Here is a 138042-nt window from a genome sequence, read left to right as displayed (position 1 = left end):
GCATCAGCTCATTGTAAAGGTTTTCTATCTCATTCAAGTTGGTGGAAATGCCTTAAATCTGCTTTCTCTCTAATGGCCATCAAGGGGCAACTCCCCTCGCCCCCCAAAAGAAGTCTGATTGTATAGAAGTATAGAAGAAAATAAATGACCCATTCTCACTTGATTTATTACCACAATGAACATGTGTATAATGACTTTATGGCCTAGATCACTAGTTTCAATTCATCTTTCACTTTATACATTATGGCCCAAATTAATTTAAACTAGAATAATGCACCCGTTGCCAAAAGACACACGCTCATAGATTAAAGCTGTGAGAAGAATGTATATTTGTATATACAAAAAAGAAACCAAAAGGAGAACTTGCCATACAAAGGTTTAGGGATTGTTGACAGAAGATATGTACATCTTTATATAGAATTAATATAATACATGCAATTATATGTCTCCCAAGGGAAAATAACAGCAGTGCAGGAAATGCAGACTAAATCCATGTGAGATGTATCAAATGGAACTGCATGTGTGACTTGGTGTGGAGCTGTCCATGCTCTTCTGAAGTTTTGATTCCTCTCTCTGGTTTTGTCTGTTATTTTCCAATGCTGAGCTGCCATTCGTCGTTGACCTTAAAAGTCAGAATGTTGTCTGGAATTAGTTATGCATAACCAGGGGCCACATGTTGGTTACGGGCCAATGTCTTAAAGGGTTAATTGGAAAGTATGAGTACCTATTGTAATATAGTGGACCCAATGCACGAAAGGTTAGGCTTTACACGCATAATCACATTGTGAAGTATGATCTAGTTGCTAATGAAAATATATATATATGTGTCATATGTTAAAAAATATAAAAATCTAAGTAACAATTTCTATATCTTCGTAAGGATTTTCCCTTGTTTTAACCTTTTAGTCTATGGTTTTAACCGGTGTTACACCAAAATCTGTGACTGTCAGAAATGGTGACCTGTGTTGCTGGCTCTCTGTTGAAGAAGTTGTTATAAACCTAAACTTCACCTTAACCTCAGTAGAGACCTCGCGCCCCACCCTAATCTAATAGACAGTTGAAAAGGAAATGTGTTGACTGCCGACATATATACTTTATAGATATAGTGATTGCTTACTTTGCAGCTTGGCTGTTTAGTGGTAACCAACATGAATGCAGCCTCTCGTAAAAAATGAAGATCAACAATAATTGTACTTCCAGCATTAGCCAACTACCAAAAAAATACTACCGCCAGAAGTGTGTGTGTGTGTGTGTGTGTGTGTGTGTGTGTGTGTGTGTGTGTGTGTGTGTGTGTGTGTGTGTGTGTGAGTGAGTGTGAGTATGAGTGTGTGTTTGTCCGCAGCGTGTATTCGTATGATTCGTGGTAACAACATGTCCTCCGACCCTCATTCGTAAACCAAAGTTTTTGTTTGGCGAGTTATTATCTAACTCTGGAACAAAATGGATCTTAACCCTGATACAAAGAGGAACATAATGCGTGAATTCATGTCGCGGAAGGATAATAACATGGTTGGAGGGCTGTATGGGTGAGTAACTAACAACCTGTAGCTGTAGCATTAGCATTAGCTACTGTGTGGATTGTGTTTTGTGGTTTATACCTGACTTCTCTGGAGTTTCGCCACCTTGCGGTAATGTCATGCGGCGTTTGACTGCATCGTGAGTATTTTCCAACAGTGATTTGCTCTTGTTGAAAATGTCCGTGACCATGGATAAATGTCGCCTCTCATTGGCTGTGTTCGAAACCACATACTACATACTTCTATACTACATACTTCCATCCTACACACTACACACTAAACGACCAGATAGTAAGCAGCCTAAGCATGTCTATGGTAAGCAGACCGTTTACAATGCATTTCGTCCCTACCCGAGCTGAAATCAGCAGGCTGAAGCGGATTTTCATTTTAGCTCTAACTCTATAAATATACCATTTTATCGACATTTCTAACCTTTTTAGGCGAGAAAGTAGCCCTTTAGATCCACAATGTGACGCTAATTTGTCCAAATAACACCTGTTTAAAGTTTTGTTCCTGCGAATTCGGAGTTAGCCGTAGCAAGTAACGCACTTCCAGTCATTTTCACAAAATAAAACACCCGTTACCTTTTATTATTAAGAAAACCATAACGATATAATTGGTGCTTTTATTTTGAAAACAGGAAGCGAACATACCCTCGCTGTAGCTAACTTGAAACCACTGAGGTGGCGATCTGTGACGTTTGTATTTTGTTTTTTTTTCAGAAGTTACGTTGCATCTTGGGTAATTTGAGTATGAGTAGTCAGCTCTTGATGCATACTCCACATTTCTGGCGAATCTAGTAAACCATCCGGGAACTTCTTGCATACTCTAAATCGCATACTACGCAGTTGAAACACACTACATACTTCAAATGACGACAGAGTTAGTACGAGTAGTAGGAAAGTATGCGGTTTCGAACACAGCCATTGTCATTGTCTCTACGCATATACGTCAGGGGGTTGGCGAAAGGTGAACGGACAGACGGAACGACAAACATCCTGCTCTCCAATTATAGTAGTAGGATTTGATGTTAAAGCAGGGTATGCTTTAGGGCAAGGGTCAGCAGTTAGGTTCAATGAACGGTTTTTAAATAATTTTTCATTGGGGGGACTGTTTATCAATGTAGTGATAATGCAAGTTTATGTGTTTATTTCTTCTAACTCATTTAAGAATAATACAGATTTACAGCACTGTTAAAGATTGTATCTAAAGGGAAAATGGCATCAACACAGCATTTCTCATCCACTGCCAAAACTTGTTGAATGCACATATTCAACTTTAATTTCTGGCAGGTTTATTCGACTTAATTTAAGCACCATTACCAGTGAGGATAGCATGACAATCTGAATGCCTCTGCTGGTGTGAGGGCAGGATTAGATGAAACAAGTATATGACGTGGACTATGAAAGTCATAGTTTTCATCAGAATTTGGCCCACGGGCCACTATTTGCCTACCTCTGCTTTAGGGCGTGGCACATTGTGACAGCTGGGTACCACGTTAAACATGGCGTGAACAATATTTACACAGTCTAAGTGGCGTTGCTATTTCAATGTGTGTTCAATTCATCAACGTTTATTATATTTTGGTTGCCTAAAAAGTCTAATTTAGCGTTTGGTTGTACTAAAATACCCTCTAAAGAGTCGGATGTTAAGCTTTTCCGGAAAGTAGCCTACATCCTGTATCAATGGTCTTAAGTCTGTTAGTGAAAATGAGTATTATCACAGTTACCCCAGCCAAGCTAGCAGCTAACGTTGGGGTCAGCTCCTCTTTTGTCTAAATATGGTCACGTTGGCTCCAAAAATCCAAGATGGTGGCGGTCAAAAATGTCTGCAAAACGCCAGTGGGTGACTTTTCAGTGACTACGTCCATTATATTTATACTGTCTGTGATTCATAGATAAGTGTAGCTGTATCTGTCAATATTTCTGTGTTTTTTCAATTTATGAAAGTTAACTAACATTTTGATCACTTAAAAAGTCTTCAGCGTATGGTTACACTAGGAGTCGGGTTGAGTGTTAGGTTTTTCCGGTAAGTACATTTGGTTTTAATGGTTTTTAGCCCATTTTCCGCAAGCGAAAATTTGCATTAGCAAAGTAACAGTTAACTATATACTGTAAATCTAAATGCACCATGAAAACTAAGCTAGCCGCTAGCGATAGGTTGAGCTCCATCCTCTCGTCATAAATTATATGATACGGTCAAAAAGCCAAAACCGTATCATCTGGTATGGTCTTATGAGGTTGCTCGAGTTTAGACAATTCAAATTTGAGACCTTTTTAAGTGAAAGAAGCATTTTGAAGAAACATGTTCTCAATGTAAGCTAAGCTGCTGTTTATTTATTTAGTTAAGATGTATTTGGCAGGTACAGCAGGCCTACACATCAATCAACATTTTTACTTCACACAGCAATGTAAATGTGTCAGAGAAAGAAATAAAAAATAAACATAACACTATAAACTATAAATATCACATTTGTTATACAACGAGTGAGTAAAAGCATTGTCCACAATAGAGTCTGATGGTGATATACATATAGTTATAGTTATGATTGCTATACTAATATACTATGCAACATGGTAGAGAAATGTGGATATAGTGTTGGTTGAAAACTTAAGCCTGATTTTGATTTACTATAAGTGAACATCTTTGGACTGCAGATCGAAAACGTAAATATTTCTGTCTATCTATTTGTCTGTCTGCAATAACTGTTATACAGTCTTGTAAAGTCATTTTTTTAAGTCAGTACTAATGCACTTCATATCCAGCTGCAAGTTTTAATGTAATATCTTATAGTCTTTAACGAGCTGTTCCACTGAGCTGCTTCAGACAGCAAATCTAGTCTTTATTTAACAGTCCCAGTTGGGTGTCTGACAGTTTTATTAAGTCCAGACAGATCTGTAGAATGGGCAGAGCAAAGATGATGATGAGATGCTTAAGTCAGCGGGGTGTGTGATGGAGACAGTTAGGCCTGCTGCTAGCCATTGTAAAAAGGAGCAAGCAAAGAGTCCCCTCTTATATGCGTTTACTGCCATGAGGCGGTGTTATCAGCCAGGCACAGATGCTGTTTGTCACTGTGTAAAGTGTGTGTGTGTGTGTGTGTGTGTGCATATGCTTTTTAAATGCGTGCACTTTTTGCATGTGTGTGCCTGAACAACAAATAGAAGGGGGAGAGTCTAGTAATAACAAACTGTGAGTTGTATATCAGACAATCAAAATAGAGTGTTCACATTTGATCATATCTTCTCCCCCCCCCTTCTCAACTCCTGCTCCTCTTGTTGCAATGTTACCATAGTAACGTCAGGGAGCTCTCAGATTGGCTGTGTCCATCTTTTCCCCTGAACTATGGTTTTGCTACTGAAATTGCCAATCAGCCTCTCAGATCCGCTGGAGAGGAGGAGGAGATTGAGTGAATATATTTTGATTAACAAAAATGGAAGGGCACTTAGGAGGGAGAGGAAGAGGGAGCAAATTGTCAGAAAATATGATGTTAGTGAAGGAAGGGGCTAAGAGAAAATGTTGCACTAGATAGAATAAACTCTGCTATCCCTATTTTGTGTTAAGATGTTAGGCTACATTATGACACACAGAGAGAAGAGTACTGATTGTAAATGAGATCTGATAGTCACTGTGACATTTTGCCAATTGGGCATTGTGCTCTTTGCTTGAATTTCCATAATAACCTTGAGTAGTGTGTGAATGTTGGTGTCAAACAAATGAGAAAAAAAACCCAAACAAGAGAATAGTGCTTCTTTATGTCCAGGCTGTTCAACCCTATTTAAGGGCTATACTGGTGTATTTATGATGTTTTAGCCTATATTCAAAATCATGAACTTTACTACCGATAATCTTTCAAAGCAGCTTTATTCTACTTTCAATTTTTAATGTGTTTTTCACTTCATACTGTTATTTTCATGCAGATGTGTCAGATGAGTCAGCACTTTTAACTGCATTGCTACACAACATTAACACACATTTGATGATTATTGCAAAATTGATGTTAACTGTGATGCAGATTTTTTTTTTTTAAAAACACTAATGTATGGAAAATTCATATTGGCATAATGAAAAGTATATGTTGTTTTTTTTTAAGTTCCTTTGTGCAAAAAGACTGATGTGGTCCAACTTTATTGATTGAAGATCTGGAGCTCTGTCCATTTCCTTATTAAAAATGAAAATATAATTGAGTGCTACATATGGTAAACACGGTTTTGTATGTTTGAGCACAGTTGGCTGCACTGCAATCAAGTAAATCTGAATAATTTGAAAGGTTAAAAAAACATGCACTCCAGCTCCACATATAGTCTGTTTTCTAATTCATATGAGCTTTATTGGCATAGCTGTCAAAGTTATATAATTCCCAACACTAGATTTGTATTAATTATGTTTTATACAAGAAAACTAAATAGATAATCAGAGGATAGTAGTGATTAAAGGAGGTGAATTCTGCCCTGCAGGGGGTGTGTTGTACATTCCTCTGTACTCTAATTGTAACTAATTATTAGCAGGAATCTGCATGCAGTATTTTGAATGGATGTTTTTCTCAACGTAAAAATGAATATGCTGTAGACATAGATAGATATTTTTATGGTGTAAAATGCTCTTTTTATATTTTCTTTTAGTTATTTCACTTTCAATTCACACTTTCCTGTTAATGTCATTTTAATGTCTAATTATGTGAAGTTGTTTGTTCAATAGGGATGTTTCCAGTGTTTCTTTGAGTTTCCTTTTCTGCATGATTACTACTGTGTTGTTAACATTTGTTTTCAAGGTGCACGTGTAGCTGAATATTCCCAAATTATCCCAGTCCTTCTTTTGTGGGAGACAGCCGAACTAGATCATCAGCATACAATACAGATGTGATTTCAGCAGCGCACAAAGATAGACCTGGCGTTGCTGAACACTGTAATTTCTCTGTCAGTCCTGTTTAGAGGTTGGAGTGAAGAGTTGAAGAGTCTCTCCCTCTCTGTCTTTCTCTCTCTTTGTTTCTTTAATAGACGTTCCCAACTTCAGACTAATGACAGGTTTTATATTATAAATGCTTTATAGTCTTGGTAAGATTAGTCTGCTGTGATATTCTACGCTCAGTATCTCTAAAAGTTTGACTAAAATCTGCACCGTTTTTATTTGTTATTACTTACTGTAGCAGACAATGATGGATATAGTAATAAAGGCCCAGGACGTTCATTTGGTGTGCTTTTTTTTACTTCACACTTTGTTACTGCATTAGAGTTTTATCAAGTGACCATCAACTGATCAAAATCAATAAACTGGTTGTTGTGTTAACTGTCTCATCATTTCCTTTGTAAAGCCATCATTAGTATAACTATTATCAACCGAGCTGCGCTGTGAGTCTGTGAAGCCCGTCCTGCAGTTTGATTGAAACATTATGCTGTACACAGATCAGCAGGCTTTTTGCAAAATATAGTGCTTCGTCAAAAGATCAAGTATCAAGTGCTGTAATGAAGAACTATTTTAAGGTACTTACTTCTACTATGATTATTTCCCTTTACAGCTCACTGCTTATCAAAGGGCAATGTACTTTTTACTCCACTACATTCATCTAACAGCAATACTTACTTTGTAGTTTCAGATATTACACAAATGTATGTAATAATATGCATTTTAATCTTTTAAACAAACGTAGTAGCATATAAAGTAGTGTTCAAACTAAACTGACTAGTTCACTAAAATGGTGCTTATATGTGGAGGCATATGTTATAACAATCCTATAATATATAATTTAATTCAACACTGACATGCCCTTTTGTCTGCATAATGAGGACTTTTGCTTTTGACATTTAGTACATTTTGCTAAAAGCAGGACTTTTACTAAAAATACTTTTACACTGTGGTATCACTTTTTTTTTACAGGATGTCAAGGATTTGTACATTTGTTTAGCCCAACTGAAGATAAGGATTGTTTAAGATTATTTGTATTCGTGTCATTTTCTCACACGCAGGGGATTACTTCAGAAAGATGTACTGGATGTTTGTTGCATTTACATTACAGGGCTTTGTGGTCCGTTTCTGCATTATGCTCGTGTAGTGTGTATGATAGCAGACAGATGGCAGTAATGTATTGAGGCAGGAGAGGAAAACTGTAGCTTTCCGGGCTTTAATGTGTTGTGAGAGACAGTAGGGGTCTCTGTCTCTCCATTCAGAGGCATCACAAAGAGAACTCTGGTGTTCAGTGGGGGAGAAGAGAGAGAGAGAGAGAGAGAGAGAGAGAGAGAGAGAGAGAGAGAGAGAGAGAGAGAGAGAGAGAGAGAGAGAGAGAGAGAGAGAGAGAGAGAGAGAGAGAGAGAGAGAGAGAGAGAGGAGAGAGAGAGAGAGAGAGAGAGAGAGAGAGAGAGAGAGAGAGAGAGAGCATTTAAGCTTTGATTGGTCCTGACCTAATTCAGAACAGGACATCCCACAATATTCAATACTCTATTTCTTGTTTCTCTCTCTCTCTCTCTCTCTCTCTCTCTCTCGCTCTCTCTCTCTCTCTCTCTCTCTCTCTCTCTCTCTCTCTCTCTCTCTCTCGCTATCTCTTTTTTTCCTCTCCCTCTTAACACAAAAGGACTAGAGAGAGGAAAGAGGGCAAGAGATTAATACTAAAGCATGAGCTGAGCAATTCATATTCCAATTGGAAGAGCATGTTATCTATTTTCTCACACTCATTCATTGTGCTTTTCTTCCTGAGAGGCATTCGAATAAAAGCAGGATTCAACAGGAATCAAACAGGACTTTCATGGAACCGAACAATGGAGACAACATTTCGTCTCGGTACAACGTTACAACCTTGCACAGAATCCAAAGGAAACAACTCGCGCAATCACTTTCACATCAACTCCTCTATAACCATGTCAAATATGTACAGAGGGATGGGGTGAGGCTGAAGCTGAATCCTGTGTCATTGGAAAGTCATTCATCCAAGCTTAATCAATCTAGGTTGTTTGATTCAATTCAAACTGCCTCCCAGGCAGAAGAGGAGAGGGAAAGAAAAGCAGAAAAGGAGAGTTGAGCTGAGCTGACTCTTTCTAACTTTGTCATGGCTTTCTCTCCATTTCTTGTCTCCTTCATTTCCCCCTCTCTTTTCTTTCTTTCTCTCTATCATTCTCTCATCCTCCTAGAGGCAGGAATTATAGGTGCTCATTTCATTCTAAGGCGTAGCTTGGATTTCTTTTTTTTTGTCAGTCACCAGTATTTTTTTAATATTGTTATTACTACTGTATGTCTTAAAGACCAGGTTAGGGTTATTAAATATGCCAAAGCGAATTGTATTTTCGCTCAAGTAAGCTCCTTGGAAATATTCCATCAGGGCACCCTTTTATTCTTTCCAAATGTAGTTATGAATTTTAAAGTAGACTTGTATTACTGGAGGAGAGAGGTGTGTGATCAGAATACTGAGCAAAGCCCAGATTGGAATTCCTTGTTCTTGGAGCATTGACTGTGGCTGTCAACAGGAAAGGTAGAAAAAAAGAAGAAGAAAAAAAAAGAAATGGGGGGTTAATATTGGCTGCTGGTGATGACAAGCACACTTAAGTTTTTTTTCTTCTTGTATTTGAGGCAATGGAAATTGGCCACATTGCTTTCAGAGAGGTGTTAGATTAAAATACTGAACAAAAAAAGTGTGTGTAATACAATAGTTGTGAAGCAAATTTATAAAGAAAATGTTTCATTTGTCAAAGCAAAGCTGCACATTTGCATCGCCGCCCATGCTTTCTAGGTTTAAAATGCTTTTTTTTCATCATAACACCATCATATAGACATTCAGATCCAACATCACCGGCACCAGTCCCCCCCACCCCATCCTTTCTTCATTTTTTGGTATTCATGAGCATATGTTCCTGTGTGAAGTCCCCTGTCAATAAATATGCACACTCTTAATTGTTCCCTTCGTAATTAGACTACAGTTCTGTTCTTTTTGGCTCAGGTGTATGTTAAAGCTCTTTCTTTTGTCTGCGGTTTGGCACCTCTGATGATTTCCATGACAATCATTTGAGTGAGCGAGGAAGCGAGAAAAAGGGGAGAGAGAGGAGGTGAGAAACAGTTGCTGGAATAAAGCCCCATCTCAATCTGAATAGCTTATTAATAGAGCTGGTCCCAGGCAAACAGATGGCAGCTGCCAAAAACAAACACAGAAATCACAGAAATGAAAACCCTAATTCAATTAGGTGGGAAGCATTCCTCTCTGCAGCAGTTATTGAGCAGTTTCCATTAATTTGATAATCCATTTTTTAAAAGAAACGTATTAAAAAGTGCCTTCCCCAGAACGCTCTCCTGTGTTTATTATCTGAGGCTGACAAGCAGAGAAAGAAAAGGCCAGGAGCTTCACGTATGTGGGTGTGAGAAGAAAACAGGATTTAAGTCATTACTGGCTCCCGGTTAACAAATGCAATTAAAGTTACTAATGATTGATTGAATTGCAGTATTTGTAAAATGAGTTTGTGGTTCATATTAAAGCAATTATCTTAAATTAGTGAGTGTTGGGTTAACATATTAGCATATTATCTTTTCTTGTCTCTATAAGAGAAGCAATAGAAAAATCAATCCATTTTAGGTGGTGATGTGTTCATGTCATGCTGTGGTCCATTTCTTCAGCATAGCATTGTGACTGTTGAACATTTTTTCTGATAAATATGATCAACGTAACTTTGCAGAATATCAAGTTTAAAAGTTTTATTCTTGATCTTGGAAACAGCAGTTGAAAAAGTGATTGCTCATGTGTGTGCACGAAGATCATGTATATAATCGAAAGCTCAAGAACAGCACAGATGAGATTGTTTTATCAGTAATGCTGATCAGGGATGGACAATTTTGGACATCCTCACTTTGTCAAAAGGGAGTAGCAGTTACTTCCTGGAGTCTCCACTGGTTGCTTGGCAACCTCACAATGATGACAAGAGTCCAGGGCGTCTGAAAGAGTCTGAAATCACTCCCCCATATATAGTGTACTATATTTGCTGTCAACCATTTTATTTGAGTGTCTGAATTCTGAGTGTGTAAATGTATCCCCTAAAGTATTCCCACAAAGGAAAAGTATGGTGCCCATTGTAAACTACATCATCATAACAATCCCACAGTGCAAGGTGCTGCATTGTATAGATGCGAAAATTACCGTTTTGCGACACTACAGCTGTCAGTGATGACACAAAATGACAACAATTACTGTAGTACGTGTCCAAAATCTCAATTGTAAGTAAACCATTGAGTGTGTATTATACCGGCAGTACTGAAAGCGTGCATTAAGCAGGGAGCCCAGGATGTTACTGTGCCTGCAGAGAAATATGCCCTGTAAAATTGCAATAGACCTATGTTGGTTTTACATTTAGTTTTATTTATACAGGATGAACAGAGAGTTGCAGCGTGCTAATTAATTTGACCTTTTTATAGTGCTGGAAGTTGGATTTTGATGCTTTTGGACAGAGGAACTTTTTCCACCTGTTTTCAGTTTAGAGTGGTAGCTAATTGATTGTCTCATCTGACAAACAACACGAAAAACATATTTCACAGCATGTCAAACTATTCCTTTAAAACATCCCGTCAATCACTTTTCACTGTTTTAATATTTCACCAGACTGCAATCTTGAAGTGCTTTAAATCATGATTAACTAGATTAACTACGTTCTAGATAATAATAATGTTAACTTCTCAGTTACCAAGTCAAAAGAGCTTACAGTCACAGTTTTTATTTTGCATTCTTAACAAACTGAAGTGTCTGATAACTTCCCATAATCTGAGCCACACAGCACATGAACTTGTTTTGTATTCAGGTGGTGGACTAGCTTTAATAGCTGCTGCTCATCGCTGGCAAGTCAGCTTATCACTGAAAAAGTTGTTGTGGTAAAGTTTCTTACTGTACTGACGAGATGCAAGGAATCAGTTGGTAACATTTGGGAAAAAGGAAAGTTATTTAGGAAAGGTACATTTATTTGTAAAACCAACACATTGTCACCACGTGGTCCTCATCAGGGTTTGTGTAGCAGCACCAGGAACTCTCCGTGAATGATTTAGCCTAAGATATCCTTTGATTTGATTCCCAAGTTGAAATTCAATCCACATTTTTTCACCTGCTCCAAGCCTTTTAAGTACTTTTTTTTCAAAGCAAGCAGACTGATTGAAAACACTCTGGAGTGATATAAAGTATAATCACATTCAAGAGAGAAAGAAAGCGAGACAACTCAAGAAAAATAAGGAAGATATTTTGATATATTTGATTTGAATGAATGCAGATGCACCTGACAAAAGCAAATGTCCCTTGGGAAGAACGAAAAAGTTTGTCTCACAGACATAAATGGAGAGTGAGAGAGCTTAAAGATGGAGCGAAATATTGAATATGAAATATGACAATTCAATCAAACACAAACCATTTTGGATTCTGTTTGCACCTAAACTGTAATCAGTAAAAGAGAAAAGACAGATTAGTAAAGCAGGTATTGGCTTATACGGTGAAGTCAGTCACTAAACAGGACAACCTGGTTTGTCCTTACTCATTGTTATTCAGTCTAAGAGGTAGTCTTCATATTAACAAATCTCTCTGTACAAACCCATCTGTTATGTTATTAGTAAAATTGCCAAAAATATGATTTTTTTTCAGGCAGAGAAAATGCTGCTATTATCAGAGTTTATGGCTTGGCTTGTTGTCAGTTTCATTTGGAATTTGTAAAAATGAAATTACATAAGAACAAATGATCTGTTGGTTAATTTTGACGAGTCTCTTAAAAGGTGTAATAAACAACGTTCAGCCCCACTAGGTGTAGCAGTAGAGCACCAACATCTTAGACCAAAAGAGTTACAGGAAAAAAGCAGCATCTGAACATGTGCTCACAAAACTCAGATCAAACTGTCAAACTAGACAGTTCTGATCAAATGGATCAATGTTCTGTTACTGCATTGCCTTTCATTTCTCATCTCAGAAGTTTTCAGAAACATATTTTAGTGACTTGGTTAGCTGTGATAGTTTGTGTGGCCGCCATGGACTCACATGCTAATACGCTGACAATAAAGTTGCCAAAAAATGTTTAAAAGCATTTGGTATAAAGATTGTTTAAATAGTTAGCAAAAATATATCAGAAATGTTTCTGGATATTTGACCAAGTCTCTGAAGAATTTTTTTATACACAATACAAATGCTAACTCATCTGTCAAACACCAGGCATTTAACCACAGCCATAGGCGCCAAAACCGTGGGTGCTCCGGGGCCCGGGCACCCACGGGAATTCATGAGCACCCACGGGATCCAGCTGACATTTTTTTTTAATCAAACACGTACTTCGGACGAGACTAGCGGTTTCTCTGTTAAAACACTGTAACTCCTACCGTTGTTCCTACTTACACTTATTATAGACGTCCGATTGGGATATATAGCGCTCTATTTAAAATATGTTTGCATAACGGTGCGCAGAGAAGTGTAGTCATTTACTTAATAAAGGAGCACAATCCATACAAACAAGCATTATATTTGTAATGTTGTGTTTTGAGATGAATTCTGAGGTTCATTTTAGGCATATTTAATTTATGTCCATCAAACAAATGTTTAAATATTTATAATATTAGTAATAATGCTAAGCTGTAGTGCATGATGGGATGAGACAGCCGAGAAAATGTGACTTCTTCCTGCTGCCTTCGTTTCTATGACAACAAGCGCTTACAACTGTTCTGGACAACAAAATCTAGATGCCAAATTGCCAATACACATGTTTTCTATTGACTTTTTATTAAAATTGTTTTGAGCATGAGGTTTGGCAACATTGCATATGAACAGACAAGAACCCCATAGAAGGAATGGTGAAGCAGCATCAAAGACGAAGAACATAGTTTGTAACGATCAACGATCGGCAGGGAGAGAAATTATGCTTGAATATTGCTCGATTTAAATTTAAATAGGTTATTTTATTGTAAAATATTGAAGCGATATGCACAGGGAAAATAAATAGGACTATATGAAACGTTATTATGCAATTTATAGGTCGCGACCCCCAGTTGGGAACCGCGAGCACCCACGGGCAAAAACAAAAGTCGGCGCCTATGACCACAGCTAGCATTCTCATTTTTCAGCTTTAAACGTCACTGATAATCATTATATCTTCCAGATGTATCAGGTAGTTTAATAGTTTGGAAAATCACATATTGATGTTGTGGTTATGGTTGGATGTCATGTATAGCATATTTGGTAGCATTAGCTAAGCAACCTATGATTCCCACTATGTCTCTACTATAAATGACACCAATTGATGAGAACAATTGTGCTGCCTGGTCCACTTACTCACACTTCCTGAGTCCAGGGGTTTGTGCTATATTGCAGGAAATACTGACAAGTTTTGGGAGATATGAGATATTTGGCAGCGTAAGCATTAGGCTAATTATAACCTTGCTGACATTGACATGGAGTTGAAGTCTTTGAATGCGATTTTGGAGTTGGCAGATCAGAGTCATGTTTCATTGCTCCATTTTTGTATTTTGTGGAAAGAAAAATGTGCTTTACCAAAGGATCAGTATCATTTATAGTATACTGCATGGAATAAAAATGATTATTTTCTCTGTACAAAGGAACTTGAAAGGCTTTTTTTCAAGGGCTCATTGTGGTTGTATCTGTTGCTATCAGTGAATGGTTAGAAGAGAGGAACATCTCATCTTGTTCTCAAATAATCTTGCAGTTTGTTTTTGTTTTTTACAGCAAGCAGAAAATATGTATGATTGTATCAGTAAATCGACTAATACTATTCCAAAGTATGTCGCAGCAATGATAATTTGAGGGATAAGTCACTAAAAAATGTATTGTGAAGTGACATTTTACTGTATATTGGCAAAGCCTGTTCCACAGCTTGGTTGCTATGGTACTGATTTTAAGACATGAACCTTTTTCACCAACCAAATGCTAGAAACTGTCTATTATACAACATGCCAACATGTTGCTCTACATTCAGTTGAATCCTTTCCCAATCTCATCTTCAAGCCTATTTAAACAGTGTTACATGCCATGTGCATGACAGAGCTGAATACCTAACTTCGCAAGTAACTGTATTGTATTTTCATAGCAAGGCTTTAATCCCAAACATCTGGACCAGAACCTTATTACACTAACACAACCATTTCTCTCTAACACTCTCCAACTTGCAATTATTGGAGGATCTAAGGTACAGCATGTGTGGGCGATATAGCTCAAATAGAGCAGCTGCAGTGTTTAACAAACATCTGAAATGACTGCATATGGCTGGTCCAATTTTTGTGGCTCCAGTATGAGGTGATCCAAAGAGGTCTGACTTTTACAGACGACTGCAGAGGTGATGAGAAAATAGTTACGTGTGTGGTTTTCAATCTGACTCATCTCCACTTCAAATCAAAACTGAAGAACTGCTGAGACAGAGAAGTGTGAGGCACTATTATTTTACCTTTTAGTCACTGAGCACCGTGGTTTTTCAACGTGGATGTGGGCTCTTGTCCCGTACAGCCCACAGCAAAATGAGAGAGAGAGGCAGGCAGACAGAGGGTAATCTCACAAGTCGCCATTTACTTAATGCGCTCAACCACGATTTCCACATATCCATAAAGATCAAAAGTGCAATATCAGCTTTTTCACGTCACGGTCTCTCAAAAGACGTGTAAAAGAAAGAAATAGACAATTTATGAAATGTTACAAATTCACCTCATTATCTCAACTGGATATTTAGAAAAAACCTTAAAAATGTACAGTTTATATGTCTTTATTGCTTCCAGAAATTTTATGAGAGCTCAAGAAGAAGAAAAAAATAATCATTTGTGTTTATTTAAAATTCCTTTGTTTTATGCCCTTTTAAATTTACATTTTAATCTATAACAGCTGAACAACAAAATCCCTTCTAATACTATTACATAAATACGGCATGAAAATTAGAAATTCAACATGTTTTGTTTTGTAAGTTGTGCTTAGATGTCAGTTTTTATATTGTAAAGTAAGATTTCTGATATAATACTTAAAGTTGGGTTTTTATCAATAAACGCATTAACAGCAACATAATAAGATCATTTGAAAGTGGATGTTGGGCCAGGATATTTCTGGCCGTGTACAAATATTTCGAGGAGAGGGACAGTCCAGTGTGCTGTACATATTTAGTAAAACAGGATTAAAAAAGACAAATGTTGCTGCGCTCTGTGACACTCTATCAAAACTAAAACCAAGAGAACTGTACAGACGAAGACCAAACCGCCTCACCATTTACACCACTTTCCACTTGTTTAAATATTATTACAAAAAGTTTTTGTGTGTGAGTCACCTTTTCAAAGCAGTGTTATGTCATTTTGAACTTAGAATGTCCTAGAAAATACTATCTTCTAATGATCCTTCAGTGTATGTGAACCAAAGTAGCCAAATTGATATTGAGACATTCAAATGTGGCTTTATCTAGTCATAGAGAGAAATTCTCCATCACCTGATGTTTCATAATGACTCTGAGGGGAATCTTACATGTAAAAATTGCACCCGGGTATCTTAAAAAGCGATGCAACCACTTTAAACGTTTATTTATTTTGTGATATCAGAAAAACAGGAAATGTACTAAATTTGGCCCCCACAGGCAGCTTCTAGTGGTTGTCAAAGCTGACATGGGTCATAAGCTGGATTACGTATATATATATATACAGGTGTGAAACCACAACTGTGCCTTGCACTTCAGGTGTTATATCTTATTACCTACACTTTGTCACCCTCTGTTTGCTTCAGTTTTTGTGCATAGTTATGTCCATGTCCGCTGCAGCTGTCATTTCAAATAATTGGCACTTTGTTTCAAAAAGAGACGAACAACAACAAAGCATGATACTGTTAACAAGTAATTATTAGTAATGCAAAATTAAAAAAAGCAATTGAATTCAATGCAAATAACTATTTGTTGTTGGCTTATTGTATATGAATTGTGTCGGATATTGCGTTTTCATAATGTACTATTTCATTTTGTGCTGTACAGTCAGCATAAAAAAAAACAAAAAACCTTTAACTGATTCTGAACACAAAGCGAAACCCATTTCTTGTTAAAACCACCCACATTTCCTGCTGTCTGTTGCTCCACCGCAGCACCAAAGTTGCAACTGAAACATTTTGCCTGCTACAGTAGCTGGTCTGTGAAAGGCTCAGTGTTTTTGGTGTTCACTGCCTGCACGAGCCTTGAAGTTCAACCATAGCTCTGACCTTCTCGTGTTAAGCAAGCTAAACCCAAAGCAGAGAGAAGCTGCAGCTGTACCTGCTTATGTGGTCTAACCATATTTATAATCAATGCTTAATGCTCATCGAAATCAGTGATGGTGTGTTGTTCCACCACAGCTATGAACAAATAAAGTTTTAAGAGGAGAATAAAAGACTTTTGACATAGTGTATCACACTTTGCGCAGATCTGTTGGTTGTGGAAATTTTCCACTGTTAGCTGAGCAACTACACAAACGAACATTCACACACACGCTGAGGTTAAACCTCATATTCATCAACTTTTTATTAATCCACTGCATTCATCACACACTAAATGTCGTGGCAACACGTACACAGCAGAGCTTTCTTTGTTTTGAGTAACTGAATTGTTTTATTTTAACGTTGGCCTAACATATTTGATTATATGGAGACTTATTATTATTACTTATTATTAATTAAACCTCATTGAATCACTTTGGTCAGAATCCTAAAGCCTCAGATACTAATGGACAAAATTAAACCAGTGATTTCACTTGTTATACTCAATGTAAAACCAAATGATCACGTCAAAAGCATCAATCCAAAAGAAAACACAAAATAGATCTGAGCTGAATTAAAACTGCATCCAAAATTCCATTTTGAGTCAGTAAAGGCAGGATTTATTAAACTACACACATATAAATTAACCTTACTAATGCATAAAGCATGAGATATACTGTAACTGAAACACAAACAAAACATTCTGATTCATTATTAAACATTGTGTTTATTTTAGGGTTGCATCACTCTTATTTTGCTCTATTGCAGATGCACACCATACTGACCTCCTCTTTATCAACCAGATTGCTTTTACTGATGTCATCCACTTTGCTGCTGCAGTGGTCTTTTTTTTTCTTCCTTCAAATCTATGGAAACCAGCACGACGGCTGCATTCACCTCCTCTCAATGGCATCCTCCACCATAAATTGTAGCGTTTCATTCTCTGCTGGCCTTATGACTTTGACTCTGAGACGAGGGATGGGATTAAGGGCACTGACAGAAGTGTCACATGTATGTATGTAATGTATTAACTACAGTATTACTACAGACAATGACTGTCAGCAATTCTGTGGATGGCAGAGAGAATGTAAAGGAAAAAGCTATTTTGTCTAAAATGAGAAAGAAATGGACTATTGTTGCCATATGAACAAATACACCAACAGCTAAAGAGGAGAGGCAACACCCAAACACAGAAAAGACGGGGGGGAAAAAAAGAAACGCAACACACAAGCAGATATTCATACAAACACACGGCTGAATGTACACAAAAGGCACAGACAGAGACAGGGCTGTGTGGCTGCACCCAAAACCTCTTTTATCTGGCATTGCATTAAGAATGTATGACTGTGATTTTCATATAATGTGTGTCATATCACAAAGTGGCAGGTTTTCCAATTGTCCAATAATGATCTATTTGCCAATTCAATACTACTGAAGAAGAGACGGCAGGCAGACGTAAAATGAATAAAACATTGAATGGAGGGATCGTGACGGTTCTATTTCAATCTCCCTCTCTCTCTCTCTCTCTCTGAGAAAGTGTCGAAGAAGACTTGTGTGCAATTGGGGTAAAATCAGTACTTGGACGGTTGCCTGAGTTTGTGTGCACATTGCATTTTTCTGTTCTCTTTATCTCACACTAGACGCCTACGATGCACACTTTCACAAGCAAAGCAAACGTCTTCTCGCATCTGCTCTCTTGTTTGTTAAGATAGTTTACTGGCAATATTCACGCTGGCTGGTGTACACTGTATCCACGGCTAATTAGCTAATGCCATTGGAGTCCAGAGCCCTGCGCTAAATATAAATATAGGATACAAATGCGACCCTCTTAAGTGCAAATTCACTGTAAGGTATATTAAGTCGGGGGTGTTGGTGTTTCTTTAAAACAAGGATTATCCTGTTTTTGGGGAGAAAAAAAGGAAGACAAAAAAGGTGTGATCATCTCATTAGAGAAGGGGACAAAATGTCTGCAGAGAAATGAAAAATAAAAAGGCATCAGGCATTATCACTTTTAAACTTTTTTTTATTATGCTGGTTTGAAATAAAAGAAGCATTGTGACACAAAGAGATGCTGCCGGTAAGGAAAGTAAAGGAGCAGCACCTAAAATGTAAAAAACAAAGAAATAATCATTGTTGTGGTCATCATCATTTTTATCAAACCAAAGAGAAAATAAAACAATAAAATAATAATAAAAATACACCTCCATTGTAAGAAGCAAAAGTGATTTTAATTTCTTTCATAAATAAGAAAACCTGTCAAATGGCTGATGGGCAACTAGCGAAAACAATATATTGATAACCATTTAAAATATTTATCATTACTGGCTTTACAAATAAAATAACTACAATTGGCAGGGTTTTTCTTTTTTTTTTACACAAATTAAAATGTTATAGTTCTGTAACAACTAAAACTGAAATTATGCTACAGTAAAGAGATAAAAACATGTCTTTGTCAGCAAAATGCATTTCTGTTAATCACACAAAAGTTAAAAAAGATGAGATCAACACAACCAAACACCAACTAGAAACTTATAAAAATCACTGTAATGTGGATGTGATGGCTCCATTCACATATGTCATTACTTCACCTCTGCATGTCGAGGAGACAAAATCGACATTATGGTCAGACAAAATAAGAAAAGGGATGGTGGGGGGGCATTTTGAGGCAATATCGTTTTTTTCTTTTTTCTTTTTTTTACCTGCAACATTATATCTCATTTTTATCTCACACCGTTTCTTTCTCTCTTTCCTCTCTATTTCTCACCTGGCTCTTTCCATTTAATGATCTGCAGGACACATATTGTGTATTCAGTTTTAGATTGAACTTTATTGGAAAAAACACACCAGTGAGCACAGATTTAATGCAAGAAAGAGAGTGTGAAATACTCTTCTGAAATCCAGCTGCACAAGGCTGTTAAAATTCAAGAGAAAGACTCGAACACTGAGACAGTCTTGCACGTGAGTGTGTGCCCGTGCGCATACACACATACACACATACACACTCAACTGCACGCGTCATGAATGGGGTACATTCTAACGTCCAGACATACGCACACGCACGCACGCACGCACACACACACACACACGCACAGAATGACTTACATGTAATATTAAAGAAGAAACAAATCTATCTGGACTTTCAATTCCCAATTTGATCCCATAAAAGTGATATTTACAATCACACTGTGACAGCTCAGTAGACCTCAACAGGTCTTTAATATTAAAAAAGATTCTTTTGTTTTGTTTCTTTTCCCCATCCCAGCTTTTTGTATTAATTTGCAGGCCCTTAAGCAAAGCTACCATAACATCAAGGCCTGTGCTGAACCTACTAGAAGTTAATATTTCTCTACAGTACAGGGCCCACCGCTTATTGGCAAAAAAAAGAAAAAAAAGGAACAATTTTGCAAGCCAGAAATAAATAAAACAGCAACAACAACACAATAAAAAAGGAAAGGAAAAAAAAGGAAATTAAAGAAGATGATTAAAGAAGAGAATGAGTATTTTTTTTCCTTCTCATTCTAATTAAAGCTGGATGGGGTCCCTGAGGGGACTTTGATGGTGACACAAAGAGGAGTGCTCTACAGCCCAGCTTGTATCAGAGCGGGCAAATAGACACACAACTCAGAAGGAGGTGGGGTTGGTGGGGAGCAGGAGGGGGTGGGGGTGGGGGCTTTATAAGTGCTTGGCAAATTTAAACAGCAAGAGGACCGCTAATACATTAAGTGGTACAGACAGTAGTCATCTACTCAAAAAACTCTGGTCACAAATTCCTCTAAAACTGAGAGAAATAATAGTTACACTGACAAAAAAAGGTTGTGGTTGTGGTGGTCATGGTGTTTGAGAGGCGGAATGTGTGTGTGACTGTGTGTGTGTGTGTGTGTGACTGTGTGTTTGTGTGTGTGTTTGTGTGTGTGTCTGTGTGTGTGTGTGTGTGTATGTGTGTGTGTGTGTGTGCGTGCGCGCGTGTGTATGTATGTACATGTATGTAAGTGTGCATTGTATGTAAGTGTGTGCATCAGAAGAAGGTTTGGGGGGAGGGTGGAGGGTGGGGGAAGTAAGAGTGAAGAGAGTGGAGGAGGGATGTCAAGGGTGAGAGAAGACTCCTCTGTGTCGTATTTGTCGACGGGAGTATGATCTTCAGTTTCAGGTGAGGTAGAGTGGCTTGTCCCTGCCTATCATGCTGCCACTGGAGGGAGAAAAAAACCCCAAAACAAATGGACACCAGTTAGATTACACACAAAGAAACAACAGCAAACAGGAGTAGGATTACACATACAAATGAGGAAGATATAAATTGTTCGAGTATTTTCCTCTGTTTGTAAAAACTTAGCCCCTAAAGGCCACAATTTATGCTTGAAAGCTGATTCGCATAACTTATTCTAACCAATCTCTGTAAATAAACCAAACATTTCTCAGTACTATAGCATGACTGGCACTGTAGACTCACAATATCTTCCAGTGCTTCAGGACTGAACAGCCTGCCAAAGCGTTTAGTCCAACAACAGTGAAAAGTTGTGTTAGGAACATCTGTTTTTTACCACTGTCTGACAAACACATGACAAGCTCTATTATCTCACCATTACCTCTCCAGCTGTCTCCCCTATCTCACTAGAATGGAGCTGACAATTTTCAACACTTACGTCGTGAAGGCAGTGGGAGAGACGTCTGACATAACTATATATGCTTATTTCTCAGGGAGCTTTAGTTTTAAGACTGGGATTGTATCACATCTTTTTTTTTTGACAAATTTAACATCAGTCTGGAGTAAAATGTAAAAGATCTTTTGTCTTTTACATAGAATAAATAAGTCAAACAGGACAAGAAATTTAGCATCTCGGTTCTAAATGTCTTTCAAGCCTGTGAAAAACATCAATAAAACAGTCTTGTGTGTTCCCACTGACCTGCAGTGGTTGCCACACTCCCGATTGCAGTATTCACTGTCCCAGTCATGGCTCTGACCCACTCCCGGACCAGGAGCTCCTGGAGACTGGGAACCCCCAATGCTCTTCTGATACTCTGACTGGAGGTGGGAAAACCCCTGAAGAAAAACAGAGAATCAATGACAATTCATACTTTAGCCTACATATTAAAAAAAACATTTTGGATGCGCAACTGTAACTCAGTTAGCTACCTGCTGCCCAGGAGGAGGGGAGTGAAGAGAGGCCTGCAGCCCCATCTGGTGAGAGATGATTGGCTGGGACTGGACCTGCTGCATGCGGATAGGCTGGTTGAGGAGCGAGCTCTGGTGCAGGGACAGCTGCTGGTGGGGGTGAAGGGGTGGGCTGATCTGGAAGGAGGAAGGGGGAGAGGCACTAATGCTGGGCAGCATCTGCGATTGGCTGAGCGTCTGCGACAGGGTGTGGCGAGGGGCGTGTCCTGCGTAGCTCTGCAGGTCGGTGAGAGGGAAGGCGCCGGGTCCCAGGTAGGGTGATGACGGCTGTGGAGGGGGTGGCACGCTGTACATGGGTGGGTTGGCTGGCATCATATGTGGAGAAGCCTGGCCTGTTTGGGCACTTTTTGTCTCCACGGGGTCATTGTATGTCTGTAGAGAAAGGGGGAACATTTTCACACTCATTGCAATAAAACCTTAATCCTTAAAGGATAACTCCAGTTAATCACAACAATCCTCTTTCTGTAGACAGACAGTTTTATTGTGCAATGAGGGATTATTACTGACATTCCAGATGTGTCCACTCTCAGATTTACCTCCATATAAAGTGAGTTAGATAATCTAGCTAAACTGTCTGATTGTGTGATCGCTCATGTTTCTTGCCCTGGATGACTTTGTTTTATTGATGTTGCCATATTTCCAAATCTCTGCAATTACTTTGGTGAGCATGACGTTGTCATAACCATCAAAAACAAAAAAAACCCTACAAAAATAAGACCCAACTTGTAATAAACTAAACTATGAACTATCTTTCTAGGATAAATCACGTATTCACTGAAACATTAACAGTGTGCACCTTGCTGAGGGGCTTATCTGATAGTCAGAACTAATAATAAAACTCTGAATTTCAGTTCTTATTCAGCAAATGTTCACATAGTAATTTGTAAGATTTGCATTTGATGTTAAGAAGTGATAGCTGTAGTTTTGCACTGCACTCCTAATAAAATAAACTGCAGTCAAACAGTATAGCCAGTGACCATGTATCCAAAGTGTTTATACTACATACTGATAGCATAACACTGTCATATAAATGATAGTATGTGCAAAGTTAGCAGTATGCAATTCTAGCTTTACATAGATCTGAGTGTGCATGCAGACATTAAGTATGGGCTTTGATGGTGACCATATCGTTAAAACTGTCCCATAATTCTTTGTGTCTTATCATCTTATCATTCCTATAAAGACAACCCTCTCTGGGGAAGTTTAGAAAAATATATGACAATGAAACAGCATGAGAGCAGCAGCTGGCATTGGTTAAACTATATTTCAAAGATAATGATTAAAATAATTTAATTTATGATTAAAAAAAAAATTCTATCAAAAACATCAGTGCTCCTCTTTTAAGAAATTTTGTTTGGTGTTAAAATCTAAACTTCAGTGGTAGTGCATACTGCATGCTATTATGCTGAATAGTGGACACTGATTCTATACTATTCACTATAGTACTCTGAACAGCCATTGTGGCTAATACTACACATGGTCTTGCTCATTTCTTTTATTATTTATTTATTTCCTTCACTCAAACCTCTGTTAATGCTCTGAGACGTGGCACACACACACACACACACACACACACACACACACACACACACACACACACACACACACACACACACACACACATTTATTCTGCAGGTCTTTCTGTCTCCATTTCTTTCATGCAGTGGCGTATGTATGAAATACACCCAGTGTTTCTCATTAACTGTCAAGCTGGCTGGAGTGATGTGTGGTGGCCTGCTATTTAGTAATGGCTCACATCCATCCCTCTGAACCCATGAAATAATCAATGGAATTGGATGGAGGGACGGATAAAGCAGAGGGACAGATATGTTTGCAGGGCCAAGTGGAAAATGAAATACTGAAGAAATTGTGCGAAGGGAGAGGGAACGAGTGAGAGGATGAACATGATTTGTTACACCTTATTTGACTTTAAGGGGGGGGGAAATCCAGTTAACTGATTTCATATCCATCAGAGGAAAATTATATACAGTACAAGATAGTTTATATGGATTGAAACATTTATGAAATAATAAAAGGTCAGAATTTTCCTACATAGTGTACGCTTTTTTAATTAAGATTTTTTTTAGTCTCATTTTGTGCTTTGGACTTTTTGGATTCAAATGACTACAAGATAAGTGCCATGGCATACAGTGGGTAGCAATCAAACTTTTGTATTTTCTTCTTCTCCCAAACAAACTGACATGCGTCACAAAACAAAAAGGCAACAGGTGCACGCTGAAGATGTGAATCCTTCAAATGATGCTCCAATTACCTCCAATTCCTCCATTTGAAAAGACTCCTTCATTGGTAATTTAAAAAAAGAGAGTCGTGTTGAATCAGGAGATTCAGCCTTGCATTCAGATTGGCTGATCCTGAATGAGTGTGCGCTAGTTTGCAGGTTTATTTTTGTCAGTCAGTTTTTTGACTGGCAATCTACCAACGTATAGTATCAATCAAGCCTCTGTATAGGCGCTCTGACATGAATGTCTAATTGCACCAAAGACAAGAGATGAGAATAGTCCTTTTATTTGGAAGTATGCCACAGTGAAGAGGCTGATGAATTAACTATTCATGCCTTAATCAAGGTGCTTGTTTTCGGCCCATGAGCACGAGAGGAAATGTGGTGCTGTGCGGAGGGGAGGAAGGAGGATGGGGGACGAGGGTGGGGGGAGAGGAGGAGCTTGGTATATGCTAATGCAATTTAGAGTTGTGTTTCAAAAACAATGCAGAAACAGAGAAATGAAAAGCAGACTGAAGCGATTGAAACTTCCTTGTACTGTGATAACGATTGTAGAGGCCTTGCAGATGTAGGATGATGGGGGGTGGGTGTGGAGGATGTTGGGTGATCTACAAGCTTCGTTATGGTGGGTTTGGGTTTTATACAAACATGGATACGAATGTGTTAATTTTCTGGGCTAAACTGGAGTAACCTGCAGCAAAGAGAGAGCAGTAGATGTGAGCAAACCTCAGCCAACACATTAGTGACCCATCAGGGAGGACAGAACGGCCAGGTGGACAGCAAATCATGGGTAATGTCCACTTCTCTACTCTTATATGTGCACACTGATGAACACACACGTACACACACACACACACACACACACACACACACACACACACACACACACACACACACACACACACACACACACACACACACACACATATACTGTTACTTTTCATTTCTCCCCAGGTTGCAAATCAGGTGTGTTTGAGGCCTAATTTTCACTGTTCTCCTCTGAGCACACACACACACACACACACACACACACACACACACACACACACACACACACACACACACACACACACACACACACACAAAAACATACTAACCCCTCAGAGCAGCGAGCGGACGCTTTCCTTGGAATAAGAGTGAAAGGAATTCTCTGTCTAATTTATCATCCCTTATATCGCTGCTGACCCATGTATATCAAAGACGTGACCCCCGCGGTTACCTTGGAAACCAGACTGGCTCTGTAGGCGGCCAGGGCTTTCAGGTACTCCTTCTTAGCAGCCTCTGTTTTCCTCTTGTAGTTCTGCAGGAGCAAACACAACAACAACAACAACAATTGATTACAAGGTGATGCCAAAGGCTAAAATGACCCTGTGATCCACAATGACTTTTGCGGATGAGATTTTGGGAGTCATGGTGTGATTGTGTGACCCGGCAGTGATGAAAAACATCAGATACATTCATTCCATAGTTATCAAGTGAAGGAGATTTGACCATCAGTATGATATTGCTGCATTTGAATGATTCATTTCTTTAAAATACCCATACAAATGTCAAGACAGCTTGTGCGCAATAACATGAAAATGGAGTTTGAAATATTATGGAGCTAAATGAGAGGAGGGGAGCTGTTTGTCACTTTGTGTACTGTTTTTCAGTCTCTTCCTCTATTAAGGCTGTTGATCATCTCTTAATCAGAGCTTATGTCCCAGCAAATCATTCAGACGTGGAAAAATAAAAATAAAAAAAACGAAAGATTTCAAAACAGCATTAGCAAACAGGCAATCTCAAGCCTTCTGAATGCACCTCAAATGATGCATGAAGACAGGGAATTTGAGTTAATGTCATCACATGTCTCTCACAAGCTCTTTATAGCTGCCACTGCCTGTTTGATGCGGGGAAAACAAGTTGCAAAAAGTCCACCCTTAAATCGATGAGGAAGACTCAAATCTCAGCTCCTCTCTGGGGCATTTTAATACGAAGACAGAGAGAGAGAGTTTGTAGTGTGTATGTATGCAGTGGGTAATTACTGATCTTCAGTGAGAAGGCTGTCTGTGGCTGCATGGACGGGGTCAGTTCTTTCAAAGAGGTGGGGTAGAATAACCATTAAGCATTCATGTGTTGCCAAATGCACATGGGCTGGCAGCCGCTAACACATACAGTCAATAAACAAACAAACGCAGAGACATACACACAGAACAGCAAACAAACCGGCATGAAGACGGATACAATCTCTTGCTCAAACAGCTGATGTTTATCCTCTCACTCATCCCTATTTACAATATTATTATTTCCCTTCTGTACTATACATTCAGATATTTTGGGAACAAGAGTGGATTCAATTAGCAAATCCACCACACAATAAAATAATTTGATAATAGAGAATAAGCCATAGATTTTCATTATAACCACAGTTAAACCCTATTAAGTAAGTTCTAAATAAAAAAAAAGTGACAACCTTACCCCTCACCCCTTAAATATTGATAGAGCCATGGCTGCCTCTTTAATGAACCCCAAACTACTCCCAGCAGCTTTAATTTCAAATTAATTTAACACAGCTAATGATTTGCGCAACGACGGATACTTTTAAATAAATTACCATGCCTAAGGATGTCTAATTATTCCAAAGTGAGTGGATTCATTAGCAATTGAAGCCGTCAGAGGCTGCAGGTCAGTATGAATTAAAAATAACAAAGCTGCAAGGGGAGAGCATATGCCTCCATCGTAATCCTGACACAGAGGTGTCCCGCCTGAATTAGCCCCTAATTGTACCTTAATGAAATGTTCTTGTTTGATAACCAGTTAATTACAGGAGACAATAACTCCGCACCCTGCTGACACTGAAGGGAGTGATTATCCCTACGACCGAAAGACCAAGGACCGGTGAGTGGCAGAGGAGGAGGAGGAGGAGGAGAGGAAACTAATGGGAAGTAGACAGACAGAAGGAGATATGAGAGGGCTGAGGAGAGGACAGGAGAGTTAAAAACAAAAACAAAAAAAGAAGTGTATGTGAAAGGGAAACAAAGAGGCAGAAAAGTGATGGATTCTGTTGGATAGATACTAAAAGTTAGCCTACACGAGGAGTTTTAATTTCAAATCCTACCGTTTACACAAAGTGACAGTGCTCTTTTTTCTTCTATCCCTGACCTTTCACCGATACACAACTCCCAACTCCAGCAGACTCAATTAAATAAAGCTAAGGTCTCTCCTCCCTCCATACCCCAACTCCATTATCACTGTTCCTCCCCACTGCTACAAAACTGGAAATTGATCTTAATCTTGAACAACAAAAACAAGAGAAATGTTGTTGTGTGTTTCTGGGCACAGTCACCTTGAGGAATAACGCAGCCCAAATAAGGCATTGATCTTGCACTATAATGCAAAAGGCCTTTGGGAATTAAAAAATCTCTGTATGGTGCGCAAGCTCAGAAAAACATCTTAACAGAAAAGAAAATATGAACATAAACATGAATTTTAAAGAAAGAAAAAGGACTTTGTTGTACCGAACTCAAGGACGGCACCAGAGAATACAACAACAATGCGAGCAAAGTAGGGAAAAATGTGCACTGAAGCTCAAAAAGGAAAAAAAAAACTTGAATCACAGGAATGAAACTTATGATCGTTTCTTCAGTAAAACGGAGCAATAAAACACGCTGCCTTTAATGCGTTTATGTGAATTCTGCTGCATGGTGTACTCGAGGAGCACTATAGGTAATTGGAAACAGGGGCCACGTTCTAGTTAAAACAAAGCTGTGTGTAGGGGAAGGGTTGTGTTTACATTCTGGTGCTCCTGCATGGCTCCAGAGGGTCTGACTGTGACATTGTAGAACACACCTCATCGGTCCTATAGAGGTGACGTGATGTACGGGGGAAAAAATAGAGAAAAGGACTTTACAGCAGAAACATATACACACAGACAAAGAAAGGAGAAAAAAAACGGATCAAGAGCAGGGGGGGATGTAAATTGAAGTTTTTATATTGAAAATGTTTAAAGTATGAGACCTTGTCATTGAATGTTTTCACTCTAAATGCATTTGGTGCATCTCTGGTCAGCAGCTGTGGATACAGTATGCTTTAATACATTCATCAGTGTCATTGTAGAAACCATGGACAGAAATGTTAATGTTTTAAGGCTTGAATAAGTATTAACATGCAATAGCTGAATTGGTTACACTCAAATAAATACACGGTTATCAAGTTTATCCATTTGCTGTGCTGGAATAAGTGACACTGCTAGTCACTGAGAATAATTAGAGCAATCACAGCGTTATTGCCCAAACAGGGTACTATATTTCATTCTATAATGACATCATTACCTCAAGTTAATTATGTGTCTAGCGAGGTGACACGTTTGATTAAACACATGAATGCATAAACAAATCAAAAAATTAGCGGTGGAATGGTACAATAAATGGAGGGATTTTTAATGGTAGAATTGCCCTTTTGTTAGTTCCGTCTCCATTCCCAGGTAATACGGTGAAGGACAAATGCATTTAGGAGAGAGAGAGAGAGAGAGAGAGAGAGAGAGAGAGAGAGAGAGAGAGAGAGAGAGAGAGAGAGAGGGGTGGGGGGGGGGGGGGGGGGGGGTTTCATCTAGTGCTAAATCTAAGGTGAAAAAGAAGCCAGGACATAAAGGGTTAAGAAGCACAAACAATAACATTTCAGGAGCAGATGTCCTTGAGGCAAAACCAAGGACAAGGCAATTGCTAATCTTGTATTCCCAGCATGATCAAATCACCAGGCAACAGATATAAATAAAAGGACAGGAAATGAGGAATTCACATTCAAGGATGTCAGCGACGAAATGAAGATTCATGGTGAAGAGCCCTGGTGAAGGCGGCAAAAATTAACTGCAAATAAAAGGGACAGACGGCCTCCAAAGTCCAGCGTATAAAGTAGGTTTGGTGGGAGAAAAACACACACATGCTAGATAGGGTCTAGTCGAGGGTGGCTGAGGCTGAGGAGAATGGGCTGCACTTTGTCATGGAGACAGGTGCTTTTATTTGACACCCAATAGGCTGTGCCTTGACGGGTATTCTAAAAATATGAGTCTGCGCATGATCATCAGACTGTCTCGTTTTCCATTCATTTCACACCATCATTTGTTACCACAAACACACAGAAACACCTTTGACTTTGTCTGTTGGTCTGGAATGCTAAAATGAAATGGAAAATGTGCAGGACGGAAATGCTGTGAACTGCAATAAATGTTGCTGCAGTCACATATGCAAAGGTCAGGCAGTACTAAAATTAAATTGACTCACGAAAATATTCTTGGAAATGTGTTCTGCAGCTGATGGAAACCAAACTTTTCACTTCTTTCAATATATGCTTTTCACTTTCGAAGTCTAATTTATAGCATATACAAGATCTCAATGCTGTTTCTACCTGGGGAACATCAAGTTAATGACTCATGAAAGCAATTGTTTTCAAATGAGCTTCAGAGCTTACCCATTATGTGTTGTGCTAGTTGACATTATAGAAGATGGGGTCAACTATCTCATTTAAAAACTACATTTTTATAATTTTCTTGCACTGCACCACTATTCTACCTCATAAATACATATTGTCATGCAGTTTTAGCATATAATAAACAAATGATGTTGGTAACAAACCTTAAATTGGGTTTCTATGTAGAATATGATATGTAAAGCATGCTAATATGCTTACAGCTTAACTTGACTGCACTTTCAGCCGTGTTCTTTCTACTTTAAGGACATAATATTATGACAAGCAGGACCAGAAGCCTACTTCTTAAACCATGTAGCGTCACTAGAAGAATAGACAGAATATTTATAGACATACATAGAATCACAGTTTCACTTTGGCCACAGCGTAAGAACCAAGAGACTCATCAAGCTGTGAATGCTCAACAGAATTTACAGTATGTGTGGCGTACCTTTTTGTCTGACCACGACCTAGAAATTTAAAATGGAGTGCTACAGTGGTTTTACACATTTCATGCTTATACTTAATAAATACGTGCATTAAGTCACACTGGTGGTTAGTCAGCTATGGTCTGTCCAGTACAGTGAAGTGTCATAACTAACCGAAATGTGTAAAAATACTGTAACTGACACCTTAAATTAAACAACCCCCACCCAAAACAAAAAACTAGCTTCAAATTTTGTAAGCATCTACAGGTTGCCCTCATTTAAAGGGGACATATTATTGTTTTGGGGATTTTCTGTTTATATACTGTCATGATGTCAGATGTCTATTTAAACAGTGTCAAAGCTGCTAAACTTGAGGTGAACATAAGTAAAAATGCTCCCTGCAAAACAAAAGTCCAGACTTCTGTCTGTTCTGAACGCTTTGTTTGCAAGGTTTTTTCAAATTCTGTTTTGTAGTCTTCGTTGCTAAGGTTGTTCCATGAGTTGTTTGTTATGTCCACATATTTCGGATAAGATTTTGGCTTGAAAACATAGGATATATTGGAGAAGCTGACATTTTGAGTAAAGAATGAGAAAAATAGGTGAAATCCTACTACTTCTGTTTGTTTATGTAACCTCCAGATGCAAGCAGAAATCTCCCAAGGGGCAGCTTCTTAAAGCTAACCAATCAAAACAGTGGGCTCATCTGAAGGACAGCCTAAAAGAGACAGGAGCTAAAACGATCTATTTCAGAGCCTGAACTGGGGGGCTGCATAAAGAGCCAGTATAAAATGATTACGTTTTCTTTTTAAAACTAAATCATGCAAATATATTCCAGTAGAGCTCAAGAATAAACATATAGACTTGAAAATATATGCATAAAATATATGTCCCCAAGAATATGAAACTTCCTGAACAGTGGCCACTGTACAGTAGCACAGTAAAGAGTAATACAATCAGTTAGTTGTCATTTGTTGGAGGAATAATGTATTACTTTGTAGAACTGATTTAAATACAAAGGTCAATTAACAGTAAGTAATCCATACTCTCAATATCTACTCAATATTTATCTCTGTACCTGTTTCTGCTCCTCTCCAAGTCCATCCCACATGGAGGCTACTATCTTGGATACGTCTCCAAAGGTGGCGTTGGGATTCTGTCCTTTAATGGCTGCCTGGGTGTCTCTGAAGAACAAGGCGTAGGCTGACACAGGCTTTGTAGGCTCATTGGGATCCTTCTTCTTCTTCTTTTTCTGGGGTTTGGGCTTGGGCTTCACCATCTCTGAAGACGGCCGCTTCTCGCCCGTGATCTGGAAGACCATCAAGACACAAAAAAACCAAAACAGCTTATTGACACTGCTGGAACTGGTTCCACAAATGTAACCTGTAACCTTTGAGTGAATAATTGCATCTGTGATGAATGCTCGTAACATTGGGTCCAGGTGAAGCTTGTAAACTTCATTAAACCCCTAATTCAATACTTCTGTTCAACAGCCGTCTAGTCAGCGTTTGAATATTGCAGCAATGTTTCACCACACTGGTTGACAGCAGCCTTTTTTCAGCTTACTTTCTCAAAAATAACATCTGTTAGTTGAATTTATCAAACCTTTTCAAATCTTTATTTTTCAGTTGTTCAGCAAGTCATGAATTCTGACTTTTCATGCTAGGGGTGAAAGGAATTTTAAATCGCCTGCTGTATCTGCGCTGGCTTTGATATGGTCTCGGAATGAATTGGAGAGAGCAAATGGAATTACTTACTGATAGGAGAGATGGTAATCATTTTTATTCACATACACATAGAGAAGCAAAGCAGAGATGTATAGGCAGAGTTTTTTTTAAACTAAAGGATCCCCTTCCTTGTAATACTGCATCCCTGTGAGCTAGCATTTACATACACCAATGAATCTGAAACACAGTGAATGTGGCAGATTCAATTATACACTCATTCACATCCCCCTGATAAAAATGAAACAAATCCACTGAGACATTGGTTGGTGGGCAATTTATGGAAGCAGTTTTACAGATTTACATAATAACAAGTATCTTTCTCTTCTCATTTAAATGAATGAGTGATTTAAATGAAGGAGTGGTAGCTCAGACTGGATACAACTCTCAGGACATGATAAACAAATGTCAACAAATTTGATACAATTGCCAACACCTTTTGTTTTCTGTTGGTTTTTTTTTACTATCTACCCATAAAACTATTTCTCACATCTGCAAATAAAGGAGGTCTGTGCATCATAGACAGAAAATACATACTATTTCTTGAATTACTTCAGGGAATTTGTATCAGGTGTGACATTTAGCTGACAAAAATACCATGTTGGTAATGGATTGTCAACAAATTGCAAATGTGTAATTTAGAAAGAAATGTGTCTGAGTGTAAAATGATCAAGCACAAAAGAACCAAGAGAAGATTGTGTTGCTTCTAAGTGTGAATTAGATTTTGAAAGCCTGAATGTTGCTTTTAATTTAATTGTGCAGCTTTGAATAAAGAAATAGGGGGGAAAAAAGAAAGTAAAAGGTTGGTTTCTACAATTCCATCATTCACTAAATATCTCAAAGCAAATATCTTCTCAAATGTGACATAAACCTGCACTGCATCATTACATAGAAAACCGTGGCTTCAGTTCCATCTACTTTCAACAAAACTATGCAACCATGTTAGTTTTCCAGCCAACCAAATGAAACAAGCACAGGCATGGTTAACACTGCAGTTAGCATGCAAACCATCTCAGAGAAGCACTGCCGAGCCCTCGCCTGTCCCTCCACCACTACAAGCCAGACAAGCATTGCCACATCTGTACCTTCAAATGAGGATCACTCTCCTCTTCCTGATTGGAGCTTGAGGGGGAGGGTGTGGCCGATTTACTTCCGGGAGGTGAGGGGGAACCATGAGGCATTGCACTCCGGCTGACCTGAGGGTTTAGCTGGGACAGTGCGCTCATGGGGTTGGGCAGTATCGGAGGTGAGTTGTTTATCAGGGGGTGGTTACGGGCGGGGTCATAATGAGCGCCGTCTGGGTGCTGGTGATGGTGTTGCTGTTGGTGGTGGTGCAAAGCCATCTCCTGCATCTGGGGTGAGAGAAGAATACCAGCTTTACTACCTTCTCCTCTGCTCAAAGTAATAAAAGTAGCCAATCAGCCAAATATGCAAATACTTAACAGAGGAGACGACATTTTTAAATTTGAGAAAATATGTAAGTTGGATACATTTTTTTAAATGAGGGAAATCTGTCTGTTGAAAGAAACAAAACAGACCAAAAAACCCTCTTATTAGTCTGTCTGTTGAACTTAGGCTGGTGCTCCATTGTCTTTCCTTAGATACATATTATTTTCAGATTTGTAGGTTTGTGGCCAGGCTTATTAATTGTTTACCTTACTTCAACACTAATCAGCAGCAACGTTTGAATACTGGGAACAAAGTAATTATTAAGCTAACTAGAGTATCTCACTAAAATACTAAAAAAAGAGACCTCTCAACTCAAACCAACCAAGACAATTCACAAGAACTTCACTTAAAATCACTTCAAAGCATATGCATGTAAACTGAGAACACTACACTACAACGGACTTGTGAAAAGGCCTGTTTGTTAAAAGTCCAAGTGTTTTTTTTAGAGGTCAAACGAAACAGCACAAATTAGATGTTTACTGAGTTGCAGCACTAGAGAAAACAAATATGTAAAGTAAAAATGGCACTTTTCTAGTTAATTTATGATTTCCTATAAGCTTAAGACATAAAAATCAAACTCTCTGTGCCATACTGAATTGCATTGCATCATTATTTTGCATCATGTCGAACTGCATCGTATTGTGTTGACACACAGCATCACAATAGTGAATCGTATCATATTGTATTGATAGTTGCTTCTTATGTATCTTCAAAGTATCTGATGCATATGCCTACAATGTAGTGTACATACATACTAAATACTGTCGTTTTTAAGCTGTGCTGTCAATGGATACTAATCTCTCACAAAGCAATGCATTAAGAAAATGGCTGAGCTGCTTATGGCTATATTCATTGTGAATGGTGGTGAGAATGCTCCAGAAACATGGAGAGTTAAATCCATATTAAATACATACTCTATAATGTCCTGTTGGTATGAAATAGTACAGTATCATTGTGTCATTTTTTGTATAGAAGCTGCCATATCATTATACCGTGAAAAGCAAAAAAGGTATGGGTTTGGGACAGACCACTAGATTTTCCATCATGTGGTTCTGGCTGGAGTGTGATGTTGGATAAGAAAGCAGCCATCACAACAGCTCAATGAAATAAACGTAGACAGCTGTCAATCAAGCTAGTGAGCTCCAAGATGACATTTTTTTTAAATGAAAATGTGTTTTCAAAATCGTAGGCAGAACACACTTGAAGACTTAAAATCAACTACTGAGAGACCAATTTATTTAATACATTAAACTTTGCATCTTAATAAAAAACAATCGATTTTTCACACCTACTGCAGCAGCTAATAAGAGAACTGTGTTTTCAGGCAGTTGGCTTTGCTTCAACATTTAGCCATGGTAACACACAGGCCCATAATGACTTAACTCAAAATCACATACTTTTTCAAGGGAGTTCTCTATTACAAGTAGTGGTACATTTACTGTAGTAACCCATGAGTTGTACTGACTTCTATTAGCAATCATTAGGAAACGCAACAAGTACAGCCCCTACAAGGTTTAAATTTAAGTTTTGAGGAGACAGTCAATATATCATTGAGTCAATGATATTGATCAACAACTCTATCAACCTCTTGCAGATATATTGTGCTCACTGTGTGCTATGAAGGAGAAAAATATTACCTAATGCCACGTTAAACAACATCTTTTGCAACATTTGGGTCCAGAAATAGAAACAAGAATGGTGCTCTCAGCTGGAAAATGACCCCCACACAGAGAACACCCTTCAGAATGATTACAGAATCAGACTCTTGCAAAGTCCTGCTCTTAGCAGTTTTAAAAGATCTTCAATAGTAACTACATCAAAAGCTTTTCTTCAAGATTCATCAGGACATAACATGAGGACCGACCAAAGGATGCTTTTAATGCTGGCATAAATGGGAATGTTTGGCAATTTACAGATCAGAAAGTGATGAACTAGCATTTGTTAGCTCTTTTAAACATGCATGAGTTAAATAATACATTACACATTAGTGCCGAGCTAAAAAGATCAAATTGAAAGGGCCCAAGCATATGAGGTCTTGATAAACACGAGAGGAGGTTCAGAGATGAAGGCTCGGCTCTCTAATCATAATTGGTCCCAGTAGATTTCTAGAATAAAAATGCACAACAAAGTAATGTTGTACGAGGCTCTGGACTGCTTTAAAAACTCATAATATTCACACGACATTAGATTCTGTGTTTGCCTCAGCAGCTGCTCACAAAAGGCAGCCATGAACAAAGACATTCCTTTTGCATTTCAAATAACCAAGCGCTCCCAACCAGCCTCCCCCATCCACAGCAATCTCCAACTTCCAATCATAATTCAAAACACCATCACTACACTTCTTAAAACATGGGGAAACAGTTTCACGAAAAGAAGTAGTACGACGGAAAAAAGAGAGAGACAGAGAGAAAGAAGTAAAGGGGAAAGAGAAGGAAATAGAAATCCATTAATTTTCCATTTTCCATGGGCTTGCTCTTTAAGGGTCCTCACAAACCAAGAAGCATTGAAAAACCAATTAATCAAACATGAATGGCCTATCATAGCTATAGCAGACGCATTTCCATAGCAACAGCCTCCCGGCAAAATTGTCACCCTTTAATCTGAGCCACACCATGTTTAATATAAACAAGAAGGAGACACGCAGAGCAGAGGAGTTCACCGGGGGAAGGCACCACCGTACTGTGGGTATACAAGGGTGTCGACCTTGTATTTGTAGATAAACCTTCGATCACTAACACTTTGAGTGACAGATTAAGAAAATAAAAATCTACATTTATGTCCCTATCGTAAATCATTCCTTTGAGATCTTGCAAATTGTAACAATATGTAATATACTAAGTCACCTTACTCTTTATGTTTGATGAAAAACATGCAAATTCAATGCATTTGTTGACTTGTTTTGAATCAAACATGCATTTTCTCTGCCATTATTCATATTCACACTCTTTCATAGCATTTACTCAATTTTCATCAAAGCTGAGTGTTATGTCCTAAACTAATGACGCAGTAAGTCATCAGAAAATAGAAAAACATCAAGCATTGCATTCCAGTGTAGGTCGATGAAGCTTACTGATAGGGTTGCAGTAGTTTTTGTAAAATATATACATATAATTCTGGCAAAAATACATACATTCTGTGCAAAAGTGTGCATTACCGTAGTACAGTTACTAAAAGCAGTGTGCAACCAGCAATAACATCAAAAAGACTAGTCCTCATTACTCAAAACACTCCCAATGTGATAATTTCCTTCTAATCCATTCCTGTGTCCTTTTTTAAATGTCTGTGAGTACTTTTAGTTGTCACTTTAACCTGTGTGAGACAGAAAGAGCAAGAAGTTATCACATAGTGCCATCAAGCCGGTGCTAAATAAAGCGAGCAGCAGACGGCTGTACAAATATTATGAAAGAATCTGACAAAGGTTGCCGGTTGCCATAGGTACTGTATGCTAATTCCTAATGGTATCATCCAAATGCCTGGCCGAAAGTGGGGGGAGTGCAGAGCGCTGGTCACTGCTCTCTGCCTTCAGCTTGACTGACTTTTCATACACTCTAGTTGATAGTCTGATACTGTTTTTGTTTCTGAACACATAACAGGACATTATGCTAATCAAATCTGGGTGGTGATGCAACATAAAAAATTATGTTATAAATCATGTTTGGAGTGCAGTGAATGTGATGGATGTTTATAAGTTGCTGAAACTAATATTGCAGGTATCCCATAACCCAGCAACCAACGTATTTGGCACTTTGCACATTCTCATGCTGCGTTTTAGTTTTGATTTATTTCATAATTGCACTGAAAATATTACCAGAATAACAAACAAGTTGAGCAGAACAGCGGTATACATTTATTTATTACATTTATTATAATGTTAGTAATGCAGTCCTTTGGGTATTGTCATTGCTGTGCTTAACCTCAAGCAAGTTAGTTGTGTGTTGTAAAGCCACAGGAGATCAGAATCCCTGATAAACACGAGTTAAAGGGAGAGGAAAGGAAAGAGGACACAGGAACAGAGAGAGAGATAAACAGACAAAGAAGAGCAGAGAAAAAAAATACAGAAACTGCAAAAGAAAAATAGACCACATGACCGAAGTACTAGAATCCATCTCCAAAGTTAGCCAGGGACAGTTAGATATTGCTTTTCGGTGATGAGCAGCCAGGCAGACCTAAACTGTGATGTAAAGCTAGGAAACTCGGTGTGAACGCGTTCCTTTGCCATCGTTACGCCTGTCGTGTTTGTATTCACATCTTGTACATCATAGTCAAATGGGAGTCAAATAACAAAGGCTTTCCAATTATGTGTAGCACATTGTGTGTGAGATGGAATATCACAAAGCCATTGTTCCCTTGCTGCTGCTGACCTTACCTTTGAAATGGTTTCACGGCCGCTCCAATTGCCTGCACCATTTGATTTAGCTAAGGGGATTTGACCACCAGCACAGAAATGAGAGAAGGGGAGAAGAGAGCCCTATACAGCTACAAGGAGAAAGAGGAGAGATTCAAACTAGAGGAGGGTAAAACAGCTAACCTTGATCCGTCCTCATGATGATTATAACAGAGTGGCATCTGTTTCATCATTTAAATAAGCGGCTTGATTGCTATGCAAGATTTTATTGCCCTGGCATCATAATAAACCAGTCTCTCGATGCTACAGAATCAATAAATGTTGTGGTCATGTTTCAACTTATTAGCACCATCTAAAATAAATCTTCAAACTCTGTCACTTTTTAATGCCTTTGTGCCTTCTGTAGCGCTGAAGTCAATTCACTTTCACTTTCCTTCAAAAAGTAAATTGAATCTGACATTTTTCCTACAATGTTGCATGATGTTATTCTGTATTTGTATTTTAAACCTGCTGAGCTGCTTTAATAAACACTATCAGACTATCATACTCTTTCTCCATCCCATCCTGCCTTGTTTGAATACACAGTGATCAATGCCTCTGTAAGTCCTGGGACTTTTCCTTCCTCACTGCCTGCTTGACTGGAGCCATCTTGTTTAGAGTGATGGCTCACTCTCACAGGTTCACGGCTGCTATTGTAAAATCACCCAGCGTTTAATTGAAACAAATGACTATAATAATAGAACATTATCCCTGCAGGCACCCAGCCATGACAGCTTTAATTAGAGGCGCGTTCAAGACTGATCCTTCAAAAGCACAGCCGCCGAGCAACACGGTGGTAAACACGCCGTTAGGTAGGGAGCCAACCCTGGGCCTCACAGCCCTCAAAGCTACTTCTCATTCACCCTGAGGGCAAAGCACTAACAACTCTGTTCCTCAAAGAGCCTTCGAGCTGCCACCCCGCCCTCCCCTGCTCACTCTCCCCCTCTCTGTCTCTTTCGCTTCTCTCTCCCTTCTTCCATGTCTTTGTTTATCAAGCTTATATACAGTATACCCGGGAGGGTCATTTACACAAGCTGAGGAGAATTAATAAGAGAGTGGATTTATGAATCATATGCTACTTAAGTATGAAAGCAAAAAGCAAAACGCTGCTTCTGCCTTCTTGTGACATCAGACAGATGCTAAGTAAGGAGATATGATGGGCAGCGGATGCTGGGTTGTTTAAGAAAAAGAAAAACAAGGTTTTTAAGAATTTGTTAAAGCTTAATTGGATGCATTTTGAAAGTAGTCAAGATTACGTTATTTAGTATTATTCAGTAAGACTTTGATACAGCGCTGCTAGGATCCAGGTGTACTCCCGGCCAACTGTATTTAGAAGCACACTGTTAAAATCAAATTTTATTTATTAGCTTGGCAGTAGCTCCATGTTGCCCAAACAAGACACTCTAAGGTCACTTTCAATCTTTCCAATTACATGCTTGTCAAAAGGAGAAAAATTTAAAAAAAGTTGCTCCCGCACCTCGTGCGCTGAACTGTGATCAAGTAATTAATCTGGCAATCAGCAATACCTCACAAATGAGCAACATAAGGAAATAATTACGAGTTACAAACACAAATTTTAAAAGAGAGAGAAAAAGGCAATTTATTCCAAACGCGTCTTAAGTAGCTGCACTGTTGAAATGGACGTTGCCACTATATCTCTCAAAGCCAAACAGAGTCAGTGCCAACACATTTGATAGTTTCATAAAAGTATCTAGGAATGGCTTTAAAGTCATGCCACACAGAAAGAAAGAAAAGCACACACTGTCTCTCTCTCTCTCACACACACACAGAAAAGGTAAAAAGTTTGATGTTCTTCTTATGAGAGCATTGTGTTGTTGTGTTGTGAGTATTATTTATTTCCCTCATGCTTGTGGCTTGAAAAGTTATGATGATGATGATATTCTTATAGTTATTATTATTGTACCATTACTATATCATTTTACATTACCATAATGTAAAAGAATAGCTAGAAGCATTTGCACAAGAGTGTGGCTGTGATTGACTGTTGGTTTGAAAAGTACTGTACCACCCTGAACGCTTCTCAGAGTGAATCTATGGCAGCAACAAGGCAGTGGTTGATTTGCAGATAGTAATGTCATGATGTCCCCCTCGGCAACATCCTCCATGTTCCTCATTACTGCTAATGTCAGAACCTCCTTTGCTTTTATTTCCTCTCTCTCTCTTCCTCTCTATTTCTCTCTCTTGTTCCTCTGTCTTTTTTATTCTCTCTCTTGTTGTTCTCTCTCACCGTCTCTATCTCCCCCTCTCTCGCTCCCTCACAGCCCGGGCGTGTCTCAGAGCTCACCTCACAAAGCACGGCGTCAGAGAATCAGAGCCTTGCCTGACATGACATGTAGGAGACGGTTGTGAGGAGCGGTAGGGACACACACTCTTGACAGCAGAAGGCAAGGCTCCTCTGCTCCCGCTAATGAGACTCCTGACTGCCGTGTCAAACACACTTTGTATGTCAGCGTGTGTGTGTGTGTGTGTGTGTGCGTGCGCGTGTGTGTGTGTGTGTGTGTGTGTGTGTGTGTGTGTGTGTGTGTTGGGTGGGGGCGTGCCCGTGCTCGCACAACAAAAAAATAATGAACAGAAAAACAAAAAAAGAATGCACAAATGAAAAGAAGGTGCATACAATACTGTATCTGCCATGCAAGTGGAGGTCATGCCAAGATGATTTGACGTGTGTAAAATCCTCTCACAAAAGAATTTCACACATTTCACCTCATTCTCCAGCTTTGAACTTCTGCAAAAATACAGACAGTGCATTACCAAACAAATTAACTTCTTTCATCTGTGCTGAGGTACAGTATGTATAAGGATTATTGCTTTGGGTGGAGAGGAGGGGGTGCCAATTTTCAGCAGAAATTCCCCATTTTTCCAAAGAAATAAATCATTTAAAAATGTTCTTAACCTGATTTCATGTCCTAACACATCCAATAGTTTTGTTTCTATTTCTATACTGATCCCTGACGTTTATGGTCAATATAATTTTCTTTCTTCAAGGACAGAAAATGGAGGAAAACTAAAATGAGCCACGGATTTGCTACTAAGAGTCACTTTTGGTTTAATGACTAAACAACAGTGTTCAAATACTATTTTTGAACTCTGATTTATTCTCTGATGTTCACCTGTTTTTTAAATAGACACAAAAAAAATCCTGAGCCAAGAGTTTTTGACCACTATTGTCCTCTATTCTGATAGGCCATTAAATGAAAACTGTGACTTTTTTTTCCTACTTGGCCCAATCAAGGATGGAAATTGTCCTTAAATGCTGCCTGTAGTTTAGACCTCTTGGTCCTGGATTAGCATAGCGCATTACGAGCTGGCTTACATGAATACACAAAGTGTTTTAATCACTCTGGCTCCAGCCACTCTTGTGCGCATTAGCAGACAGAGTGGTAGTGTTGTGTTGAAATGGTGGCTGGTGGCACAGCAGGGGAGACATCCCTGAGTGAGATGACATGGGGCGGTTCTCCACCGCCACCGGGGCAGAATATTCCTGGTGGTGAAAGCAGAATGAGCTGATGGATGGTTGAGATAGGGCACAGTGCAATATGGACACGATTTCATGGCATGATAAATCTCAGCAGGGGCCCGTGGCTAAGTGTAATATGAAATCCCTTATCTATGTATCTGCTTCATAACACCAGCTCTCTGCTGCAGCTGAATCTGCCTTTGTTTCTTTAGCTCTTCTTTGCTTGAATGCCACTTGATCACATCTACAGTATGGAGGAGGAAGATGACAACAACATGTGTGCGATACGCATCTTTTACTCAGTTGTTTTTGAAATATGATGTGATGAATTATCTAAATTGAAAATTGTCACTGTGGAGATCCTCTTGTATTACCTGTGATCACAGCGATAAGCAATGTTATTAGAAGAGATTTTGCATAGCGCTCCATACTGTAGAAGCTGGCCTCTGTTTGTACATAACAAGTTTATATTACACCTGCAATATAAATGAAATGCAATTTGTTTCACAGAACTGATCCTTTTAAAGTTGGGTGCGTGGGTTATTCAACACCATCTCTTTAGAATTTCTGATTAAAAAGAAAGAAATTAAGTCGGCACCTTATCCTCTGATTAGCTTAATCCGAGGTTAATTGACTTTATCAGGGTGGAGAAAAAAGATGAGCTGCCATTCCAGCCTGCAATAAAAATCCCTCCAAAATGATGAAATTGGAAAATAACCTATATTTCTTTTAAGATATTTCTTAATATACAACTACAGTTTCATATCACATTGCCAGAGAAATAAGGCACTTTCTCCCAGGAGATGAGAAAAGAATTGAATTTTTCCTTATCGGTCATCTATTTTTCCACAGAATGCTATTACTTGCTGCCTGCCGTTGCTAAGCAACAGGAAATATTAATAGGACCTTTTATTAGCTAGGCTTTACCAGTGGAGTACTAAAATGAGGAAGTGGAAAACATGAATGTGTTACATAAATCTCTGAACCTTTCAGGGTTTGCACAAGTCTCTGTTTGTCCAGTGATTTATGGCTGTGATGGTTCATTTATGGGAGAGGGAGGTGTGACATGCCAAAATGGAACATTAGCCTTAGGGACAATTTGAAAATAAATAATCACAAAAAAGTGGAGATGGAAAAAAAAAGGAAGCAGTTTAAAGAACAGCCTTCTTTTTCCCCCTGTAGATTTCAAGAGGCCATCAAACAAGCAAGTGATTTTTGTTCCGCTGGAGGCATTGATCATTCAAAATCATCTGTGCCTGAATCAACATTGGAATAACTAATACAAGTTCCATTCTATCACTGGGGCTTGTTGAACTGTGGTGAAAAGCGACAGACATTCCATCATTTTTCTGCAGACACTCTAATCCCTTTAAAAAATGACTGAAAATGAAGGTCTTTCAAAGGAGAAATAGGTTTTCTTCATCTGAATGAAAAGTATAGAGTAAGGCAAAGCCTCAAAGAGCAGAAAATCTTTAAAGGCAAAGGTAAGACAAATTTAAGTCCATATTGGAAAGTCTAAACACATTTAATTGCAATATTTCTGAAAAGTCACATGGTAACAGTCCGGTTGATATACAGTACTATTCTTTCTCCAGACTTAGAATTAGGAGACCAAAATTTTCTCTATAAATGCATCACCTTATCTCTAATCCACCTTTTTTTTCCCTCTCTGATCCATGTTTATACAAAAACCAGCAGGTGTACAGTATGCGATAATACGTTTGCTGAGACCCTCCATCAGAGAGAAAACACATTAAAACACACCTCTGCTCTTTTATCATTAATTCATCCCAGCTTGTCTGTGACAAGTTCAGTTGACATTGCAGCTCATATTTCATTCACAAAGGCTTGGAGAGCAAGCACCTGCCAGGAGCACTTAATACCTCATGAGGAAAAATAAAGAAAGGGAGAGAAAACACAAGCATCTAAGCAACTTAACATGACAATCAAGGCGGGATTAATACTTGATAATTAACCTTAACAACTGAAGATAAAGAGCTTGTGATGAAATTCTCACATTCAAATTTTTTAACAAAAGAAATGAGAGTATGAATTTAAATATGAATACAGTCGGCAGATCTTTAAGGTGCCACTACCCTCATTACAAATGAACTGACCCTCATTCAAGCATATTCAAGTCTTGTATTCTGGATAATAACTGCATATACTGTAGCTCTTTCTGCTAATACATAGCCGTTATGCATAACATCTCCTGGCTGATTATACATTCATCATCTGTTACATATTCAAAACATCACACTCGAGCCAGTTTGATGATGGCTAATATTGCATGCATCATTGAGGAACATGAAAAAAACTTAATCAAAGATAATTTATTCCAGTTGCAGGCACAGTTCATATGAATTTGAGGAGCATTTTTGAATATACCATAATTGAATATGGAGCATTTTTAGTGTTGCAGATGTAGATGTCACGGTGCAGGTGTGAGGCTCATATAAATATATCTATCCTGCCAATAATAACATAGTTTTGCTTTCGGAAAGTTCCATGTGACAGACACAACAGACAACAACAAGGCCACTTAGTGAGTCCAGAAATTCACTATTAGCAGCAGAGATGTGTATCGTTCTGAGCTGTATTGATAAGATCAATGCAACCTGAGCATGGCTATTAAATGTCTAATGTGTTTTGGAACTTGTAGATGCTATGACAGTGGGGGCATTAACAGAGTGAGGCAGAGAGAGAGAGAGAGAGAGAGAGAGAGAGAGAGAGAGAGAGAGAGAGAGAGAAGAGAGAGAGAGAGAGAGAGAGAGAGAGAGAGAGAGAGAGAGAGAGAGAGAGAGAGAGAGAGAGAGAGAGAGAGAGAGAGAGAGAGAGAGAGAGAGAGAGAGAGAGACCCTGCCAAGTGCATCAGAGAAAAGAGCTCTGAAAGATATCAGGTTTGGCCAGGAGGGGCTGCAGACCGCAACACAAGAAGTATCAGCGAAAAAAACCCTCATGAATTGAAAATGGCCTCTTTACAAAATTAGTGGAGTACAGTCAATTATTTCTTCCAGGTTTTGAGAGTTAGCAGTGGAGAGAAAAACCTAAAAAAAAAAAGGGGGGGGGGGGGGGGGGAGAAACAGTTGCCTCCTGGTTTGACAGGACTGTTAACTTTCCAGTTGATGTTGATACTATTTAGGCTGGCAATATTCTATGTTTTTAATATTGTCAACAATCCCATAAAAACACCAAAACCAACAATGATGAGATCCCACTGACAGGTAGGGATGCAACTTACAATTATTTTCATTGTCTCTAAACCTGATGATTATTTTCATTATGAATTGATTGGTGGTTTCTTGGACAAAATGTGACAAAACAGTGAGGAATGCCTTCATCTCAATTTTCCCAACCTTTATTTAATAGTTATTCACATTGCTTGTTCCGTCCAGCCAGCAGTCCAAAACTCAAAGAAAGTCAACTATTACGAAAACTAGCAAAAATTCACATGTGAGGAGCTGGAACTAATGAACTTTTGGCAATTTTGCTCAAGAAATTATCTGAAGAATTTTCTGTCAAACAACTAGTCGACTCTTTTTTCAACACTGCTATCAAGCATTGTCTGTGTAGCTGAAGCCTGACATTTGCAGGTTATAACTGTATGTCACAAACAGCCAGTGTTGCGGCACGTCAGTCAGCCACACACTTGTCCAAAAAAATTATCTAAAACACATCAGTCAGTCACACCACTACACTGACTTAACACCTACCTTCATTACAAAGAACTGTCAATTCCACACACTGTGCACCTTCCTTCTACTGTAAAAACTTAAACCTAAACACTATTTACCTATTGTTTCACAGTTCCCAGCTGTTTTCATTTAACAAATGAAACCATATATCTGGAACTAGTTTTTAAAGATTTTCGTCTTATAGGAACAAATGAGGTTGGGGCTGAGAGCCACAGACAGGAAGTCAGAAAGTATTGACAGCCGTATTGACACGTTGATTTTGCGCTTTTCATGGACTTTATTGACTGTAAGAGAAATGCAATAAAATCCCAACCTCCTTTATTTTGCATGTACAGTATCTTGATAGTTTTCATTGGTCAGAAAGATCCACACACACACACAACTTAGAGTCACGTCCTCCTATAGAACTCAATCTAAACACCACTTACTCCTATAGCTCGCCCTACCAAAACAAACAAAACACACACTTTCGATTCTGTCTAACAGCTTCCTGACTATGATCGGCTGCTGCTGTAACACTCCTCTACTCTAGATCCTTTTTGTTATATAATCGCCCTATTTATTTTATGTTTATATTGTTGCATCTGCAGTGGAGTACTTTCAAATGTCCTCATACTTGAATCACGTAGGCACACGTTTTAAAAAGCAGGGGCTCTCAGCCTTTTGTTGAGAGAGAATAACCTTATTTCACTCAACTGCATTATCTCTAAAATATCTAATAATGAAATCCAGGAGGTACAGAAAACTGGAGGTATATGCTCATTTTGAATAAGAGTTACTACTTCTTTCCTCCTTGCAATTTCTTCTTGCTTTCCTACCCACAATGCCCTCCTCTCTCTCTCTCCATCCTCACCCCTCCTCTCTTCATCCAACTCTATTGCACTCTTTTCATTGCCCAGCTCACGTATTGAATCTGCCTGATGAAAACAGATCTCACTGCAGCACCACAATAGAATGGCTGATGCAGGAAAGATGAACCCTAATGGATTTTTTTTCAATGTGCTCAAGATTGAATATAAGGCCTGACCTCCAGATGTAGTGGATCCATTTCAACAGCAGAGATATTGTTTATAGTGAAGACACAGAAACACACAGACACACTCGGACACACATATACAGTGCAACATCAACAACAGCAGAAGCAAAACCCCTTCAATCTACATAGCATTCAAACGTTATATTTTTTTAGTATCCCGAAACGATCTAAAATTAGAATTAACCCAGGTTATTTAGCTATCCATGTCAAGTGAGGTATTCATAATGATAGCATCTCATGTTTGAACTGCAGAGTTTGCTTAATTACTCTGCTCAACAGACTGTGTCAAGGTGAGGCACCAATTTAATAGACACTCCGTTCTCAGCACAAATGAACCTCTGCTACGGTTTGGTAACTTCGCCAGGCAGACTATTTGATTTAGAAATTTCTGGGTTTGCTTTATATGCTGCTTTTTGCAGTGAGGGTGAAGCAGGGCTGTGAAAAAGCTCTCCTGTATGTCTAAGAAGCTTCTCTCAGTGCCAGTTAGAAAATATCAAGATTTGGGAAGTTTACTCGCTAAATGTATTTTTTTAAAGCTCAATCTTTTAGCTTTTCTTTGATTAAACTGCCTCTAAATTGAGTATGTTAATTTGAACCATATACTGTTTATACAACATGTTTTCTCTTTCTCTTTGTCTCCATTTTCAAAACCATGGTTATCAGAATAGCAATCACCTGCAGGTACAGCATTTGCAATAAATGTATTTTAAGTATATGTTCATCATGAGCCAGCTGAACATTTCAAATCGTATGCATTTTTATCATGCAACCTGCGGTAGTCAATCTATTAAAACCACAGAGTGTGCCCCTCTGTAGCAGTAACAAATAGCCTGACAGCCGAGTGAAACACTGGCCAATCAACCACTGTCTACCCAGTAAAGGTCATGACCAAAATGTGAAATGAATATGAAGATAAATGACACATGAATCCAATATCTAGGGGGATATTCCAACATTATACATAAAATTTAAAATATGTACTATGTACTATGAGTACTATATTTATATTTCATATCTTTATCAAGCCATATTTTGGCTATATGCCCACTGTTGTTTGGCCTTATCGCCTCTGTTTATGATAAACATTATAGTATGTTGTGCTTGACCTTGATGTGAATCTGTGCATATTTAAATGTATGCTGGATATATGAGATGCTCTTTTCCATTCATTAACATACACAAAACACCCTACTGTCTTGTTATTTCTATTGTTAAAAAGAACAATATACAGTGTCCTATATTATGTAAATTTCCACAAAGGCACAGCTGTCAGGTGTTGCTATTTCTGTTACAGTTCATGATATCTCAGTCAATATTAAGTTCACTTTGGAGATAATTAATGGTGACCTTCAACACACCACACTATTTTAACCGTATCAATTCATCCAAGTGATTTTCATTGAGATGTTAAAATGCTGCAATCTATAAAAAGTAAGGCTGCAGCTAACAATTATTTTCATTAACTAATTTGTACCTAATTATCTCGATTATTTGATTAATTGGCACAAACAAAAACCCAAGGTAATGTGACCATGTCTTCTTTTGTCCCGACCAACAGTCCAAAACTCCAAGATATGCAGTTTGCTGTCACTGATTAAAGCAACCAGAAAATATTTATAAATGAGAAACTCGAACCAGAGAATGTTATCTTTTCTTTCATAGAAAATGACCCAAAATGATGAATCAATTATCAAAACAGTTGCTGATTAATTTAATAGTTGGCAAATAATTGATTAATTGACTACTTATTGCAGCTTTAATAAAACGTAAAGCATCTGTGCATATTTCAAATTAAATAAAATATCAGACAATATCTAACATTCATGTTAAAGGTACACTCTAAAGTGCACCTATATTGCAATATTTACATTATGGTCACTGAATGGGATATGAAGCCGTTAATACTTCAAACTCTAAGTCCAGCCTCTGCTTAAATACTAAACTACTCTTCTTGCCACTTAGCTCCAGGTGTACTGTTAGAGTGACTGCTAGGAGCTCGTGGTTATTATAGCCTATACATTATGTGTCACGCGTACATATGTCATTTGTTGTGATAGAAAGCTGCTCTATTTCCTGCAGTTCTCATGAATGCAATTATGGTTTGGAGATGCTAATTTGTAGAGGAGCAGTTCTGTGTGGAGCTGAGGGAGTAATCAGTGCGTATTCATGTTTGAAGGCTTGACAGATTGACCGATGCATGCTGTCGAGGTAGATATGATGCTGATGGATTTACCCACAATCCTTTTCTCCGTGCATCAGAGCTGACATGGCAACCGCTGAACAATCATTTGGTTCGCCCCACTTAGCCCCCTTCTTCCCTCTGCGTGTCTTGAAAATTACATTTGCCTTATAAGGTTGTAATCTGCTTCATATTCATATAGGATTGACATCTTTTAAATGGCTGGTTTGAATGTTTTCGCAATATCCAAAAAGCTTTAAAAACCCTTTTGAGAGTAAAATTTGCCCAATATCGCAAGTGCTCCATCATCATTTTTCCCCCCATATTGTAACCTTGTATCTGTTCAGTGTTTGTGCATTTCGACATGTGAAGTTTAACAGTCCTCACTCACACTCCTGAGTATCTCAGATACGAAAAATACTTCTTCAAAGTCCAGAAGTTATGAGGTATATAGGTGTATGCCAGTATATTAACCAATTGAGACAACCCAAACTAAGTCCAAGCAACAAATAATCTTAACTGAGTCATAGCTAAAATTGTCTGAAACTTCATAACCATTACTGAAACAAAATCCCTGACTGCTTAAATATCAGCTTTCTGGCAGTACAGGGGCCCCATAAGGTGGTGTAGTCTACGTAGTGCTACTCACCGAGGGCATTTGGCTGGAGACGAGGTGGCTGTCCTGTGCCAGCATGTTAGACATCATGAGTGTGGGCAGCTCGGGGTAGGAATACGGGTTGATGAGCCCATTGTGTTGCAGCGAGTGGCAAAGGTAGCCTGTAGACTCGTGCTCCATCAGGTGAAGAAGAGGAGGCTCGGGGTGGTTAGGTGGAGTGATGGGGGGGATCTCATAGTCTTCGTCCCCGGCTCCATTTCCACTGCCTGTGCCACCACCTCCGCCTCCTCCCCCGCCGCCACCACTCTGACCTGTGTAGTTCTGAAGTATAGACACAGAGGGAGTAAAAAGTTAGAAACACTAGACAAAGTAGTGTACAGTATATAAGCAGATCAAACTGAAGCTAAGTCATGACAGTGTTGTATTTGGCACTATTGGATATTACCTGAAAATGTGAAAGTTTCAAAAGTAAAAGTCATTTCATATCCAATAGACAATGTTATGTGACAGCCCAAGATGAGGTCTACAGTAGCCCTTTGATAAAAAGTCAAAGCTAAAAAGCTGTGTAGAACAACTAACAGTCCCAAGGTATATTTTCAGCATAAAATCACTCGCTTAAAATTCATTGCGTGTGTCTCTGACGGCACTGAGCAGCAACCCCCTAAACACATTCAGCACTTTAAACCACTTTACTTTGGGATTCTGGGTCAATTTTGGATTAATATGACAACTGGTATGGTGATCCCAAATGCAACAACAAAGCTCTGTGAATTTGCTATAGCTCTGATTCCAGGGTTTCTGCCAGTGTATTGCAAGCCTGGCAGCCTGCTGGGCTGAGTTGACCCCCCGCCAGGCCTAGGCATTGGGGAATATTTTTAAAAATGTATTTTAAGATGTTTTTTCTACACTTTAACGTAACTCCTTTAAGGAATAGCTCAGTACATAGTGGGTGTGCAGTCGAGAGAGAGAGATGTCACCGTCACATGTATGTGACGGTGAGGCTGCAGGGACCGGAGCAGTATTAAGTTAGCACTATAGCAGTGAACAGTGCAGTGTAGCTAGGCTATATGTCGGTGAAAAAATGCCACAAGTGTCCTCCAGTCCTAAGTCAAGTTGCTGTAACTTGCTTGTTTGTGCCAAAAATAAGGACAGAGATATGAGACATGAGAGCAGCAGCTCCCTAACAGCTCCGTGTATTTACAGCAGAGAGCAGGAGGGAGGACAGACATCTCACTGTGCTACTCTATGCTGTGACTCTGCTGCTATTGCCGACAGTCGAGGAGCAGATACTTGAAATTTATGATTGTAGAATCCGTCGTCCGACTGAGTGCAAATAACACGCTTAATATTATACAAATCTTTTTTATTCTATAATTTAATAGTAAATAGTAAACACCACAGCATTACAGTTTGTTTGTTTTTTAAAGTCCTGATTTGCGGTTGGAGGCTTAAATCGAGCAGCAGAGTTTGCTGCCAGTCTAACTCTAACTCCTAACGAGTCAAGTCACCTTATCAAATCACAATATATTGACATCATCTGAACAGCACCACTTCCCTAACTACAACAGCTGCTACATGACGTAAATGTATTAATACAGCCATAGTCATTATTACTTATCCTTATATTCTACTGTTAACTTTTATAGTAGTGTATATAATATTATGCTTATGTATACATGAATAATATATATATAATATAATACTACATTATATATACAATATATTATTCTTATCTTATCTTATGTTACTTATGTATTTATTTCTTGCTTGTCTCTCTCTGTACTCACTTCAATAAAAATCATGTTGATCGATGTTTTAACATCTTGTCAGCCAAATAATTCAGTTTCCTGCAATTCCACAAAAAGCTTTGTAAACAGTTTAAATTCTGATCTGTCATTTTGTTAGAATAGGTGTAATTTTGTTTCGAATGTTGAACGTCTCATTTTGGTACAAAAACTCAATGCTCAGTGATGCGTAATAAAGAAGACCAACAGCCTCTGTATTTGTGTGCTGTCGCGCTAACACAGTAAGTCCAATCAGATCAGAGTTCTGTACAGAGCAAGAAGAAAAGAAAAATAGCAGGGAAATTCAACAGGGAATGAAAAGCAATTTTGTCTGAGACGATCCAACTTGACTCCCATTGTAATGACTGAGTCAAATTAATCATCACAAATAATATTCTGGTGTCAGCCATTCAAGGGTTTTTTAATAGAATTTTTATGATTCATGTCTAGCAGTATACATCAAACAGTCAGTTCTGCAACATTTCTGAAATCAATTCAATATCATCTTTGTGTAGGCTGTCATCCTCTGCAGCAGAGTGGTCATTTATCTCTCAAACAGATACTTTTAGAAAATAAGGGGCATGGGGAAATGGAAGAAAGGAGAAAGGGATACAGGGCACATTTTTTTCTTGATTCTCTCAACCTTTTTCTCAGTATAAAGGTGAGTGTAAAGGCCCAATTTATAATGTTTGACCATATAAATTACAGTTTTATTCAGATATGTAAGTGAAGAGGTTTCTCGACTGCTCTGACTTAACATAGTTCTGTTTTAATGGATTAATTCAGTTGTTGTCAGTGAAGCGAGCCTTTAACTGCATAGTAAAGGACAATGTCTTCCACAATAGCTTTCAACAGGATTAAAATGTAGCTGATGTCTTTTAAATGAATACCAATCTGAGGCAGTAAGCACAAAAGCCAGATGAGAGGAATATCATTAAGTTACAATACATTAAACAGTGAAACACCCATTTTTAATTTGACCACAAAAAAGGGATGTTTGCAATGTTTTATTATGAAGCAAGAATGCAGACACATACTCAGCATTTAAAAGCACACTTTCATCTTCCTACATGTTACACCAAATGAAAAAAAGAGGAGAAAAAGAACTGTGATTACCTCAATTTGATTTACTTTGTCCTGACATAACCTGCAAGCCGGTTGATATTAATTTTCTGGAGTGTCCTTTGAAGACAGATGTTTTTGTAAACCTTTGGGGATAGTGTTATTGTTTGGTCTAATGGACAAGAAAACGAACATTTCCTGAGATTCAATTTCCCTCATAATTGTTGGAAGGAAACTAAATTGTCTGCTGTAAACACCGGGGCCATTGTGTGAAGTGAGTCCCTGTGCGTGTCCCTCTGAGCCTTCGCATCACCGTCATCTTTCACTTTGCGTCCTTCTCTCTCTGACTGTGGGTGACCACAGTGCAATCTAAAGACGTCCGTGCTTAGTCATCAGTGTTCATCAACCTTTTGTTTTCTCAGTGTGTAAATATATACCTACGCAACGGAAACATTTTCCGTTGCTTTTGATTGTACGACTGAGGATGTGTCATGTGTTAGATTGCTGTGAAGGCTCATCCAGTGCCCTTGATGATAAAATGTAAATACCAAGGACGTTCCCAGTTGGATTGTGGCAAGATAAATTATTCATATGCCTCTATTCAGAATGAGATTGCATGTACAGAACCACATGTACACTCTGGCTAATATATACTCCCTTCTCCTTTAAAAGTAAAATCCAAACAAAGGCAATGTATTTGATGGATTGTATAGACCAGCATGTGTCCTAGTATGGAATTGGCTTTTCAAACCCCCCCCCCCCACATACACACACACACACACACACACAATATGACCAGCATTGGTTTACTTTCAATAGTCAATGCCGCACTTCTACCAAAAGCTGCATATAACACATATTCTATTTTCTCACTGAAACATCCTGTATTTTCCCTTCTGATCAATACCAAACACTATAGGGAACATTATTTCCAATAGGCAGTATGCTCAGTCGGCACAGTGAGCGAAACACAATCTGTAACATTTTAATTAAGAGACAGATCTTTCGACTGTAAGTGTTACATACCAGCACACCTTTCATTTGAAAGAAACAGATGAATAGACAGTTGGTCTGGGACTGAGAGAGAAAATAACATTGATTGGGGAGCTTTCCAGCTTGTCTTTTATTTGGCACAGATCTCTCCCTCCCTCTGTAACACTGCCTGAGTATTCAAGGCCTTCTGGAGATGATATTGACTGTGGCTAATGGCTCATTATCTGTACATTCTTTTTCTTATTAGATTATTTTTATGATGCCTGTAAAAATCAGGATTTAGGACATAACCCAAATTAATATTAAGCTGTATATTAATTCTGTAAAATGATCCACTGTAAATATCATTTACACAGAAAAGGGCTGCAGGCCTTTTGGTATACTCAAAGCATTACGGTACAGGATCTTGGCATAATGTGTTTAATATTACTCATAATGGGGCATTATTTGACAGGTCGGTTTGACACACATTTCCTCTTGAAATAAAATCTAGCCTGCCATCAAGTTACAGAATGAAAGCCTAAGTGCATAAGTATATTCAGGCTGGTTGCCTGCGTGCCACACAGATGGAGAGTTTGGAGTCCTCCAAAGTCAGCGTTTGTTTCGGAGAGAGGATGGGACCGACAGCTAGGAGACAGACGATGACAGATCTGCCTTACCACTAATGTGCACTTATCTGCCTATTGGAGAGCTTTGTCACAGTGGTGATTTATGCTTAAAATCCCCTGCACACTGCCACTTCCATCACCTCCGACACTCTCGTTCCGACACCTTCTCGTATCCGCCGTGCAGCGCTCTGCACTCAGAGACAAAGTCAGGCCCCGTTATCTCTTCTTTCCACGCAGTCCGGTTTGCAAAGAAAACGGTGGATTTATCTTTGGGAGGAATTTGAGAGCATCATCTATTTTCAGTCACTCTGCCATTGCTCTCCCAAAGGAAGATTATACTGTATATTTATGAATGATTCTGTTTACTTGTGTACTGAGGGCTCTTGTTTAAATGTAACACAGCAGAGGCAAATAGTGGATGTCAGACTACAAAGATCACTTACTTTCAAACACTTAATCTGACCGACATGAACTGCTCTGCTATTTTGGTTTATTGGGCTGTTTGTTTTTGATACTCCTCTTTCTCTGTCCTCTTCCTCTTTACGAATCTCTCTATTTATCTGTCCATCTCTCTCCGTCAACTCAGGCTTAATTAAAGCCATAGCTGTTCTTCTGCTACGATATCATGTCAGGGGCTATCAAGACACCACAAAGCCTTCTCTCGCAGAGCCCATAGCGAGGGAGGGGGAGAGGGCCAGAGATCCAGTTACAGCCACCCTACACCTCCACTCTCCTCTTCCTCTCTTGGCTGGCCTGGCCTGTCTTTCGCAGAGCCCAAACAGTTCTGGTCCCTGCTCCACATCCCCAGGACCCTAAACACCACTCATCCTCCACCCCCCTGTCATCTCATCTGTCTCTAAAACAGCCAGGCTGCATTATTTATCTGTCACTATGTTACTGTTTGGAAATCATGAAAGGGGCGGTGGGAATGGGGACGCTAAACTACCGTGTACTCAGTTTCCGTCCGGTGAATGAATGGGAGGGGAGGGAAGAGAAGAAGGTGGGAGAGAATGAAATTGGGAGGCAGCAAGGGGGTGAGACGGGTAGGGGAGAAAGGGGAGGGAAGTGCGCCACAGCTCTGTACCAAATACATGCTCTTTCTAGGAAATAAAGCCACCTACTATCTCCCCAGCACCATGTGAGAAAAAGTGATGCTGCTCTGTGACAAAAATGCTTTTTTTATTTATTATTATAGGAGGGAAAATATGGATGGAATGGTGAGAATAATTACAGGTGCACCAACTGTCCAAAGTCCAAAGATGCAGATGGCCCCATTCACCCAAATACTTGTCTTGATTACTAACTAGCCTCCCGTTGACTAAAACCAGCCATTCTAATTGCATATCTTTCCCTCCTTTTTTCTTTTATGTTTCCTTCCCTTCTTCTCCCTCGTGTATCCTGTTCCAAGTGCTCGTCTCACTTGTCAGTCAAGGTCAGGGGGTCATCCTCATCTGATCGCGTGTCAGAGCAGATTAAAATCAGAGCTTTTGTGCCATGTCATATTTCATTATGCATTTGACTCATCTTGTGGGTCAAGGGGTCAGTGTGATTTGATTGGATGACAGAAATGATATAATTTGTGTTTAACCCTAGGCTGTATGAGGCTCTGAGTGGCGTACTAATGCATTTTACAAAGACGGGGCAGGCCCTCTCCACAAGCGACTAATTTGAAGTGGCACACCGCAGAGTTGAAGGAGAGCCAGAGCTATTGCACAACATGCTGAGGTTATAAGGGAGGCTTTATCAAATAATAAACACAACCTCCCTTGTACCTCTGTTCTGTCTGTCTCTCACACGCTTTCATTCTACTCTGATGCAAGTGCCCAGACATCAGCTACACTCTCCGCCAAATATGTTACTTTTCCCCTCCTTTATTTTCCTCTTTCTTTATCAATTTTATTCACTGAAAATATGTCACTGACCCTTTCCCTCTTATTCTTCTCTTTCTCTCTCTATCTCTGTTTCTTCCGCACCATGTAATAACACTTGATTTTGGTGAGATTGGAGACTAACAAAGAAGTACTGTCGACCTGAGCAACCACACCATTACGGCAGACAATTCAACTGGACTCCAAACAACATCCAAATATCTGAATATCTATATTAATAAAAATCCACCAAGTTATTACTCTTCAAGGGAAAGAATAACAGGTTTTAGTTTTGCTATTGTTTGGTAAATTAAAATGTATTTCAGTTGTCTGCTGGTGTATTGTATGCATAGAAAGAGTTCAGGACCCTGGCGCTAGTAATGATATGCAGATGCCGTCAAGTTTCAGTGAAAACCCAACTGTGATCTCCACTAATGTGGTCGGAAAACAAACCATGATAGCTCAGGTTTCCCAATAGTCATCTAGAGTGATTGGGATGCCGATGTTGATACTACTGTGGGTGAGGTGATGGGGGAAGAGAGGGGACAGTGGAGAGAGGGGCAGAGGGGTGGGTGGAGGGAGGAGAAAACAGAGAGGAGAGGCAGGGGGAGCAGGAAAGAAAGGGGGGAGGGGAAAGGGTTGAATCCAACATTTCAAATGAGGACCATAATCAAACTTATTGCCTGACAGGGTGAATTTAGGATTACAATGTTACACTGGCAGACATACAGTATTATTTCCAGAGTCCCCTGTGTCTCATCATGTTCGGAGCGACCATGTCTCCTGGGAAGCCTTTTTAACTTTGCTCATTGGCACACCACTGTCTGTTCTGCACGGCTTAACAACCGCCACCGCTATTGCTGAGTTATGACCACACAGAAACTGCCCAGAGAGCAGACAAGGCCAAAAAAAAACAGCAGCAAGTCAACTGTTTTTACATTTTTAATGACTCTTCAGTTATCTACTTTTCTGTGCTCACTGTCAAAATCATTATTAACATGTGAACAATGGTGCTACTGTGTCTGAATGACAAAACTAATTATTGTTATAAGAACAAGTAAATGGACAAAAAACAGCACAATAAAGGGTTGGTGGATCTGTACTGACTGACTCTCACAATGTTGAAAATAACAAAGGGAGCGCTGATGGCGCAGTCATCCAAACAAACGTGCATTATTCTGAGGATTGTTAGGATCCTGTCACCCACAAATAACTGCTTTACACAAGGAGAAGGGGGGTGTAAAGTGCATGTGGCTTGGTGAGTGTGTGTTTGTGTTCCCGTGAGTGTGTCATTTAATCGGTGTGATAAATGTCTATGTGCATTTCTGCCTGCACAGAGGTAGGTGTCCTTGATTTATTTTCATTTTTTAATAAAAACCTACTGTCAGGAACTGCCGTCTCCATGTGTGCGTGTGTGTCTGTGTGTGGTGTCAGTGTGTTCTTAAGTGTCTCTCCTCCCTGGTTCACAGTCAATGAGGCTGTGTATCAGAGGCTGGCACAGCTGGTGGGAGCAGGAGACTAACATCTGGACCCTTGTGCTCTTGGTGCCATTGTTAATAAGAGGCTGGTGGGGAGTGGAGGGGAGTGGAGGAGACAGCTCTCCAGTGTCAATGAACCCCCCTGTCTCTCACTAGAGCTCCACACTGAAACTCATACTCAATGCATCAGAACCGGGCCTTCATCATTGCTGCATACACAACTGAGATGGCATAATTAAATCCATACAGGTATAGCTTCATAGGCCCGATCGTTGTTGTTTTTAGCCACAGTTGCAACATGCATCTTGGGAGTTAAATGTCTGTCCACCAGGTGTAAGTTAAAAAAAACTAATGCATAGATGTCATAAACATTTGTACAGACATTCGTGGTTTCAATATGATGAGTTTGAAATTTTGTCAGTGAATTGTCTAGACAACTTTTTAATGAATATCAATAACTTCAATATCTCTTAATTTTCACCCAGTGCTATAATCCCATCTTCATTTTAAATTGTCCAATACTTCGGTTTATAGCCAAACTATAATAATAAAAAATAAAAACGTTATAATTTTATGATCTAATAAATGTAAACCTAATGACATTTTCATCAGCTTCAGCTGTACTTTGAGTTTAGAGCTAAAAACGTTAAAATGCTAACACACTCAACTAAGAAAGTGAGACACACTTCAGCATGTTGGCGTGCTGAGGTTAGAAGCCTCATCGAGCTGCTAGCTTGGCTATTTGACTATTACTCTTAATTCAGCGACAAACAGCAGCTGAGCGGGGTTTACTGCATTAGGATAATCCAGGTACAGGAAAGTGCAATGAATTAATTTTCAAGCAATTTCCTGTGATTGTCTCCATTTTCAGTTTCTCACAGTATTGTCTTAGATGGTTAACTCCACATTTGTTTCACTCCTTGCAGGTTAAAACCAACACATAAACATATGAATATAATATAAAAGCTGTTAGCCCTAGGCTTTCTTTTATGTGTGCCACTTAACCTGTTTAAATAGAAAATTATACTTTATTTCAACTTTCTATGAGCAAAGGAAAGAAGTCAACATGGATCGATGTCAGCTCAGGGCTTTTTTAATACCTTAAAGATACTTCATCAATAATTAAACGAGTATATTTGCTAATGAATCTTAGTTCAATGGAAGATTTTCCTCTCTAATAACCCATAATTTGTCTTCCCAGCCATGAGGGGAAATAAGTTCAAGGCAAACTTTGTACGTTTTATTTTTAAAAGAGATAAAATATCTCTGTGGTTATGAAAACGCTAAACAGACACAGGCCATTTCATGTCTTTTATAATACTCTGGCATTTGATCTAGCACAAGAGTGAGTGTTTGGTCTCTCATCATTTTATCCAATGGGGTGAAAGGCCTACACAAACACATTAAGGTTGCCATTAGTTTCGTCTGATCACCTGGGGCAACAGGGGGATGGACAGCTTGGCAAAGTGAGGGCCTTACACAAATATACAGCTGTGCATTTATATGTGGTGCCATGCAGTTTTTCAAACACGGAGCTTTTAAATGGAGCACGAGAGACTGAGGAGGGTGAGGTGGGAGGGGGGGGGGGGGGGGGGGGTTCCAAATGACTGTAAAAAGGCCATGGGGAGAGAGCTTTCCATCTCTCTGCTGCTGCAACAAATATGCCTGCACATCTTTTTGCTTTGTCTCCGCTCCCTGCTTCGTCAGCGAACGGCTATAGAAATATTTTGGCAGGCTGCTCTTTGTTTTCATTTTCACAAAAGATGTAGAGAGGGAGAGAGAGGAGAGAGAGGAGATGAGGAGAGAGAGAGGAGAGAGAGAGAGAGAGAGAGAGAGAGAGAGAGTAGAGAGAGGGAGATGAGAGAGAGAGAGAGAGAGAGAGAGAGAGGGAGGGAGGGAGTGAAAGAGAGAGGGAGTGAGGGGGTGGTGAGAGTGAGTGGAGAGAGAGGAGAGAGAGAGAGAGAGAGAGAGAGAGAGAGAGAGGAGAGAGAGATGAGAGAGAGAGAGAGAGACGGGGTAGTTGGGTGGGGCAGGTGAGAGAAGTGCTAGATGGGAAAGGTAAAGGGATGTTGTCAGGGGTCAGAGGGACATTTGAGAAAAGGGGGGATATAGAGAGTGGAGGGGGTAGTGGAAGGGAGGGAGGTGGAGAGAAGGCAGAAAAGGAAAGGAAAGGTAGAGAGAGGAATGAGGTATGGGAGGAACAGCAGGAGAACTGGTGGCAAGTAAAAAGCTGGGGGCATGTGTAAATGTGGTAAACCAGGTGAGGTGGCAAAAAGGAGGGATGAACAAGGGATTGGGAGGATTGGGGTGACGAGTAGAAGGTGAGGCGGAAAATGGGAGAATCAATGGGAAGAGGCGGGGGAGGGAGGGGGCAGGTGGCAGCATAGGGGAGGAGGAGCCTGCCACTCTGGTCCCCAGCTCCAATCTAAACAGCGGGAGGAAGCTGTAAATCAGGCTAATGCGGCTGAGCTGTAATTCAGACCAGCAGGGCAGGGGCGCTGGTGCGAGGACCCCGAACGGCGGGAGTTTACAAAACGCCGCCGAGAAGCTTTAATCAGTGCAACGATCCAAAGATACCGTCTCCCCCAATCAGCAGGCTTCCTGTCAGTCACACACGACTGAACCTGACCAATCAGGCTGTGCCGAGGTTCCAGACGGGCCGGCTGGGCTCTGGGCTGCTGCCAAACAAGAGAATTACTCATCTAAACTGGAAAGGTGGAATGGGCCTTTAATTCAGAGCACAGAGGGACGACGTGATAGATTTGTCAAAGGTTGGACATAAAAGACTATGGGATCATGTTCTACAATGGTTTATCAGAAACATATGAGGGAAAGATGAGAGACACAGGGGAACTGTAGATGATTTAATCATTATTATCAGAGCACGGTTTCTACAAGTTTAGGCACTGAAACTGTGTGACCAACATCATATCTGTTCAAATCTCTTTACAACACTAAATCTAGCTATTAAAAACATTTAAGAAAAGCAAAAACAACATCAAGGCCTCATTATGAGCTCAGTCTGTCAGTGTCACTGTGTTTCATGAGTTGTATCCTAATCACATCTGTTTGATGCCATGTAAAAAAAAATTCCTATCGATCAGTGATCTGTGTCTGCTTCTCTGTGTGTCTCACAGATCTGCTGTTGGCACTCAAACACCTCCCTAATTAGAATTACAAAACCCAAGGGGCTGGCATAATCCTTGCCAGAAATGACTTACAAAATAATAATAACTGAGCATCAAACCGTTAAAACATAATTTGAACCCCCAACATGTAAAACTTTCAAATCACTTGTTACCAGAAGCTGCCTTTTCATACCTGCATTTTACTCAAAGGGGAAGGAGGGCGATGCATTAACTTAAAAGTGAGCGGAAAATGCAAATGCAGTCCACTTTATCATCAGGCATTCAAACAGACCCTTTCAACTCGGCAATCCATAATATTTCAGCTTTGATGCTCAGGGAATGGCCACAGCTCGATGGTAACACAGAGCTGGATTCTGCTCTAGTAGTAGTAGGACTAGTGTGACTGGCTGGGCTACACACACACACTGTGCATGTTAGAACCACATGCAGCGTTTTGGCAGCAAAGACGCTACAGCGGCAGCCAATCAATAAAACCTTGTTACGCTAATTGCAAGATCATAATCTCTGTTCCTACTTCTGCTGAATATCCAAACAGTCACTCCATTAGCCGAATTATTCCCCTGTGCAGTTTCTCCATCTCTCTTCTCCCCCTCCTCCCCTCCATTTGCTCCTTGTGTTCTTTTTTTTCTGTGACATATTTCTCTCAAACAGCAGTTCTGCTAAATGAATTCATAAGTCAGGGAGAAAGACATCAAAGCAAAGTATTGTCAAGGTAAAGTGCTGATGAAGTATACGGTTTCTTTCACTTTGCTGCAAAGCTATGAGAAGGCATCTCCTCAGTGAATTATCTTTGATCACATCCCTCCGTACTCTTCTGTTAAGTATTAGCAAGAGAAATCCTCCTTCAGGTGAAGATCTACTAAGACCTTTATAATAAAACAAAAGGCCTTCTACATAGCATATGTTATTCCACTGTCCACTGTGGAGATTTCATGTTTGTATGTCTCTTTTCTGTCTGCTTGAGAATCAGATCAAACCTCTGTGAAGACAACAGAACAAGCCAGGGCTTCTCATCGTTGCTTACTCTTTTCTGCACTGCTGCCACTACAGTGGTCAGTGGCCACAGGGGCAGACAAAGATCTTGTTGGTGCCAAGACCAAGGTCTGTGACCTTGTCATTGAATCACTAACACTTTGTCACTCTGCTGGGGGGGAGAGAGAGACTGGAAGGAACACTACAGAGAACTGAGCAGGGTCAGACTGCGATGCTCATGGGAACATCGATATGACAATGGCACTGACCCCGTTTCTTTGTGACTCATCACGAGAACATACTGATCTAAGCATCTCACTACTTGACCAGATTTACTCAACAGGGGTAGGTACTATATGAATGTACGTACCTGTATAGAGAATGTACTATATAGGTGAACCAGATTAAAAGGAGAGATTACACAGAGAAACTGAAGTGGAAGAGAGCAAAGCACGGAGATGCACACTTTCACACAGTTTGTAGGCGGAGCCGCTGACCCAAATGCATTTAAATGCAATGGGGGTAAGAGAGAAAAAGAGAAACAGAGGGGGAGTCAGAGAGAATAGAGAAGTAAAGTAAGATAATAAAGCAGCAAGCAGAGAAAAGTGAGCTTTAGGCAGTATGATTTGTTTTTGTTGAAGCTGGACCATACTGAGAACAATACAGCTACTGTATGTACTGTACACCACGTTTCTTGAAGAATAAAACTAGTTAATTAAAGAATTATCCCCACAGCTATCTCATCCCTCAGAAACTTTCACCACAAGTCCATTTATTGATTTGTACTAATAGGGCTGTAATTAAAGATATTTTTCATTGTAGATTAATCTGTTGATTATTTACTTGACTGATCGATTAGTTGTTTGGTCTTGAGGATAGTGAGAAATGTCCATGACGGTCCTCCTTAGACCAAGATGCATCCTAAAATCAGAGCACTAAAGCAACTAGAAAGTATTCACGTTTGAGAAGCTGGAATCAGAGAATTCTGATTTTGTTTTATTAAAAAATGGCTCTAAATGATTAAATAATTGTCAAAATAGTTGGTGATTAATTTTAATAGTTGGCCAATAATTCACTAATCGTTGCAGCTGTAGGACTAAATATATATGATGCAACATGTGTACCGACAGATGCCAATCAAAATGCCTATTTAAATTCACAATTTAAATGTTCTTTTTTTTCTCCAAAGATTTAATAGGAATATGAATATTTTGACATTTGGGGTAATGTGCTTGTTCACTCTCTTCCTGAGAATTCGATGCGAAAATCAACATCACTCTCGTGTCTGTGCTTTAGGCCTGGAGCTAGAGCTAGCACCCAATTAGCTTAGCTTAGCATAAAGACTGAAAGCAGAGGTGAACAGCTAGTCTGGCTCTCTCCAAAGTTAAAAAAATATGGCTACCAGCACCTGTTAAAATCCCAAATTAAAACATCATATAATGTTTGTTTGATTCATACACAAACACAAATATGAAAGTGACAACTTGTGGTTTGGAGCTACGCTTTGTAACTATTTATTTAGGAATAGCAGCTGGGCGGTGTGACGTCCTTGAGTCACTGCTGGTTAATATTTACTGTACAGACATGAGAGTGGTTTTAACCTTTTCATCTAAATTTTGGCAAGAAAACAAGGGATATTTCCTAAAATGTCTAACTGTGTGTTTTCATGTTTTCACGTTTCCACTGCTTTGTGGATTTTGGGATTGTGGTGAGTCAACACTACATTCATAAATCAAGTATTATTTTAAGTATACTGTCACTCTTTCAGTGTGACTGCATTGCAAAATTATTAGAGTTAAAATGTAGTATTGAAGTGGGGTACAACTAAGGAGGTCCAAATCAGTGATTTTTCTTCTTTTTTTTCCCCTTTTCTGTGTTTTGTTGCAGGAGAGTGTGTCCACCCCTAAGGCCCTCCCTGACTCTAGCTGTCAGACGGAAGGAGAGGCTAAACTTGGTGAAGCGGAGAATAGAGCAAGGCACATGTCAAATATGAGGGGATCTTGAGTAAACAAAGTATAACACAGAGCAAAGCAAAATCGTCTCTCATCCCATCACCGTCTTTCACTCTATTTCCCTCTCTGTCTCTTTCTCTCTTGCTTCCTTGATCCCCACCTCTCTCTCTCTCCCCTCCCTCTCTTTCTATCTTCTATGCCACATTTGCAATTTTTTATCTGCCCCTCAGTCATTCAGCAAAAACACACTGTGCACATTAGAATGACTTGTAATCAGTCAATCAACAGTAAACTAACATGTGTTGAATCCAAATGGGCCATTAAAGCAGCAGTTCTTAAGATTTCTTAGAGAGCCAAGTATCGGCATGGGGAATTTGCAGCAGACATATTTGTTGTCAGAGTTATCTAAATCAACTTTACAAATCATGTACAAGAATCAACATGAGCAGCTCTGTGTCTCGTTCTGGGCCCTGAGCCATACTTTAACAAACCAGAGCATTAAGAAATTAAGCAAAATAGCAAAATACAACAAGAAACGCAGAAACTATTGTAGCATACGGGTCGGTTCTAATAATTGCAATTGACAGGGACAAATTCTCTGTTCCCCTGTGTATGTCAGATGGGCTTATTCCCAAACTCCACAAATCCCCCTGTCCAAACACAACCATATGGTCTCCCAGTTGTTCATGACCAGCTGTGCTACAGTGTATCTGGCATGGTTGCCATGTTCTGTAGAAGAGCTCTGACTCCCCCTCCATTGTACCTTAATAAATCCACTGCAATGAGGCCAAAACTCACTCAGAGTGAAGCAGCGTTTTCTGCTTGACTTCTATCAAAGTGAAAATATGTGCACAGAGGATGACTGTATAATTGGAATACAATGAATTTGAATTTTATGATGGCAGAGTTATCTTAATGATTGACACCACTGCCTCACAGAAAGAAGGTACCAGCCCTTTCTGTGATGAATTTGGATATTTAGTGGTTTAGGTGCTCTGCTTTCCTCATCGGTAGCACGCATGTAATCATGACTGTCTACTTCAGCTTCATTACATAAAAGGCATAAATGGTAATGTTACTTTGAACAGATAACAGATGCTATATCTGTGAGTGTAAAACATGTAGTATTTTATAACCATTTCTCATCTGTCATGTATTCAGTCGATGCATATAATTTTGCTGTTGTTTCAGTAGCAACAACTTGCTGTCTATCCTGTCAAGTAGGAGCAATTGAGGAGGAAAGATGGCTTTGCAGCAGCTCAGGCAGCAATCATTGGGACCATATGATATAAGACGAAAACGGAGTAGCAGGTATTCCATTAAGGAATACTGGTCAACTCACCTGGTTTGGTGGGAGAAAGTCATGGTTGTTTTCATTCATGTACATGTTGTCACCATCAAACTGTATTACAGAGAGAGAAAAAGGGAGAAATGAGAAAACAATTAGAGACAGACAAATCCCAACGGGAACAGAGATTTTTAGTCAGTCAGTGGAGATAAAAACAGTGTAACACAGCAGCCTAATGACTGTGAGTCCTCGGCTTATAGACCTCAATGCTCTGGTGGATGTCAGTAATTATAGTTCATTAGAGACACGTATAATTAGGCCCTGTCAAAGCTTGTGTAACTCACACTCTTCGTCTCAGCTTGCCTACAGCCTAAGATTGTGTGTGTAAGTGTGCACACACCTAAGTGCTGTGATTCCTCGGGTGTCACAAGGTGACAAAGGCATAACAGAGTGATAATCACAACACTGAGAACACAACACTCACACCGACGGCCATCTAGTTAGTCGGCCAGCAAGTTGGCTGGTAACACTCTAGCTTCCATTTACAGTTTACAGTGTGTACTTTTTTATTCAATTATTGTGATTTGCAATTTCTATAGATAATAGCTAATCAAATGACATAGGGCAGGTATATCAGCCAATGCGTTGACCCAGATTGATCAGCTATGGCATTCACTCAACAGATATAGGACTATTTCTGTGTTTACTTCGGGTCAGGCTCACAGACAAGTGTTCAAGATGATTTCAGTTAAATTGATAGTTTTTGGAAAGCTGGAGGCTCATGCTCCTTGCTCTGATCGACGTCTTTCATGCTGTAGCGGGGTTTCCCAACTCTTTTATTGTGTTTTCAAACCTATAGTTTGTTTGCCTTGGTCCAAATCACTGATCGACAAACCAAAATGCCTCACTAAACAGCCTCGTGAGAATGTTCACTCCACTCATTGGTTAGTAGTGATCGGGGCGGGAGCAAGAACTTAAACACAGGAAGGTCCTGAAGATGGTCCTCTGGCCAAATGTAACATACTTCACTGCGATAGTCCAGGTTGGACCTTGATTCATTCTTCAGCCAGCTGCTAGTACCTGTTGATTTCAGTCATCCGCATCCCAGCACATGGCTACAGGAGCTGTTTAGCACAACCTCGCAGAGGATGCCTTGTAGTTGGATTGAGGTGGGATAATGTTCTCAACTCCAACTAACTAGAATTAGCTTCACACTGCACTAAGACCGCTACCTTAAAACGGTCTCGTTTCAGTTGTTTTGGTCCACCAAGTATGATTGCTGTGTTCAGACCTGCCTAAATAAATCACATTCAAAAGGACTAAACAAAGGAGGTTTGCCCTGAATCTGCCAAATGAGAAAACGAGCCAGATAGCTAGCTAATCAGACACAGAAGCCAGTCCTTCTTACCAATCACTAACATGGATGATCAATGGTAAATGGTAAATGGACTGCATTTGTATAGCGCCTTTCTCGTCGTTCGACCACTGAAAGCGCTTTACACTACATGCCAACATTCAGCCATTCATACACACATTCATACACTGATGGCAGAGGCTGCCATGCAAGGTACCAACCTGCTCATCAGGAGTAGTTACTAATGCTCCTTCTAACACACACTCACACAACAATGGCACAGACCTCAGGATAAATTTGGGATTCAGTATCTTCAGTATCAAGGATACTTCGATGCCCGGCATCCAACAATCTTCCGATAAGTGGGCAACCAGCTCTACCTCTCAATGACAGCCGCCCCTAATCACCAGTCTACCCCTTTACCAATCCTGCCAACCAGCCACCCAGCTAGTGATCGAGAGACCACACAGATGCCAAAAGGGGAGAAGAAACCTTTTAACGCTTTTGTACTTTGCCTGAGAAATGATGAAAGGGCAACCTTGCTAATTCAGAGCTCAGAAGCTCAAAGCTGCGAAAGGGGAGGCTTAGGAGGAAAGGTGATGGTTTGAGGTTAAAGGATGAGAAAGATGAGGATGTACCCCTGCTAAAGGAAAAGGAGAGGGTGAAGATCGTGTGTAATTGGGAGGCAGAGTCGGAGAGATGCTGTAGGTATGGAGTGATGGAGGGGAATGAAAAGAGAGGGTGAGGACAGAGACTATGAACGAGCAAAATAGAGACAGAAGAGGAGGGTTGTAGCAGCAGTGGTGGCAATAGAGCCTGTGGTTGTTCTAACTGTAGTGTGATTAACATTGGGGTCACAGCCAGAGGCCACAGCTTGAAACACACAGGCATATAAACAAGCACACGCACATACACACGCTCCCAGAGGCCTTTCCTGCCTCTCTGTCTGACACTATTTGGCACCAGCCATTTATGAGGAAACAAAACACACCTTAAGACAGCTAGTAGTGGCTGAGATGAATTACAGCTGCTACTGTAGGGTCAAGCAATGGGATGGATATGTGCCTACAGTAACTCACTAAGAATGTTTCTCAAGCTGTGGGCAGGGACCAAAGATGGGCCACAATCTTTTTTATAGCGATGTTTCACCACGCGTAATGAGCCATAGATTCCAGGAGCTAAATTTACTGTATTGTAGGTGTTCATTTGTTCAGTATGAATTATTTTAGGGATTTTTTTGGAACATTTGAATATATTCCATTTAAATTATGGTCAGATTCAACTCCAACAGAGTTGCTCATGTATTTTTGTTGATATCTTGACACAGTCAGAACACAAAACAAACCACAGAACAAAGGCAATCCCTTGAAAGATTTATACAATTTGAAGCCCCAATTCCATTTTCAAGTTATCATTCAGCCTGAAATGAAACTGTTACTTCTAGTGCAATGATTTCTGTCTGATAGACTATTAGTTTGCTGGAGGAACAATCGCTGTATTCTACAATGAAAATGAAATCACTTTCTTTATTGCTCTTGGAAAATGATTTTACATGGTGTCCTAATCACATTGCGCTGGATATGATGGTGTCTTGCAATAGGTTATTTTCATACCTGCGAACCAGATCTCAATGAGCAAAACAGGATAAGTAGAAAACAATTATACAGAATGTCAAAGAGCAAAGTGAAGTCTGTGCCTCTGCTGCACAACGGGAAGGAGTCACTGAGGGCAGAGTTGTTAGAATAACAAACAATATCTAAATTGAAGGGAAAGGTAAAAATAATTAGTTCCTGTCTCGTTGTGGTCAGAGAATGGCCAGTTAAGCTAAGTGTACTATAATCATGCTACAGCACAGATACAAGAGCAGACCTTGAATAACAAATCTCTGTCTGACCCTAAGGAATGAAGGCCTGCTTACAAGCTTGCTAGCCTTAGGTTTGCACTTACCCTGTGCCAATTTGAGGTTCATAGTCTGACTCCAGGTATGTTTAAAGGCATAGTTTAACATTTTGGGTGTTGGACTTGTTCACTTTCTTATTCTTTAATTATATAAGATGCTAGAATATCATTGGCACTCTCACATCTACATACTAAATATGAACCTTGAGCTAGCAGAGAGCTTAGCATAACGACTGGAAGGAGGGGATTATTCTGAAGCCCCAATAGTTCTAAAAATGTCCAATTGGCCCGAAAACCCATTAGTCCAACAGCCCATTATCCCCAAAACAAACGCCTATTGCTCCGAAGGCCCATTGCTGTAAAAGTACAAACTCTAGAATAGTTTGAATTCAGTGACTGCCGATCCCTGGTGCTGAATGGCGAGGGAGGACACATGTACTGCATGCACTGCCATTATTTATGGTTAGGTGTTCTAATTAAGTTAACTTGGTTGTCTTTTGCCTTTAATATCTTATTATCCTTGTAACACAAAGACACCATTTACAAAATGCTTAAAACCTTTTAGTAGGCCCTTTAGATAAAAATGGTTAGGGTTAGGTTAATTAGTTGTTTTCGGGATAACGTGGCTTCAGACTAATGAGCTTTCGGTCAAATGGGAAGTTTTTCAAACTATTGAGGTTTCAGAATAAGGAGCTGTCAGACCAATGGCATGGCCCCCAGAAGTGTGAAGGCTAATAAAGAAATCAGTGTACCAGCAACTCTAAAGCTCACAAATCAACATGTTATAACTTTTTTGTTCTAATCCATACGCTAACAGACCTATATAAACAAGAAGTTGTGGTTTTATGGGGAGTTTTGTGCTGCTATAATTTAGTGGCTAGATGCAGTGACTTCTTGGTTTCCTGGTCGTTTCGCCCTCCTGCTTCTGCATCTAAATGCTAAGCTACGCTAATCACCTGTTGGCTCTGATTTCATGTTTAGTGCACAAACATGAGAGTGGTATCAATCTTCTCGTGTGACTCTCAACAAGAAAGCAAATAAGAGTATTTCCCCAAATGTTGACTTGTTCCTTGTGCACTATTCATGACCTGTTAGTGAACCAGGTAAAAACCTTACTATAGTAACCTGAATAACACAATCTACATTACTAATTTGATATTAGTGCCATTAAAAGTTGGGTAATGGAATCCACCTTATAAAAGTATCCTTGACCAAGACTCTGAATGCCTTCCTCAGTGTGTGATTCATCTGAACCTGACCTCTGACCTCTGAGCAAGACATAAGAAGTTTCATCTGGGTTCCCTGCTCTGACAAATTTTGTTCACATGGAAGATGACAAAAGCTGTGAAATGTTGGGGAATAATGTGAAAAATTGGGCATGCAGTGCTCTAAGATAGAGATTTGTGATAAGTAAGTTTATAATAACATGGCAAATAAACTACAGTAAAAATGATAACAGAATAAATCAAGAATGCATGCGGCTTTAGAGCAGACATCAGACAAGATTTTGTGTATATAAAATTTTGGTCTGGTGTAATCTGACTCATATAATGTATATCTTTTTCCAGAAGTGCTCAGTGTGAACATATGAGCAGTTGACATATGAAAGAAAGGGAGGTTTGTAATGGAAGGGCGAGATTGTCGTGTCTCTCTCTGTTTGCTTTCCTGCGGCTTTGAGGTCATTAATCATAGCGGTCAAATCTACAGCAAAACAATTGAGCAAAGGAAAACACAGACAGAGAGAGAGGGAGAGGGTGAAAGGGGGAGGAAGAGGGTGAAGGTGAGAAAGAGGTGGAAAGCTACAGTGAGATGGGGGAGAGGGGAGTAATGTCGAGCCAGGGAATGGAGGGAAATGTTGAGATAGATTGAAGCTTGAGAAAGAAAAGGGACAAGTAAGGCCTGTACAACTGACGCACTTGACACCAGACTCTTGTTTGCATAGCAGAAATGCAAATACATGAGAGGGAGAAAGATAGAGAGAGAGAATGGGAGGGAGAAAATAAAGTGGGAGAGATGCTATAAATAGCTTTGTGTTTGCGTAAAGCCAAACCAATGTCAGTTTGATGCAGGAAGTGCACCAGTCATAGAGGTTATAGAACAACTGTTGACTGGAACACAACGTATCAGAAATGTAGCTTCCTAAAGCCTTCAAATAAGGATGCACATCCAAAACTGCCAAAAATTGTATTCATCCATTAATGGATACGCCTGTCCTACAAAACTACATCAAATGACTTTCAAAAAGTGATTGTTGGTGGTGAAAGTAATTGGGTCGGTTGTTAATGTATCAATCTTGATACAATGTCTTAGTTAATTTACCATGAAACGTAACAGGGCCATGTTTTTAGGTAATTCTACATAGTTTAGCTACATTTATATACCTGGAGTGCAAAGAATATGACAGACACCTCTCTGTATAACACCATATAGTTCAACAACGTCACAAACTAAAGCTTCCAAAATGACCATTAAGTTTTTGCTGTCTTATTATATACTGGCAACTGAGTGTATAGAGTAGAATATTGCTTATTTTGTATTGCTACATTAATGGCATTAAACTACTGTGCATACTATAACAATGTAGTGATGAAAAAAACAAAAAACAAACCAAACCTAATCCTTAAAAAGTATCTAGTTTCAGATCAGTTTTGTTACAATTGCATATTCCTACTATGACGCTTGTTTTGCATTCTGTGCTACAGCGCTTCTAACCTGCGTTGATCTACACGAGATCCTTTTCTCATAAGGTCACTGTGAGCCCAGCTGTGCTTTACTGTATGCACTGAATACCAAGTCTCACAACCGGTAACTGCAGACAGGTATGTTTTAGATTTAAAGAAAGATGAGGCAGGAGAGATGGAGAGAGAAGGACTTAACCCTCCTTCTAGTCTCTTTCCATGGTTACAGCATGCGCCTCCCTAGTTTTTCACTCCAGCGTAACTAATCGCGTGTCAGTCAATGTGCCGATGGAAAGAGGCAGCAGTCAAAATACCTGTGTCAGAACTGTGGTCATTAGAGCATTCAATGACTTGCTGGCAGGCACACACACATACACACACACACACACACACACACACACACACACACACACACACACACATGTGAATGCACGCACACATGCATAAAGGCATAACCAAAGCACAGAGAGCATGGGGGATGGTGTGCTATAAAGAAGATATGGATTGCCTTTGTGTGTATGTGTGAGAGTGTGTATGTGTGAATATCTCTGCTGCTGCATGTGTATTTCACCTTTATGTGTTCCTTATGTGAATGCATGTTTGCAAATTGTGTATATACAATTTGAGCTTGCATGCATTATATTCTTGGCTCGCATGTGTGCACATTGCATGCGTGCCTTCGTGTTTGTGTAATGTATCCTGTCCAATAATACACACATTGATCCCGGCGAGATAAAGATAACAAAGTTAGACCTTCCATAATATTTATTTTCTCATAACAGACCTGCTCAGCCACGCCCAGTCATATAACTCCATGCAGATGAAATATGGTCTTCATTACCTTTAAACCTCAACACACAGAAACTAGTGAGGAGAAACAGAATTGCCCTTCTTTCTCGACTGAAAGAGCAAGAAATGAATTGGAGCAGCTGAGATTTTTTTACATTACCATGACAAATACGGCGAAATGGGGAAGAGAGAGAGAGAGAGAGAGAGAGAGAGAGAGAGAGAGAGAGAGAGAGAGGGAGAGACAGAGAAAAAGAGAGGGAGGGAGACACATGACGACAGACAGAAAAGGGCAGATCAGACAGAAAGACCAAATTGTGTAGAAAAAAACAAAAAAACAAATCAGCTCAATTTGTGCTCGACTGTAAGCTGTGAGCTGAGAGGAGAAATAAAATAAGGCATTTAGCTAGGGATCATGTTAAACCATGCAAGTGAATGAGTCCCCAGAGGAGAGTGTTCCCTCTCTTGCTTATGATGGACTTAATTGCCTCTATCAGTGTTAAGATATAACATTCATCTCAGGTTTATTGCTCGGCTTTATGGTCTTGTCCATCACATTGAGGGGTTTCAAGAGGCAGGCCACTCCTCAAACGGCACCTTATAATAATGAGACAGATCAGAAAGCAATGAGGAGAAGAGGGAAAAAAAGAATCATTTATATTTGAAAAATTAGCAAATTTTACAAGAAATCTGGATGAGTAGATCTGGTATGTGAGTGAGCCGACGGAGCAGAATGGTTTTGATGGTATGCTGGATGGATTACTCTTTGGTTTCTGGGTCTTTCAAAATGCACAGTTCGTCGGGCTAAAGGCACACACATATCCCCCACCTCTGACCTCCGAAAGCTCTGGGTAGGTGTAGGGTTTCAGATGGCCACACAATCGTACCATTGTGCTCCTGTTAACACAATGAAAACACAGCTAACACATCGTTGACATTCAGCTACCCCCACTCTGCCTAACCTTGACTTCCAACACAACTCAGGTGGAACACAGAAATGGATAATCAAACTATACAGAACTTTAACAAGAACTCAAATACAAGACACCAAAACATATTGTTGGTAGTGTAGAAATAACTATAATGGGTTTTGCTTCTACATGGAACAAACAATGAGGAATATTTAACATACAATCAAAGCCTGAAATGCTCCTAGGTGAAAGTGACATGGACATATCATTTCATTTCTTTAAGATGGGTCTCTGATCTCCTAAAGCAGGCTGCTTCTCATCACATGAGGGTTTGAGAACCCATGTCTGCGTGTTCCATTAAATCTATTAAATCCACTTGCATTATATCATAGTGCTTACCACACAATAGGAGCCTTTCAAGGGCAGTCCCAGAGGAAGCCAACAAAGGGCCCTCTCTTTCAGGGACTAGTCAAGTAATTCAGAAAGAGCCAAACACAATTTTGTGTGTGTCTGGATCTTCTTCTTCAGCAGACCCACAAGCACAATTTCACCAAGTCAAGGAAGAGGCTGTCACAAAGGAGGAGGAGAGCAGAAAAAGAGAGCAGATTTTTTTTCTCTCTCGCAAGTGCCTTATTTAAAAGACACAGGGCCTTGTGTATAAGTATTCTTCCCTAAAATAGTGAGGACAAAAAAAAAGCACAGACCTAGAAAATAATGCCAAGCAGCAATTTACGAGCAAATGAGGCCTGGTTGTATTCAATAGATACGCTTATGTGCATCACTATTTTTTTAACGATGATATTTTGCAAAACTCTTAAATTCAGTGACAATGTTTTTTTTTATGAACAGTACCAGTGTTTCTAAAATGTTAATTTATAGTTGACTATAAGGATATATCAATATTACGGAAAAATAAATAACGGTTAAGCCAAAGTTAGCGTTACGCAACTAAAACATTTAGGCTAGGAAAGGCAGTGAATAAAGTTACTAAAAAGTTTAATTGCATGTCTGTGACAGTACTTGAATTCAAGTCTCCTTCGTAAATGTCAGACATGCCACACGCCCATCCCTGTCCACAACTTCTCCATCCTTCAATACATAACTTCCTTAAACATTGGCACTTGACATAAGTCACAAGGTAAAGAATCATCCAATATGGACATAATTCTTAGGTACACAGGGTTGGTCTGTCTCTCACGTTTCCTAACGTTTCATGTTTCATGTCCTATCTAAAAAAAACAACAACTAAAAAACAACAGCGCCGCCATTGGCTAGGGAAATTCGGATTTCCCTAGCCAATTGTCGTAGACAGCACCACCATGTGGACAGTTGTAAAACACTTCACCATTGCTAAAATCTAGAAGACAAATACCAAAGCAATCCTGCAAAGTTTGAACTATTGTACCTGTAGATGGTACAGAAACATTATAAATTGATATGGCAGATATGATATAAATAGCACTCTGAGCTACATTAAAGCACTTTGAGCTGCATGCAAAGCACTTTGAGCAGTATTTCTTGTTTGAAAGATACTATACAAATACAATTATTATTATGGATTGATAAAACCTAGTGGTCTGAACCCTAACTCACTTGAAATTTTGAACAAATCATGTTTGTACAAAGCCTTAATATGCCAAGACAGGATTTTGGTATTCTCCATAAATCATGGCTTCCAGTTGCCAATCAGATTTGTTTTTCACTGTGTATTTTAAATCAGATCCAGATGCATTTTCTGTTAAAATAACACATTTAGAAGACTGTGCAGTACTGCATACTGAATGCTGTCTAGTTTAACATGAACTTTAGGGAAACTTTGTTTAAACCTGCTCACCTTTTTTATGTTTGTGCACTGACATTTATGGCCAATTCCATTTAAATCACAATTATTGTCTCTTCCTTCATCCTGCAGTGCAGTAAAGCATAACTTCGGCTGTATCAGATCTTCTTTCCCAAGGCGCCAACCTGGTGTGCACAAGTACAGTAATTTTCAAACATGCATGAAAACACACAATATTGCACCACCAGGGGGGAAAAAACCCTTCTTTTTGTATTTGGGAGCTCACCATGTATTTAAATCTAAATACAGCATCCAGCACCATCTAGTTCTGTCGATAGGGCTCAAAATAATTCACTGTTCTTTCATTCACTGCCATGCTGACTCCACATCCAGCCTCTGCCACTAGCATTCAGGCAGAATTTTCTATTACCAATCTAATTGCATATTCCACCCTGACAAGAGCTCATTAAACCTTAATTATACACATGTTGTTTTCTACAAACATCTCCATTTGGGTCTCTCTGCCTTGTAATTGTTCAGGAGGGACAACCAGTTGAGATTTCACAGATTGAGAGTGGAGAAGAGGGAGAGAGAGTGAGAAAGAGAGAAAGAGAGAGGGAGAGAAAGGGAGGTAAAGGGAAAGAGAGAAAGAGAGAGAGGAGGAAAAGAAAAAAAAATACCAGAGAAAGACAGGGAGAGAGAGAGAGGAGTGTCTGGAAGTAGGTCATGCCTCTCCATAAACAAGGCATGGTTTCTAAAATAATATACCCATCCAGTGGAAGTAATGCCAAACAACTGAGCGAATGTGGAGCTCATGTAATATTTACAGAGCACTAATACATAGATGGCAGGTCTTTTTCTCAGCAACCCCCCCCCCCCCCCCCTCCCTTTCCAAAGCCAGAGGTTTCTTTTTTTTCATCTGCTTTTTTTCCTTCTTGCCATTTGAATTTCAGAGAAAGCCAACTACATTGATATGGCAGGGAGGAGGGGAGGTTGGACGGGTGCTAAGATGTTGAGTTCCCCTCACTTTCTTTCTCCCTTCTTTTTGCCTCTCTCTCTCTCTCTGCATCTCTCTCCCTCTCTCTCTCTGTGCATCTCTCTCCCTCTCTCTCTATCTCTCTCCCTCTCTCTCTCTCTCTCTCTCTCTCTCTCTCTCTCTCTCTCTCTCTCTCTCTCTCTTTTGCTCCTCTTCCTCCCTCCATCAGTCTGCACATTGACTTTGGCTGTGATGTTTTTTTCTTTTCTTCACATTTGTTACATTTTAGCGAGGGAAAGTGGGCCTTAATCCAGACTCTTTGAGGCATGGGCGATGATATTACTGTGGAGAATCAGCCTTTTAAAGACTTCTTTAAACTCCAGCTGCTACTGTAAGGTCACCGAGCACTTGTTCAACGTCGGGCCCAGCATGATGCTTCTGAGCTCGGGACTAACTGGCTGTGTCGACTCCAGGCTGGGCTTTCTGGGCTTTTGACAGCGCCTGGCAATGCTACTGCAAGAGACACTGTAAAGAATACCTCTGCAGCATTTGTGCATGTCCAAGTCCTGTGAGGAAAATACAGTTTGCTGATTTTTATTATTATTATTTGATGCAGGAGATATGAAGTAACCTATCTGATTTGGCAGCTAAACTACTGGCTATATAGTATAAATACTTGATGGGTGTATCGTATAATACTTAGTTATAAAGAGCATGTAAGGTCAGTAGCTTGAAGTCTAGTGTATGGTGAGTGTTTGTCACTCACAAAAATATAGAAATCATGTTGTTACTAAACAAAGATGATTGTAGTTGCATTTTTTGCTACTGTGCATTTTTGCATTTTACAATCTACCATAAATGGGAGGATTTTATCCTATTTTAGTTGTTTAAAACATATTCTTCATATGGAAAATTATACAGGAATACTGTTACTGTAATTACACATTTTAAACCAAAGTTACATTGTAGGGTTAGGTGCCAATTCAATATAATATTGTTTTTAAGAGTACACATAACATTTTTATGTGAAGACTTTATGTTATTATTTCACATTGTTTTACAAATGAATGACTCTCCACAGATTGTAATCTAAAATTAACCAAAATTACCTATTGAAGTTTGTGTGAAGAATGTTGTGTGAAGTATAAACTTGATTATGTTACAGATCATTTTGAATATATTTGCTTTATATTGATATATCTGAGAATATGACCATTCATATTATAATATTAATCTCAGCCATATCAACTACTACACTGATTATTAGAGGTTTTACCAAAAAAACCTAATGGAGCATTGTTTTTAATACTATATTTATGTGGGTTATGTTCATGACACCTTAAAATGAGATTCTTTTGACAATCTGTGTCCACATGAAATTAGATGTCCATCACTGACCATCCGGTGTCACCACCATTTAGCACCCAAAAAGCATCAAGTGTCCAATCTGAGCCTCTCAGTCATTGCTGGGGACTTCCTCAGCCTGTCAGTGTTGACACTTACAGTATGCATCATTGATACCCACCCAGCAGCAGAAAATAAATAGCCTGCCATCAGATCTCTCCTGCTTTGCAATGTTACAGTTATCTTGGCAATGTTATGTTTTTTTTTACAGCAGACATTTGTTTTGTGTCTCTGTTTTGTTTGTTTATTCAGTTGGTTAGTTAAAATATTCCATTCTTAGCACAATTACAGTGGAACATCACTCAGCTCTCGCCAACATCAAACATGCTCACTGTACGGTGTGATGCGAGCCATGTCAAGATAAACAAACATGACATATTAAACAGGAAAATGAGTCACTCACTTATTATCTCACCAAAATAAATCTGGTAAACACTAATTATAACAACCTGAGCCTGATTCTGACTGATTCAACCCTGCTCTCTGGCTGTATGTATGAATGTACAGTGTGTGTGTATGTATGTGTGTGTGTGTGTGTGTGTGTGTGTGTGTGTGTGTGTGTGTGTGTGTGTGTGTGTGTGTGTGTGTGTGTGTGTGTGTATGTGTGTGTGTGTGTGTGTGTGTGTCTGTGTGTGTATGTATGTGTCTGTCACATTCTTCTTCTACTGCTGCCTTAATAGGCAATCTCTTAGATATTCGCTACAGAATAGCGCTCATGCAATATTAATATCACACCAAAATATGGAAGCCCGAGCCCCCACTCTATCTCTCACTCCCTACATAATTGACTATGCAAGGCTCCAAATCAGCTTGGAGAAAGAGAGAAAGACACAGAGACAAAGCAGGAGAGAGAGAGAGAGAGAGAGAGAGAGAGAGAGAGAGAGAGAGAGAGAGAGAGAGAGAGAGAGAGAGAAGGGGGGGGGGTTGAGAGACAGAGACGGAGGGAGAGGGAGAGAAAGAAAGGAAGAGTAAGACATGTAAAAACCAAGGGAAAGAGACAAGAGGAAAAAGAGAAGGAATCCTTAGACGATCCTGTCATCTCTGCGCTATAGCAGATTCTGAACCTTCACCTTATATCACTGTCAAGGCAGTGGCGCTAAAACAACAACAACAGTAACAACAGTAGCTCAAACTGTTTGACTCCCTGCAAAGAATGCACTGTTGCTTATCCAACCTGGACTAAAACAAACCTCCATTCAGTACAGTAGCTTTTAGTTTTCATTGTGCATTAACATCATAGTGTTTCAGTATTTTATTGTATAGATTATTGGCTGTCCAATACAGATTACAATAAAACTCGAAAATGTGACACCATGCATGCATGCACGCACCAGGTAGGAGTTAACCCAACTTTACTGACGTGGCAATGGGTCACTGAGTACAGACACACGCTGTGCATCCAACCATTGTTTAAACTCTCAGTACTTTATTTTGAATTCTAATGGAGATCCCAAACTTTCCATGGATAGTAAATATGTCAGAATGAATTTGGGAGAAATGGGTATTAAATAATACAAAATACCTCCAGAAAATCTCAATTTGATGAAATGGTGCAGTCATAAAAACATGGAGTATTGGATTTGAAAATAAACATAGATTCAATAAAATGGACAGACTACATATGATACTGTCGACCAGTTCAGAATCAATCTTCCCATCTAACTCCTAGCAAGAGAGTTAATATGCATTTTTACCAAAATGTCCAACTATTGCTTGAAAGGGCACATATCATGCACATTTCCAGGTTTATATTTAAATTATTTTGCTCTCCAGGAATATCTTTGCATGATTTACAGTTAAAAAAACAAAAAAAAAACCTTTTTCATCTTATACTGGTTCTTTATGCAGCCTGTCAGTTCAGCCTCTTTCTGAAACATGCTGTTTTAGCTCCTGTCTCTTTAAGGCCCCTTCCCAATATGTTCTCATTGGTCAGTTCTGGTAGCTGCATCTACAAACTTCCATTGGCTCGTGAAGTTACATAAACAAACTGAAGTAGTAGGATATCACCTATTTTTCTTATTTCCTCAAAATGTCAACTTCTTAAGCACATCCATACATAATCTAATCCAAAATATGCAAGTGGAAAATGAGAACAAGCTATTGAATAACCTTAGCAACAAAGGCGTTGAAAACGATCTGATGTCATCACAAGGGGGAAGTAGTAGTAACTTTGCAAATAAAGCTTTCAGTGCAGGCTGAAGCTCTGGCTTTTGACTTGCAGGCAGCATTTTTACATTTTTTCACTCAGGATTTGGACCTTTGACTATGTTTAATATAGACGTCTGGCATTATACCAGTATAAAAATAATTTAAAATCACACAAATCCCTGTTCCCTTTAAGTATTTAGGTCAGTAAGAGATCAGTAATGTCTGTAATTCAGTAAGTTTGGTTTATTGTTCAGTCCCTTGAAATATGCTCACAGTCAAGGCACTTATTTTAGACACACATGCATGCATTTTGAACACTACACAGTGTACGCTTGTGAGTTTGGGGACAGATTCATATGAGCCAAAGAGCACTGCAATAAAGTGCATGTTCTATTTCAGGGCAGAGTTTCCCCTCAAAGCCACTAATCAAACAAAAGCTCCCCTTATTCATGTACATGCAGGGATGGCAAGATCACAGAGGAGTGCTGGGGGTCAAGCCCTCTGCACGGAGCATTTCTAAAAAAAAAATGAACTGTAGGCATTTAGAGTCATAATAGATGTTGAAAGAAAGAAAAGGAAAAGGTTGCGGGGGCAGAGCTGGTGGTTGGGGGAAGGGGGGGGGGGGCAGTGCACCTTGACAGGAAACATAGAGGTGAGGAGCAGGAGTTGGAGGTTAGTTTGACAGAGAGAAAAGAAGTGGTGGTGGTAGTGGTGGTGGAAGAGGTGGGGTTGGGGGGTGGGGGGGTTGCTGCGGAAGTGCCAAGCCCACTTTTAACTGAACCAAGGGTGGGTGGTGAGTGGCGGTGGGGTGAGGGATGGGGGGGGGGGGGGCAGAGATAGAGATCAGGGGAAAATAAAAGGGGTGTGCAGGGGAAGGAAGAGGGGAGGAAGGAGAGAATGGGTGAGAGGAGCTGGGGGGTGAGAAGGGGAGTGGGGGAGGAGGGGGGACCTACTGCACCTTGACACTTGCTCTCACCGCAGCACCTGATAAGTGCAATGGAAAAACGTCTGGTTTCCTCCTGCATGTTAAGTGGTTTATGTTCTCCTCCTCTCCATGCAGTCTGTAGCTACAGTGTGCTACTGTACTGACACTATACCCAGGTAATAACAGACAAAAGGAAATGACAGAAAACCAAAGATTGAGGGAAAAAATAGCACATATTGTCTTCTCTTGTGTTTTGTTCTGTTTTTTCTTTTTTTTTAAATTCTAATCTGTGCAAGAGATGTAATCTTAAAGTAAATTTTCCTTCACTTACATTAATCTTTATCCATCATTTTTTAACGTGTGCCTCTTCATTTCGCAAATAATTCCTAGCTTCAGATGTAGAGTTTAATTTGCACAACAGAGGATCAGATGGATGTGGATATATATCTTTACCTCACACATGTCCTGACAAGGAAGTCATTCCCATGATTTGTAAGTGTGTTTCTCCACAGAACAGCATTAACAATATTCACTTTAGATAACATATGATTCCAGGCTCTGGGAGAGGATGGGTTTCTTAGAAATGCTTTGTTAGCACTCTCCCCCTTGATAAATGATTTAGGACATATGGCCAGGGACATCAATATAATCTCTGTTGTAATTAAAAAAAGGTGTGCACCAACAATATTACATAGCTTTCGCTTTGTCTGGCTCTGTTTCTCTCTCTGTCCTCTCTTCTTCTCTCTCTCTCTCTCTCTCTCTCTCTCTCTCTCTCTCTCTCTCTCTCTCTCTCTCTCTGTCTCTCTCTCTCTCTCTCTCTCTCTCTCTCTATCTCTCTCTCTCTCTCTTTCTCTTTCTCTCTCTCTTCTTCACTCACCCACTCTTCCTCTCACTGAGCCCTGGAGCAGTGAAGAGATAATTCAAAAAGCACTTGCATGGAGTGAAACATGAAAAAGGGAGACATATGAAATTAAATTCTCTCTTTTCAGTCTATTGTTCTTTCATTTTCTCTCCTTTGTTACATAAATGCATAAATGCATAAAAGCAAGGCAAGCTAGATTCTAATTATGATTTACACAATACTAAAAGATTTCTTTTTTTATTTTATTAAAAAATGAAAGAAAGGTTTCACAAACAGTAGACTAACTGTTCCAGCACTTTGTCAAAGTCAAAGTACTGCAAGTGATGCATTACTGAACTTCAATAAACTTCTTTTTTGTGTCCTAATAAATAATTATATTTGAAAAAATATAACAATTGGAAAATTAGACTTTGATGTCCCAATACAGCTGCTTTTTAACAAAAGAAGTAAAAAAAAAAAAAAATATTAGATTGTTTATAACTAATAGATGCATTAATATTAGCCCTTCCTTTTTAAAATAACCAAAAGCCAGTCTGAAGTAGAAGCACGGTATCCAGAAAGCCACACATTTCTTTGTTCTGTACAAATATACAGTAGGAGGCAGTCGGTTGGCCTATGAAGCAACGTGCCTCGGTGAGAAGCTACCAGGCAAATACCACACAAACCACCAAGTCAGATGGGTTCTTTATTGGGAGCCTTGTGGCCGCCAATGATGGTTTGGGGATGGGGGACTGAGCAGGTCTATAAGAGTGAGCGTGGGAAGATGACAGGGTTGAAGGATGAGGAAGAGGTCATGGTAGTTGAGGATGATGTTAAGTTTAACTTTAGGTTGTCTTGTTTCCTGGTCATGATTTGAGTCCAGATATTGTTGATTGTCCTTAGCAGTTGTTCTAGTGTAGAATCTTACTACCACGGGATCAATTATCCCCGGGTATTGTGTGTCCAAGGCAGGTAAGAAAACCTTGAACCCATGAAATACTTAAAATGGCCAAGTCTACATTGTTGCTACTCATTGTATGTTACATGTTAAATATGGCATGTATGTACATGTAGGCATGGATGAGACCAAGGGGTGACGGAACAAGGGTGGGGTGGGGGGGGGGGGGGGGGGGGGTGGGACTGGTGGACATGAGTCTTACCCCAGTAGAGGGCAGTCTCTTGCCGTCAGGGTTCGGGCGCATGGGCAGGGAACTGTACAGCCTCACACCTCGATCTGCAGCAGCGTATCTGTTCTGAGAGGGGAGAGAGACGCAGAGACATTTTAAGTATATTTTCTTGCTTACACTCAAAAAATAGCACAGATCAAGCACTTGAAGGACTACTTACAACATTACAGCAAAAAAGTTGGGGTAAAGTTAAAGTTGAGTTAAATTTGCTTCAAAGAAAATTAGATTGAAAGTTTTAAAGTCCAATGCTGGATTTAGTTTTCATCCAAAGATGAAGGATCATACAGTACAACCACTGTAGATACTGTAGCTCTGTTCTCTGTCCTCATTTGAGTTTTTGTGTGATTTTTGTGCCAGTTTCATACATTTCCGCCAAGTCAGAGAGCCTTCACATTGGCTGCCATGTTAAATCACATCACCTCATGGTGATGTACCACACATAATAACTGGATAAGGGAGGCTCAGCAGCGGCACTAATGGAACTAAGCTGTTGTGATCATAGCCAGGGTTCCTGCGCTCCACTGTACTCTACTGACTCCATTTTTCTATACATTACACAGCTGATAATTACAGTGTAAAGGGTTCTAAGCCTGCTGTCTCCTCCCTTCACTTCCCCATGTGGGTTTCAGCCTGAAGGAATGGTGGCAAAGCCCTCAGTACTTGGGAAGCTAATCATTTGCAACAAGAGGTCCCTGCCAGGGAAAGACGGTGTAGCACAGTGGGGTTCACACTGTGGCCCACAGCCGCAGCAGGGGTACATCTCAAGATTCACTTCAAATCTCACTCTCTCTAGCTCACTCATTGTCTTCAACTCTCTTCTCACTTCACTCTCAACTATACATCTCACTGCACCTGATATTTCGTTATTCTCACATTAACATCTCTCTTCAGTAACGTGGTCAACAGTCATCTGACTTGTGATAGTGATAACCTGTTACGTGTGTGTGTGTGTGTGTGTGTGTGTGTGTGTGTGTGTGTGTGTGTGTGTGATTGATAAAATGAGCTACATCCTTTTCTCTCAGGTGTTTGAGAGCTTTTACATCTGCACACTCCTGTGTTAAAATGCATGTTGCCAGCGTTGATGTGAAAACCGGTTTGTTGTGAATAAGAATATGAAACATGAATTTAAAATGACTACGGATTGGAGCCTGCTAAATACAGTGCATGATTGCTTTGCCACTCTTTATCCATACATCATCCAAATGAGGACGAGATGTAGATTATTTTGGGAGAAAAAACAATAGCAGATAGCACATTATCTCTCTCACGCACACTTACTTTATAACTTTCTTTTCTCTCTCGCCTTCTTCTTTTTAACATTCATTATGACCTCGCCACACACACACACACACACACACACACAAGAATGTATGCGCACAAAAACACCCAGACGCACATGTAACCACACAGACATAAAAGCACTGAAGGGCAGGGATTCAGATTGCTATGCAGTGAGACATGCAGTATTTAACGATTGAGTGAGAAAACATCCCTCAAATAACCAAAACTGAACCTGCCTTTCATTTCTTGTCAGTCACATGTTGCAGGCAAACATGCATCCCGTATACACATGAGTATAGTAGCCTTTGCATTTAAAGTGGAACTTCTTTAAACATACCTTTGCAGATTGCCTTTATGTGCCTAAATGCATAGACATTACCATGCAGTGAAACCCACATGCAATGTCTGCAAAAGCATAAGTAGCATATTCAAGAAAAACAGTAGCAGATTCAAAGAGCATGATTTATACTCTATAAGCAGCCTTCTATACAGCGCAGTGTGTATATTACCAGTATGCTGATCTAATGGCTTAGGCCTATATCACAGACTGTATACAGTGCAGGCAATCCCCTGAGGCACAGTGAAAGTACTTGCTGTGTAAGGTTTTGATTCCTGTGCTCATTATGAAAGGTGAAAACAGATGAGTAGACAGCAGTGGCCATCTTGTCGATATGGTTCGCATAATGATGATGCAGCGTTATTAAAGAGCGTTATTAAACAGAACTTTCCTCAGTGCTGCACCGTCCCGATAAACAACAACCTAAAAAAACAGGAGTAGCCTATGCTACAACTGCATATTTATGAAATGTGCATCTAAAATGTTCCCAGATTGAAACATTTTGATGGGTTATTTTATTGAAATGTGTGAGTTTTTACAGTATTTATCCATCTGAAGTGTGATTGAAGGGTCAGAATCAGCAACATGACCCGGTATGTTGCTCTTGCACATCATCCAGACAAAAATGTCTTTTCCCCTCCACCTTGCTGAGGAGCTACTGTACACTAACTCCATCTCTCACTGGAGACTTTTCCTTTTGTGGCTTGTTAGGTAGCTTGCCAGCATCACAGCTAAATGAATTCCTCGCAGAATAGCTGCTTTAGCCAGCGAAGGAGCCACAGTAAGTGAATGTTTGATATTTCTCTAGTGTGCCAGGCTAATCTGGCCCTGTGGCATGCCATTACGGGGCTAATAACAGCTGTCTGCGGCCTGGAGGGGACACAAGCAGACCTGGCTGCGCTAACTGGCCCTGACAGACTCATTAGGAGTGCTGGCACCCAGAACAGCAACAGCCAAACTCCTCACATTTCCTTGCTGGCTCACAACAGTTTGCAAGTGCAAAAAGCATTGTTCTCAACACTTGTTCTCTGACACCTTTCTTTTGTTTTCTGGTCCTCACTTCATGCACCCTCACCCCTGTCACCTCTCTTTCACTTTCTGGCTGGCTTTGGGTCTCTGTGTTCTGTGTTACATCTACCAAAACCAGATGCTGCCAGCCGTTTACCATCTCTGCTCAACACCATGCTGAGTCTAGCCTCTTATTCTTTTCTTAATTTCACCCACCCACACTTTAGCTCTGACCGAAATAGAGCACAAGGCAGAGTTCACTTGTTTGTTCACACTGCTGTAATAATCCCTGATAAAAGTACAGGTAAATAAATTGATAGATGAAAAAATAACTCTGAAAGACAGTTTCTAACTACCTTTTGTGTGCAGCCACAGGAAGATGCTGCACCACACCAGGAAGAGGCTGGCATCCTCTGAACCTTGTATCAGTTACTGTAGCTGGGCCTGTTTGAGGACAAGAGGGACTTCCCCAGGCAGACAGCAAAAGCAAACATTAGCCTGTCGCTTGGCAGGGTTGAGCCAATCAGTACAAGCAGAGCAGGCAGACAATAAACACAGCGAGCCAGTAATGGTCATCTGTATGTAGAACCATTAACAATAGGGGGAGGGATACAAGTTGGGCTGTGATATGCACTGTCACACGACTCCTGCCATGTGACAAGAACTTTTATGCTTACGTACGGATTTATACAGACATGATACAGCCTGCACTGATGCACATGACAGACTCAGATTGTGTCTGACTCAAGTGGAAAAGTATATCTGCCATGACAAGATGAAGCCTGATGCTGTGGAATTTTTCAAACTATAAAGAGTGATTGAAAACCTGCTGATTAAGAAGCAAGTTAATATTATCAGCCAATATCAAATGATCAAATATGTCAATAACAACATGTATATTGGCAGATATGAAAACTTTCATTTCTGCATTAAAAGTTTTTTCTAGTTTGAGTCATGCTTTTGAAATATTTATTGATTCAAGAATATGTTTGATTTTTTGGAAACAGTGACAGACATTTTTCACCGTTTTCTCACTTTTTTTATAAACCAAATGATTAATCATTAATCAGGAAAATAATCAGCAAGTGAATCAATAATGAAAATAATCATTAGTTGCAGCCCTACAGTAAACTGTAAAATATGTTTACTCAGATATATAGCAATTTTTTTCAAATACTATATACATATCAGATATACTATGTTTGCTCATGTTATGTTTTTATGTAAAATAGAATTAGGGGGAAAAAAGAAAAAATATTCAGAAGCTTACAAAAGCACAGTGGGCACTGCAGTACATCTACTCATTAAATATCAACGCTAGCTTTGCCTTTTTATAGGCTGTGGTGCTGGGGCACTGTAAAGCCAAAGGCACAGCTGTGGGGGTATAGTTACCTGTAACGTTAGCTGTTGCATGTTATATTATTTACGCAGATCTGGACTTAATGGAACACATGTGTCTGTAGCCGACATTCTTCCCAGATTAGCTGAAAGGCCTGCACACATCGGAGTCCACCGATGAGAGGAATGCGAGGCCTCAACAGTCTTATGGGGAAACCTAATCACTCTACGGTACACAGTACTTACATGAACTAAGTAATGTATGCGCTCACACAACCACACGTGTACATACATACACTGTTTGTACATTACTGAGACAGTGCCTCATACTGTATGTACAGTATGCACTCAACAATGCATGTATGCTGACATCAGACAATCAATAATACAAAACATTACTCTCATTCCAAATAGCCACTCAGCCCCTCACAGTTCAATTCTGCTCCCTTTAGAGTTGTTGTAACTAATAAAACACATTATCCTGTCAGTTCTGTTGCATAAACATATTACATAATATCAGTCTGATTTCTAGCAGTGGTGGTCTAACAGTCAATATCAGAGCATGAATCACTTTTTCTGTGGTTTTTTAGAGACTTTTGTCTGAGACAAACCCGACTGCAATGTGCAACGTTGGTTTGCATATTGCATTGAGATGAATCATTTTCCTTCATAAATCTTTCACTAAATGTCGTATTTAATTTGACGACAGATGATTCAGGTATTATTTCTTTCATGCTTTACATGTGGTTTTCATTATTTTAGCTTTAGTATTATACTGTTAAACACAGGTTAAATCTAAATTTTAGTTTTTAAGGATGCATGTATTAAAATCATACTTGAATTAAAATAATGAATCTCTCAGACTTATAGTGATTTTAAGGCTTCTCAACTTTATGGAAACAACTTTTCTTTGCAGGCACTCGGGAAGGATTCAATGACATCTTTTGGTGTTAATTTATCACCATCTGTGAGTTCCAGCCTAAAGACCTTGAAGACACTGATAATTAAATGTTGTTTATTTCAAAGAGAACAGACTTTAACTGAATACCAGCAACTATAATATATGAGCAGAGAAGGAACTTACACTTATATATGGCACAGGGTTCTGGTTTAGAAATGTGTAGTTAATTCCACCCTTTTACAAAGAATTCTATACTAATGTGATATAGTCAATCAATACAAAGCATTGATGCAGCATGCTGTATACAGTATTTTTAGACCTTCAACAAATACTTGATTAACGGATTAGTTGATGGACAGAAAATTACCTATTTTGATAATCATTCAATCATCAATTGTTTTAATCATTTTTAAGCAAAAAATATATACAATGGTTTTGGACTGTTGATCATATGAAACAGGATATTTAAAGATGTCACCATGAGCTCTAAGAAACAAGAAAAAAAATGTTTTCCATTATTTTCTGACATTTTATAGACCAAATAATGAATCAGTTAAAGAAAATAAATAACCGATGATCAATAATAAATTGTTAAGTGCATCTGTAGTATTTTTGTTCAATTTTCAGTAAATTGACATGATTTTGAGTTAAGATGGCACCAAGAGGTCACTATGCAGAGATGAATGAACATGAAATAATTCATTTTTACGCAACTCATTTGACAACTGAAGAACTTTTCTTAATTCATTATAGGTGCCTGCAGTGAGAGACACACACTGATAAGGTTGTGTGTGTGTGTGTGTGTGTGTGTGTGTGTGTGTGTGTGTGTGTGTGTGTGTGTGTGTGTGTGTGTCTGTGTGTGTGTGTGTCTGTGTGTCTGTGTGTGCGTGCGTGTGTGAAAGAGGTGCCAACTAAGGCCTAACCAGTTCAACCATAACCAGGACATGAACTCAGGGTCTACCTGCCTTGGGCCACTTCTGACACATACTAGTGATCACACCATTGGGAATATCCAGCCAACGGCAGTGTTTGAGCCATGGCTATTAATAGCTGACTGCAGTCATTCTCCATCCAAACATAGTGTACACACGTATATGTATGCATGTGTGTACATGCTCATGCTTGCAATTCTATGGTGGGAACGACTGACTCTATAATAACACCTACAATTCAAATTTAGCAGAGCTTTGCTTGCTGTCAAGTCCCTTTTCTTCTCTTGTAACTGTTCTCTATCACTTCTCACTGTGCCACCACCCTTCCTCTTGCTGCTTTATCTTTTATTTATCTATTTCTCCAATAGTTTTTGTTATTTCACAAATGAACACAGATTATAATTTACACAAAACATCCGGTGAAGATGCTCAAACTGAACCTCTATCTTCAATCTACGTGTTCATCAAATGTATCTCTTTTATTCCTTTTCTCTTCATTTTCAGCTCACACTTGGCATTTCCAGAAATTAGTATGATGTGTTAAAATGCAAATACTGTACATGCTCTCTGTGTGTGAAAATTAGGTCTCCTCTACCCACAGAACATTACATAAAAGAGGCACAACTTGTAGCGGGAAGTCTTTATAGCTTAAAACATCCAGTGTAAGGTTAGGTTAAGGAGGTCACATTTGCCTTTGACTGTGGCGAACCAGTCAATATTGTGGTAGTTCTTTCCCTTCACCAGAGGTCTTGTATTTGTCGAAATTTGACCCATTACCAAATCTGTTTAGGTAACTGTGCTATTTTTTAAGAAATAAGAGTGAAAGTGGTGGTTATGTATCTGCAACATAGTTTGACTTCCCGACTTTGTGCTCATTTCACAAACTTTTATGACACCACTGCTCTCCTTTCTCTTCCCCAGCTCTTTCCTTTTCTTTCTAACTTGACTTTGTGTGTCTACCCGCTACAGACGGCTGTCGCAGAAAGTAGATTCTGTATCTGCTGGAGCAACAATATAGAGCTTGGCTGCTTGCTTTCAGGTGCAAGGCTTGATACGAAATTCCCCATCTAAAATTGTACCAAAGCTTAGCTATTAAGTACACTTGGCTGAGTGGATTATTGAGTGGATTAAATGATGCCTTTTTGAACTCTCCACACAGGAAAATGGAATAAAAGTTATGGATGTAATTAAAGATTTTTCACCAGTCAACGGTCAAGTGCAGTTTGTTGTAGGAACCATCAAAGTGCAAAATTAAACACTAAATTGGTTCAGTCAGAGTGAAAGAAAAAGTAATCAAGCTTCATCTACAGTAAAGCCGACTGTAGGGAAGACAAGCAATCAGTATCTTATTTACATCAAAGGCAGTTTACCAAAGATGCCACAAAGACCTCTATAACACTACAGCTCTTGCCAAGGATAAAATATACTGGAATAACTCCTGATGATAGAAATTAGCTTGCTCTTCCTTCTGTCACTGTCTCTGTCACACACACACGTAGACACACACTTGCCCTTTGTATTACACTTGACACAAAAGCGAAGGAGATGGAGCACATTAATAACGCGCAGTCGGTGCCCTTGCTCTCTCTGAAACAGAGGGCAGAACAGAAACTTTTTATTTTCATTTATGTGTTTTGGTTATTCTTTTCGAAATCCCCCTCATCTTTTTTTATGAGACGTTTCCTGTAGGCAAAACAACATGGTGTTATAACAATACTACTTACAACCAACAGCCGAGGAGCAGAGCCAGCACCTCTGCTGTGCGCTGGCCACAACTAAGTGTGTTACAGGCAGACAACAGATGGTTTGGAGAAGATTTAGCTAATACAAAAACAGGGGATTTTCTTTTTTTTCCTTTTTTTTAATACAAGTACAAGCTGGGGAGAATCATTTCTGAACAAATTGGGATTGCTGAGGAGAGCTGAGACTCCCAAATGTCAAATTGTATTTGACTGTAATGTTCTCTTGTTTCCTTTAAAAGAATTTGCCAAATATCCTATCTGTGTTGCATTATGCAGATTTAGAGTTATTTAGATTTAACATTATAGCAATACTGTTAATAAGACAGGAAAAGGGGCAGTCCTGAAAGGATTGGCTAATTATTTCAGTACTCAAAACAACAAATCAATCATTTATTAAAAAGTACTAAACATTTCCTATACCCAGATTCTCAAATGCCATGATTTGATGCTTTTCCTTTGTTATATTTTATATTGAACAAATATCACAATAAATAATTTAGACAAAAGCTAAATTTCAGTTTAGATGTACTGACTTCAAATGACTGTATTACTTATAAAAGATCTGAGCTGTAGAGGAAGCTGCTGTCTGTGTTGGCCAGTATTGTACAGTTAGTCAGCTTTGGCAACATATTTAGAAGTTCAATCACACATCAGAGGAAGTGAGCGAGAGAGAGAGAGAGAGAGAGAGAGAGAGAGAGAGAGAGAGAGAAGCAGTGAGGATAAGAAAAGACATGGCAGTAAAGACACACAGTACAGAGAGCGAGAGAGATGGAGGAGGCAAGAAGAGAGAGAGAGAGAGAGAGATGGAGATAGAAAGATAGAGGGAGAGAGTTAGTTGAGAGTTGATATGCTGACTACAGGCAGTTGATTTGGTTTCAGAGAGCATTGTTACGGCGCTTTGAATTAATGCATCCCAAAGAGTCCAATTGTGATTCTTGGGCTGTGCTGACAGAATATTTGACAGCCTAGGGTGAGCTGCTGATCTCAGCTGAATCCTCTGTTCTGTGTGTGTGTGTGTGTGTGTGTGTGTGTGTGTGTGTGTGTGTGTGTGTGTGTGTGTGTGTGTGTGTGTGTGTGTGTGTGTGTGTGTGTGTGTGTGTGTGTGTGTGTGTGTGTGTGTGTGTGTGAACGTATGGTTAATAGCCAGCACATTCATATAGCTACACATGTTCAGATTGTGTGAATGTGCAAAACAGCTCACAAGATTATGTGCACAGACTTCTACACACACACAGAGAGACAGACTGGACAGTGTGTGACACCAAGACTAAAATATGAGATATCACATAAATCCTAAATGACGTTTAACTAAGTGCTGTAAACAACCTGAGTATGAAAACAGCTTGCATTGTTGAATTGAGCACATTCACTTAATCAAGATGAAACAGTTTGACCAAGAGTGTTATTCTTTTTTCTTTTCCCTACAGGAAGCATGTTGTCCCTGCGGGCTGCTGAATAAATAAAAAACACAGACAAGCCCAATGCTTCATTACAGGGATGGAAAGGGGGAAAAAAAAGACACTCCATCAAAATAAACCTGCTCCACTCTGCTGGTTCAGTTTGACAGCAGCAGGGCATCATGACAAATAATTTGCTCAAATGTAGATTACAAACCTGCAAACTCTGCAAATACATTAATTATGTTCATGTTAAGCCTCTTCATACCAAAAACATGCTCACTATGCACAGTAAGCTGTAGGTTTTGTTATAGAGGAAGTGTAAGGGTAAGGCAATTGATTGTAACAGCCATACAAAATTTAAAAGTAAAGTGTTTAAAATATTATTACAAAATAGGGTTTACATTGAATACTAATATTTTTGTGAGTGAACATGTTTATCTGGGCTTTTTTTTTAGCCTATATGTGCCTTTAGATATAGCCAACATGGTATATTCATTTAGTTGACACTTTGAAGAAAGTAGTGAAAGCAAATAGATTTTAAAATGTGTAATTATAGAAAATTGTATACAGCATGCATGTTTTTCAACATTCCTTCAAGGTCTAATCCTGTGTGCCTGTTCAGTTTGCACAATGAAACTACAAGTTGTAAAAAAGTCACCGTACCAACAGGACTGTAAACAGTAAACTTGGACTCAAATTTGACACGCAAGTCACAAATATGAGGATATGAAATTTAAACATGCAGCGTGAACCTTTTGTCTCGCCCCTCTGGCAGTGAGAGTAATTACACAAACACTGTTGACGTCATTGCCGCAGACCCGTTAGTGCTTTATACGTGAGCTGGTCCCTGCCCTGGCAACGCGACGCTGTTGGGGCGCACTGTGGACAATCTGCCCCGGCCAACAGTTGCAAATGAATCATTGCTGGTAGACGTAAAACGCATCACTACAAGTACGCCAGTGTGGGAAAGTCACCACAGATGCCAGATTTTAAAACTCTGATATACTGCAAAAACAGAGAGATATACCTGGTGGTGATAGGTTTAATCAACATTGTGTAAAGGGCTTGAATGTAACAGATGATCATTAAAATGAAAGTCCTGCACTTCAGCTTCAACATACTTGAGAAATGACTTCCAAGTAACACAAGTCTCAGAATAACAACAGGAAAAGCTTTAAATAGCCACCCACCTTGAATATTTCATTATTATTAGGCTTGCAAACTGAAAGGAAACTGAAAAAAACTATTAAAACAGCTTTGAAAGGAAAATATTCAAATTAGAGTTGAAATGTGAATCGACAAAAGAATAATCAGCAACTATTTTAATAATTGATTGGGTTTTTTTTTCTTTTCTCAAATGTCATTTTCTGGTTCCAGATTTTAATGTGAAGATTTGCTGTTTTTCTCAGTTTTATGTCATTGTAAATTCAATGCCTTTGATTGTTAGTCGGATATAATAAAAAAAAACTATTTAAATATACAAATATCACTTTGGGCTGTAGGACATTGTTTTTCACTGTTCTTGAGATTTTATAGACAAGACAATTTATTTATTTATCAAGAAAATACTCAGCAGCTTAACTGAAAATAAAGAATATTTTTATTTTTATTTCACAGCCTTTGTTCAGATCTTAAAGCAGATCTGACCACCTACAATAAATTCCTGTCACACATCAAGCAATGTACAATGACTCAGATTTAGATTAGAGGTATAAAACCCCTGTTAACACTCTACATGTACTGTATGACTTACCACAAGTTATGAGACAACTAGAGCAACATAAGTAACAGTTATTGGTAGATATTTATAGTTCATACTGCGTGTCCTTCCTTTCCCCCGCGTGAAACTATCATTTTGCTAATTTGAGAACTTTGCTCACCGCACTACCAAGAAATGGTAATAAATACAGAGAAGTGGTAGTATGGGACTTACCAGTACTGTGTATGTGCCTGTCAATTTATGATTCTGATTCACTAAAATATGCACAGTGGTTAAGAGAAAATTGGCCAGTGTGCACGTGTCATGAATTTGACTGTAATTTTGTGTGCACACTTATTTGGTTGCGCACATATTAATGAATGAGACCCAATGTGATTATAGTTTTTGGGTGATCAATTTCTGAGAGGTTCCCACAGTGAAAACATCAACATGTTTTCCTAATTCTGGCCTTGAGGATGAGAAAGTAAACCTTTTATATGGATCCTTTTTCTGGAAAAGCTCAAAAGTCAGTACTTCATTAAATTTAACTCGATGATAAAGAGGGGGGGGGGGGGGGGGGGGGACAATGGGAATTTCTGGAGGCCGGACAATAGAGGCTGACTGAAGAGTATAATTGTAATGCAGGTGTTGATTTCCTGAGTGGATACTTCTCCTCTTTTCAGCCCTCTCTTCAGCCTTCCTCTTCTCCCCCTCTTTTTACCTCTGCTATCCATTTATAGCACCTCTCTGCCATCCTCTCTCTCTGCCTTTACATCTTTCTCTCCATCTTGAGTGCTGTGCCTCACCCTAATTAGAAATTCCCCCTCCGACCAACTGAAATTGAATTGCCCATCATTTGCATAATGATAGCTCACCGGGCTGACGGCTGATTTACCATGAGATGAAATGTAGCAATCACTTAAGAGAGTGACCATGAGAGAGTGTGGGGGTGCAGGGGGAAGACACAGAGATAGCAAAGAGTGAGAATGTGAGAACAAAATGGGATCACAAAGATAGAGTGAGAAACAGAGAGAAAGAAAGAGAGGAATCCGTCAGGTATTTAGGTTATTGTCTCATACACCTACATTGCTGGAAGGACGGCTGTGTCCTCAATATAACAGCAACCGGACACAACAAGGACACAAAAGGACACTTATGTAACACTGTTCCTCTTATCAATGCAAGTACTTCTGTCTTTGTACTCTAATTAACATGAGTATATTATTTCATACAGAACAGCTTTTCTGTCAGAGTGCAGAAGAAATCCTGTATCCCCCAAATCTCATTATAATACAAACTGAATATGTGTAGCAAACTGGGACAAGAATAAGATATCTTTTTCCAGTGTCCATAGGTTACTTTTTCACTGTTTTTTTTTTCATAGCAGCTTACATTTAGTTAACTCAATAAAAAATCTATTTTGATGGGCCAGGTTCACGGCTGGCAGATGTTCAACTCTCTAGCTAGTTGGCTTAAAAAAACATTGAACAGTTCAAAAGATTTATGCACCTTCTCTTTTTCCTACTGATAAAAAAACAACTGAAAATAAACACTTCTGATTAGGACAATGAAAAGTCAATGAGTGTGATCCAGGGTTATGTTTTTTAACTCTTAGAACAGGAATAAAATACTTAAAACAATTAATGAATGTCAGAGACCTCTATTGTTGATGTAAATGGTAAGCTCCCTGTGTACTATTTTTAGTTTCTGGAGTTGATGTTTGGCAAGTTCTGAATTAGTTTCTGTACAAGAGCAACATTGGCAACTCCTGAACCGCCCACAGTTCATAAGAGGGGCTCGGCTTGTCAACTGTGTAGCTGACAGTGAATCAGTTCACAACCATTTCACGTCCCTGACATGAACAACTGCTACAACATGTACAAATTCCTGTAATCAACGATATGATAATCATCTCTTCGTCGCCCCTGTTGGGGGGAATCGATCTCACATTCCACTAGGCCTGTAAATTTGATTTGTAAAAATCCTGATAAATCCTGTTTCAGTGATGTCACGTACAGTAACTATGGGCAAATCAAATAATGTAACAATGTGGTTAATATGACAGTGAAGAAGGACTGGGTTGAGGCTAATGCATGCAACTGTCTAAAATGTGTGTTTTTTAACATACAGTACATTCATGGCTGCAGGTTAATACAGAGATAAACTTGTCTCTGAAGGTCCTTTCTATCAAAATTGCTTATTCATGGGAGTGAGTGGGCTGAGGAAAGTGGTGTAGAGGTCATATTTGTTTCTTATAGTCAGAGTGATATGTTGGGCTATCAGGTTGGAAGCTCTGCCCAGAGTCTGATAAGGCCACTGTTTATTGTCTAACTTCCACTCTCTAACCTGAGGAACCTCAGACTCGCACACACGGTACTTTCCACTTCTTAACCATTACCTCAGCGCGCGCGCGTGTGTGAATGTGTGTATGTTAGCGTGAGAGAGCTGCTGCGCGTGTGTGATCTTTGGTGTGCAACACAAGTCGTGACCTAATTGAAAGCTGTCTATGTTCAAGAAAAAGTGACAGGTCATCAGAAAGCACATAAGTGCACACACACAGATAGGCATAGACACACAGCAGTGCACACAAGCACACGTCACTTTTCACTCAAATCATTTATTCAATTCGTCAATCTCCTCTTCTCCTGTCCATCTTTACATAAGTGATCAGTGATCACATGTCGCATGTTAAAGTCAGCCGGCCCAGACAGGAGGGAGTTAAGTCCCTTATCTCTCCTCCCCAGAAGAAATTCCTACTAGAGGCCTCGCTCTGCTGGTTTCCTGCCTTCTTGCCCAATGCCCTATTTTTACTCATCGGGGCTCTAGAATACCAGGGGCAGCTTTTTCCTTGTCACTAACATATTTCCTGCCATTCTCACTCTGACATTTCTCCCCTCTGCACGTTTCGCTCAAAACGTCCCCCCTCTTTACGGGTCATAACCTTTCAGTCGGGGCCGTTCACATTCAAATGTACCTGCTGATGCCGGAGCCGCTGCGAGCTCGCCCGTCAATCTGGTTGGCCTTTCTATGGTGTTCACAGGTTTTTAACATCAGCTTTCACTAGGTGTTAATTTGAGATCTTTCTGAGTGCTGCCAGAAACAATCAGGTCCTCTCTACTTTTGCTGTCACATTGGCTGCCTGGAGTATATGATGGCTCATTCGCCAAACCATAAGCAGTTTGCTGTTTCAGGCTTTAAATAAAGAAAATACATTATTATTTCTGGTTAAAGGTTATGTATGTAGAAATTAGAAATTGCTCCTCAATAATGACACCTGTGAACGTTCAGCTTATATGCTCGTGCATATGCTAGTAGTGTGAGACAAATGCAGGTTATGCTGCCCCCCTCCTCCCCCCGCTGCTGTACGCTTACATACAAACACACATGCATAGGCTCCTGTTGCACTACGGCCGCTGACTGGTGAGAGCAAATCCATACCACCCAACCTGCAAAAATATTCGTTAATCAACCACCTGAAAGCGACACAACCCACAAACTGCCAACTTGTTTTTTTTACAAACCATGTTTACTAAACACCTTTAGGCCCAGTGAGCTGTGGCTGGGAAGCAGAGCACTGTGTCTGTTGACCAACAGGATGTGTCCAGGCCGCGCTGGGACTGAGGAGCAATGCGCTGTGGTTTTGTTGTGAAATGTTTGCTTATTACCATAAATAAAAGGTGGCACGTTATGTTCTGCTTTTGCTCTGGTGCTTGTTTTCTGCTCCTTTGTTGAGTAAATAAGGTTTTAGCTGTATGTGCTCTAGAGTGGTCTACTGGTCATTGTGGCCATGTTTAGTTGTAAAATGTGTCATGGTCAACGGTGGCAGCTAACCGTCTCATTAGCCGAAGAGCTATTATCTGCAAGGGGTTTCTCAACAGACAGCATCGTTTTTGTTGTGTTTTGTTGTTATGTTTGTTGACATTAGCGAGAGAGAGACACAAAGCACTACAAAACACAAAAGTGTCACATTTGTTGGATTTTAGCAGAGTTTCTGTTCCAGGATGCTCCGGTAAAAATCAGTCTACAGGCTGATATACGCAACTGACAAAGTCGGGTTATTATCTTATTTTTAAAGTTACATTAATACCCATTCACTCATTGCCAATAAAAAAAGGATAAATAAATGTGAATAGCTTTGTTATAGTTACATACAGAACCTTTAATATATCTTTGTTCATTTACAACAATTTAAAACCAAAGGAAAATTGGAATTAAAACAACATTGCAACACATAATATATTTCATTTGCATTTTCTCCCCATTTTTCTCTCTTATTTTATGCATGGTAACATTTTCTAACCTGTCAAGATGCAAAATGACCTCAGTTACTATAAATTATAGAGATCAGTGTCTTCTTGTAGCAGGAAACATATTATGGTACATGAAGAAACAAAATCATGGTAGCAGTTAGTTTAAAATAATGCTCTCTAAAAAAATGATTTATTTTTTGGGTAAAAATCTGTAACAACTGACAATAATGACGAATCCCCCCCCCCCCCCACACACGTTTTGTGTAAGCAAATACATAATGATACAGCCCACATAGTGTTTGTTATGTGCTGTTACAAATGTATGGCCGACTCTTTACAACATCTAAATATTTTTAACTTTGTGGCCTTTTTGAAGGTAGAAGCTTGGTACAGCACTGGTTCCCACGGGGTGTTATCTCTGGCTCATGTCAGTGCTCCTGTTCATCTTGGATTATAATAAAGAGGGGAGGGTCTAGCAAGAATTGTCTGTATTTCCTTAATGGGTCCAGATGTGATGATTGCAATGAGATAATAATAGCAATGGTAATCACAATCTGGACCAAAAAAGATTTCTTAGCAAACAATTAATTTTCATTCAATTTTGGCTTTAAATATGGACCAACCCAATCAATAGGCAATAAACAGACTGGTTTTAACAACTTTAAGTTAAAGAATTATACTTTTAAGAAGCAACTATTAAGATATAAATGAGGCCAGCTCTGATAAGCTCTCAAACTTTCAATGCCACATTCTTGTATTTTGACAGCTGCAACTGTCTCACCAAAGTTGCAAATGGAGACCTAGATTTTCTCCTGGCTTTCCACCTTTACTGAAGCATTTTATTACCAGTCTGAGTGACAAGGTGAACTCCAATGTACTATTTCACTCACAAGGCTCGGGAGTCCCTGGTACAGAATGTGCAGTTAGAGAATTCAAAGTAAGAGGCCTAAGGAGGCCTGAAAAGAAGACTGAAAGGCAGTTTAATGAATGCCTGGGGAGGCATGATATCAGTGACTGGCTCTTTCACTGCAGCTTTCATCCTATTCATACACCAATATGGTCTAAATGCAGGTGGATCGATACTGGTTAAAAACACTAATGGCACATAAAGGGAGCACACTTCGCTACTGTGTTTCTTTCTTGCCAAGGTCTGATCACTGTGAGGCTATTAATGCAATGCAGCTCTCAGAGGAGAATATCGAGCCAGCTACAGGTGAAAAAAGTCCATTGTCCACAGACAAAATTTTCAAGGCTACTTTTCTTTCAAAACTGTGGCATTGACATTCGAGATGAAAAGAATTTCTTCTCTCTTCTTATTCATATTTGCCGTAATAAACGTGCTGATATTCATTCTGATGAGAGGGATATCATGAGCCGGTGGACACCTGTGAATCACACTGTCTATTGTATTGCTCTTTTCCCTTTACTGGGTACATTTATGAATATCAATATTATTTCCCAGTAGGAGGTACATGGTATTGAATGGATGCCAGGCTGCTGGAGGGGAGACTGCTCAGCTGACTAAAAGAGCCATTTTCCATTTTATCTCTCAATCAGTGTGTATTTGTGCATATGTGCATGTGCATGTGCGTGTGTGTGTGTGTGTGTGTGTGTGTGTGTGTGTGCCTGAATGCCATCCTGCTTGTGCGTGTATGTGCAAATGTGTGTTTCATTTTGATGAGAAGGAGAACGAACCAGAGCTTGCTGCACTACTAGGCCATGTGAGAAAAAGTTCACGTGATGTAAGCAAATACAGCCAGTCTTCAGCAGGATGGAAAGACTGTAATCAAACCATAAATCAGAAATCACTGAACTGCCATCCACCCACCCCCTCTCCCTCTCCCCCCCCCTCTCTCTCTCTCTCTCTCTCTCTCTCTCTCTTTTTGTTACTACCCACCTACTCCTCTATGCAAAGCTCCCTGTATAGCATGTTATGTTGCATACAGCCATGCATATACCGCTCTGGAAGAGGTAAATAGCAGATCAATGAAAAATGCATTTTCCACATATCAAAGGTTTCTATTACTAGATAGCTGAAATCATACAGTAAAAGAAAAATCCAATACTTTATTTTGAACAGATCAGTGAGCTCTTTCCGTAAGCTCTTTTTAAAAAATCTGCTGTTTACTGAATTTGAGCTGTAGTGTGTATTAAAACATCCGCTTGGAGCTATAAAGAATAAAACATTTCCATACCTTAAACAAAGAGCTCTGCTTGTGAGGTTGTACTGCAGCTCTCTGATCATGCAACTGCATGTGTGTGCATGTTCGTGTGTTTTTCTGGCTGCTCACAAACATACTCCGTCCATATTTGTCTGGCCATGATTTTCATAGTGAGCCACCTGGTGCGCTGTAATATCAGGAGAACAGTGGGGTCATTGTGAAGGAGCTGTGTGATATCAAGGAGAGTGACCCATTTAGAGCCCAGCCACAGAGCTGACAAGCCTCTGTTATGTCTAGGACATCTGGAAGGCTGGAGCTGCTCACTCCGCTGTACTCTACATACAAGTCAATCCTTTCCAGAGAGGAAAAGACATCTGACATGGTCACGGATAGTTCACACGCTCACCTATAAGTCGTACCCAGAGGTTAGGGCTGTAAAGTGGCACTGATCCTGGAGAGGATCTGTTGCAGTACACTGAAAAATTTGGATGGGATCCAAACAATATCTAAAGCTGTTCTGGTCATCTTGCAGGGATTTTAGAGTGCTGGATGATGGTGCAGCACAGTGCAGCACTATCTGCTGCTCAGCAGAAGTGCTCTGCAAAGATCAAGTGATCAAGGGAAAAAGTTCTATCTCATTATTTAAATGAGAATTACTTTTTTAGTAGCAATCCAGGGATGTTAAAAAGGGGCCTTGCATATTCCCCATAATAACTGCAGCTAGAGAAACAGACTACTTGAAGTAGATGTAAAAAACAAAACAAAAAAACAACCCAAAAAACCATTGAATTCAAAGAAAATACTTTTTTCCCCCATTCATGTATCATATACAATACTGTCCAAAACGACTGAGATTTGTCCAATGAGGCCGCAGTGTTGCGCATTATATAAACGAATACATGAATGCATAATGAGAGTCCAAAATGAGCCAAGGAAAGCACACTGAACAAATCCCTCAGGGGAAAGAAAATTATTCAGAATAGACGAGGACACAATTCAAAATAATATTGGGTAGAGAAACTTTTTTCTCTCTTTATTTAAATCCATCCTTTAAATGTAAAACTAAAAACTACCCTACATGTATTGAGTGGCTTACTTTGGCAGCAGGATAAGAATTTTAAAGGGTTTTTTCACACTCAATTCAAAGCCTCTCTTTCAGATTATGGCCTGAGGTAAAATTCCCGAGATGATATATAAACAATATATGAGCAAACCTAATGTATGTAATGGTTCAAATGTACAGTAAGCATGTGTGCACACTACAGCTGATACAATTTAACAGCAAAAGCTATGATTATTTAATCAAAAAGAATCCCACTGTCATTTCACTTTTTGTAGCCCAAACAATAAATCTGTATCATGAGGTAATTCATCTTTGTACGGAGAGGCAATTGTCTGCAAAGATTGAATCATCGGCCCTTGTTTCATTTTCCATGTAATTAAATCAGCTGCTGAAAAAAAATGTAAGCTGGCGTACGATTTAGGGAAAATTAGCATTTTTAATTACAGTACATTACTTTAATAACTCAATAAATCTGCGGCAGCTGGAGCATCTGAGAATGTTGTCACAGCCACTTAGTTATGCATTTGCAACTAATACAGGCTGATGAGAATCAGCCTGAAAGACAGAATAAAACGAGGAAGGAGAGAAGAAAGGCGAGAAGACAAATTGCACAGAGACTGAGAGGATGAAAATCCAGAGAAAAAGAAACGAAAGTACGTGCGAAACAGGGGTGAGCAGAAAGAAATATCACTGCAGACTTTAGCACACAGAGGGGCTCGGCACTTGTCTCACCTCTTTCAGTTATTAACTGGTAATCCCCAATTAGCTCATCCGTCACCTTGGTGTTGTACATGAGACCTGCTTACCCCTTATGTTGCTTTGTTGCTCGGGTTTGTTTATGAAGCTTAGAGAATAGTAGATGCCAAATACACTAAACAAGCCTGGATGATAACTGAAAATCTCATTTAATTGTAAAGCCAAGTCAGAGAACACGAATCCTCTGAATGCACACAGAACACAACCAGGATGCAAGGAGTTACTACAAATTAAAGCGGATGTACTAAGTCCAGACCCCAAAGCGAAAAGAGTGTGGTCTCTCCATAGTGAAGAGAAAAACAGAAATGTTATTGTAATGAGAGGAAATTGTCACTAAAAGTTTGTTTAGCCTCTCTTAGCCTACTGCATATTTTTTCCACCACAGCTCTACTGTCCAAGAGACACCTTTTTGTCCAAACAACAATGCTCTCACAGAAATAAAAGTAGAAGACAGCATAAAACAGCTTAAAATCAGGTGTGATTATGTTTAGTGGTGGACTGAGACATGGACTAAGTAAGAAACAACTGCAAGTAGACAAGTGCATAAATATACCATGAACAGCAGGAAAGAAGTGCAACAATCAACAAAGTGCTGAAAGGTAAAAGTGGCTTGAGGTGTTCACGGAGGAGCTAAATTGTCAGGTCATTCACAAAGGCAAAAAGTAAGGACTGGAGGACAGGGTGGATTACTGGTTTGCATATCATCACCCATACCAGCAGCTCACTGGCTTCTTTTAGGGCTGCAAATATCAATTTTACTTTTTTCTATTAATTGATCAATTTAAATTTAAATTAAAAATCACTTTAAATTTCTTGTTTTGTTAGACAAGCAGGCTAAAACCCAAACATATTCAATTAAAGAAATTTGCAATTTCATACATTTCAGAAGCAGCAAATGTTCACAATTTTTATTTGAAAAAAGAAATAAACTATTAATCGACTGTCAAAATGGTTAATTTAAAGTGAAATGTAATAATTCCCTTAACGTTACCATAACTAAAAAATATTTCACCCATACAGACAGCAAATCATAAAATGCTCATAAGGACGATTTGGACTGAACTGCACAAACAACCTCAGGGTTTCCCATACATTCATTTATTTTTGGCGGCCTTTGCCTGTCACAAATTGATTTTCTATTTCGGCACATCCCCACTATTGCGTACTTTTTTTGATAAACTCCGAAAAGACGCGGACACACCTGAACCACAATTCTTTGTCTAACTGCTGCACACAAATAGCCTTCTCTGAGCTCTTTCTTTGAGTTTGCCCTATAGTTGCATCAGCCATCTACATTTAAGAGGTGCGGTCACGCTATCTCTGCACTTAATAACTTTAGATCAACTGTCCGCCTAGCTCACTTTGTAAAGCGCTGACCATAGACTATAAAAACAAAGGACGTTGTGGTTCATTCAAGCGTACCTGGTAAACTCAGAATTCTATACTGAGATGGCTGCGATGGTGGTTTTAATTGAGTTCTCTATTTCTTTCATTTTACTGCAGTATGTTTAATAATTAGATGTTGAAATCATAACAACAATCATTTCTACATAGATTAACACACACACACACACACATACACACACACACACACACACACACACACACACACACACACACACACACACACACACACACACACACACACACACACACACACACACACACACACTCTTCCTTCTTCTGCTTCCACCACAAATAGAATCTGATCTGATTCTGTGGGAAACACAGAACCTGCTTTTTGAAAACGACTGTGTGATCACACTGTGGTACAAACACTCTTGTCTACTATAATGAAAATAACATTGAGTGTGAGCAGGTGCATGAGCACAAATGAAAGTGAGAGCTGGTGTCATGTCAGCACGTGCATGCATGGGAAAGAGTCTTGGTTTTGTGTGCATGTGTATGTGTACATGCTGATGTGTGGTATTCATCTATTCTTTCTTTTCTTTTTTCTTTTGTATAAGTTTTCAGAATTGCAGAACAGGCCTCTTTCTCTGTCTGCCAGATAAAGTGATATCTCTCCATCTCTCCATCTCCTCTTCCTCTCTATCAGATGTTTGTTTTCTAGTTCCTTGCACAAGTACAGAGCTGCAATAGTAGTAACCTACATCATATTAATGCTCACTTGAAATGTGTGTTCACACATTTGCCAGTTCTCAAACTATGGTATGCGCATCACTGGTAGTACACATGGTCCCTTTCGCGTGACAACAGCACATTTAAAAAAAAAAAATCATGTTTCAATCAAAACTTAAAAACATATAATACAATCAAAGTACTCAATATCAGCCTGCTACGTTGCCAGGTAGTAACGCACCAACATCCACGATTAGTTCCACAGCACAGCACCTGCTAGCAGCAAATGGAAGAAAAAAGTAAGGTCTCAAGTTACTTCAAATTTGGATTCAGCTAGAGTAGAACGGAGGAAGAGCCCGGGCCACAGTGTGTAGTACATGGTAACACAATGAATCCATGAAACCGCGTCTCAAACAGCATCTTACAACCAAACAAAACCAGTTGTGAAAGACAAACTAAGAGAACATGTCAAAGATAAGCAGTCCAAGTCCAAGATTCAATTCTGAGTTATAACAATAACCAATGCAAAGGAAGTTTCATATCGTGTCAGACTCTGACACGATACACACATTTGACGAACAACTGTGTCTTCCATCAGTGAAAGAGATGACACGCATCATGTGGGAAGAAGGCTGCCAAACAGTTAAACTTAGTGTCATTTTCAAACAACACTATCACAGAGAACAGGAGGAATGGCAGATGACGTTAAAAACACGATGATTGAATGCATTCAAAGTAGACATTATTACTCCATCCAAATTAGACGAGACTACTGATGTTGCAGATTTGGTCAGAACTACAGCCGAGCAAATACTCCAGCTCCTGAACTCAAATTCATGAGGTGATTTTTTAGCTTTCCCCGCTTTAAAGAGTTCTGTTTGACAGCAACTTGATATTGGACATCATTGCTCACCTCGTCTTGCTCAGACAACAGTTCTTTGCATAGGCGCCGAAACCGTGGGTGCTCCGGGGCCCGGGCACCCACGGGAATTCATGAGCACCCACGGGATCCAGCTGACATTTTTTTTTAATCAAACACGTACTTCGGACGAGACTAGCGGTTTCTCTGTTAAAACACTGTAATTCCTACCGTTGTTCCTACTTACACTTATTATAGACGTCCGATTGGGATATATAGCGCTCTATTTAAAATATGTTTGCATAACGGTGCGCAGAGAAGTGTAGTCATTTACTTAATAAAGGAGCACAATCCATACAAACAAGCATTATATTTGTAATGTTGTGTTTTGAGATGAATTCTGAGGTTCATTTTAGGAATATTTAATTTATTTCCATCAAAGAAATGTTTAAATATTTATAATATAGCTTCTAATTACTTCTAATTTTTGGTTATAAAGCGTCTCACGAATGCAATGAAATGTAGGCTATGATAATGTAATGTAGCCTAATGATTTTCACTCTTGATTTATTTTATTTTATTGTCATCTGTTAAAGATAGGCTATTTTTGTGAAGCGTTTCAAACGCACTCATGTTTAAATCTGTTATAGGCTACAACCAGTAGCAAGACCTGTCTAAATCAGCTGATTTAGCCTAGTTTATGAATGGAATCAGTTATCTTGGGCAATGTGATTGTGTTTAACTTGTTTGATTGCAATCAACCAGCGTTCAGTATCAGCCTGTTGTTTTACCTGTTGAATTTCCTGATACAACTTCATGGTTACTCAGCTAAATAAATTAAGCTACTCAGTTAAAAAAAATGCAATGCCTAGGACTCACGTTGACAGTGCCAAAGTTAGGCTACTCGCCTTGCAATAAGAGGTAAATAAACGTTTCAAATGGAAAGCACTTGTTTGACTTTACGCTCCTTTATTCAGAGCGAACAACGTTTCGCCTCTGTGCGTTCTGTTCGCTCAGGCATCAAATAAGCGTTTCTTTTATTGTCCTGGACATTATTTTAGCCTAACTCTAAACCAGTTAATAGAAATATTTTCATGATGTCTGAAACCTTTGAGTGTCGAAAATTTGGAGGAGGGGAGTCAGATTAAAAGTGCCAATGGAGATGGCGCGCGCACCCATCCGTTAGCAGCCTATCCAAACTCAATGCAGGGATAAAAGCACCACCCTTGATAAAATGTAGGCTAGATCTTTTAGCAAAGTGATATTACCACACTACAACACATGTACTAGGCTGGCTACAGATTGATTTGTCATATTACAAAGCTCAGCTTGACTGCTTTACCGTGTTTTCATCCCGGGAAATAGTTTTGGTCATAAGTGCCATCGGTTGTGTCGCGTCAAGCGTTTGCCGTGTAATTCCATTTTCGATTTAAATTTAAATAGGTTATTTTATTGTAAAATATTGATGCGATATGCACAGGGAAAATAAATAGGACTATATGAAACGTTATTATGCAATTTATGGGTCGCGACCCCCAGTTGGGAACCGCGAGCACCCACGGGCAAAAACAAAAGTCGGCGCCTATGGTTCTTTGATGGCTGATGATTTCTTCCTTTTGCGACCACACATATCAAGGGTTTCTCTTCACTTGTTGTCATAAAAACAAAATACAGAAGCAGGATTGACGCCAAACCCAAAACTGAAGCTGACCTCAATTGACCCAGACATCACAGGACTGTGTTTTCAGAAGCAGGCACACCCTTCTTGTTACACTTATTTAACTTGTTAATAGTCACCAACATGCTGGACAACTTTTAACATTATTTTTATTAAGCTTAAAAAAATTCAAACAGGATGTTGGTGTACACTTGCTATTCTTAATGTTCTCACTTGCTGTGTGTGTGAGTGTGAGAGAGTTTGTGTGTGAGGGGATGCCCCTTGTGTTGTATGAGAGTTGTGTGGAAGAGTTTAAGTAGGAGTTCTACTGCTACCCTTTGTATAGCGTGGCAGTGGCAACAAGCCATGCTACAGCCAACAATAAATAATATTCTTATTAGGAATAATTTTCCTCCTGTGTGACCTGCTCACAGTTGAATTGAGTAGGCCTTAATGTGGGTTTTAATGGTGGTATGCAATAACCACTGACTTGCGTCTCTTCACATATCTAGCACTGCATACACAGACGGCAACATTAATAAATCCTAAACCTTACTGACTTGTGAGTTTACATTCTATATAGGCAGTAGCCAAGCATTATGGCACACAATCAATCCCTTGAAGGTGTTTTGGCATGCATCTGTGCTCATTCGCTCTATCTTCGCAGTTCCATTGAGGAGACTGAGGAGCCTTGTTTCCACTGATACACAGCTTCTTGAATCACTTAGCAGGCTTTGTCATGTGCATGTTGGATTAAGCCTCTGACTAAAAAATCAACCATGCAGTGTGAGCGCATACACATGCCTGCTACAGCACCCTCAAACCCGAAAACAGCTATTAGCACAATAGTGGTAGACCCCACTAATTAGCTCATCATCTCAGCAGCTCTCTCTGCTTTGCTTCATGGACTCAGTTTCAAACTTCCCAAAAGTGTCATGGTGTAATGATGGCATTACAGCATTGGTCATACAAGTATATTCCCATGTGCTCTCTGGGGACAAGCAGTAGCACACAGGACTTGTAGTTTTTCTCTATTGACTATGTGACCAACACTAAAATAGCACCCGAAGAGGCTAAGTTGATTTGACAGGACAAATACAAGGAAAAGCTATTATAACGCCATGCCAGACTGATTTTGTAAGAACGGCTCGACTGGGCAGCTAGATCCATTTGCAGATCAGGCGACAGTGGATCAGAGGCGGCTGGATTTTTTTTTTAATACTCCACAACAATCTAACAGCTCACATTTCTGGCTCCTCTTTCGCACTCATAATACATTTTTGGAGGCATTTTAATGCAGTTGTCACTAGTCAGAAATAGCTGTCATTACAGTATTAGATCTAAAAATGCATGAAGTAAAACCATAAAAGTCCTCTTGACTGCAAAACAGTAAAATTCCCAATAATCTTCACAAAAGATTTGAGAACATGTGTTTTCTTTTTGCGGTTCATATTGCTCTGAGGTCATTTGGAAAAAAGGAAGATCACTTTGTATTTTGTGAGTGCCAAAACAACCTCAAACGTCAATTACTGTGGGTCGTAACAAAGCTGAAAGGAAGGAAGTGAAAGACAGGCGCTATCTATTTATCTATCTACTATTCATTATATATTGTAATACATTTCTTAGTGAAAATGTTTGCATTTGTTTCAGTGCTTTAGTAGTTTTATCCATCCATGAGCAGATTTCTAATGTAAACTGGGGGTGTGATTTCAGCACTGTACACTGGTGCCGTCTTAAAATTCTCAAAGTGTATGTGAGAACATTTTGCAGACTTTGAGTTACCAACAGATTCATACCTTTGCTATACACTGCAATTACTCAATGTCTATACTTCCCATGCTATACTTCCACCAGCTCATTATTTTGTTTTTTTTACTTTCACCAGTCACTTTAAAATTAGAAATGTTGATAAAGTCTGTAACAAGATTTAGTATGCATATGTTATTTTATGGAGAGACAGAGGAGCCAGTGAAAGATTCACACACTCTATATGGTAAACAGTGGTCTTGTACAGTTTCACATGTAGACTGGGACCAATAACTGGGGTTTACATGTGACTATATATAAACATTATTACAATGTCTGTTTTTGCACTATGGCCTCGTGGTTTCTGATATGGTGCAGCCAGTGAAATGGCAGAGAAGCCAATTTACAGTTTATAACTCAACCACACATCAATAATAGAAAAAAAAGATTACAGTAAATCCATGGTTCAAAAGCTGCATACCTTTGAAATGTCAAAGGGGAAACCACAACGGATAACTCATCTCAAAACTCATTTCAACTGCACAATGCAAGCTGTATTACAAATATTCAACAGCCTACTGTTCCCTCCAGGTATTTTTCAGCAAAACACTCTATACATTTTCATTTGAGATGAGAAGAAAGGAATGTATTTTTTTCACTGGCAAGCAGCCAAACCAATTTAATTACATTCTAAATGGGCGCAATCTCCGCATAGCAACCAGCCCGTGTTGTATTTCTCCAACTTCAACAACCTCCTTGACTTTCTCAGAGTAATTGAAATCTTCCACTCTTCCACCCTTGTCATTATGCGGAGCAGCAGAAAGTACAACAAACCAAACCAAAGGAACAAGGAGATCTGGCTCTCAGAATGAGCTGCTTTAGCCAATTTGTAACTTCATCAGCACGTCTTGATACAGTTTCTCTGAAGTCAATTAAAAGAATATTAGGTGGTGCACACCTAGAAGGAACTAACGTCCGGCTCCTGCCAGAAAGCTGGTGATTACCATGACTGATATCAGCAAAATCCTGTGTCTGATGAGAGGTCACTGCCTTTCATTTTTGGATTCATTCTTCCAGCCGCGAGCCATGTCCAAAAAACACAAAAACAATTCTTTTGATGAGAAAAAATATTCCTTCGATATTTATCAAAATGCAATGCATCTGCATCTCAAAGGTATCAAACTTTGCAAACAACACTCTGCAGTGCCAAGAGGTAACATTTTAGCACACACAAGCAGAACTGCCGTAATTAAGAACAAAACCCCAAATAACATGACAATTTGGACAAAAAATTAATGTTTTCCATTTTAAAATCTATTTAATAGTTTTCTAAACCATTTCCATCTTTACAGAGATGGTAAATACATTTCCAATTAATGTTTCAGTCCTTGATAAAACATCAAAAGATCCTTTGAAAGAGCTTATTGGCAAATCATTTAAAGTCTCTCAGACTTTTTTTTTACTGCTAAGACGAACTGTAATCTCAGAGAGGTCCTCCCATCTACCCGGTGGGTAATTATGGGATGGCAGGCAAATAAATCATCCATCCAGGCTGGCAGTAGTGTGGACGTCTGTGTACACTACAATCCAGAATAAGTTCCTGAGGTGACCAAAGTACCAGGCATGGTATCAGTCACAAGATGCTATGTTTGTTTCAGGAAGTCCTAATAGCTGACTCTGATGTTCAAGGCCTACAGAAATCCCAAAAAGGTAATCATCCTGTCTATATAGAAAAAAGAAAAAAGAAATATGTTTAAATGCTTTAAAATCTGAGATCTGTTAACTTTTCAGCAATTATCCCACTGTTTATGTACCCATAGCCACACCTCTCTCTTGCTCTCTCTGTCTCTGTCACTGAATCTGTCTGAGAGCCCAGCCACATGCCAGTGCCTTTGTGTCAAAGATTAAGTGAAACCAGGAGTGCCAGCAATGCTGTGTTTGCACAGTGAACACACTCAGTTTCAGCTGCACCAACACATCACATACCAATCAACACACTGAGGGTTAAAATAGACCTAAAGAAGCTTTTGGACTACCGCATTCAATATAAAGAGGGTACAAATATGATTTCATTTTTTAAAAATAAAATGAAATGTAATATCAAACTTCTGTACACATGACAGAATCATTATTCTGCATATGTGCAGACTTTAAGAGAGGATAAAAGCTGCAGTACAGCAATGCCAAAGCAGATTCATCATTGATATGCATAGAAGAAGATAATACAATTACATTTACATGTAAGTACAGGGTGCAGCTCTTCTATAAGATTAAGTGTCCTTATTTGATACTATTATACTGGGTTGTCATTGAAAATGACTAGGTAGCAAAGACTATCAACACACAACGAATGGAATTCCTGGAAAGTAAGGCAGAGCTACAATGAAAATATTATGAACAAAGCCCAAAAGTGCCAGAGGTGGTTTACTAGACTGAGGCAAAAAGGGGCCTGGGGGGACTGTGGGTTTGTGGTGATAGGGAGGGGAGTCACACACACTTGGCTCAGTGCAGCACAGAGACAAACGGCACATGGCAGAGGACCAATCCTTGGTGGCCTAACCAGCTCACTGACTTCCTGTGCAATCCAGTCCTCAGTAACTCAAACATGATCTATTGACAAAAAAACACTAATTCATCCCGAGTAGCACTTGTTTCAAACATATTTTGTTTGTGAAAATACAACTGTGAAAATACAACTTTTGGGTGTTATCCGACCCTCATTGATGATGTCCCATACTACTGTATGCATGAGAATTTTAATTGAGATAAAAGAGCAGGGCTTGAACATGACAACTACAAGTAGAAGTAACTACATGTGTGAAACCAAAAAAAGCCTGACAAGTTCTTTCCAGTCAATCTAGCTGACACTCACACTCAAACGTTAATCTTTCTAAAGTAATGGCTGTGATCACACATATGGCATGTGGCGTGTGATCGCAGGATTAAGTGTTAATACTAAAATGTTCATACTATAAAGTACAGTAATCACAACAGCAGTGGGTTTGGAGCTATTGCAGCCCAACACCAGAGAATTTCTGTGGTTTGTGTGCGCACACATGTGCGTTTGTGTTTATTTTTGCTACGCGAGTGCAGACATGCTTCCATCTGCATGTATGAGTGTGTGTGTGTGTGTGTGTGTGTGTCTACCTATGAGAGTCTCTGAGTGTGTGTGTGTGCTAAGTGGGCCCGTGGTCTCTGAGTATGGACCTGAACCAGCCATCTCAGGTCTGTTTGCACAGGACATGCCTCAGGACGCTAAGACAACTGCTCATGTTTGCCCAGGCTTGCAAACCTCTTTTAATACACCCGACAGCTGCATTCTTCGACAGAGCTGACACTATGTTTATCAGTGTTTTCATAAATTTCTCCTATATAATCTGATGGATCATGCCATCCTCCCCAACCCTTTTCACCCATCAGGAGTGGAGCCAGGGGATTGGAGTGCCCACAAGTAAACCACATACCATGTTGTAAGTCTGGCAGGCAAATTCCCAGTGCTTCTCACATAATCCAAAATTGTATAACCTGTACCTGTATCAGCTGTCAGACTCACAATTCACACAAACCTCCCATGCAATGAGTCAACAGTGGAAGTGATAAATGCTGTCTCCAACAAAAAACTGATGATGAATTTCCAATCATTCAGTTTGATGGGTGATTAGGTGCCTTCACAGGCTTCCCCAAGGCTGACAGAAACACTGTACCTTCCAAACCTGTAATATCCAGAGCAGATATGTTCTTTCAAGTCCACAACCTGTCAAAACTTAGCGACTCTGACATGTCAAGATGCCCAAAAATTGCCCCACCCCCCACCTCCCCATCACTCCTTCCTCTCCTTAGTGTTTCATTTCCTGCTCACAGAGTAAATGGCAGTTTCACACCATTTCATGTAGAGCCTTCACGGAAAAAATATTGTGATATTACCAAAACATATACACAATAATATACCATTCCCAGAGCAATGAAATGAAAAACAAATTGTTGGGTGAACTGTGAGATCTCTGCAGAGTGGTGAGAATGAATGTGAAACATGATGAGCTCCGTCTGTGCTTATTTGAAATGTTGATATGGTTTTCTTGTACAATGATTACGCTAATTTATGTACCAAAGCCTGCTTTACACAAATCTGCCAAGGCCAATAACTGCACTCATAATCCCCAGCATCTAGAATAATCACTTTGTGGTCTATTTGTTTATGAATGAAATGAAGCAATTATCCTAATGAAGATCAGCTTTCTTGCTGGGGGAATTGCAGCATTTCAACACAACGAAAATGTTATGTCTTTGTTGCATCCAGGTTGGCGTGCTGGGACCTCAATCGTAAAAACAACAAGAACAACAAAAACTTTACTGTATGATAATGGAGGACACGTAGTTCACAATAGGGATTCTGAAACTGTTGCAAAAAAGACTGAGCTGCGCACTTCCTGACCTACTGTCTAAACCACATGCATGTGGATGATGCTAAATGTCAGCAACAACAATAAGTTTGGTTGTTGCCCTTGGTGAAGCAAAGATATAAAGTTACATAACAGAAGGTCACAGCAGTTTGAATGTTAATATTGGCTTGTTGTTCAAATAAAAACAGGGCCAGCTATGCAACAAATGTATGACATACTATCTTGCTGCTAAGTACAGTATGTTTACCATACTTATCTTTACTGAAACAGTACTTTAAAAACATATATTTTCTTTATCCTTTATAGAAACATCAAGAACACTTTCTGTAGATATCAAAGAGAAAGTATTGTAAGGTTTAATTTTTTTTTTATATTGGTGTGCTCATGGAAGAAAATCTGCCTTGAAATTCTACCATAGTATAGTCAGTTTTACCTTCTCATCACCAGGCAGAGCAGAGCATAGTATAGAAATAGTTAAATAAATTACGTGAAGCAGATGCCTCTCTCCTTTTCTCTTTTTTTCTTTTTCTCACACACACATGCATATACACACATACATTCTTTAGTGAAATCCATCAATCAGCATTTCATGCAGTTTGGGTTTGAACCATACCAAATGCACTAAAACAATAAACGTCTGTCTTTCAAGTCGCTATCTGGACTGGAACACATCTGGTGGCAAGGCTCATTTTGGTTTCCACATCGTTGAATGACATTACAGACTCAATGGCGAGCTGAAAAATAAAGTACCCTTAAAAATCTCTCTCCATTTTCCCTCCATCTAGAGCTCCTTCTGTCTCTCTTTCTCTCTCTTTACACACACACCCCAAATCTACTTCCCCCTCCCTGCACTAACCAGCTAACCTCTCAAATGCTATTCCACCACCCCATCCCCCAACCAATCAAGAACTGAATATAAAACAGCACAAGGAAACTGGGCTGCAAGGGGGAAGGCGGTAGAGAGGGGGGGTGGTAGACAGACAGAGAGGGAGGCAGGCAGGCAGCCAGTCAAGGCTAGTGCTACTGAGGAACCAGTGGCCTCCTGAGGTGAAGACAGTTTAAAACGCCTTGGCACATCGGACTCCTTTACACAAGTCGAGGGGGTTGAAACACACACCCAACTTCCAGCTGAGAAGCCAAGAGTCAAGCCTGACTGTAGTATTTTGGTTTCAAGGGGCAGTGACGATAATTAGGGTTAATGTGATTTAATGAGGGCCACGAGTTGGGGCCAGGTCTGGGCTGCTTCGATTCACAATCAACATCAAAATTGGAATTAGTCTGACATCTTGTGATGTGGCTGTGTTTCCCATTACATACAGTTTGCTATGCGAGTCTGAAAACCTGCAATCAGTCTTCTCCTAAAAGCAGATTTTTTTTATAATAAACGGACTTACTGGTTGACAGATTGGAACGTGATAGAAGCATAGAAATGATTGGGATAGCAGCAGTATATCACAAAAGTACATGGAGAAGAGTTTTTAAAAAATGCACTGTCATGACTGAATTCTTGGCCATTCATACAATCAATCACCAACATAAATAGCCTGGTTCTATAGACCTAGGTGATTAAGTAGCTAACCAGGCAGGATAAACTATACTATCTATTTTAAGCCACACATGACTTATGACCCTCTTAACACCTCTAGTAGCTCTGAGTCATGTCTCGTCTAGATTATAAAGTAGAGAGCAGAGCAGCGGGAGTGCTGCAGAGTCTGGTTGAAGCTTTGTCACCTTCACTATCCTGTAGGTTAAACTGAAGTCCACAGTGGTAAATCCCTGTTATGGACAGTAGTATATCATTCGCCTGTTCTCTAAACAGCCAATTGCTGTCCTCAAATACCCTGTAAAATTCCATGTAGGTTTAGAAATGTGGGGCTTTTACCTATATTGTAACTAACCAGGTGCATAAACAGTTTATAATGAAGGTAAAGTTCCGTAGGTAACTCACTTATCCACAATTATCCATCTAAATTGAATGAAACATGTACTTAGCAGAGATTTTTTTAAACAAATCATCTAAAATAATGATCAGAAAACAGTGCAGTTTTCTCCTACTGTAATGGTCTGTGCACAAAACACAATCTAAGGCTCACTGCTCCAGAGAATAACACTGTAGCTACTTATCATTAACTGAAAGACACTATCAGCCCCAGGCGATCCAGCTTGCCTCCATAACCTTTTGACATTGCTGCTGGGAAGGTAAATGAGAGAAGAAGTTAGACACAGGGGGGAGAGGTGGGGGAGACAGACAGACTTGATTATGAACAGTACCAGGATGTGGTTAGACCAAAGAAAACTTTACAAAGTGAACTGTTTAATGATTTATTTTTTTTAATATAGGGAAAAAAATGATAATAATGTTCATTCAATGACTCCAAATCATGTTATCTATTATTTGCTCTTAGTTAACTGCCTGGAACTGCTTTAGAACAATAAACTCGCCACTTTCAGTAACTCAGGCTGCGTTTTCCCCCTCTGGTGTGCATTTGAGCCATGCATGGGTTAACATTTTCCCAGTGAGAACGGTTGGGATATTGCAAGTCGGACTGGCCAGTCAGCAGAATGTTATGAATGGGCACAATGAAAAACCCCAAGTCCACGCTGTCGACCCAAGAATGCTTGCCTCCATGTAATTAACTTCCCTCTGTGTACAGAATGAGGTACTGCTGGAATAACTCTTCTTTTGCTGTTTCTATTACGGTCATGTTTTGAGGAGAGAGGGAGAAAAAAAAGACACATTCTGAGAATTTAACAAGGAAAATACCTTCGCCTGTCCATACTTTGAAGTATCCCATGACTAATACAGCGATTCGGATAGTGGTGGAAATGGAATGGACCACTTGAAAAGGGATGGTACGTGCTCTGCAAAAACTGGCCTCATTTTTTGTGTGGACAAAATGTCAGCCGCTTGTTACTTTCATTCATACAGAGATGCACAATAAGGAATTACAAAGTATAACACGTGGGAATACCTGGATCAATGTATAAACGAGGGTTATCTTGTTAAAACATGTTTCACACATCTCGCCTCAAGATATATAAATAATTAGGTACGCACTGCACGCACACATGCATGTATAAGGTCTTCCTCTGTGTACTCAAACACAGTAACACTTTGATTGAGGTATCACTTCAGTAAGTACTTGCACTACACAAACTGTGTATCAATAAAATATTTGCTCTGCACTGCGGTGAAAACATCTACAGCATATATAAATAATGTACAGTAACTTGGAAGAGGCTGTAACTATGTAAAGAATAACATCTGCAAACCATTGGATTATAAACCAACAGTATAACTACAGTATAATTACATGAGAGCCTCTCTCTTGGGCACCGTGCTGTTAGAGGGAAGAGGGATGAGGAGAAAGTGGAACAGCTACAGTAATCTATCCAACTTCATTTCACCGAAGTGATTCTGCCTGAGGGTATGCACAAGTCATAATGCATTTGACAAATAGTCTCCCGCTAAAACAGGCATTTGCGAAGAAGTGGCCTTCAGCGCTGGTATACACAGCTGAGTGTACGCTGAACAAACAAGCCTCCCACTCAGCGAGGAAAGATACAGAGAGGCTTCAAAAAGATTAGGAGAAATCTTGGGCGAAAAGTAGAGATGACTCACGGTGATTGTGCAAGTGCAGGACAACGCTACTTGGACGGAGTTGAGAAGCGCAACAGAGCCGTGGGGTTCATAGCGAAAATAGAAATCGATGCTTTTCTCATGTGTTGTGCTTTGCATTGTTCTGAAATGTGGATGCACAGGTTGTTTTATCAAGCAGTTTAAAATGAATGTGTAAAGAAGCGCAGTGGCAGTTCTGTCTTACATAATCGTTTAATCTTTGTGTTTTGATCATGAATCAGATTTTGGTTAGAAAAAAGGGAAATAAAACCACAATCACATTTATGATTGCTAGATGTTTTGTTGATGTTTAATGTTGAATTGCAGCTGAACCCTTGCTTAAATTCAAAGGTCAAGTGCACTCATAGATTTGTGGTATTGACATATCCTGTCAGTGTGATCCATATTCCTGCCATGCATCAATCAATCATCAGTGTGAATGCAGCCGATCAGCTCAAACCAGTTTCAACTTACACATTCTTTACGTTCCTCAATTATTAACCTCTTCAGGTAGAATACAGACCACATTCAAGTACACACACACACACACACGCACACACACACACACGCACAAACAAACACATATAAGCAGTAATTCTCACTAAGCCTAACAGTCACTCAAAAAGTCAGAATTAGATGCGTTTTTGAGTTAACGCCACTAGAACAGGAAGTGATGGGCTATTTTATGTGGACTGTCCCACTTAGTGTTATGCTTACTTCCTGATTGGTATGTTAAATACCGTACAGTAATGTATAATCACACTGGTGAGTTTCACATAGGCTATATTTGTATTCTGCCTGTTTTAAGTGTAAATGTAAATCAACACCTTGCAGGAGGGATCGAACATGAAGGTTTGAGACTGTTCATACCCTATGTACACAGCTCTTGTACTGTGAATAATTTACAAATGTGGGATTTTTGTGCTGTCAAAAATCCAAACCACGGTTACAGGTTATGAGAAACTGCTATAATGCAAAAATCAGTGACTTAAAATAATCCTTTCAGTTTATTATGAATATCACAAAAAAAAACGTCAAGTAAATAGCATGCAGTGTAATGTGTAAGAAGAAAAAATAATAGTTTTTATCATCTTTGCAAATTTCCAAGTTAACAGTTGCAGTTGAAGTAGCACTGGACCACTGTGGCACTGCTAGCACACTCCTTCTACAGGGGGTCAGCCCATACAAGGAGGCTCATCCTGCTACTGAAATAAGACTGTCATAAAGATGAACTATTGCCAAAACGTCATATAAAGCTCCTGTATCATTATTCAACAGTTATGTGTAGTAGCGGCCGCGCAATACAGATAATGTGTCACTTTACATCTTAGTCACAGCTGTTACTTTAGTAATGACAATGTTATATGATTCTGTCCTTGAAACCCAAAACCTGCTTCTTACCAGGCCAACAACCTCTACGCTCACTGAATCATGATAACTGGTACAGTTCATTGTGTTAATGGTAAAAGGCCTGAGACGTGGCTTATGTGTGTGTGTGTGTGTGTGTGTGTGTGTGTGTGTGTGTGGGTGTGTGTGTGTGTGTGTTTGCTCGATTTACCCAGACACATAAACACAAGCGTAAATGTTGTAACATTACCACAAGCTCAGAAAGATCGCAAAAACTCTATCACTTCTATGTGAGAATATTTTGCCATCTTTTATTAAAGGGCTGAAATCCAGAATTAGGAATAGTTTATGTTAGCGTTAGGGTTGAAGTGTTAACAGTGTGTTATGGATGAAGGAATGACTGTAGTTGATGTAAAGGACTTGTGTATTGTAATTCAAACCTCTCTGCAAGTGAATGTGTGGGAGTGTGTGTGCAGCTGTGTGCGTGTGTGTCTGTGTGTGTGTGTGTGTGTGTGTGTGTGTGTGTGTGTGTATGTGTGTGTGTGTGTGTGTGTGTGTGTGTGTGTGTGTGTGTGTGTGTGTGTGTGTGTGTGTGTGTGTGTGGATGTGGGAGTGTGTGTCTGAGTGACTGCTTGTGTTGTTCATGTATACATACAGGTGACTGTGTGTATGGGCAGATGAGATTAACAATTCAAATATTGTACTGTGCTTTAATGTTTCACTTTGTCGTCAGCAAATGTTAACTGCCTGCTGGCTCCCCTCCAGGTGCTAAGGCAAGCAAACCTATTTGAATGGCTTCGAGTATAATGCCTTCTTCTAGCTCTGCCCGGTAGTTACTGGCAAATGTTTACACTAGTTTTACTCTGACCACAGGAAAATAAATAAAACTAGGCTTGTTGCTTTTGACTTGTAATCTTGGACTATTCAGCAGGTTTGTCTAAATGCAAAACCTTTATTGGTTAAGCAAAAAGTCAGCATCGTTGTTAGTCAAGTGTACAGCTCATGAGAAGAGCATATCATAAAAAAGTGATCTCTTTATATAGGCTCCAGGACATTCAACACAAATATCAACGACAACATATTTTAGGAATTTTGGCAATATTCAGCTATCCAAATAGTGCTGATGCATACTATTTTCATCCACTTTCTTTCAAATAGAAACTTGGCAATGATGATTAATTTTTTGTGCCGTTGCAACTTAAGTGTATTATTAAAAATGTATACGGTTCTATATTGGATATGATTTCGTGCGTAAAAACGCAAGTGCAATTCGCAACTTCTGGCCCGTTTTCATATGGAAATAACTAATCCAGTATTTCGTCCTTATGAATTTTAAGCCACAATGAATTGTTTCTTTTAAGATCACTGATAAATCATTCATTCCTAAAAGTAAAAAAGTTATTATGTGCGTCAGATGAGATTGAATGAATGCGCAATAATACACTGATGACCGAGCCTTGTTCATACGTTAATATAAATACTTTTATCATGCAGTGACACAAAATATGAGAAAATGATATGCAGATTGGTCTGTTACAGGCTGGACGATCCATTTGAGCATCATAAATATCCCCGTCTCACAACATGCTGTTACTCTCACATTAAGTAGCAGTCGTAATAATTGTTTATTGGACTAATTGCGCATTGACCCATGTGGGAACCTGTGTGGAGCAGATAAGAGCCTTGTGTTTCCTCAGTTAGGTTGGAAATGTTTAAATTATACAGGGGCCACTTTGCTGTCTGACATATACAGTTAAAAAAAATGTGTCCAGTTTGCTCAGAGAGAGCATTCGCCAGCACTTGCATTGCGCTGTATTGAGTGGTGCGCTGCAACTCTGCTCACAGGACAGCTACAGTACAGGCACCCATAGTTTATCTGGATGAATTCATTAGAAAATTCTAATTAAAGGAAAATAGTGCCTGAACAAGCCAAGAACAGGTGCGTGATGTGTGATTTTTCTGCAGAGTTTATAATAAACAACATGACAGAAATGAAACAAAGTTCAATGGCAATGCAGCCTGCAGAATGATTTCACTCTCATTTATCCCGAGGGAACTAAAAAAGTGCAGCACTTGTCTCTGATAGTAACACATTGCGCCTGATCACATATAGGCCACCATGTGTAACCAATGTTCTCGTGCGCGCGTGCAACATCACACTTAAGAGCTGCACATCTGACCGACTATAAGCTCGTAAAGTAGAGATAATTGTTTACCTTGTTGGAGTGGTAATAGTCCAAACCGGAGTCAGTCGGTAACGTACATGAACCCACGCTTGAAGGGGGAGCTGGATAAAATCTGACGTCCATCTCAGAGTCCGCAAGACTGACGGCATGAAAGCGTAGCTCCAAAAAACCTGTGCGACTTCTCCCTCTCCCCCCCTCTCTCTCTCTCTCTCTCTCTCTCTCTCTCTCTCTCTCTCGCCCTCTCTCTCTCTCTCTCTCTCTCTAGCAAACACACACTCCCTCACTCTCCCTCTTTTTTCTCGTGTGTTAAACGGATGAAAAAGTAGAAGAAGAGTCGTTCACTCTTTATATCCGCCTTTCATTTAATTCAGCACTATGTGGACATTCAGTGAGATGATGCTCTGAAATAACATCCCTATAAAGTTCACTTGGAAAGAGGGAGAAACAGAGCAGAGATGCTCGCCTCAGAAATATCATGGGATCAAAAAAAGAAGAAGACGTTCACTGAAGTTGTTTGTCAGCGAGCCAGGTGATGGTTGTAATGCAGGTAAAGGTGCAGGATTGGTCTTGTCGACGTTTTCTCCCAAAACGTCCGTCCTCCGTTCCTGGTTTCCAGACGCGCTGTAGCTTTGTCATGTGGGAGCGCTCATATCCATCCATGAGTTCCCGGCCACGATGACTGCCATGCTGCGACCTCTACCGGTGGAGACATAGGAGGAACATGGCAGTGTTTGTTTTTGGGTGGATTGACAAGAGGGGGTGTCGTGGACAGTGAATTCTTCCAAACCTCACTTAAAGTTGCATTTGAATTGGCTAGATTGAGTCATTATTTTCGTGGTTTGTGCTGGGCATCATGCACAGCAAAACTAGGCTTAGATTTCTGGTGTGATAATATTACACATGTGAGTACATCTGAAGTCATTTTAACACTGGTTTAAGTTTCAACATCTGTAAACAAATAAGTCAGTTTTAGTTAAAGCCACACATCTCACATTCACCTCATATTTACAATCTGTGCCACGTACAGCACCTTATATCATTAGATACTCAAGAAAAGCTACACATACACAAAGTGTTGGTATTAGAATTAGTCAAATTTGAGTGTCAGAGTTGTTTTCTGGAAATGAACTCTGACAATGTCATCAAGCTCACTTTGAACACATTAAATCAACCCCTTCTTTCCTCGCCTTTGGTCCTCCCTCGACATTAAACTGGTATAAAAATTGAATGGATGGATGTGTCCAGTCTTCCACCACGTTTATGTTACATTTATATGCTGAAATAAATCATGCTAAGATCCCAAAGTTTCCAAAGATAACAAATACTGTATGTCAAACTGATTTTTATGGAAATGTGTATGAAATTATGCCTTTCCATCTGATCTGATGCCAGGTTTGAAGATTGGATTCAAATATTTCACTCAGTGTTGACATCACAAAACTTTCTTCATTAGATGAATAATATATCATGTTATGTTGTTACACAGTGCATACACATTTAAGTGGAAAATCTGGGATCAAGATGTTAACAGCCCAGAAAATCTAAGCCTGAAAGCCCATAAATCTCCTGAGGTTGTCACATTTGTTTTGTTATAATGTCACACATTGAACTGTCATGAATATGCATTAAAAGAGTACTCCTGCGACTTAGTGTTGTATTGTACTTCTGTAAAGTTGAGGGACATGAAAGAGACAGATTAAAACCAGAATTGTCAAAATTAAAGCAGCAGGAGCTGAGATATCCGGATTTTTAATCCCAAAGTAGTGTGAGCCGAGCTTCAAAAACAGTAGTGGACCCTACATTTCCCATAATACAACAAAATAACATATTTTTTTAAATGGTGGAGTGTCCCTTTACCACAGACAAAGCTGGACATTGGAGGGGCAAATTCATGTGTTGCTAGTTAAATATTTTCCATATAGTGATTGCATGGTGAATATGAATGCTGGTAAATGACCTCCTATTGCTGACCAATGTCACGCAACACAATGGGGGTTTATAGCAACAGGAAAAGCTTTAATTACATTTCCATAAATGCATGAATTTGTGTTTCCCCATTCTATACAAGTCAAAAGGCTTATTTCATATAATACCACTTGTTACAACGTATTGGTGTAATTTAGGCCATAAAGTTCACCCCAGGCTATAATTTTTTCTCCGTTTCACCTATTCCTCTACATTACTGGCCACATCCATTTCAGAAATGTACATTTTTCTAGTGTGATAATTTTAATGCAAGTCAGTAGACAGCTGAATGCACACTGAGAATTGACAGACCTCTCGTGGTTCGGATAATATACATTGCTATTGTACTGCAGTCCTGACCCTTGCACACTCACAGACACAAACACACACACACACAATCACATTTACACACACCTGGACAAACGTACATCACACTCACACGCAGCAGTAGACACAACAGGATGTAAGCACAGAACAATGTCCAAGCAGAGCTTCAAATAGGAGCAGAGAGGGAAAATACCATCACTCACAGCCAAATGTGTATCACACTGTTTTAAAGAAAGGGTTGAAGTGGTGTTAGGTACTCACTCGAATGTGTAGGAGAGTCACTTAAGTGTTTTTAGCGAGGCAGAGTAACGTGTAAGTTATGCATTGTTGCCAGTGTGTGTATTTCTTCTTTTTCTGAGGTTTTGGTGCATGTGTGGGAGTTTTTGTGTGAGAGTGTGTTTGTGTTAACCAAGCTGCCATTGTCATCCCAGTGGGTGACTTGTTGGCCCCCTCAGGACTATACCCATGTCAGTGTAGCTATTACACGGCATGGTGGCTCTGGCCCTGGGGTGTGAGTCTGCTTTAATACCAGGCACAGATGGGTCGCTCCGTGGGCTTGCTGTGGCGATCTGCCATCGGCTGCCAGCTCAGGCTGTCCTGACTCCAAGCTCATAAGGTTAACTGTCACAAGGAGACCGATTTCTTCTCATTCTATACCTCTATGTCGCTGTCTGTTTGATTCTCTTCTGCCAGCCGCTCACTCTCCTGTACTGTCACTTATTCACAGCGTCTCTTTGTCACTGTTACAGCCGAAGATACATTACACAGGGGTTTCTGGCACGAGCAGACTCATGGCTTCATGGGAAAGGAATGTGTGTAGTTTTTGTGTTGGCCAGACAGAGAGGGAATTATGGCATAGAGAAGGAAAGATGGGGGATGAAAAAAAAAGGTGGGGGTGGGAGAAATTTGATAATTGGAAAAAAAGAAAGATTTGGAAGAGAAAGAAGGATATTGGTAAAGATTGAGACGGGGTGGAACGAAGTAGGGACTGGTGTAACATGTAAATACAAGGGAGATGACGAATTATTATGCAAATTATATCGTCTAGCATACCATTTTAAAATACATTCATCCACTAAGAGCAATTAGTGAAACAAACACTTTTTATTGCTTTGGTAAATGCTCCTGCTAACACCAGGAAATGAGAGGAAAATAAAAAACATTTTCCATTCAGGGTTACAAATTAGATGATTTCAGCAGTACTGGTTTTATAACTTTGTCTGAGTTTAAGTGATCTTATACTTGTTGAAAATTGATAACTAATTTTCCTTTTGTAGGAAGATAACTTCAAGAAGTAACAACTCAAAAAAAAAGTTTTTGTAAAGAAAATACTTTATGCTTTTAAAGGAACCCTCAACTTTAGGGATACAATCTCACTTTCACTTTAATTGTTGTACAATTTTCCTTTAAAACAAAACATTTACTAATGAGTGGTTCAAGTCAAAGACAGACACATAACAGTGAGCTGTTAATTCTCTTTCCACATGGAAATGCGCACTGATTACCACCAATGAGTGATAAACAACAGCAAAGAAAATAATTCTTCCCTTTATCTCAAGACAAAGTGAAACTGGGGTTTTTGCTCATTTTCTGCCTACGCTTGTTCGTTTTACAGCACTGTATATCATTAGCAAGTGCTTTTATCACATTATGAGACATTTGTGCTCTTTCCCTTGAGTCAGTTTTTAAAACAACATGTTAAATTATTTGTATAAAAACAAGGATCCCTTAGAAGAGAGCAGCAATGTTATGCTGTAATTGTTGTGCTGGCTTTAAATTGATTGTGACTGAAAAGTAGTCATCATCACAAAAAATATTGGGTGAACACTTGATCTACTGCAGGATGATGTAGACATCATTAATGCAGAAAGTACAAGCATAACACTTCCTCTATCTTGTTCTGTTCTCATAGTGAAGCAGGGCAACATACTTCATTATGAAATATTATGAATATATTTTAAAAATCTATTATACACTTTATTAAGTACACCTTTGCAATCAAATGCAATCCAATACAACAGCTCTGCCATAATGTCTACTTTTTTTTGTTATTATTATTATGATTATTATTATTGTTATTATCATTGACGTGGTGTTAGTGGTATACTGGAGTGCATTCAATTGAAAATAATAATAATAATAATTCTATGTTTATGACTTAGATGTCTCTGACAAAGTGAATGCTAGTGCTTGACAAAGGATGGGAGTTTGATGAACGTAGTATAAAAATATCTTTATGACTGTTGCATGCATGTAAAAATATTCAAAATGATCATTAAAATAGGAAGCAGAAAAAAGAGAGAGGTGACCCTCAGACTGACCCTCAGTATGTTCAGTACACTAAATTCAGTATTTCTTAAGTGGCCTACTCCTCCTCCATCACACAAGAGACGACACATTAGCCTACTCTCTCATCTGTAACAAATAAGCAGAGTTATGCAAGTGTTATTTAATGTCACTATAATAAGACCATCAGTTCCTCTCTAGTTATGGGAAGTGAAGCTGTCAAGGTGCAGTTTCGTCAGACACTGCAGGACTCCCATTGTTGGTCATTTTGTATAAAATATTAATGCTTATTCTTTTTGTAAAACAGGTCAAAGCTTTCAGGTTCAGAACATTTATAGGTTGAGTACTTTCTCTATTAACAGCTAAGCAGTATGAGGTTTTCTTTCATGGATGTTGCACCCGGTTCTTTTGCTTTTAAGTCGAATTTAAAGTCCTAAATGTTGCTCCCTTTTTCTGATTTAATGTAGCACAAATGTAAATGTTGTAACAGCATTGCCTTCGTCCCCTGGTAGCATTTCCATATAAGGTTGTCCTGATTACAGCAAACAGCAAAGTAATAGTAAACAGGAAATAGTTCAATACGCAGGTCCATTAAGTAGAGAGATGACTCATTAGTGACCATAATTTACACAGAAAACACACTGATTTTGCAGTATTACACAGAGGCAGCAAATTTGTGGAAAAAATCAAACACATGGAAACTGATTATGCTGGAAAGACTCGCCTTTGTTTTGATTTGTTGTCATTTGAGTTCTGTGAATCACTTTGTGATGGAGCAGCTTGCAAAATGCTTTGTAAATGCCTTTTATAAATGACTTTGCCTTTGACTCATACAATGAATTCCACTTTATGTCAATTTAAGCTAAATCAGACTGCTACTCAGGTGCTTAATTTTTCACTTTCACATTTCCGCTCGACTCAAACTACCTTAATATGTTGGATGTTTCTCCTTAATCATGTATGTCAAAAAATTCTATTATACTGGTCAAAACGACCACAAACAGAAGACAAGAAAATGAATTTAAATGAGACTCGGGAAGGTATTGTGAAGAGAAACAATGGAAATTATGACATGACAGAGCTTGGTGGGGTATGATCCTGATAACAAGGCATCATAATGAGTCCAGAGGAAACAAACAGAGCAAGTAGCTTCATATTACCTAAAACTGACACACTGACCACAGCCTTACAAAGGACACCATTCTTGTCTAGAGATATTTTATTACCCAGTGCAACTGACCCCCAGTAAATTTGATTTGCTCTGCTATGAGATCATATTTCTGCATTTTCTTGCAGAGACAGGACCTGAGAGTAAAGATGCACCGTACATGAAAACCTGTCACTAAATCAGGGAAGCTGTAAATGTTATATAACCAAATGCAAGTTTCTGGCATTGCAGAATTAAAATGTGCAAATGAACTAAAATGTATGACACTTCCAGAATACCAACAATTACGTGCCAAAGAATGCTTTGCAGAAGTTGCACTTCTCTTTACCAAAGCACAGTTGAGTTTTGTATCAAAAGCTTGTGTGAATAAATTCTGTGTGAGGCCGTGGCAGGCGCACCACAAAGGGCTGTTCAATGGTGAACCTTTGCTAACCTTTTCTAGCCACTGACCTTCAATAATGAGACTATGTTATCTCTTGTTCCTTTGGACAATCGGCCATTGAAACAACTGCCATTCATGGAGTCCGCTCCACCCTCTGCGTGACCCTTTTCCATACTAGTAATTAGCTGCTGTTGCATTTCCACCAGATGCAAACCAACCACACACAATATTTACTATTCATATAAAGATGTATGACATTTTATTGTATTATATCTGTCACATCATTTCCATATCAAATATAACAGATAACTAGTGAGCTCTGACTTGTCTGTGCATCAGAAACACAAAGAGTTCAAACAATCAAATTATTTTAACAATAAAAGAGTTAAATTTGATACAGATGTGAGGAGTAACACTGTGGATTTGCTGAATTTTGTTTGATTCAAAACAATTAGAACAATTGTATTTTTATCCTTTTGATACAGTCTGACAACATTTTCACATTTCATGTTTTCACAGCCCCATCATCCTCTCATCCATTCCTGAATAAACCCTCCTCTTCATCATCCTCTCATTCTCCGACCTTCTACTTGTGTTGCACATGAGAAATGAGAGGGGGATGGGAGGGAAGATGAATGAAACAGGGAGTGGGGAATGAAAGGGAGGGAAAAAGAGAAGAGCAAGATTGGGAAAAATGCCCTTTGACTGGATTTAAAAGTCTGTGGCATTTCATTTTCAGAGAGAGGGGAGCTTCATCTCCTTCAGATCCTTTAAGGGCCAACCTAATTGATTAATGTTTCCATCTCATTGGGAGAGGGGGGGGGCGCATTTGAAGCTTAACTGGAGCCTTTCACATTCCCAAGTCTTAAAACAGAATCACCACAGAGAGAGATGATGACAGAAAGAAAGACAAAGTGATGAAACAAAAGTATAAAATTCCAGTAGATGAGTAAAATATGTTGAAGGTCAAAATTGTTTCAACATTATACTGAACAGAGGACTGGAACTCTGTCTCACCCAATAAGATCTCCTTGTAATGAAATAATGTACATGGTTTTAGCAATAAGGTATTCAGTTTTCAAAGAGGCTGTTTAGGTTTCTGCACCTGTCACGGGGAGCCAGCAGCAGGCACTTTATGTGATTGGGAAATCTAATGTAAGAAAATCCATTGCCAATCCACTGAAAGTAAAGTCAGAGAGAGGGAGAAAAAAAAACATGTGAGTGACATTAAATCCGTTGTCAAAAGGGAAAATATATATTTATATCCTGATCATTTAGAGGTCTGAACAGGTGATGCTTTCCCTGATAACAAAGTATTTTGTTTTTCAATTCATGACACATGATACACAAGTCTTACACTAATTTCAAGCTTTGCATGCTCTCGACTTCATGTCATGAGAGCACAGAGCTGATCATGGAAGAATAGAAGTAATGGAAATTAATGAGAGGAGAAACTCATAACATTAAAGCACTGTGTGTTCAGATGTAAGCCAATCAGCCTGATGTGATTAGAAACCTCAAAAATCACATACTCAAAAAATGGAGCGTGATTACTTGCCCTTTACATGTTTTTGACAGCAACATGGAAATATTTATATATTGAGGATTCTGTGGGCATTTCCAATCACACAACAAAACCGGTGGAGAGAAGCCAAAACAGTAGTGACCTTTACCCAACATGGTATATTAAATATGAAAGGTCAGCTGCATGGTGGGGGGAGGGTGGCACTTAAGTCTAGCACATAGCAGACACAGACAAAATACTGTAATATATATCAGGCAGATCCCTGTGCTGCCTTCAGAGGTCATTTGAATGTGAAGGGTGTAGAGGCAAGAGGGAAGAAAAGATACATGGTTCAATCTTTCATCTGTATCCTTCTGCTGCACTTGAATTAGAGAACCACTGCTCTACAGTTTAGCAGCTGTAGTTGAGGCTGGTGCTAATATTTGTTGCACTCCCTGAGTCAAAAATATTGTATATATTTCTGGTTATTTCTCAACTTAATGAATGATACTCCTCAATAACAGGCAAATTATTTCTATTAACTATAGAACTTCCCAAAATATCAACAAAAAGGCTCCAGCTCATGCAGAATGCAGCCCTCACGAGAGCATGCAAAAACAAACACATTACTGCAGAATCAAAATGTAATCAAATTTGACTATTATTTTTAAAGCAATAAATGGCTTGGCAGTATGTAGACTGAAAAGTCAAACCTCTCAGGTCATTAATTGATGGTTTTCTAACTGTTCCTAGAATAAGATCCAGATCCAGTGAAAGTTTCCACATTCAAAAATGAGCTGGAGTCCCTTCTGGATTAGTTAATATGTGAGCCTGTGTCTGTGTTTTTTGTCTGTGCAATAGTTGTCTGGTTTGTTTGTGTATTTTGGAGGCTGGGTGAATGTCAATATTGTTTATTCTTGTATTTAATTGAATATATTGTCATATCACTTGTTTATATATGCGCATTAATGTAAAACACATTTAGTTTGCCTGTAATGAAATGTGCTATACATGCATTTCCTATAATTAAAGCTCTTATAAAGACTTATTATTTAACTGTCTTCTGAAACTGGAGTAAGCTAGAAAGCTGCCAAACACAAACACAACACAATTATTACTTTACATAGCTGTTGTTCACTCATAATGAAATACTGTACAATACATTTGACAAGAGTAAGTCATTTGTAGCTGTATTAATATTCATCTTTAATCAAAATACTATCTTCTATAAGTGAAAATCATTCCATTTGAGTATGGTCTCATGTTCAGTGTTTTCTAATGCAGAGCAATACCGTATGTATTCTGGCTCTAACAAACAGATTGCTTACCAGCATCGATTGAGTTAAACACTGCTATTTTTTGATTGGATTGGTCTTAAATTACATTTCTTTTGTTAAAAATGACATGGTCTTTAATTTTATCTGGGCTTGATATTATCAGTAAAAACATTGCCTTCAAACCCATATCCCATAACAGGAATCTGATCCAAATCCATTAAGTTTATTAAAACATTTGCATGTTTCAAAAGACAGAAATCCCTTTGAGAAATTATATGTTCCTACAGATAGCGACACTCTGCATCAGTTATTATATTACAAAGTTAGGTTTCAACAAATGGCTTTATAAATTAACTTTATAAAAATATATTGACAAGGCTTTTGATTTACCAATGACGCTGGTATGCCTGTACTGTTGTATGAAACATCATCAGTACCATACATCCCCTACTGCTGGCATTGTGTCCTGGTGGTTGTGTAGCAATTGTGAGAAATGTTCTGACTCAAGTCACATTGGAAGAACTATCATAGCTGATCATAGCAGCGCTGCATTGTCCTAGTTCCGGGTCTGGATGTATGTGGGTCACATCCTTAAGAGACACTGTAGTCCAGTCTGAACCTGCACCTCCTGCTTGAAGAGATGGCCCAGCCTCACAGATTTCAAAAGGATGCATTCAGACAAGTCTTATCAACGTGTAAAGCTGAACCCAAGTTTGTTTTTTGGATGTTAAACTCAAACAACCAAACAGAATTTGATCAGTTCAAACAACACAGACAACTGGCAAATAGTGAACCAGGTTAATGGTAATGCATCAAATTGTGGTGTTTATGTCCATTATTTAACCATTATTCTGATCCTACAGTGGCAGTTTCATTGGTCCAGCTCATATGTAATATCCATCAGTGACTGACCACATACTTGATAAATACAACATAGTCACATGAAATTCCCAAATATGTGTGCTCCATTAAGCAACTGAGTATACTAATAATGTGCTGTAATAGTAAAGCGAGCAATAGATATGCTGGTTGTGTCCTCCACAGTTTAGTAACAGAAAGCTGATTTGTTCCACCGCTATGATTATAGTTTCATAGTTTCCATCACAACAATGGGCAGCTTGCAGGAAAGTAGGAAAGTACACAGTAACTTCCTGTTTCTTGCCTGTAATTGACAATGATGTGTAAGTCTTTGTTGAAAATGGGATTTTACAGTGATTCAGAAAGACGTGTTGATGGACAGTTGTGGGTGGGAGTGCAGTAATGGCCACAGATGGATTGACTGATGGTTACTGAAAACAATTATTAACACTCACTGCGTTGTACAACATAGATTTGATGTGCCAATATAACTGCATATTAAAGCAATTAAATATCATTTGAATTTAAGTATGTACTGATGTTCAAAAGGGATTGGTAACTTGCTTCTATAAGCAGACTGGCCATCTGGAGAGCCTGGAGTTTTCCCAGTGGCTGCTGACCTGTGGGGCAGGCAGTGAGCCAAACACGGCTGATACAAAAAGATTTAGAAACATCCCGTTCTGTAGCCTGGTCTGACAGCGGAGGGGTAGGAGGCTGAAGTATGAGAAGAAAAATGAGTCATACTGTGTAAACAAAGTTGCAATTAAATGACAAAAAGTGATTTATTGATATGGTTGCTGAGCACAAGAACTACTATTAGAGCAACAAGTGTCAGTTCGTCTATCAACATCCTCTCTGTGCACACTTTTTTCTAGCTCTTCTGCAGAGTTCAAGCAAACAAAAGAAACAAAGTAAACATGGAAGCTAAAACATGTAATTTTATCAGTTATATTTTTTCTTAATTTATCCCTATTACCCTAAATATACATTTGTGAAAACTTAAATGAAAAATTCTATAAAGAATTGACTCTATCACTGGTAACGACTGATGTTTTACTGTGCATCCATATAGTGAGGTGTGTTGAAGTGTCTGTACAGCAGTTTTTGGTTGTGAAAATAGTAATACAATGTATAAACACAGTACAGCATTGAAAGTACCATGGTATTCATTTCCATATTACAAGAACTCATTTGATTCTATGTTCAAAGTATGGCTAATGTGTTAGCAAACAGTTTCCTTAACTTAATTCCATAGAATATTTCTTTTAATTAGAAGTTTTTTGTTGTTGTTCTGTCTCCAAAATTAACTGTCTGTACCAATTGTGCATACTGCTACAAAATCATGTTGTGATCACCACTGATCACAACTTTACGTAAATACTGTATCACATGCCACATTCACAGTGTTTGATGGATGGGAAGAAAGATTAAGGATTTGCAAGCATTCATGTCCTGATACAGTATATCAGCAAGTATGTATAAATGCATTAATCATACTAGAGATTAAAATACTGTGCATTGACAAGATAACATTATATCCTTTAAATGTGGGTATAATTACACTAAAAGACTGACTTTGGCTGATGAGAAGCATCCATGTTTGCTTGGTTTCCAGTCATTTGAATATTATTATTTACCAAATTGGATATTCTGGAACTTTCAGAGGTTGACGTGAATGCTATTTACAAGTTGTAATCTCGTAATTGCACAATAAGGGTCTGACCCGAGATGGAGCCATCACAAAATAACTTATCTGTTTTTGATAATTAGTGTTTTATATCTGTGAACGAGTTGCACTTCTTCATAAATAATAACAGTTCATAAAGCACAATGCAGAGGTAGTCCTCTGCAACATACTCTTACTGTATGAGTGGATGCCTTTGGGTTATGTAATGTAGTGGAAACATTCCAGCCGCTCATCCAGAAGCTTTCACAATGATAGGTTTGTTTTGACTATTTACTCATCGAGAGGGGGGTGTTTTAAAAAAATTTTTTTTCCTTGGCCTTAATTATTAGGCCAAAATCTTCAGACCTTTAATCTCTCCCTGCAGTGTAAATGACAAAAGAACAAGTAGCCATCAAAGGACGTTTCATTCCTTTTGTAGTAACTCTGCAGACATTAACTATGAATATCTGCAATAAAAAAAACAAAACCCTCTTTTTTCTACATCTCTTTTTCCCCTGCATCTCACTTGTGACAGGCATCATTTGCAACTAAAGCTGCAGTGCATCACATTAACTGTTACCAAAAAAAAAAGAAAAAGATTTGTGACATGATCCACTTTAGAGAGACTAATCTCATGCATGATAATCAAGGACACTTTCTCACAGATTCTCTGAGCAATTTCCATTAGCACAAAAGATGTATCTTGGATTTTAGATAAGTGAAAAGAGGAGAGGATCTACAGATTTATACCATCTTGTAAAGTTACATAAGCCACTCTAGGCTCATGACATACTTAAATAAGCAAAGGTTATATAACCGCTCTATAACTGCACTTTACCATTGAGTAGCAAAGCAAATTAAGTAGGTGCCCAGGAATTTACAAGTGAAGCAAAACATTGTACCAGATTCCTGCTTTTGTTCTCTGTGTGCATTAAGCCGTGTTTTCACATAAAAATAAAGGTACAGCTGTAAAGTATTTCCTCCACTGCTGGTGACTCACAGGAAGTTAAAGGGAAAAGTGAAAAAATAAGTCAGAGCTGCACAAACACTGAGCATGCACGAGCGCATGCACACACACTGTTTTTCTGTACCTGAGCAGAGAGAGAGAGAGAGGCACACACACACACATACACACACACACACACACACACACACACACACACACACACACACACACACACACACACACACACACACACACACACACACACACACACACACAGAGAGAGAGATGCAACTGCCTGTGTTGTGTACCCATCTATTAAAAGAGAAAGGGGTGTTGTTGTAAGAGTTGGAGGAGTTATTTATCACTATTCTGTGTAACTTTGGCCCCTTATAAATGCAGAATAGCTGCTGTTATGAGTAAAGCCTTTCATGGGTCATTAATATTTGACAGAAAACATGGCTTTTTTATCAGATGAACATTTTTACCATTTCTTTTCTCTGCTCTTGATGTGAGCCTCGTGTCACAGTGCATTACAGGGTTTTGCTTTTATCTTGCTTGGTTCTATCACTGCATCAGCTATGCATCCCATTGCTCCCTTCTCATGATCATGAATTAAAATTTCTACTTGTGTCAAAAGACAAAGCATTTAGTTCTCCTCTTTGATCTCAAATTCCATCAGCGTCAGTCGTTTCCTCTTCAATCATACACATTTCCTTTACCTCCATTATCACAACATTTACCGGCACAATTATTTCCAACATCTGCATCGTTATCATTCATGTAAAACTGCCACGTCTGTCATTATATACAGTAAATGCCTGCTCATGCTCAATGGACATGCAGGCAGTATTGGAAACAGATGCCATCAAGTGAATAACAAAGACAATGGCTGCATTACAGGAAACTGTTACCCTGTGTTGCTTTAAAATGTAAACAGGCTGTTCTGTTTACTGTGGTGCATTCATCCTGCTCCTATAAAGATAATGAATAGATCACAGACGTTTATTTGGATGAACACAAGACTTGTAACAAGGGGGACAGAGTTTTCTCGTGAAATATCAGCCACTCTTACACATCTTAGACATATATAGACACTAAATGTCATATAATGGATGCCAAAAAACCCTCTGCCCTCCACTTGTTCTACTATATTCTATCTATCATATATTTTGTAAGTTCATTACTAAGTTTGTGCCCCTTCTAGGTTCTCATTAGAGCTGGTGCAATCAGCTGCTGCTACTTCATTTTCACTGAACCTGCCACAATACTGCAACCTTTTCTTCCTGAAATGTTTTTGATAGGACAACATTTGCAACAGGTTCGCTGTAAAATACATCTTTATTCACAGTATAATACAGTCCGTATTATAATGTATAACTTGACCTTTATACATTATGGTTGTATGTCGCCACCAGTTAAATTCAAACAGACTGTGCCTACTACAAAAAGTACAATAAGTGTTAATGGTGTCATTTGGTCCACAAAGACATATTAACAGTTTTTGCCTTAACCTTTAAATATAAAATATGAGTATGGTGTTGGTTTGGAATGCACATTGAGTGTAAGGTTGTATACATTTATTATACCTGTAAAATTCTCAAACTGAGATTGTTAGACATTTCTTACACAAAGGAAAGGATCATCTTTGCCCATAAAGCTGTGATTAAATTAGGATATTAAATTATGTACTTAAATGATGTACTAGTGATGTTAGTACAAGAACAGTAAGCTAGTCATACAGGGTGTCCACAGAGTCTCTTTACAATTAAAAAAAAATCTTTACAAAAGCAATTGATGAGGTATGTTAATCAGATTTGTTCTGTGTACTCAGTGGTTCTAAAAGTTTTTAATCACATTGCATTTGTGTATCGTGCATCGAACAAAGATACGGGACATCACCGACCTGAAGCAAAAGATCACTGATGCCATTGCCACCATTGATGAGGCTATGCTACAGCGAACATGGCAAGAAATCGAGTACCGTCTTGATGTGGTTCGGGCAACTAATGGTGCCCATATAGAGGTGTATTCAATTATTCAATTTCCACAGATTTTTTTATTCATTTGCTTTTGTAATAAATGTGTTAAATTGTAAAGAGACTTTATGGACACCCTGTATTTTCTGCTGATAACAAAAATGATTGTCAAGGAAATCTCTACAGTTATTTGATAGTAATTTACTCATGAGTCCATTGTATTTTGTTACCAGCAGTTCATTTCAGTTGGGCATTCAGTCACTAACAACCCCTACTGGCACAGTTCCCTGGCAGTTGCAGTATTGACATTGTGAGCTACTTCCAGCCTTTTTTCAGATCTGGGACCAAGTCAATATTGACAGGCATCTTTTATCTACGGAACACTGTACCAGGCTTGGGGCAAAATGTCCTTAAAAAATAAGGAAATTTGGTTGAGAGGGGCTTTTAAATGCCCTTGTAAAATCAAACAGTTAAAAAGACATTTTTGCGACGCGTGTACAGATTTTTCTCTGTGTTCACAGTGCAACATGGAAATAGTTGGAACATCTAGACTTCGGTACCTGAACGCCCTTCCTCCCGCTTAAGCATTGCAAGGTTATGAGTCAGCCATGACAGCTAGTAACGGTAATGTTACCACAATCAAGTGTTGTTTGTTTGTTTTTTTGCAAACCTGTCACATTTCCAGCTGAGTCACAACCAGTTCGAATTTAATCCTACTACTACCACAGCCATCATAGAGTATGTTATTTTCAACAATAGAGTGCCAAACAAAACATGTCAGACAATCAGCAATGTTGTTGATATGCTGTATTGTGACATTGTTACGTAATGTTGTGTTTATACTTAAAATACTAATACTCAAAATAAACATTAAATGGTAAAAATACACAGTTATAATGTCTAAATGGGATTATAACTCAGTGTGAGTATTGCATTATAAGTTCAGCTGCTACCGTCCCTTTTTAATAAGTCATTGTATATTGATCTGTCATGCAACAGAACTAATTTATTTCCCAGGAACTGTAGAAATGTACCCCCCCCCCCCCCCCCCCCCCCCCTCAGTCTTTTATTTTATTGTTGTTTGTGACTGTTGATTTGTGACCTGTTAATGTAGTTTCCCTGCTCAGCTATTACACCAGCTGTCAGATGTGAATATGGTGTTAATTAAAACAATCAACAACTGTTTATTCATCATAGGGATAACTGTTATATATTTCACAATTTTAACTTTTGCTCTTGTGGACTTTGACTTCTCAGCATCAGGGACAATGTAAAATTGAAACTTCGTCATTCAGTACCTACAATTAAAACGGAAACTTTCTTTTAGCACCTTCGCTTTAACTGCCAATTCAACTGTTTTCAGTATGAATCCTCTGCTGCTTCAATTATTTCAGTATTTCAACTAAGTGCCCACATTTTTTGGCTGCAAGATTTGAGCAGCAAGAACACCTAAATTTTCTTCAGAAAATTGTTCTAGTTTTTACAGTACATTCAATATAACTTTTAGCGAGGATAGGATACTCCAAATCATCTTGCCCCCAGAAAAGTTGGTGGCATTTATTCACAAAGACAACGAATATCCCATCCCCACACACCCAGCTCATTACACATGGTGCTGCATTAAATATGTATGATGTATGATGCACCGAATTGTAAATGAATGTCAAAAATGTAATTGGAAAATACTTAATGGTGAGTCAGAGTTGATGTTTGCTAACTGAGCAAGTACTCATATATACAAGTTCTGCACTTTGAATTAAAAAAACAGAATGTGTGAATAAAATGAACACCTCTCAATCCTTTGAACCCTTATTCCATCTCATCGGCTTGGTGAATAAAGTAACATAAAATATTTATTACAAATAGCTGTATTAATCATAAATATTCATTGGCACAGGACTGTTATCCTCCGAGCAAATGTATTGACAGAGCTGGCATAACATTCTCCAATTATTCAACAGAGCAGCCGGTATACCAGAAAGACTCCTGTCTTTACCACATCTTAAGTGTTACTATTGGTTCTGATCTTATATTCTCTGTATGCGTCTCAGCTCTGGTGCCCTTTCCACAAATCCAGTGTATAGTGTATATCCCGGTGGTAAACAAAATGGGAAAAAGTTCACAGTGAAGCTGTTTATTTGAGGCATGTATCCAGCTACAGTAAGTTTGTGCAATTGCAGTTTCTCTTGCAGGTCTAACGGTCTGAAAACAAACTTGGATTTTACCATTGTTAACCTATAACTGAACAATAAAATAACTCCAAACATGAAAAATGGATTTAAAATGTAAAATGTATTTATGACATTTATTCTCATAGTTCACTGTGAAACGTTACCATAAAAATGGCAAGAGTGTTTATCAGCTAATTAATCCTGTGCTGATATACAGTAATGAGTCATTTCAGTCATCTGTGAGGAGAAATGCTCTCTCAGTGCTGCACAAAAAACCACAAGATTAAACATGCTCACACACATCTATTAGCAACAGGCTCACTGTAATAGCTGCTTTCAGTCTATTATTTCCATCCATAATGTGCACAGGTGCAGCTTAATTCAATTGGAAGACGTTGCTGTGGTTATACACAAATTCATCTCCATGTTACCAGTAAAGCCGTTGTCATGGAGATGATTAGGCTTATATATAAGCTCAAATGTATTTTTGGTCAAAACAAAGTATTGTCTGCACTGTGGTCATTTCATTATGTTTTGTTTATACCCACACATATCACTGCAATTAATTCATCTGTCTCTGTCTTTTCTCAGACTAGCAGACGCAAAACATGAACTTTCTCAGGGTGGGTAGCAAGGTATGGCTGATCTCCTCTCAGGCAGACATTTTATACCGTCTTCAAAAGTTGATTACGAGTATATAAGCATTTACATTTGGTATCACTTTCATGAGTATAACAGCCACAAGCAGAGTTAAAGCCTTGATATTATCACGCTGTTTCACATTTTAAAAAAACAACATCATTAGAGTTCTTACCTTTCAGTCAACTATGCACTGACGATGGAAAATGCTCTTGCAGTGGGGAGGTTGTCATGCACTTCACCTTTAACCTCCTGTCTGTCTCTAGATCCAGCACCTACCAGCTTTCAGCAGAGGATTAAACAGCTATTGACAGAGGAGTGACGTGATTGACAAGTTAAGGTTTCCTTCCACGTCAGAAGGGCTTGTGTGTCTGTCTGGCCCATGTCTTCCCAGAACTCACATTTCACATTCCAGCGTGACTGAACAACTTTTGAATTTCTCTGCTGTGAAACACGAGGAAAATTTCTGCAGCCCCGTTTTTCACACCGTATGTCTAAAATGACTCCTGTACATCGACAGGAGGAATAAAATTCTTGAATAAACTAGCATTTGAGTGTTATGTGAAGTTCTTACTTTGCAGTTTGTGTGCCTTGAACAAGGTTCTCTCACGGTGCCTATGTCCAGTGTTCATCGGTGCAACAACACCTACAGTCTGCAGCATACACGTGTCAGATGAGGGAATTTTCAGCCTCAGTGGAACATGTGGGAGTAGCTAGTTGCTGTGTATTCATTTTAAGCCTTTGACTGTATTTCAAAAGAAAGAAGGGCAGTTGGTGGTGGGTATCTCTGCTCGTGCTAAAACGTATTCAAACAAAAAGTTTTGAATAACCCCAGTTTAGTTATGATTTTGTCTGGAGAGCCCCTACTTCTACAGGTACAGCACTCGGCTTAGGTATACTGTACATACAGTCCTGTTACAAGATTTTTTGACAGCTAAGTAAAAAGAAAACAAAATGCTGGCAGTAAGTCAAAAAATTAAATGACATCTCCCTACTATTCCTGTCAGATTAGACAATATGTATGGCAGGTGAGCTAACTCTCTATCAGTAGGAAGAGACAGAGAATGATAGTATAAAGCAGGAAGGATTTGTCTCACTGTCCCTCTCAGGCATCTGGACCCACCTGTCCGCAGTCAGAGCCTCTCAGAAGATTTGCTGCTGGTTGGGGAATTCACAGCTGAGGGATGCGTCAGGGGTTGTCATATAAAATGTGAGTGCTTTCCCCTGAGTAATTTAATCATAGACTTGTATGGAGGCATCAGCCAGCACACTGGAAGACAGAGTAAAAGGACTGTAATTGGCATTCTTTCATTCAAAGTAATATAGGTCTATGGAATATGTGGTATAATTACAGCACTTGGTAATGGCCTGTAGATGACTGAAATGCTAACATGCAGTGATTGGTTTAATGTGCGTTCATCAGGGGAATTTGACTTGAGACTTTTCTTTGGTGGTATTTCGTTTGGGCTTGTCAGACATTATTATCATGTGGCTTTCATAACCTCCCATCTACTCATTGCGACCATCCAAGATGATGGAATGATTGAAAAGTTTGTCTTCTCAATAAATGAAACTTAGAAGAAATGGTCTATTATGTACCAAATGAGTAATTTGTGTGGGCGATGGCTAAGGTCAACTCTACCATCATTAAAAAGCTTAGTCTGGAAACCCACTTATGCAACTGTTCTCTTTGAATAGAAATTGCTGTCTTCTTTGGCTTGTTAGCAACTTTCATTTCACCATCTGCTTGACATGAAATTTGGTGACAACAAATAGTTTTTGTATCGCATGTTGTGGCACCACCAAGAAGGGGAATTTAATATTTTTATCAACAGATGTACAAGTAATGTCATCAATGCTTCAGTTCGTTTTGAGGTTGGCTAGTTACAGATCTCACATATAATAAAACAATGTTAATTCAGTTACACTATCAATATAAATAGATGTTTAAAATGTATGTATAAAATACAAATATCTCAATTTGCCCTTATATTATACTTATACATTCGCTTGAGTAACATACATGTACAAAAGTACATTATTTATTTTTCCCATGTTGTCCATCATATTTAACTCCAAGTACATTACCAAGGTTGTTAACTGAACTTATTATACAACCCATAAACAATCAATATTTTACTGATTATTATCTGTGTGAGGTCTATCCCAAATTACCGTAATACTGTTGTAACTCCTTGTTCCTGACAAATCATACAACAAACACTAACGTCACTAACGTCACAAAAGAGAAATAATTCTTTACTGGAAACCAGGCGTTTCCTGGATGGCTTGGGAGTTGTCATGCTGCATGTTTACGGTACCTTGGGCCTTTCCATTCACATCACCCAACTCATTTTTCTGTTTCTCAGCTAAACCAATCAGGTGAATCTGCTGTTCCACACAGCCTCTGTACAGCGTGTGTGTGTGTGTGTGTGTGTGTGTGTTTGTGTGTGTGTGTGTGTGTGTGTGTGTGTGTGTGTGTGTGTGTGTGTGTGTGTGTGTGTCTGTGTGTGTCTGTGTGTGTGTGTGTGTGTGTGTGTGTGTGTGTGTGTGTGTGCATGCGTGTGTGTGTGTGTGTGTGTGTGTGTTTGTGTGTGTGTGTGTGTGTGTGTGTGTGTGTGTGTGTGTGTCTGTGTGTGTGTGTGTGTGTGTGTGTGTGTGTGTGTGCATGCGTGTGTGTGTGTGTGTGTGTGTGTGTGTGTGTGTGTGTGTGTGAGTGTGTGTGCCAGTCCCAGCATAATTCTTATCATATATATATGATAAGAATATATATATAAATATACAGTATAGAAACATTGTGATAGAAAACTAAGAATGGCAGACTGGTGTTTCATAGTTATTTTCCACCTGAACTTTATATCATAGAATTTTATTTGTGTCATCTGACCTCATCTGGATGAGCTCCAGGCCCTTGTTTCATATATACAAGTAAGAGAAATGCTTTTTGCTGAACAATTAGCAGTGTAATGTAACCTGATGACGGCGCCACCCAAACGTTCAAAACATTAGGTCTAGTCACACTTTCCATCACCTCGCTCATCATGAAACATTACTGAAATGAGATCCAGGTTGGGAGAGTGTGAGTGTGTGTGTGTGTGTGTGTGTGTGTGTCTCACTGAAAGAGAAAGGGAGAGAGAGAGAGAGAGAGAGAGAGAGAGAGAGAGAGACAGAGAGGCGGAGAGCGGCGCGAGAGAGAGAGAGAGAGAGAGAGAGAGAGAGAGAGAGAGAGAGAGAGAGAGAGAGAGAGAGAGAGAGAGAGAGAGAGAGAGAGAACAGCACAGCGTTCCACAATCCGCAGATAAACTCAATGTGACAAGATGGTTACTTTCTCCCTCTGCTGTGACAGTTAATTCTGGACTAGGAAAAATGTCAAAAATGTTTAGCTGCGCTTGAGCGGAGTTAATTACAGAGCCCAAGGCAACTCAGGCTAGGGCTGCTAATGGCCTTGACTTACAGATAAAGCTCCATTTACCAAGACTGTTTTTTAGCTACTGATCTAATTTACTTAAAATCAAATATTTTGTCAGCAGCAATTAGATT

At 39.2% G+C, this 138042-nt stretch overlaps 1 protein-coding gene across 3 annotated transcripts; it reads right to left on the bottom strand.

The window, feature by feature from the left end:
- Nucleotides 1–18735: 18735 nt before the first annotated feature.
- tox2 (TOX high mobility group box family member 2) lies at nucleotides 18736–134775 on the bottom strand. 3 transcript variants are annotated; one of them, XM_062415476.1, is made up of 10 exons: nucleotides 134678–134775; nucleotides 80549–80641; nucleotides 63741–63800; nucleotides 48566–48853; nucleotides 32781–33047; nucleotides 31050–31280; nucleotides 25324–25404; nucleotides 21827–22237; nucleotides 21597–21733; nucleotides 18736–20881 (listed from the first exon to the last, which is right to left on the bottom strand). In XM_062415476.1, the coding sequence occupies exons 2-10, from the start codon at nucleotides 80588–80590 to the stop codon at nucleotides 20839–20841; spliced, it is 1560 nt and encodes a 519-aa protein (XP_062271460.1). In that variant the 5' UTR covers nucleotides 80591–80641; nucleotides 134678–134775; the 3' UTR covers nucleotides 18736–20838. The 3 variants fall into 3 exon arrangements, with proteins under 3 accessions (XP_062271460.1, XP_062271459.1, XP_062271461.1); XM_062415475.1 differs by lacking the exon at nucleotides 134678–134775 and adding an exon at nucleotides 117368–117472; XM_062415477.1 differs by lacking the exons at nucleotides 32781–33047; nucleotides 134678–134775 and adding an exon at nucleotides 117368–117472.
- Between the last annotated feature and the right edge of the window lie 3267 nt (nucleotides 134776–138042).

This window comes from Scomber scombrus, chromosome 3 (genome assembly GCF_963691925.1).
Source record: "Scomber scombrus chromosome 3, fScoSco1.1, whole genome shotgun sequence".
Classification (NCBI taxonomy): Eukaryota; Metazoa; Chordata; class Actinopteri; order Scombriformes; family Scombridae; genus Scomber; species Scomber scombrus.
This window is presented reverse-complemented; position numbering and strand designations above follow the sequence as displayed.

Coding starts and splice junctions, on each gene's coding strand:
- tox2 (XM_062415475.1), bottom strand. CDS start 117,460: ATGGACGTCAGATTTTATCCAGCTCCCCCTTCAAGCGTGGGTTCATGT. Junction 25,405..31,049: donor TTGGAGAGGAGCAGAAACAG/GTACAGAGATAA, acceptor TTGCTCCTGCAG/AACTACAAGAGGAAAACAGA. Junction 22,238..25,323: donor GAGCCAGTCTGGTTTCCAAG/GTAACCGCGGGG, acceptor CTTTCTCTACAG/ACATACAATGACCCCGTGGA.